Source organism: the organism of the source record quoted next, unplaced genomic scaffold (assembly GCF_019419815.1).
Source record: "Pyrus x bretschneideri cultivar Hongxiangsu unplaced genomic scaffold, Pyrus_bretschneideri_v1 Contig41, whole genome shotgun sequence".
Classification (NCBI taxonomy): domain Eukaryota; kingdom Viridiplantae; phylum Streptophyta; class Magnoliopsida; order Rosales; family Rosaceae; genus Pyrus; species Pyrus x bretschneideri.
The window spans coordinates 2,117,151-2,259,857 of record NW_025999735.1 but is presented as its reverse complement, the minus strand read 5'-3'; the positions used below and the strand labels follow the sequence as shown (position 1 = coordinate 2,259,857).

Sequence of the window (142,707 nt, the reverse complement as noted above, 5' to 3'; positions counted from 1 at the left end):
CTCCACTTCAGTGTGACAATACTGCTACAATTGCCATCACAAAGAATCTTGTGTTCCATCAGAAAACTAAGCATATTGATCGAAGATATCATTTCATCAAGGATGCACTACAAGAAGGAATTATTGATCTTGTTTACTGTCCCACAAATGAACAGCTAGCAGATATATTCACAAAGTCATTGGCTAAGGATCGGTTCTGCTATCTCAGAGATAAACTTGGAGTGAAATCAACTCAAAACTTAAAGGGGAGTGTACAATTGTAAGTAATGAGCTGATGAGTAAATAAGAAGTCCTTTAATGTTAATTGTGTATGCACTTAGTCTTAAAAATGACAAGTGTAAGGCTCAAATGTGTAAGGCTAAATTAGTCATGTGTAGTGATCCTAAAAGTTAGCTAGATATGTGGCTGAGATCAAATGGTTTGTGTTTTGGATCCAGGTAAGGCAAAACGGTTGTAAAAAGTGCATGTGTGCGTGCTCATTTCAATTAGAAGAAATATATATATATTTCTCTCTGCAACTTCTGCAGAGAAGAAGAACATTCGCATTCCTCAATCATCTTCTTATTGTTATCTTACATAACTTAGCTAAATACTACACACTAACACAGTGTGTCTGCCTGAAGCTCTGATCTGGGGTACGAAGAGTCCCTCAATAAGTGCAAAAGCGTCCCTTAATAAGTGCAAAAACGTATGTGCTTTTGTCTGAGACTTGGGCGTTCCTTGAACTGTCAGCTCAAGAAGTCCAGGGATTACCTCATCCTTAAGGATCGCTTCTCTATATCTGCACCTGTCACTTTGACACATTGTTAGTAGAGCACTTACAGCGTGCTCCTGACTTTGGAGTAATCCATTTTCAAGCACCTCAATCATTGCTAGCACTCTGCCTTCTTCATATGTGAAGGCAGTTCTGCCCTCATCGAATCCCACTAGAGATTTTATTAGAGCACAACATTTCTTAGCCATTTTTAAAGATTTCTTGCAGGGTTTCAATAAGGAAAATATGGACGGAATTGGTTTTGTTTCAAGAATGATGCTTAGGTTTGCAGGGTGTGTGGAAAGATTGGAAAACACCATTACTGAATCGACTTTGGCTTGTGGGGCTCCATGTCTAAGGATTTCGACGAGAAGAGGAATGGCACCAGAAGCACCTATAACTAGCTTGTTGATGGCAGAAGCCGATAGGGTGAGTAGAGCTGCAGTTGCATACTCCTAAAGTTTGCAACTTTGTGATTGAAGGAAAATAATTATTGGTTCTAAAGCACCAGCTTCCACCATCTTAATTTGTTCCTGATAAACCAAATTTTGAGAAGAGAAATCAGCAGCAGAAATACAAAGATTACAACAACAAAGCATTTTCCCACTAAGTGGGGTCGGGTACATGAATCTTAGAACACCATTGCGCTCGGTAAAAATATTACAACATCTAGAAAGTGAAACAAAAGCTGGGTAAATGTTAAGACAACACAAGGGACAGGGATACCTAAAAGTGACATAATCATATACAATGACAAATGGACATAGTAATAGGAGTGGGGGCCACAACAGCATTGGTGGTAATGGTTGTGGTGGTTGCGGTAGAGGTGTGATGGTGGTGCTAATAGTGGGATATGTTGGTTGGGGTGGAAAGGTAACAATGGTGGTAGGGCGATGGTAGCACTAGTAGTGGCAATTGTGGTTGTGGTGGCGGCAATGATGGTGGTAGTGGCACTTGTGGTTGTGGTGCCATTGGTGGCAGTTGCAGTAATGGTAGTGGTGGCGGCGGCGGCGATGAAGGCATCGATGGTGGTAATAATGGTGGTAGTGGTGGTGGTGGCATTGGTAGCGGTGGGGGTGGCGGTAGTGATGGTGGTGACAATGATCGTAGTGATGACAATGGTGGAGGTTGTGGTTATGGCGATGGTGATGGCAAAAATGAGTGGTGATGGTGTAGGGTTAGTATTTGTAGTGGTAGGTGGTAGCGTTTACTTTATTCTCTAAGGGATAGAATGTGTGTGGCAGGCTAAATAATATTATTTAAAGAAAAATTAATGAAAGTATTACAATAATTGAAAATAATTATTAAAGGAAATTGTTATTAGCACTCTAAAAATCTCATTCTACACTCCAAACTTTCTTTATTTGGAAAGAAAAATACACTTGTGAAGAGTGTAGAATGAGATTTTTGGAGTACCAATAACACTTCCCTTATTAAATACCCAACTTTGCTTTTTATTAATGCAGCTTTTAAAAGTAACCTACATGCTACTTTTAAAAACTGTTGTCTGAAGCTTATTGTTTTTAAAATAAGCAAGATATTTTACTTTTACCAAATATTTTTTTATTGCTTAACTTTAATGTGAAGCATTTTTTAGTGAAAAAAACAATATCAAACAAACCCTTAATTTTGTGTCTAAAAGAGTGTTGAATTGCATATTTTTGTTAGTATGAGTAGGCCTGGCAAACGGGTCGTGTCTGTCGTGTTTGTGTCGTTTTCATGTAACACCTGTTATCTTAACGGGTCGTGTCGTGTCACACCCTTTATCTTAACGGATCCTTAACAGGTCGGGTCACTTTACCCAACGGGTAAAGTGACCCAACCCGTTATGACTTGGGTAAAGTGACCCAACCCGTTATGACCCGTTAAGAAAAAAATATATATTTTTTTTTTAAATTTGCACATACCACACATTGCCACATAAATATTACTTTAAAACATTAAAACATTTGTCGTTTAAGTACTATATTTACACTTGAAAATAAGAGCCTAATAAAAAAAAAATACATACACTACTATTCTGTTACAAATATTAAATGTGCAAGGATATGCAAAATGAAAGAGCTTTTGTTTTCAAGATTGTAAGTCTTTCTCAAAAGTTTACACCTCTATCTACAAAATCTTCAATTTACATCGATCATCATGAAATTGTATTGAAACTTTGGCTTGATCTATTGCCTTGAAGAGTTATGTTGAAGATGTTTTCAGTAAGATTTTCCACGTCAGAACTCTCTTCCGCATAAACTAAGTATAGAAAAACCGAACATTAAAAATCATTCAAATTATGAGAAGTTAACCAAAATAATTATGAAAAGAAATAAAATAATAATACTATACCATATAAAAATATATTAAAATAACCATTAAATCGTGATTTTTCGTATATAACCGTCGAGAAGTTTTGTCCCTTTACTTGATCTCTGAATGTTTGTTTTTTGTGATTTTTTGTTGATGTGATCTCCAAGCATATACAAACAAGTTTGACGGTTTGGATCGTTGAAATTAGTTTTGGAGAATTCGTATCCCAACAAAACGATAGATTGACTAACACTTAGAGTTTATTTATACTTTTATTAAGTATAACATAAGATTTTGTGGTATCCACTTGTGTAAATATTTTAAATTGAAGATCGAATTCATTCATTGTATGCATATAGGGTCAAGGAGTGTACCTGTAAAAAATCATCAAAATCGGAGTTAAAATAACCGTTAAATCGTGATTTTTTGTTTATAACCGTCGAAAAGTTTTGTCTCGTTACTTGATCTCTGAATGTTTGTTTTTTGTGATTTTTGTTGATGTAATCTCCAAGCATATACAAACAAGTTTGACGGTTTGATCGTTAAAATTAGTTTTGGAGAATTCGTATCCCAATAAAACGATACATTGACTAACATTTAGAGTTTATTTATACTTTCATTAAGTATAACATAAGATTTTGTGGTATCCACTTGTGTAAATATTTTAAATTGAAGATCAAATTCATTCATTGTATTCATATAGGGTCAAGGAGTGTACCTGTAAAAAATCATCAAAATCGGAGTTAAAATAACTGTTAAATCGTGTTTTTTCGTTTATAACCATCGAAAAGCTTTGTCCCATTACTTGATCTCTGAATGTTCGTTTTTTGTGATTTTTTGTTAATGTGATCTCCAAGCATATACAAATAAGTTTGACGGTTTGGATCGTTGAAATTAGTTTTGGAGAATTCGTATCCCATCAAAACGATAGATTGACTAACACTTAAGAGTTTATTTATACTTTCATTAAGTATAACATAAGATTTTGTGGTATCCACTTGTGTAAATATTTTAAATTGAAGATCGAATTCATTCATTGTATTCATATAAGGTTAAGGAGTGTACCTGTAAAAAAATCATCAAAATTGGAGTTAAAATAACCGTTAAATTGTGATTTTTCGTTTATAATCGTCGAAAAGCTTTGTCCCGTTACTTGATCTTTGAATGTTTGTTTTTTGTGATCTCCAAGCATATACAAACAAGTTTGACGGTTTGGATCGTTGAAATTAGTTTTGGAGAATTCGTATCCTATTAAAACTATTGATTGACTAACACTTAAGAGTTTATTTATACTTTCATTAAGTATAACATAAGATTTTGTGGTATCCACTTGTGTAAATATTTTAAATTGAAGATCGAATTCATTCATTGTATTCATATAGGGTCAATGAGTGTAGATGTAAAAAATCATCAAAATCGGAGTTAAAATAATCGTTAAATCATGATTTTTTGTTTATAACCGTCGAAAAGCTTTGTCTGGTTACTTGATCTCTGAGTGTTTGTTTTTTATGATTTTTTGCTGATGTGATCTCCAAGGTTTAGATCGTTGAAATTAGTTTTGGAGAATTCGTATCCCATCAAAACGATAGATTGACTAACACTTAGAGTTTATTTATACTTTCATTAACTATAACATAAGATTTTGTGGTATCCACTTGTGTAAATATTTTAAATTGAAGATCGAATTCATTCATTGTATGCACATAGGGTCAAGGAGTGGAGCTGTAAAAAATCATCAAAATCAGAGTTAAAATAACCGTTAAATCGTGATTTTTTGTTTATAACCGTCGAAAAGCTTTGTACCGTTACTTGATCTCTGAATGTTTGTTTTTTGTGATTTTTTGCTGATGTGATTTCCAAGCATATACAAACAAGTTTGACGATTTGGATCGTTGAAATTAGTTTTGAAGAATTCGTATCCCATCAAAATGATAGATTGACTGAGTTTCTTTATACTTTCATTAAGTATAACATAAGATTTTGGGGTATCCAGTTGTGTAAATATTTTAAATTGAAGATCGAATTCATTCATTGTATTCATATAGGGTCAAGGAGTGTAATTGTAAAAAATCATCAAATCGGAGTTAAAATAACCGTTAGATCGTGATTTTTCGTTTATAACCGTTGAAATGTTTTGTCCCGTTACTTGATCTCTGAATGTTTGTTTTTTGTGATTTTTTGCTGATTTGATCTCAAAGCATATACAAACAAGTTTGACGGTTGGGATCGTTGAAATTAATTTAAGAGAATTCGTATCCCATAAAAACAATAGATTAATTAACACTTAAGAGTTTATTTATACTTTCATCAAGTATAACATAAGATTTTGTAGTATCCACTTGTGTAAATATTTTAAATTGAAGATCGAATTCATTCATTGTATTCATATAGGGTCAAGGAGTGTAGCTATAAAAAATTATCAAAATCGAAGTTAAAATAACCGTTAAATCGTGATTTTTCGTTTATAACCGTCGAAAAGCTTTGTCACATTACTTGATCTCTGAATGTTTATTTTTTGCGATTTTTTGGTGATGTGATCTCAAAGCATATACAAACAAGTTTGACGGTTGAGATCTTTCAAATTAGTTTCGGAGAATTCGTATCCCATCAAGCTCCAATGGTGTATATGGATATATATATACACACACACACACACACATATATACATATATACATATATATTTATTTATTAAGTAGATTTAAATCTATTTATTTTGTACGTATAATTGACTGGTACACGGAGTAATACATCACGTGTGTCATTATAAAAATAGTGAAATATGTAATATGCGTGATAAAAAGTTAATAACTTTAAAAAAAAAAAAAAAAAAAAAAATTTCTCACCACTTCTATTAATTTTCATTTTTCCCTCTCTTTTTTGTTTCCTTTTCAACTTTTCTTATAATTTTTACTTTTCCCTCCAGCATCTTTCCCTAATTCCCTCACTTTTTTGTTTCATTTTCAATTTTTCTTATCATTTTCATTTTCCCTCCATTTTTCTTCAAAAAGGGTGGCAGGAATGGAATGGAATCAAATCAATGGATGCATCATGCATCATGCATATTAATTAATAATTATTATAGTTTTTATAAAATTTAATTCAAAATTTAATATATATATATATATAATTATATAATTATTATAGATAGTTAATATTTTGGGGTTATAATTATTATAGTATATATAATTATTATAATTATTATAGACTTTATAGTTAATTTAATATATATATATATTTTTTATTTATTTATTATAGTTTGTAGGGGTATAAAATTGTTAAATTAATGTATATAATTATTACAGTATTTTTTTAGGGTTATAAAATTATAAAAATAATATTCTGCTTATCGTGTATAGTGTTACCCACGTGTATACCCGAATCAACCTGTTATCTTAACAAGTGCTTATCGGGTTACCCTATAACGACCCGATTCGTTATCATGTCGACCCAAACACCTGTTAATTTCGTGTCGTATCGTGTCGGGTTATCGGGTCGTATCAGGAATTGCCAGGACGAGCGAGTATATAACAGTCATGATTGTATCTCCATAAATGTGGCATCCCAAAACGTTGTTGATTGGGCTTTTAAGTAAAGGACGCCTTTTTTGTGTTTGTATAAGGGCCTTATCAACGACACCTCTTTTTTTTGGGCGGAACATCAATAAACAGATTGTTGGTTCTGGGACTTCTATGTCGTCTAATTGTGTCCCTCAGCTCTTTAAAATTTGGTCTAATTATACGCTAATCCTTTTTAACTTTTGCACTGTGTGGCCCCAAATGGCCCTTTGTTATTGGGTTGTTCATGTGCTAGTATCTATAGAGTGGTTTTCCGTACACTAAAGTTTCGTCCTTGTGAATTTGACTGGGCTGGGTTCCTCCAAGTTTTTGGAAGATTTGGAACATGCTCTCTTGGACTGGAAATTATCAAGTAAATATCTCTGCACGCCTAACGCCTAACAAGGATGAGTTCAATCTGACCTCGCTTGAAGTAGATATATAGTTTTTCAATGGTGCGGTTAATCACATTTCTTTTAATAAGCGGACTTGCTGTTGATATATGGTCCGTATGCCTTTAATCAAAGTTGTTATCAAATTTGACGTCGATAATTGATATAGAAATCCCAAAAAAAAAAAAAAAAAAAAAAAAATTATACAAGAGTGGTGTTTATACAGGTGATTTACAAGTAATTTCTAAAAAGATTTAAGAATATTGAAAGTACATAAAAAATCAATATATATTGTCCCCATCACCTGAGCTCTCTACTCTTCGTAGTTATTTTGGTTAAGAAGTCGATAAAATTTCGTACGAGGGAAAAGAACTAAAATGCTCCTACTATCTCCTCTTCCGCCTTAGAAAATTTCTTTATGTTGTCTCTATGATCGCTTTTTCATTTGGAGAGGTCACAATTGGAATATAGGAGAAGAAACTGAAGCAATTGTTTCTTCTTTTTATGCGTTCAATGTGATGGGTTTTGGTGTGACTAAATTGTATACAGGGAAATTGCAATACACGCATTAGAAGACTCCAAGAGCCTTTAATTTGATATTTTTATTATTAATTTTTTGTTCACAGGGCACATTTGAGATAATTTTGTGTTCAATGAAATTTAAAAAGCATAAATATGTATGTGTTCAATGAAATGAAAAGAGCACAAATTAATTGTGTTCTTAGCCCAATTTTTTTGTAGTGATTGAATAGTAAAGTTAGATTTATTATGATCGTAACGGAAGTATCGACCCAATTAATGAATTAACAAATGACCTTGTAAATATACAAAATTAGTTGCTACTTCTTCAGCTAACAAATTGCATTAGGTAACATATTTTATTCAAAAGTATCAAATTATTAAAAAATAATAATTTAACCCACAGTATAAGATAGAGTTAACATGTCAATATTTCCGCGCTTTTGGAAAAAGAACAACACTCAGTTTCTAGACAAATTTACGATTATTATGAATTAGGTAGAGCTGAAAGTGTTATATAAATCAGACAAAGAAGGCTGCACAATGAATGAATCAATTGTAGCAGTAAGTAGAAACGATTGACTAGTTGAAGAAGGGGACTTGGGAGTTAGGTTGTACATATTATCAAATTTATGATTGTTATGAATCAAGCAGAGTTGAAAGTGTTACATAGATCGGACAAAGAAGGCTCCACAATCAATGAATCAATTATAGTAGTGAGTAGAAATGATGGACTAGTAGAAGAAAGGGACATGGGAGTTAGCGGTTGTACTTATTATCAATGAATCAATTGTAGAAGTGAAGGGGACATGGGAGTTAGCGGTTGTACATATTATCTATGAACCAATTGTAGAAGTGAAGAGGACATGGGAGTTAGCGGTTGTACATATTATCAATGAATCAATTGTAGAAGTGAGTAGAAACGATTGACTAGTAGAAGAAGGGGAAATGGGAGTTATCGGTTGTACATATTATCTATGAATCAATTGTAGAAGTGAAGAGGACATGGGAGTTAGCAGTTGTACATATTATCAATGAATCAATTGTAGAAGTGAAGGGGACATGGGAGTTAGCGGAATCAATTGTGGAAGTGAAGGGGACATGGGAGTTAGCGGTTGTACATATTATCAATTAATCAATTGTAGAAGTGAAGGGGACATGGGAGTTAGCGGTTGTACATATTATCAATGAATCAATTGTAGATGCGAGTAGAAACGATTGACTAGTAGAAGAAGGGGACATGGGAGTTAGCGGTTGTACATATTATCTATAAATCAATTGTAGAAGTGAAGAGGACATGAGAGTTAGCGGTTGTACATATTATCAATGAATCAATTGTAAAAGTGAGTAGAAACGATTGACTAGAAGAAGAAGGGGACATGGGAGTTAGCGGTTGTACATATTATCAGAGAGTGTTGACTTCGTCACTTTTTCCACCAATTTCACGTGCTATTGCACTACTATTGGTATTGCTATTAGTATTGGTATTGTCACTAGCATTGAAATCTTATTGGCACAGATATTGGAATCTTTCCCTTGCACCAATAAACTTTCGTAGGGAAATTGACATCGGAAGTTAGCATAACAAAGCTTGCTTCGATATTTATCCATTAGTATTAAGTTTTCATTTTCTTGCCTATTAAGGTTAGATTAATTTTTAACTCTACATAATAAAAAGTCGCTACATCTCGCCATTTGACAATACAGTCTACAGAATAAAAAGTCACTCACAATGTAGTCTCTACATCTCGCCATTTGACAATACAATTTCTTTGTTTTTCCATTAATGAAATAACATAATTGGTAATCCGTTTGTTTGTATGTTTGTTATGTGTACTTTGATATTCTACTAATGTTTGTGCCCTTCATTGGTGTTTGGGTTAATATTTGAATATTGGGTTTGAATAAAGGAAAGCCCAAGGATGCCAAATTAAAGGAAGACTTGTCCAAAGCACCAACATCAAGCCCAGAAGCAAACTGAAACCTTCTTAACCAAGACACAAGCCACGTGTGTATAACTGAAGTGACAAGTGATGGGGACTAACCTGCTATCAGCCAAAAATCACTTTCCAGTGGCATTACAAGTAAAAAGCTAATGACTCATTACCCTCTAAGAGCTTTCAGGCAAGAACAATGCCCTGACTCTCGGGCCAAATCGCCTATAAAAGGAAGAGGAGACAACAGAGATGAAGACACTCAACCAATCAAACAAACAAGCCTACAAACTCTGCTCTTAAGCCAGTTCGTACCCTTCAAACTGAAATCAACCCAGACTCAGTCTTTTTAGCAATAGTTGCCTTACAAAAACTATCTTTTGTCTAGTATAAAAGCTCTGCTACTTCCTTTAGCATTGTAGTATCGATTCCCTCGTATAAACCTATTTACCATCCATCCATTTTAGCATATAACCCATGTAAACTAAAAAAGAAGTGGATACAAGAGGTTCAACCTTGCCAGACAAGGTGAAATCTTGTCTGAATCTCTTTGTTTGTTCTCTGAATTACTAGATCTATTGCTTAATGCATTCTTCAATATGTATTCAAGTTGTTTCCACATGTTTTTCTATTATAAAAGTCTTATTTGCATCTGGATCTAGTTAACTTAATGGATATGTTTTCATTAAGAGCAATTTGGAACTAAACAAATGACTTAAGAGGCTCTAGACTCCCTTAATTCGAACATATAAGATCATGAACTAAAAGTCCTTGTCTATATGGTGAAAAAAAGAACTTAATACAGACTTAACCCATTTATGACAATCATTTGATAACATAAAGTTTGAGTAACTTGGTGCGCAAGTAATCAACTGAAAACACACTTGTTCTACATCTGCTATACTGAGATAGCAGTGGAACGCTTAAGCATTTAGTTAGTTTTGATTGCGAGCCTCAAGGCTTACACCTAAGGCCCTGCAAAGGCACCTTTCAAAACTAACTGCAAGCTTTTGTTACAGCACACAAGGCAAGCAAGAGCTTGACTACCAAACATATACATCCAAAGTGCCAATCCCTTGGGGAGCTGTGCTGAGGTCCAATGAGCATTCTCCGGTGGGATCCATTTAGTCTTGTATTCTAAGAAGAAAGAGGAAGGAGCGAACCTTCAGGTGGAATACAGAATATAGGCCGCCTCAGTGTCTACCAAGATCAGAAATGATAGATCATCCAGAAGATTTTCCATCCTTACAAGGATAAGCCGTTTTGGGAAACCCAACTTTGTTTGAGAAGTCAGGAGGAAAAGTGACCAATGAAGACTAATAAGCCACCATGGTACAAGTGCTAAAAAGTATGGAAAAATCTATCTGGAGACTAGATGTCACGCCCTAATCTCGACATACATCTAAGATCGACACGTGACATCATCCAAATACTCGTATAACTCACATACCCCGTCTCATGAATATAACAATCACAATTCGAGAATCAAATTGCAAAGAAATCTTTCATTTACCTTATGGCTGCATCTAACTTCCTCGTTAGACTGCCTATGTACCCTTAAATAGGGATCAAGCCATTCGTAGTTCATTTCCACAAAACTAGACGTTTATTCTAGTAAGTTCAAGCAGAGAAGCATAGCATTCCTCAATCATTTATTATAACCTGACAACATGTAATTCCTGGACTCAGGCTACATAACCAACCCCCATGAAAACATGATTTCTCTCCCATCCAACATGTCTCATCATGATATCACAATTCACAACATACATCATATTTAAGAACCGACGAAACACAAAACCATTCTCTAGCTGCATTAATTAATTAATTTGATCAAAGTAATAACAATCATTCCCTTATCTTTTAAATTCATACCTTATGAAATCATAATCGAATCATGAAAAATCCCGAAGGAGTCACTCAGACGTCCAACATCTTTTCTAACTCAATTCACAAGACTCTCGAAACCATTGACACAAATATATATATATATATATATATATATATATATATATATAACTAAGGCTAGAGTTACATAGTTAGGCCAAGCCTACTTCTCCAAACAATGGGATTTTAGGCCACTCCACGAAATTCAACAATCTCGGGTTCCGGACCACTCAACGGAACCAAACCAAATATGATCGCCTAAAAATGTACCATGTACAACCAATCATCAGCACCTCTAGAATGCTTACGGTCCCCCATCGCGGATATACCAAGCAAGACCATCCATGTACCACAACTACGTGGTGCAATCTCATCATCACATATTAAACATAATTATACGCATACCTGCTATTGATACCACATATCAACCAGTATCCAACTATATGGAACACAACACAAGGAATTCCCTTAATTACTAATTTTACTAAAAATCTAATCAAGTACCCAACTCATCTCCTGACTTCCATCTTCATCTCATGCTAGGTAGTAATGCCAAGTTCACATAGGTATTCAGTTGGCAAGCATATCCAAATAACTATCAAACAATATTTAGATCCCATAATTGTCATAACACTCATCATAATTATCATTCACATTATTAAAAAGTTAATCAAACACACACACACACACACACACACACACACACACACACACACACATATATATATATATATATATATATATATATCACAACATCAATACACAAGCCAAATCATAGTTAATTAGCATAGGTCTATGGCTAAACATATAAAATTCACATTTCAATAGAAATCATAATTATAATACCAATTCATATACGCAAATGATACTAATATAAGAAATTAAGATAATAACCATATCACATATGTTAAAGTTTGGTGACGTTCTAACGGTCGGATCGTCGATTCACACTTTTACCAATTAACGTATCGTAGAGAATTTAGGTTCCAACCATCAACTTATGTCATACAATTACCAAAACTGAGCTCAAGGCATCTAATTTATCGTAAGAGTTACATCGACGGCCCCCTGGCCACGCGCCGCCACGTGTGGCGGTCGGCTGCCCCGACTTGCTGGAAAAATCCAACTATTTCCAAAAATTACCAAAATTTACAAGAATGAAGATCTCAATGAGCAGAGTAAACTTTATACCTGCGGCCAAGGCCAATTTGGCCGGAAAACACCCCAAACTAGCCACGAACCGCCAGAACGCTAAGGTGGGTGTGCTTCGAATTCGGCTTCCAATCGACTCCGACGCCTCCAACATCGCTTGGGCTTTGTTCCTGGGGTTGAGGGGAGTCTTTTGGTGGTGGTCATGGACGGTGAAACTTGCTGGAGCCACAGGAAAAAGGGATAAAGCCGCTGGAACACCTATGGGTTTGTGGCTTCGAACTAGAAAAATAGGAAAGAAATTGGGAAATCTAACACTACAAAGATGTAGGGATCATCAAAGGCTTTCCATGGACACCAAGATCACCCAGAACGAAGTTCGGATGAAGGAGATATGGCCGGGTCAAAATTGGAGTTTCGCGGGTCAAAAATGACCCAACTCGAGTCTTTCTCCTTCCCCCTCCTTGCCTTCCTCTGAGTGGGTTGTTTCCCTTTCCATAAAAATCTGATTGGTTCCCTTTTTCCCTTCCCTTTAACCCACATGTGGGAATTAAATAATTCCCACAATCTATAGTTCACAATTTCAAACGTCCATAACTATACCGTTATAATTCGGACTTGCAAACGGTTTCGCCTATGCGTTCGTGGGTTCGAGATCTATTCGGAAACGTTACTTGTGACTTCAAAAGGTTCACGAGTAAATAATAATTTTCCAAACTTCACTCTTCGTAACTAGTTTAATTGAAATCTAGTTTCAAATAAATTAGTATACTTTCTCGAAAAATAATACAAAATCTCAATAATACAAATACGTAGATTATGACAGTGTAATTTGGGAACATGATTTCACACTAGAGGAGAGGTGAGCAGACTCTGTTCCTTAACAGGAAGTTTGCAGATAAGACTAGATCTGGAGTACTCTACTCCAAAAAACAATTATGCTTGAGAAATGATGAGAGAGGCAAGCCCTGAGAAAGAACCAGTCATTCCCCTGTTTCCTTTACTCAAGGAAGAGAAGGAAAAAGGAAAGGAGAAAGTAGCGTCTCAGGTCAGCCAGCCAATTCTAAAAGAAATCTTGGAGACAATTTTGGCCAACCCACTACTGTCCTCACTAGATAGTAGGGGTAGGTCAGGCAAGACAAGAAGAAGTATGGAATGAACCAACAAGTTGAAGAATCCAGTGGAAAAGTTGTGTCCACAACTGCGGGAAAGTCCCTTCCTTATAGGCCACCACCATTGGCTAATAAGGGATGATGGGTCAAATGGAGGCAGCCCGAACCAACGAATGAGACTTTTTTGGGCAACGAGCGTAGCCTGAAGTGGGAACTTCGTTACACTCCACATAATAATATAGCCAACCATCAACTTAGAGATGAGTCAGCCGAGTTGAGAATAATGGTGGTCCAGAATGCTCAACCCCAAGCCTAACCGCTGTTCAGGATGACCTACCAGAAGCCATACTCTGATTATATTGATGAGCATAATTTTTTTCCCCTCAACTTCAAGATGCCATCATTCCCAACTTTTAATAGGGATGATGGTAGTGTGTCCTCTGTAGATCACATCTTCAAATTCTCCAACCTTTGTGTGGCATTTGAAGACAATCCTAATTATAAGTTAAGATTGTTTGGGAAGTCGCTGGTTGGCCTAACATCTCAATGGTATTCTCTGTTGCCCCCCAATTCTATTGCTAACTGGGGCAAATGGAGATGGCTTTTCATGAGCAGTTCTATAGGGTAAAGCCCGAGATGACTATCAATGATCTATTTAAGGTGAAGCAATATAAGCATGAGTGCACAGAGGACTTCATGATGAGATTTAGGGAAAGGTACACCATCTTTGTTGGTGACTGGTAGTTATATTCTGATGTCTACGGAACCTCCTCTAACATGCTAAAACTCAAGCTAAATACGAAGAATCAATTCGATCAAGGTATAAAATTGCTGCTAAAGAGACCCGAGCATTTGCACTTGGATGGGAAGGGGGGGTCCAATTATCGCATTTGTCATGAATATTCATCTTTTCTGCATTTGATATTCGTGGGAGAAAACAACATTCATGACAGAAACCTAGTTGTGTCTTCCTTTGCTTCTTCTTTGATGTAGGGTGTATGTAAGGTATGTGTAGAAAGTGTGGGGTGTGAGGAAACATGGGATGGTATGTGGGGTGTACTATGATAAATTGTAATTAAAAAAATGTATGTGAGGGGTGTATTTAATATATGAGGTATGTGGGGTGTAAATAAAACAACCGTATATTTAATTTTTATTTAATTTTTATTGAGGTCTGGTACTATACTACTAAAATGCTCAATATATCAAATCGATTCCCATACCGAATTTATTGGTATCGGTTCGGTTTTTGGTACCATTTTTTTCAATATATTCTGTTCGATCTATGTTTAGTATTTTTTTTTTTTTTTTTGTTCAATTTCGATCGGTTTCGTTTTTTTTTTTTTTTACCCCTACTCCCTATCCACCTCCTAAAATAGGAGTTTACCTAAGAGCTACTAAATATAGGGAGGGAGAAAGGAGCTCTCTCCATCATTAATGCTAATAATTATTTTAAATAAACCATTAATTCCTATTGGTTATTATTGATTCTTTGATGTAGTAGAGATTAACACACAAATTAAACCCTATAATTGTAGTATGTGTAAGTAGGAACTGTTCTAGGCCAGGGATTAGGAGAGATGCTAATCTACTCAAATTAGACTCAATTACACTTAACTAGACTTTAAAACAGAAAACTAGACTCTAATGACTCAAACCAAACTAAAATGACTCAAAACAGTACAAAACAAGCAAATTGACTCAAAACAGAAACGAAAGATTACTTTGGACGAATTCTAACTTAACTTTGACTCAATACACTAAAAGAAACAAATTAAAATAGGTTCTAACTAAGTAAACATGAAATATTAAAGGGGGAATTGGTTTTGACGAAATTAAAGTAAAAACAAACAGATTTAAAGACTCTAAACAATTTGGACGAAATTGGGTGTTTAAATGGGTGAATGGCTAGCTAGAGGGTTCATCTCCACACATGACACATATGCATACAAATCGATTTCCAATTATTATTCCAATAAACCATGAATGACAATGCCCCAAGTTAACCGTGAACTGCACAAATTAACTTTCAGATTTTCCTAATTTCATTGAATTGGATGGATAACGCATCGGCAACCAAATTATTCTTCAATAGTTCCCTACATAAACAGCATAATAGAGATATATATCAAAGATCATTAAGCTTTGTGAAAATCATAAGTATTGACAAGGCATTCGTAACTATGAACTGCATAATACTCCTGCCATGGATTTACTTAACACGATTGTGACTAGCAACCTCCACTACTTATAAATATAAGTTTATAACGATTAAGTGAAATTCCCTTATATTTTAGCATCAAATTCATGCATGCAAACTAAGTATGCATCCTTAATCAACACACAAGAATAAGTTATCAATCAAACAGATAAGTAAATCGCATTCATGTTTTACGAAACAATAACTGGAGGAAATCAATTCATATCACATATATGTTCATGGCTTTGAATCCACCTCTAGCTAAAACGAGTTTAGTTCCTCATGTTCGCACTTAAACAAAGATAACTTATATTAAACATTGAAAGCAAAAGATAGAATACACCTAAGAACGTTCCAACACTCCAAGCTTGAATGTGAAGGCACGGCTCCAAGGGTCTCCTCTCCTTTCTCCTTGCAATGTTACGGAACAATGAGAGACTTTTGTGTATGATGGATGCGTGTTGTGATTTATGGTGAGAGATGGGTGGTGAATGATAGGTGTGGCACTATGTAATTATAGGGAGAAGGGAAGGCACAAGTTCTGAAGGGAAAAGGATTGCATGACATAATTTGTAGAGGAGAAGGATAACACAATCCTAGGAGGAAAGGGAATAGGTTGTTTAGTGTGAAAAGGAGTGACATGCCCCAATCCCGATATTCCCCGAATACCAGGATAGGCACGTGCTGGCTGACACCCGAAGGTGACGAAAGCCATTTATTGAGTGCAAATGCTGAAAACAAGGGATAGATAAGGCTTATAAATATAAAAGAATAATGAATATGCAATTAAGGAACGTGTTCAGAGCATACAACTAACTAAAACACTAAAAAAAATAATATAAAATTGAATGAAACAAAGGATGGATCCTACACCGAGAGGACTCGAAGATGCCGATGCGGATGTGCCTTGATGTCAGGATTGTATGCCTCGATTCTAAGTCCTGAAGGAGACGCAAAACAAACATGAGTGGACCAAGTTGATATATATATATATATAATAAAACAGTTATCAATGTACTAACCCCCAGGTTTTATGAAAACACATACATATCATGATAAACATAGGTTTTCCGAAACCTAGCATGTCGTGCAATGTCTCAATTCATAACTTGTATATATAATAATCACTAGTGAATGTCCGATAACCCCCAGGCCCCATGCCGGCTCCCCGTTTCTGAGCAGACAGTTAGAGGAAAATACATTTCAGGCCTCATGCTGGCTTCCCATCCCTATGCTAAATAGCCAGAGGAAACACACTCCAGGCCCTATGCCAACACCAAACCGTCACTCGGGACGGACCAGAATCTATCCCTACGTCCCGTAGCGGAAAGGACCACTAGGTAAGTACAAAACCAATGTACATACATATATTGAAAAGCAACTTCATAGTATAAAGTCATCCATCGTCTATAGTATAAAGAGGTGTTCGAAACATGTTCTAAATATCATATCTTCATCCATCGGATATTCTATAAGAACACGGGTTATAGGAAAAATAGTAATAATTCAAACTAGCCTCAATAAGCATGTTATCTCAAAGCGTTTCATAAAACATAATTATAAAATCATGCTTTTCCATATATGCATTTCTACCATTAAAACATGCATTTTTAGAAGGGGTTCACTCATAGTACTTAGCTGTCGAAGAGCCACGCAACTAGCGAAGACGGAAACGCCATAATTAATTGCCCCTAAGCACATAAAGGGTACATTTAGTCAAACTTTACTCAAACGATTGAATTTGGGAAAACGGACATCAAAAATGGGTTCGGAACATCAAAATTAGCTTAAGAGAGGTTACGCACGAAAACCCAAAAAATCAACGTTGACCTTTGACAATTCAAAGTCAAAGTCAACCGGTCCGGGTCGGTCAACGGGTCAGGTCAACTCGGGTCAAAGGTCAACTGGGTTTGGACTTAGGGTTGGACCGGGTTGGGTTAAAGGGTTTGGGTCCAATAGGGTTTAGGGTTTAAAAGGTATTGAGCTTGAAAGCCCGGTCCAATTAAAAGGGTTTTAGGTTTGAATAAAAACGGTTTTGGGTTGGGCTTCACGAGACTTGGGCCTCTGGACATTTGAGCTCCGGGTTTGGGTCAAGTGGGCTGGGTAACCCGGCCCAAAGGCCTGGGTTGAGGGTGGTTTTTAGGCCACCCTTTGGCCGGTTTCTGGGTTGCCTTCAAACGCCCATAACTTCTTTGTTACACGACCAAATCAAGTGATTCAAAAAGGAAAGTTGTAGTACTCAGCAAGACAAAGAGATTGATATCTTGCACGCTAGCCAAATCATAGTGGTTTGGCTGGAAATTGCCTCAAAAGGGGCAGTGCTCGCCAGAAAATTTGGAAAAGCTACTTCGAGCTATTTTCTGCGATTCAAACGTATACACAACTTAAAACAATCTTCAATCTAACGCTAAAACACATCCCAAGGGTTTCTAGAAGCTTACCAATGTCAGAAAAACACGAAACACGTTGGAGAAGATGATGAACAGTACCGACCTAAAGGAAGAGAAGGGTTTGTGGTGTTCTTTCTTCGTTTTTTAGAACACAAGGGTGATGGTGATGATGTTTTGTTGTTGTTGTGGTGATTGATGATGAGGGAGTTGAGGGTGTGCTGGGAAGGGAGAACACGGGTGAGAGGGAGTCATAAGGGAGAGTGAGGGAGAAGAGAGAACTGAGAGAAAAGGGAGAGAGAGAGACTTTTCAAAAAAAAAAAAAAAAAAAAAAAAAAAAAAAAAAAAAAAAAGGGAAGGGAACCGGGGGACAAATCAGGGGTGGGCCCCCCTTGGGCACACCATTTAAGACCCAACAACCATTTTTAAAAGGAAAATATGCCCAAACTTAGTGAAAATACAAAAATACCCTTTTTGTTCCATAAATCCCGGGACGGGTTGTTACAATGAGTCCCCTTACAGCTGGAGTTAAGGTAGCAAAAGATTAGGATAAGATAAGATAAGGTTGGATAAGGTTGGATAAGGTTTGGATAAGATAAGGTTGTTTGGATAATGTTTCCTTCTTTATAACTGATTCCTTATCTTCCAAGTCTTGAATTAATTCTTCCAGATGTTAATCACATTCCTAGCCTCTTTTGATCTTCAATTTCATCCATCCACCTTGCTCCATGCATGTGATATCCATTCCAAGCCCAAAGCTGCTCTAAAATGCTCCAAATTGCACTTTCTTGCCAACTTTGTCATTTGAACTTGAAAACACACGAAATTAGTCTAAAACACTCTAATAAGTAGAAATTAGCTATGTAAATGCAAGAAAACAAGTTAACTAAATCGTATAAATATGCTCCTATCACTCATAGTCATTACGACTTTCTAAAGTAGAGAGTGGGGAGTATCGTTGGAGTACAGCTTTTTTTAGAGAGTTTTTTAAGGTGACTATTTGGTAGTTGTAGCTAATACGTAACAACCCCAACAACTAAGCCCAAATCTGTTACTAGCAATAGACATATGTACAATCAAGATGATGTCATCTGCCATCATAACAATACCCCCTCCGTGAAATGAGCCTTGTGTTCAAGGCTTGAAATTTGGGAATCACTGCTTCAAATCTTGAGAACTTTCCTAAGTTGCAACATCTGCAGATTGATCAACAGCAGTGGAATAGACGCACAACAGTATCTGCCAAATCTTATCGGAAAGTAATGCTGCCACTTGATTAGCACAATAGCAGCTACATTAGTTCTCTTTACCAATCCTCTGCAAGTTGAGCTTGAGACGAACCCAAAAGATCTCTGACTGATTAGTTCCTCGAAATGCATATTAGGAACAGGCCATGTGTTCAACATGATGGAAAGAAATGTAAAACAGCAGCACTGCAATTCATCATTTTACTTTTCATGCTGAGTTCTTCCATAAAATTGATCCCAAAATACTTGACCATTGAGAACCCAATGGGCCAATGCCATAATACACCCTCCCATTATTAGAGACCTTGTCCTCAAGGTTTTAAGTCCAGTAGCATCTTCCTTACATAAATGTTGACAACAAACCCGAACTATCATGGTGGTGCAATAATAGCTTCTACAACATGCATCAAAGTAATACTAGCTCCCCAGATCAAATTACTACTCTAGAGCTTTAACAATAATGAATCTAAAACACTAGACCATCCTCCAGTTTTGGTATGTGCTTTGCAACCATGAAGGCAGCATCCAACTTCCTTTGCTCAACATATTCGCTACTAAGATGGTAAAGAATACCAGGGTCTATCATTGTCATTTGTCACCATTCTTCTACCAATGGGCACCGATTAAGTACCCATCGTGTGTCAGGGATGTCGTTGTGGTGGTGGTAGTGGTGATGATGATGGTTATGGTGATAGTGGTGTGTGCCCGCGTGTCTGAAAAATGCTTGTGTTCACTTGTGCATAACTGTTTTGTATTACAAGAATGCTTTTTATTCGAGCTCTCTATGACAATTTATTGTACTGCTACCTTGATTCAGGAACTAATTAAGATTGCTTTCAGCTGGTTTGGAACTTTCATCTGCCAAGTCTGCAAGGCTTTTGGTCAGTGGTTTATACGTTCCTATGAGATTGACTCGATGGAGAAATTTGAGACTCTTGTACCATACTATATTTTTGATGAAAAGCTGATTTATACCTTCCTTTATCTTTCTGTATGCTTTCATTTGCAACTAATGCGTCCCACTTCTGTATGCTTTCCTTTGCAGTATACTCAAAATCATCACTAAAGATATTTTCAAACAAATCACAATCCATTACACAAAGTGGATCCAATTCCAAGGCAAGACTAAGCAAACACAAACTGTATAAAAACCCAATAAAAGTAGAAGTGTAACAATATTGCTATGCATCTAGATTTATTCTCACCGATAACGAATATAAGAATTTCATGATCTTGTTACTCAAGCTCCAAGGAAAAATGAAATAAAATTCAATGGTTAAAATTAATCCTTATGTAAATGTATTCCCCACATCTATATCATTCAAGTACAACGAAATTCAGTGTTTCAACAAAAAAAAAAAAAAACCCCGATTGAGTTGAGTTCAGGACATTCAAGTACAACGTAATTGAAATCTATGCAAAACATACCATGAAAACGTAACATACAAACAAAACTTAATTGAAAGTAGAAAGAAAAACTTGGAAATGAGAACCAATTTGTGAGGGGTATAGTTTACTCCCATTATCATACTTTCCTTCTCTCAATGTCACAATCCCACCCACCGAACCGAAAATCCGCACGAATGGGTGACATCCTCACTCACAATTTTTCTCTTCTCTCCCTATTGTATAAACACATTGTACCATAAAATGGCTCTACATAAGAAAGAGAGAGCGCACAGAGTCATAAATCTTGAAACATCCCAACATTACAAAAGCAGTAGTACAAAGTGAGCACCAATGACACCGCACCAGTACAAAGAGTACATCACTCACTAGCTATTCTAGCTTGAAATGGTAGGGAAGGAACCTTTACTGAGATCTTCAATCCACTTAGACAGCCCAAATGAATAGAGAAAAACACAATTAATAAACACGGGGACAAAGAACCTGAGAAGCAGAAACAAACTTCTATGCACAAAAATTTTGTGCAAGTAAACAAACATCCAATTGTACTGAGACGTGAATGATCCATGTTTTCTAATATAACTTAAACCTAACCATGAACTTACAAAAAATTTAGATAGAATTATTAACATAACTCAGAAAAAAAGACTCAACTTCGCAATTAAATTTTCTTGCATAACTTAAACCCAACAAATTTAACTAATAACTTTCATCCACAAAATAGATTTTAACATGACCTCAAAGAGTTTCTTCTAACCAAGTAAACCATTACTCAACAAAAAACATGTAGACAAAGCTCTTATCAAAATCACAATATTGTAATGAACGGGAACTTCAAAATATTCTTAGCTACGCACTTTTCCAAAACGAAGGAAAAATCTACTTTGTAACTTAACTTAATATAAGAAACCACCAATTAGTCACCTAAAATTCATAACCAACACAGAAGACAACTCCAAATCCTCAGGTTTACACATGTATGAGCCAAAGGTCAAGTTTTTACAAAACACTCATCCCATAATATGAAAAAGCAGATCGAAAAATTTAATTTTTGTATAGAAATAAGCCAAGGGTTAAATTTTTACAGACACGGTAATTTTATACACAATAAGCATACATAAAAACATAAAACTTGACAAATTTTCATTAACTTCTCAACCGATACAAAGAACTCAGTGGGTGCTGATGAATGAAAAATAATTCAGAATTGCAGCATATCGACAAGATTGATTTTTTGTATTTCGTAATTATGAAAATTTATTTTCGTTAATTTAGAGCTTTAATTAAGTAGTTACAAAGTTTGAATTTTCGTAAATAGTCATTAAAAATCCATACATCTTTCGCGGTTACTCTTAGTATTTTCTGATAGAGCTTAATCCCACGAACGCGGAAAACCGTTCATGAAACAGAGTTGTAACGAAGAAATTATAAACGAGTAAAGTTGGAGGGTAATATAGTAATTTCAAATGGAGGAATTTCTAGAAGGGAACTGCTGCTACTGCTTCTTCCCAGCGTGAACAGCAGTGCTGTTGTCTTCACTCTCTTCATCGTGTATCACAAAGTATGTAGGCAATCTAGCAGGGCTAGAGGCAACTGAATACTTTCTTTGGCGATGCTCTTATTCGTGGTTCATGCAACAGTTTGTCAGAACAAGATGATGATTCAAAATTCTTTAATTTCGCTAAGTATGATCCTAATCGAATTCCTTTATATTATTTGCATACATTGCCAACAGTTTTGTTTTTCCTTTCAATGGAAGAAATATCATCCTGGAGAGCAGACTGGAAGTCTCACTGGTCTGTTGGACCACATAATACATTCCCTAGAAATCACATTGGTGTGTCCAAATTTTCGAATGGAGACAACTACGCTACTTGGAGTCGTGCTGTGACTACTAGTCGTAATTCCAAGAACAAAATAGGCACCATTATAATCGTCAGCAACCGCCTTATTGGATGAAAGCTTGCAAGCTTCCGCCTCAAGGGAGAAGCCTTGATTGTGTGATTTCTGTTGGCAAGGTGTCGAGACACTAGAAGTTGTACCAGTGGATGTTGTACAATTTTTGGAAAGTCACTAGTTACTTGGAAAACTAAGAAAATACAATAGTATAGCGATCTTCAGCAAAAGCAAAATATCGATCTCTAAAACAATTCCTTTTAGCTAGACAAAGAGGAGTCCATTTGGGGATTCATCATCACTCCTATAAATGACGTGTTAGTAAAAATTAGCTTCAGTAGTAAAAATTAATTTCAGTATTCATTCCCACCATCACTTAATATTAATGACACTATCTATTAAAGGTTGTGACGTCATTACTGAATGTTGGTGTTCTAATGAATGACCACTTTAAAACGTTATATAGCTATTTAGAATATTTTAAAAGATTTTGATCAATTTGGAATTACTCTAAAAGTTGAATAGTTATTTTTACTCAATCTTTTTGTTTTTTTGGTCAATTTTTGTACTTAATCCTTTAGTGTGTGTTTGTTTACCTTCAATAGACTTCACTGGACAGGACTAACAGTTAGTCCATTCCCATGTTTGTTGCACTGGACTACATGCACTCGTCATTTTTTTTCATGGGAATTCTCATCTGTACATTTGGACTCTTGGTGGTGCCTACTATGTGAGCATCTTGCCGCAACCACAATTTAGCATAGTTGATTTAAAATGGAATTCAGATGGAATCTGTCTCCTCCTAAAGGATGAAGAGTTGTGTTGCTGCGCTGCTGTTGCAGTTTTTCCTGAATCGAGTGAATATACCTCGGATGATTGAGGCGGTTAGTAATTTTCCAGAGTTTATTGTAAAAAAATTGTAGAATGTACAATTAAGCAATTTACCTTGTTCTGGTGTGTACTGTGTTAATTTAGTATTGGGATGCTCCATTTGTTCTAGTTGGATCATCCAATTGTTTGATTAAATTGGTGGCCTTTTCCTCTCTCATTTGTTTTTCCTTTCCCTGGAATAGCACTAGTGCTCATGGAATCGAATGACTGACTTGCTTCGTTGTGAGGGAAGACATATTTTAATTGCTTAGTTGTATATAGAAATGGTTTTGCTGGATGGTGAGACAACCGGGTGTTACATTTGTTTCTTAATTTTCTGTTTTCCTCTGAACAAAAATATTGGGTCTAAAATATTTTAGTTTGCGACTTAGTCGGGCACTATGCTAAATACTTCATTATTTTTATTCTGCTTAGTTAAAGTTAAGCCTAGTTCAATTTTGTCTCAGAAATTAGTCTAATCCGAAATAGTCCGATGCAGCAAACACATCCTTATTTTATAATGTTAGGTTTGAAATTCTTTTTTGTAAGGTTGAATGTTAGGAAGGACTTACATGTGAACATCGGGGTGTTATGAATGAGGATCCTCTCTAGATCATTTTTGTAAAAATTTCGGATATCTTCCGATCACATCCATTTATCGTTTGTTGTATGATCATAAATCATTATAAATTTTTTTATTTAAAATTAAATATAAACAGTACTTGAAAAAAACTGACCACATAATATACAATGAACGAATATGATTGAAAGATTTTCAAAATCCTTACAAATAAAATCTAAAGAGAATTCTCATTCGGATTTTATAGTGATTCAATTTCAAATGTTTCAATGACGGTTGCGTGTGTGATCATGGAAGAGGCAATGGGGTCAATGGCCCCATATCAAGTAAATTACTAACAACCGACATTAAATTACTAGGCTGGAGATATGTGGTTCTCCTTAATTCGTGCATGCAGATTTTTCGATTGAGTTTGACAGCACAAATGGACTTAACAGTCAACTTTTATTCTGCCCCATATCAATTAAATTACTACTAACAACCAACATTAAATTACTAACAACCAACATTAAATTGCTAGGCTGGAGATATGTGGTTCTCCTTAATTCGTGCATGCAGATTTTTCGATTGAGTTTGACAGCACAAATGGACTTAACAGTCAACTTTTATTCTGCCCCATATCAATTAAATTACTAACAACCAACATTAAATTGCTAGGCTGGAGATATGTGGTTCTCCTTAATTCGTGCATGCAGATTTTTCGATTGAGTTTGACAGCACAAATGGACTTAACAGTCAACTTTTATTCTTCCACGCCATATTAGAGAAAAGCTTTCAATTATGGATCAAGTACTCAAATTAGTAAGAGAAACCTCCAAACCAGCTTTAATTTGTATAAAGGAACCGGTGCATGTATTTCCAGTCTGAATTTAGAACAAATATTGGTAAAAATTACAAAGGCTTAACTATAGTAATAGTCTTTCAATTATACTTCGAGTTTTATTTTTGTTTGGATAAATTGTTGACTTAATTTCTGAGTTAACATCTGAGTAAAAATTAGGTTTTGAAATTATTTTTCTGATAAAACAAGATGAATTAATAAAACATTGATCAAGTGTATCGCATACAAATTATAAATTATGTAACTTAAATTGAAGAAAATTTGAATAGAATAGCTTCGCATCCAATATTGGGGATGTAATTGGAAGATTTTAATTAGTTTGAGGACTAATTTGGGACATCCATTTTGTCAGTATTATAGTTTGGTGACACTTGGCATAAACGTTTGGATTTAATGGAGTTTGCTTATAACAATAGCTACCATTCTAGCATCAAAATGTCACCTTTCGAGGCACTCTATGGTAAATCTTGTCATACACCTCTTTGTTGGTCAGAAATTGGTGAGAGGGTATTAGTGGGCCCAGAGATTGTGGACGAAACTACTCATAATATTCAGGTAATTAAATCTAACCTGAAGGCGGTCCAGGATCGACAAAAGAGCCATGCTGACAGACACGCTACAGATGGAGTGTATAATGTGGGAGATTGGGTATTTTTGAAGTTATCCTTGTGGAAAGGTGTTGTACAATTTGGTAAGCAAGGTAAGTTAAGTCCTCGATATATCAGACCGTACCAGATCACCAAGCAAGTCAGTGAAGTTTCTTACAGACTTGAGTTACCTCCAGAGTTGTCAAAGGTGCACGATGTCTTTCATGTTTCTATGCTTCATCATTATGTTTCTGATCCGTCACACGTATTACCTCCTCAAATCCAGATTTGACATATAACGAGGAGCCAGTAACGATTTTAGATTGGAAGGATAAGGTTCTGAGGAACAAAACAGTGCGCTTGGTGAAAGTTTTGTGGATGAACCACTCGATGGAAGAAGCCACCTGGGAGACAGAGGATCGTATGCGAGATATGTATCCACGTTTGTTTTATGAATATCAGTGGTTGTTATGTTAGTGTATGAAATTTCGGGGACGAAATTTTCTTAAAGGGGGTAGGTTGTGATGACCCATCCCGAATTATAATATATTTTATCTTCGAAAGTGTGGGAATGACGATTTTTCCCTTCAAACAATGTGTGGTGGTTGTATAAGCGGGCTAAGGAAATGGACCAATTACTGTACCTCCTACTTTCTTGGGTCCAATTAGAATTGTGGGTTTGTTTTGATTTAAATTGTTAGCCTTAAACCTTATGGCCCAATCAGGACCTTGCTCTTTTATTTCTGCCCAATCCCGTAGCTCAGTCACACATACACACACATGTACAAACTTTCTTTCCTTCTTCTCTCTTCTCGACTCTTCTCCCTTGTCCATACAATCCGAGCCTTCAACTCTCAAACACCATCCAAACTTCATCGATCGAGCTTGAGCTTTGCATCAACGTGTTTTTGGTGACTTCACAAACCTATCCGCACCATTGGATCAAAGAACAGATCACGGGAACCCGAGAACCTAAGAGCTCCGAACGGACATATATATATATATATATATATATATATATACCTTATGTTTCCCAGAAACAATTTAAATGGTTTTTATGTTTTAAATACTATGTTGTATGCATTACATATTAGTATATGCTATAATATAGCTGTGCATATTACTGCTCAACGCCGTGGACGCTTAGGTAAGCTTCAGGTGAGTATATAGTGATGAGTTGCTTTTAGTGAATTATATCCTGCACATCGGTGTTAGTGCTCCGCCCGAGGATAGGGCCTAGCCTTCACGTGATCGTTCACCTCCCGCACCGCATGCTCACCTTGGATCCAAGGCAGGTGCCAGCTTGTCGTACAGACCACATTAGGTGGTTCCGACTCGTAGGTGACTTGCGATACTTCGCACAGCCTTCACGTGATCGTAGCACTTGTGCGTACTTATTTACACCTAGCCTGTCGTACAGACCACATAGATTGTTCTGACTCATGTGCAAGATTTAATTTGATTGTTGAGTTATTGATTCAGCTGTACAGTTCACGTTAGGTGACTCCGGCTGAGATGTCACTTTATATTAATGCAATTCACCTGGCTTACTTATTCATGGTTGAGATAATTATCATAACATACACATGGTTTGGTTATTCTTGAGTATAGTTCATATATGTTTACAGTATTATCCCACTCACACTTTCTGTTTTGCGCCCCTCCAGGTTCTAGATAGAAGTTCGTGTCGGTGGCTTACAAGGACTTCACGACAGTTCTGACAGACATCCACCAATGTAGGGTTTCTTTTATGATCTGTATAATTATTACTTAGTCTTCTGGACTGCACATCGATACCTATGCTCTGGTTGTGTGTGTCTTTACTTTAATCACTTTCACTCATACTTATAGGCTAGTCTAAGGTAAGATAACTAGTGTTTTTTTATTTATTTATTCGCATTTTCATATCATTACCACTTCCGCACAGCGCACATGGTTACGTCACCCTCACGTGACGGCCAGCATGCCTCAATTGAGGTCAGGGTGTGTCAAAAAATGTAATTTTAAAATACATTGAATCCAACGGCTGAGATTGAATATAATCATATCTAACAGGTAAAAAAAAAATCTAACGGTTGAAATTTAAATCCAACGACTAAAATAATTAAAAAAATATTATTTAACTCAAAATTCACCAAAAAATTTTATAAATACCTATGTATTTTATTTTTATACATCTCTATCATGATTTTCATATTCTTCCATAGTGTTTTCATGAGTTTCATGTATCGATTTAGTGATTTTTCAATATTTCTCAAAATTTAAATATTTTTAGATTAAAATGTTCATAAAATTAATTTGCAATAGCCTACATAATTTTTTTTTTGTTAAAAAAAAGTTAATTTAAGAAAAAAAATAGTCTAAGACCAACTCCAATGGTTGGGCTAAAAGCCAAAATTTTTAGCCCGGAAAATTTAGCTTTTAGCCCCAAAACAACTTTTCTGCTCCAACTGTAACATCCCACATCGCACAAGGGAATAGATCTTGTAAGCCTTATATGTATATTCTTATCTCTACCTAGCACGAGGCCTTTTGGGAGCTCACTAGCTTCAGGTTCTATCGGAACTCTGAAGTTAAGCAAGTTCATGCGAGAACACTCCCATGATGGGTGACCCACTGGGAAGTTCTTGTGTGAGTTCCCAAAAACAAAACCGTGAGGGTGTAGTCGGGGCCCAAAGCGGACAATATCGTGCTACAGTGGTGGAGTGGGCCCAGGATGTGGTGGACCCTGGGCTGGGATGTGACAATTTGGTATCAGAGCCTAACCCTGGCCGTAGTGTGCCAACAAGGACGTCGAGCCCCTAAGGGGGGTGGATTGTAACATCCCACATTGCCCAGGGGAATGGATCTTGTAAGCCTTATATATATATTCTCATCTTTACCTAGCACGAGGCCTTTTGGGAGCTCACTGGTTTCGCGTTCTATCGGAACTCTGAAGTTAAGAGAGTTCGTGCAAGAGCACTCCCATGATGAGTGACCCACTGGAAAGTTCTCGTGTGAGTTCTCAAGAATTGCAAAGGTGTGGTGACTACGAGGAAATTCAACGGTGTTCTGACAGAATGGACCAAATGAGGACTCACCTTCGGGTGTTTCATTTTAGAAGTTGTATATTTTAAAGCTTCCGAACTGTGCAAATGGTTACGTCACCCTCACGTGACGGCCAGCATGCCCTCCTTCGGGACGGGGTGTGTCAAATAAAGCACATAATTCATACACTACATAAACTTAATAATCATATCCACCATTTTCACTTGGTGATGGACTTCATGATTGAAGTGGGATATAAGGTTCAGAGGATTCATCATCTTGAAACGTACTCCTTGAGGCAGACTTTTGCAAAATTTTCTTTTGCTTACCACGTAAGAACTTCTTCCTCTATGGAGTGTATTTGCTGAGATCCTCCATCATCAAATTAACTTCAAACCTCTCTTGCTCCTTATCTGAGATTTCCTTCATTTGCAAACGCATTCGGGTCATTTTTTCTTGGCGAGCGCTATGGCTTTCGTTCAATTTTGCAATTCCAGTAGCAAAGTGTCCACTCATCGAATCTTAGGACTTCCCTTTTCTCTTTGCTTCCTTTTGCTTATCTCTTCCCGGGGCCTTGCAAAAGAAGGAGATGGGGTCATTTCATCGACACCTTCATCTCCGGCATTTGTCTGTGTGGCTTCACATTGAAATAATCTTTCCCATTGTTGGTCAGCATCGGTTCCCCACCTCGGACAATCCTTGAGGATGTCCCAAGCATGTTGCAACTTAAAAACTTGATTTTTTGGTGTTACTCTTATCTTGCAAATTTCCATTGTTTGTCACCCTATGCAAAAAATACATAAAAATAATTAGTTGCAAACTAATATTATATACATGACAAATAAAATATCAAGAACAAAACTCGCAATTTCTATGGCGCTCATTCCACTAGGCATGCCAACCACAGCTCTCTCCAAGTTTCCCTTCCATAAAGTGCATGCTTTGTTGATAGTCTTCCACCGATCATAAACACCACCACCGTCCTGCCCGCCGCCGTTGCAGTTTTCTTGAAACTGTGCAATGATTTTATCCCACAAAACTTTTTTATTTTGATTTGTGCCAATTGCACCATCTTCGCTAACAGAAACTCATGCCAAACATAAAGTAACATCTTCCTCACAGGTCCAATTACGACCTCTAATATGCTCTCTTGCCATGTTGAACAATTTGAAAATTGAAAGAAATGGTAGAAAGATAAATTGGAAGTATTGTAGGAGAAAATTGAGTTTTGTGTGGATGTTTGAACAAATAATTAGGTATTTATGGAGTTTTTGGGTGAATTTTGAGTTAAATAATTTTTTTTTAATTATTCTAGCCGTTGGATTTAAATTTGGGCCGTTAGATCTTTTTTTTACCGTTAGATTTGATTATATTCGATCTCAGCCGTTGGATTCAACGTATTTTAAAATAACATATTATAAAAAAATGAAATTTGAATCTGAACAGTTGGATCAACCAACAGTCCTTAAATCACAGCCCTTGGATGTAATTATAGCCGTTGGGAGCCCAAGTGGGTGGCCGACACACGGCCTGACAGAGGGGCCCACCCTGTCGGGAAACCCTTGCAGGTGCACACGTGGAGCGCGTTGGAGCATGGACGGGCCGAGACTAGCACAATTGCCAACGAGTCCACTCGCACAGGGGGGAATTTAGGGGGATATTTGGCCCAGCTTTAGCATTTGGCTTTTAGCCCAATGTTTTAGCTTCGGTTGGAGAGTGCATAGGGGGAATTTGACATTTAGCCCACCATTGGAGTTGGTCTAAGTTCATTCCTTAATAATCTGGGGCTAAAATTTTAGACCAAAATGATTGGAGCAGAAAAGCTACTTCTGGGCTAAAACCTAAATTTTCTGGGTTAAAAATTTTAGGTTTTAGCCCAAAGGTAGGAGCAAATCCCACCATATTGTAACTAAATCTTTCCAACAGTATTTGCTAACATGGCAGCCACCACTATCCTACTGCTATGTGTCTTTTTATTCCATCAGATTTTTGGACTTAAAGTTCAAATTATCCAGGAAAGAAAAAGACATTTTGAAAAAAAAGAAAGACAACACATCAAAGGTGAGACTACACCTGTCTTTTCCATTTTTCTTTGGAATCTTAATGAAACATTTCGGTACTGATTACTTTTAACGAAAATGACATTTTTACCTTAAAAAGTCATTTTCAATACTATTCATTTACACATTTATTTTGTCATTTTCGTTAACACTAAAGATTTTTAGGACTTTTCGTTAGTGGTTTTTATTTTTTTTTTTTTTTTTTGCAATGAGATTATTAGTTTTTGGGAAATTTAGAATCCCCTGCACTTTTCTAATACTCTTTAGATTAAACATTGGTTCTATTTTGAAATTTGATTAGGACGCCTAAATAATAGCCATGTCAGCATTATCTCAAAATTTTAAAACCTAGGCATCTGTATCAAAAACCCCTTTTTTTTTTCTTTTTTTTTTAATAGTTGCTGGAATGAGATTATAAATAGCGCCAAAGCTCGGGGGTAACGGATATGGTTTCTTTGATCCCTTTTTCTTACATGCTTTGGTGGTTGTTCAAGTTTGTCATCTCACATTTGGGTCGTGTCGTCACTGATTTCTTGATCTGCTCATCGTTTTAAGTATGCTTAAGTATACTTAAGACTTCCTTTGTTTCAAACGTTTTAGCTTAGTATATTTTTTTTTCACATATGCTCAAAGCTCGAATGACATAATCTCATTCAATAAATAGGCAGATTGAACATGGCAACAGATACAGTTGTTGCTACAGTTCTTAACTCTAAGAACTACGAAGAATGGAGTTCTCGGGTTAGGACTTACTTAATGGCAAAAGATCTTTGGGATATTGTCGAAGGCACAATTGATCCTTCTTCAACTGATGTATGTTCTATGATATTCAATTTGTTTGGAAATTAGATTATATATATGTATATATATTCTTACTTATTTCATATATTTTCATTCTCCTGTTTTCTCTAGGGATCAGAAGCTAAAGAGGCTTGGAAGAGGAAGGATGTCAATGCCTTATATGCAATTCAGAATTCTTGCGGGGATGATACTTACAAACTTATCAAGAACAAAACCACAGCCAAAGAAGCATGGGATACTTTGCTTAAAGAATTCAATCCAGATAATAAAGGTGCGTACATGAATGAAAAATTGGAGGAAAAAAAATATTCGTACCTTGTAGGTAATCTATTATCTGATTTGATGAGTATTTGTATTTATTATGGATTAAAATATTCTGATTTGATGTGTTATATAATTAAGATGTATGTGAAAATGCGGTGTATGCACAATTAGACCGCATCGGATATAATCAGGAAGCTCAAACGTTATTCTTTTACTAGAAAATTGCTAGCAAACCTTAGAATTCTCTAGGAGGAAAGAGAGAGTAAAATTCATATTTGATTGATAATATGAATAAGATTACAAACCTACCTTTGATTGAAAATATGAAAGATTAAAAACCCACCTGCACCCAGAAAGTGTACTTGTAGATTCAAAACAACATATTAAGCCCTATTTTGACACCGATGACCAGATCTGTAACCTGCAAGTCTTGCTGCCAATTTTGCGTCTTTCAAGCTGCTCCTTCGATCAGCTTTGTCATCTGTTCTACACTCTATCACTTATAAGTGAGATGTGTTAGTTTTGAATCTCGTAGACGACGAGTTCGAAACCAATTTATTTTTATACTCCTTAGTAGAAATGTCATGTATAAAAAAGAGTATGCACAATTATTTCTCCAGTACTAGCTGAACTTCTCACCCACATAGGCATTTGTAAGAAGGCAAAAGTAAAGGCAAATTGAGAATTGAATGGTAACATCTGAAGACCAAGATTTCCTTTTTCAGGCTTGAGGAAAGCAACATTTCCTTCAGACGATAGGATGCTTGTTCAAACGTATTCAACAGGAACAATTCAAAAGGATGCTAAACCAGAGTTGGCAATGGAAGAAGGGAGCACCGGAGGTATAGATATTAAGACTTCTATATAATTCTAGTGAATAGTAATTAAATCTTCATCGACTGCTAAGAGAATTTTATTAACAATCTAAAATAGTTTTCTTACATTTTTTGTATTTTGTTTTTTGTTCATCCGGTAGAAATGCAGAATAAATTAATACTTTCGACCGCCAATAACAGTTTTATTAACAATGTTAGAATTTGTATATAAAACGGCACGCAGGAGATGATGAGAGCAGTGGCAATAATATCCGGGGAACTTTCGTCAAATATGTGAAGTCGGGAGATTGGGATAATGCGATCAAGTTACTTCGCAAACATCCCAAGCTCGGAGGTGCAAGAATTTCATATGACGGAATTGAAGGTGGCGGTACAGTTCTTCACTACGCCGTCTTGAAATTCAGAAGTGAGGTGCGCGTCATAAAACAACTGGTGGATATAATGACAAGGGAAGATTTGGAAATACAAGACCCTGATGGTAGGACAGCTCTTTTTATGGTAATATCATTGTATCGAGAAAGGGTGGACGTAGCTAAAAGAATGGTTAAAAAGAACAACAAATTGCTTAGCATTTTACCTGACCACGAACGGCTTAGCGTTTACTCTACCGTCGATTGGAATCCTGAAGGAGACAGGCCGATTCCTCTATGTCTCGAGGCTCTATGTTATCCAAATGGGGAAAGAATGGCTCATTATCTCTATCATGCCACTCCTACCAATACTTTATACGTTCGCGATGCCTCTCACCTAGTTTCTTTGGATTTTGAACTCCATAAATTTGGTAAGAGAGATAATCCATCGTGTTCAAATATTACCATTTATTAATGTCAACGTCCTATATTATCTACATTGACAATAAGGTGATAGATTAAGGGAAAATGACAGTTTGCCCTGATTTTTTGTTTTTTTGTTGCAAATTTTCTGCTTACTCTTTTTTTTCTTTTCACATTTCTATTATATAGTTATTGCATGGGATTTGATTCGGCATTATCCACAATTGGGAATGGAGAAAGACTACAACGGGAATTTCCCCTTAGTAAAATTGGCCAGCAACCATTCTGCATTTGCAAGTGTATGCCGGCTCAATTTTTGGGAAAAATGGATTTACAAAGGTTAGTACAATACCCTTTTTTTTATTTACTCCTCATATTTTGTGCGGCTGCAATCTTCATAATTACCTTCCACAATAAAAATCATGTAGCTCTACTCTTTTCACAAGATTAAAATCAACAGATGTTGTAATTAGTCTTTTGTTTCCACATGTATTCTCTAAGAATCAGTTTTTGCAGCAACAAATAACTGGTTAACAAACTCAAATCTTCCAAAAGAGAAAAAAACAATATATGTCCGTGTTAAGTTTTAACGCGAGGTCCTGTTATAAGTTAATTGCATTTTTATAAGATTTTAGTAAATTGGGGATTTTTTTTTTTTTTTTTTTAACTATAACAAGTGTTGTCAAGGGATTTTTTGTGAATGTGGCAAAAAAAAAAAAAAAAAAACAAGTGAACGAGCGTAACAACACTTATAGTCACGTTGGTTTGAGGTCGACTTCTTTCGGAATGTTTAAAAATGCTCAAAAATTATAGCCATGTAATATATATCATTTATTTCCACTCTTATATATTTTTGGTTCGTGTCATTTACAGCAATTAACATTCTTATGATAGGATACTTATTCAATTAGAAGTACTGAATGAGTAAATAACATAAAATAAAAAAACCTTAGCTTCAAAATAGTATTTGATTAGATTATTTTCTTTTCTTGATAGGTATATGCATTTCTCCCATCAACGATGGTCAGAATGATCAAACGAATATCTCGGACCAAGGCAAGTTATTATATAATGCTACTACAAATATAGATGTACGAACATCTTCATCCGTATTATACCCTAATACCTACTTATGGCTATAACTGAGTCGACCCAAACAAAATATCACACTGCTCAAGCTGGGTCCTTTTCTCTCTAAAGCTAAGTGTTGACTTGTTTCTGCTACAAGCCAAAGTGCCAAACCCAATACAAGATGTTTTGAGCTGATTTACAGTCCTATTCCTATATTGCATTCCTTTTTTTATCCCTTGTTTTATTACATAGCTTGTGTGTGTATTAACCAACGTTTTCGGCCATCATATTGGACTTGCAATGCAGAATCGGGTTCAGTTATCCGAGCACTAGTGACGAATCTCCTAGAACTTTTGGGTAAGCCACACATTCATATCTTTACACTGATGAATTATTATTATTGTTGTACTCAACATTTATATTTAACAATGTTCGTAATTTATATCTGTTTCATTGAACCTAGGAATCAATCGTATATATCGGATGAAATTAATACATGATCGAGTCAACCAGTTTCTACCTCTCATGTTTAAAGAGGCACAAACTATGCAGTATGGACACGAATGCTTCCAGGATGCACTGCTCGTAGCAGCAGAACGAGGGCATGTGGAATATATTACTCAATTTTGTAAAACTTACTTACAGCAGCCCTTAGACGGAATTTATGACGAAAACGAACAGAACCTGTTCAAAATTGCCGCTGAATGCCGTCAGCACAAAGTTTATAATCTTATGAACGAAACAAGTCAGGCAGTAGAAGAAATTGATGACTTTCGCAATAATATGCTACATACAGTAGGAAATATTTCCTCAAAGACATTGTCAACGATTAATCACATTCAAGGTGCAGCTTTGCAAATGCAAAGTGAACTACAATGGTTCAAGGTGATTACTTATCTATTTATGCATGTTTATGTTTATATTTCCAGTTTGACTAATTCTTTTGCAAGGGTATTCTTCGAATAATGAATTTTAAATAGAACTTTTTGAATCATGAGATTTTGTTGTGGAGTGAGTCCAAACGAGCGGTTAATGTCATATTTTTTAACTTACTAACCAGTTAGCACTTGCGCTCCTGTATATCTCATATTAAAGTATATGCTGATTCATACAAACTCATTGTCATGTAACAATATAGATAAGTACTTCGTACTGGTGTCTCAAGGGGAAAATTGTTTAAGGATAAGAAGAGATGTACTTCATAGTCACATCACCATAAAGTTCTTTGGTTGGATGAAATGCAGGAGGTGGAGAGCGTTGCAGATTCTATGGATCGTGCATATGTAAACATAGATGGTATGACACCCCGTGAAGTATTTACTAAGAGCCACAAGGAATTGAGGAAAGCGGCGGAAAAATCAATGAAAACCACATCAACATCTTGCACAGTTGTAGGTGCTCTCATTGTTACCATGATGTTTTCGGCATCATTCACAATTCCTGGTCAAAATAATGGAGATACAGGTCTTCATACTAGAAGGGTATTCACAACTTTTCTAGTTTCAGATGCAATCTCACTATTTTCTTCCACAACTTCAGTTATCATGTTTCTGGGAATTCTCACATCACGTTATTCTGAAGAGGATTTCCTCAAATCCTTGCCCACAAAAATGATAGTTGGCCTTTTCACCCTCTTTTTATCTATTGCCACCATGATGATTGTCTTTTCTTGTGGACTTTATATTATGCTTGACGGAAAAGCAACAATTGTTATTCCAAGCATTTTGCTTGCCGGTGTTCCTGTTATCTCGTTCATATGGATGCAATTTCCGCTTCTTGTTGAATTATCAATTTCTACTTTTGGGCGGGGAAAATTTGATAGGAACAAAAGAAAGTTGTCTTAAGTTCCTATGTTATCTTTAGTTGGGCCGGGAATTATTAGATTTGCTACTTGTTAGCCAATAATGTATGCGCTCCTTAGCCAATAATGTATGTGCTTTTGCTTTCGTCAATAATGTATGTCCTTCGATGCTATAAATAAAAACCAACTTGAACTTACATTGACTGCTGCTATATGTATGTGCTTTTTCTTTGGTCAATAATGTATGTCATATTTTTGGTGAATTTCTATTTTTTAATTAGTTACACTTAGGCAAGCTCTGTATAGGCTCTACTTCGGACCTAAACATCGTATTATCTGAATTACTTATTAATACTTATTAAAAAAATCTTCTTTATTAATTAAAATATGATGAAAAGACTATTTAGTCTTGTATCGCAACAAAAAAAAAAAAAAAAAATTAATAATGAGCAGTAATGTAATTTTTCACACAAACAAATTTTGCTATTTTTTATTTAAGCCTTATGTGATTTTATCATATATCTAATATTAAAATACAAAATAAAAACAAAAATAGGAAAACTAACAAAAAGTCCTCAAAAATTTTTGTTTTAACGAAAATAACAAAATAAAGGTGTAAGTGAATAGTATCAGGAACAACTTTTTAAGGTAAAAATATCATTTTCGTTAAAAGTAAACAGTACCATGAATGTTTCACTAAGATTCCCTTCAAACATCTCTCTCCCCACTCACACTCCCCTGTTCTCTCTCTCTCTCTCGTTCTCTCATTTCAATTTTAAAAAACAAAAATAAAACATGTTCACAGTGTAGGCATATGCTAGTTTTGAGTAATTCTCACTTATTACCCTAAAGTATTGTGATTTTCAAACTTTCATACATAAGTTTTTTTCATACCAACTTCATACCTAAAGAAAGGATTGTGTGAAACTTCATACTTCTGTTAATTTTTCCGTCAGAACCTCTATTAAAACGTGATGTAGCGTCTATGTCAATAATGATTGCATGCCATGTGTCACTATGACCTCACGAAATAAAACAACAAAACTCAAAAATTAGAAAATCAGAAAATTTATTTACAATATATTAATTAATTAAATAAAAATATCAAAATCATATTGGCGCTTGGAGGAGATATTGAAATGTATAGCAGCAATGAAGGCTGCAAGTTGAGGAGATTGAAGCAGCCCTCTTCTCTCTAATCGCTTCTCTTCTTCCACATGCTTCCAAAACTCTCATCTGAATCTGCCTCTCTGTCTTCGCCGTCGCCACTCCTTCAAAAACCCCAACTTTCCACCTTAAAAATTTACTTTGGTTCCTGCTTTTACAACTCTGATCCAATCAATCATGGCGAAGCGAACTCATACGACGGAGTGGGCAGCATCCACTCGCACATGCTCGACACCCACTTGCCAACCGCCCCGATATTGTAGTTCTCGGGTGGGCCAACTCTGAGGGGACCCGCTGCCTCTCTGCCTTCGCCGTCGCCAACATTCGTGACCCTAATTTTCCACCTGCCTCTCTACTTCGCCGTTGCCAAGTCTCTGACAGGACCCGCCTCAAATATCTGGGTTTTGTGCAAAAAAAAAAAAAAAAAAAAAGAAAGAAAGAGAGAGAGAATAAATTTGTGGTTTTGAATTTTCTTCAATCTTCTTGGTGAGTGAGTGCAACGTCACACTTTAAGAATGGTTTTGACGGAAAAACAAAAAAAGTACGAAGGTGTCACACAATTTTTACTTTTAGGTATGAAATTGGGATGAAAAAAAGTATGAAAGTTAGAAAATCAGAATATTTGAAGGTAGTAAAATGAGAATTATGTTGTAGCCTATTTTATTTGACAAGAAGGAGAGGGCCGGCAACAAGGGTAGAGAGAGAGGAGAGATGTGTTTGTAGAATCGTGGAATTGTGTATTGAGAATGTTATGATTCCCCATACGTAGTGCCTTTATTTATAGTAGTAAAAAGATAGAAGAAATCCTTCATCCCAAGGAATACAAGTCCATATAGAGAAGAATAACTACAATCAAATCTAATCTAAGATTGACACAATCACACTTAAACTAGAGAAGTTCACAACACTCCCCCTTGAGTGTGTAAATACTCAAGGTAGATTTCATCATCATACAAACGTTGAGGAAGTTGACTCGTCGGCACTGATTCTAAGGAACAACGCTTATTCTCAATAAGGTAGGAACTTGCATAAAGTAGTAAGTCTCACTGAAAAAAAAAACCCTAAGGCTATGGCAAAAACCTGAGTAGGGACAAAATTTATAATCTAAGGAAAAATGCGTGAAAAATGCAAAAGTCAAAATAAACATCTACAGGACGCATCAGGAATATGATCAGCCCAAGGTGAGTGCCTCATTAAAACCTAGTTAGGTAGCAAAAACCCAGTGGGAAAAATGCCTCTAATCATAAGGAAAAAGAGTACATTAAGATAAAGTAAGTATTCTTCAAGATACTCCTCCTGAGTTTGACACAATTCCAAAGAAAAATAGTAATATTATAACTCAGAAAGTTTACACATACCAATTCCTTGAATAGTCAAGAGTATGCATTGCATTTGTCAAGGGAAGAGAGCACCTTATACATTGGTCTTCACCTAAATAGTCAAGAGTATGCATTAATATTGTAAATGTAAGGGTAAGGTAGCATTTATGTAAGTATAGGAAGCGATTACTGTGAACACCATTTTACACCATTTTGCACCATATGCACACCGCCTTCTAATTCTGTCCCTTAATTGTTCTTTGAGTTGTTCAATATCATGTGGCTAGAAAAAATAAGTGTACGCAGAAAGTGAAAACAGGGTTGCATAAATTATTTCCCAATGTATATGAGGGGTGCAATTTTTTCTTAGAGAAAGGAAGAGTTCAACAACATTTACGTAGAATAAATTGGTCTCAAATTTTGTATAGGAAACTAAATTTGATATAAAGGACATCTCTAGCTACATATAGCGTAACCTTCAATATTTTTAATGCCCCCATTCTGATTAAATTCTGACTCAGACACTGGCCATGCCCTTAAATGCTGGTGTGTGCAGAGTAAATGTAAATGATAAGACAGATGAACGTCAACCTCACGAAGAGCACTCTTGCGATCCTCAACTGGATATATATCCACTAAGACATACGACGTGTCACATAGTGACTGAAACGGTATTGGGATGTTGTACCATTTGGAAGTGGGGGTTTCACACTTGACTTTTCATTTTGTTGCTTTGGTGAACCAGGGCGTTTCTGTCAAAACAAAATAACAGTGAATAAATATGATCCATCAAATAAGTTGTGCATCTCTTTGAAATGAACTTTAACCCCAACAAATACAATAGAATGGAACTGTATTGCCTATAATTCCCTCATCTTGCATATGAGTGTAGTTTAAGAGGCTAAGAGCTCAAAACATGCCATGATATGTTGGTAGGATTAGAGGTAGTATTATGTCAATGCATCACTAAATATCAGAATACAAAATATAAAACTAACGGAAGGTAGAATTAACTGCTCTTCTGCTACTGAAGTTGGGGAAATCAACTTCTCGTTCAACCAGTCAAATTAGAGAAAAAAACTGCAAATGACCCTACCCAGTCAAAGTTCAAATTTTAACAACTCTAGAGTTTGTACATTATATTCAATATACATGTTTTGAACTTTTAATTTTTTATGGAGATCACATGACCGGTTTAAGTTAATTTCACAAAATATGTGGACATCACCATACAGCTTTAAGTTACTCTAAGCTTCCTCTCCCACAATTCTGAATCATCCAAAAGTTCCATGTCATTTGAATATTATCATTCAACAAGAAAGTTTCTTTAAAAGGTATTTTCATTCCTATACTCCATCAGTCTTTCTGCTCCTCATCCAATAGAATCAACCCCCTTATCAACATAATATCATATTCCTTTACTTCTCATCTCATTTTTTAAGAAAATATATTCAGCTTCTCATCAAACCGTCTACTTCTAGTCCCTTCCTATGCTATATTTTTACTCTCATAAATCCCCTTCTCACCTCTGTGTTCTTACCATTCAACTTCACAGTAAGAAAAATATCTATTGTCCATATGATCCACGTTTTAAATAACCAAATACTTATCACCCTTTCTTTATATGTTATTACAAGGTTTATATGAAAACATTAAGCTTTTGAAAAACTAAAACAAATATAAAAAATAAATAAATAAATAAACGTGGATATCTTTATGCATTTGCACATATGTATATATCAAAACTACACTGCACATGAACGCGTAAATATCAAAGCCACAGTAGTATTACCACTAATCAGTGTTTACTAACTTCAACACTTGAACATGTTTTGTATTCCATGCCATCTCAGCCTACTTATTACTGATTAACTTCTACATACCTACATTCAGTGGCCTTCTAGAACTACATTTCTGTGGCAGTGCCTAACCAAAACTGACATTCTAATGTTTAACTTTCAAGAAAAAATAATTACTAAAACATAAAAATCACAAACTAGATTAAAGAGATCATACTGGATTACATACACCATTGAAAGAAAAAAAAAAATTTAATTCAAGAATTTGACAGTTGAGGAATTTCACACATAGCAGCTAAGCATTTTCAAGAGCTAATTATAACATATCTCAGCTCATAACACCGAATCTAATAAAACTGAAGGAAAAAGTTATTTAATTAAACAAATTTAATCTATGGCAGGCAATGATCCTTTAGAATTTGTTGGAGTAGTGGCTATTAGGCTCCAGTTCTTGCTGTTCTGTTATTTCTATTAGTGGTCTTCTTGACCACTTTTGTTTGGCCCTTATTGCTTTATTGTCTTTTTTTTCAATAAAATAGTCTGTTTCCCAATAAACAAAAATAAAATAAAACAAAATAAGCACGGACTGCAAGGCCATACTTCCACTAAAAGCGAAGCAACATATAGATAAGTAGTTACAAGCTTACCTCTTTGTGTTTTCTTGAACCAAATAGCTCCGAATCTTCAACTGAACGGTCACGATCTCTAAACAATTTGCGAAAAAAATTCTCAGTCCCTGGACTACTTTCTGGCAAGCCACTAGTACTGCTGTTTTCATTTGCAGCAATACTTTTTGCATCTTCAGGATGCACACGGAACAACCTTCGAAACAATGAAAAGTCAGACGGCTCTTCTTCATCTCCATTGGCACTCCCTTCCTCAGTTTTATCATTCCCATCTTTCTTGTCGTCAAACTTATCCCCGAAGAATTTTCGGAAGAACCCCTCTTTTTCATCATCTTCAGCAGATTTTGAACCTTTTTCTTCAGACTGTGGTGCATCTTCATCCTCATTCCTATCAATCCGGTCCTTCTTGTCCTCAGACTTATCTTTGAAAAACTTCCGAAAGAAACCTTCTTTTTCTTCATCTTCCACTGATTTAGAGATTGATTTATCATCAGAATCACTCTTACTATCACGAAACAATCTCTTAAAAAACCCCTCTGAGCTTGATGTCAATTCCTCATCGTCGCCTTTACTATCCCTTAATAGCCTCTTAAAGAAGCCATCCTTCCCTGCATCATCATCCTTCTCTGAGGACTTCCTAAAGAGCAAAGAATCTCTAAGCTTAGAACCTGTCTCATCATCACCTCTACTGTCTCTTCAAAGCCTCTTAAAGAACCCATCTTTTTCAGAGTCATCGTCATCTTTCTCCACTGACTTTCTAAAGAGCAATGCATCCCGAACCTTCGGCCCTGGAATGAATTTTTTAAAAATTTTGTTCTCATCGGGAGAGAAGGGAGCACCATCCTCTTCCAGATTGTTTCCCGATGAAGGCGAGAAAGAAAAAGACCTCTGGGCAGGTGGTGAAGACGTTAGTGACAACAATTTCTGTTTTGATGACAATATTCTATTCAATACCTGGTTCTTGCTCCCAGGGCTAGCTGACTCGTTTTGAGGACGTACCAAAGGTGGCCACTCACCCATCAAAGTGGCTGCAATCTGACACTTCTCCTGAATCCTATTAATTCCTTCATTATCATCTGAGTCTTCAAGCTCCGCCAATAAAAACCAATGCACCTTCAGTGCTATCTTAAGCGACTTAGAGCACATATCAATAACAAACTTATCCAAAGATGGGCTAGGCTTGTGCACTGACATGTAACATATCTGGAACAAGTAGCTCTCGATACCTGATAAGGGAAGAGTGTACATTCGATTACAGAGGTAGTCACGCACCCCCGCGTGATCATGCTTGTACAGGTAGCTAACAGCGATCCATTCGCAGAAAAATGCTGAGTCAAAGAACCGTATGAGCCACCCATTCTCACCGGTGTCACTCGACAGGTTCGTCCGAGAGGTGATCTCTCGGGGCGACTCTCCCTGGACTTTTGAGGACCCGAGGCGGAGTTTTAAAATGGTGCCATCCATTCACATTCAACTTTTTTTAAGAACGAAAAAAGTATGGTAATTACCTACAAAAACTCAAACAAAAACAGCCTCAAAATATATACTTGAAAAGAGTCTATAGGAAAGAATATTAACTTCAAATTATTTCAACTAATAAACCTTACACCGTCCACATGCTACATCACAAGTATGAATTACAATGCAATTCCATTCGAATTAAACCGTCAAATTTGTACTGTATCGGACTCATAAACAAGATATGAAACTGGTACTGCATATCCAATAATTCGATTAGCTACTACATACAACACTAAATTTCTTAGCATTGAATTGAACAGCAATGCGAAACTATTCGCTAATTTGCAGTACAGGGTTTAAGTGAAAGTCCTACACAATAAACCAATGTGTTTGATATCAAGATCAATTCTTTTGCATTAAAGTTCTTTTCCCCTACAGGAAACCCTAGAATACTACAATAGTCAAATTCTCCAACCCAATCAGTGCATCCTCCGATCTAACCCTCAACATAATTCGAGAGGGGTTTTGATTATCAAATAGCTGAAACAACGCATACCCAAAAAAGAACAGAAGAAGAAGAAGAAGAATCTGAGCAAAATTTACCTTTGAATCAGAAGCCCAAAAATTGCTATATTTCCTTGGAAATTTCGGCGGCGGAAAGTCGAAGAGGTGAGAATGAGGGAGTGCAAATTGAATCAGAAGGAGAAATGGGGAGTCTTGATTGCTTTAATTGATCTGGAACATCAAAATTGATGAATGATGAACCCCCAATGGACTCGAGACATAACCCACGAGACGAGAGAACGTCAGAAATGTTGGGGGGGTTTCTTAATCTATTTTTCCCATTATTTTTTACTAACTACATTTCACACACTAATTTTTAAATAAGCCACTAAATTATCCTAAAAGTGTAAAATTATATCAATTTACACTTTTAATCTAATAAATTATTTGCATTTTCAAGAAATTGCTAATATGGTGAGTGTAAAAACACGTAGGTGCAGTAATATGCCAGTCGTATTTATACCATATTGACTAAAAACTCATTAACTTGGTTAAAATGTTGATGCTCAGATATTCAAAAAATGTAAATCAAAATAATTTCAAAATTTTAAGAGACAATGGGAAAAAATACTAGCCTATTTTAAAAATCCTCTCAAATTTTAAGGGTGTGAAATATAATTCCATATATATCTTAATAATTATTTTCAGGTAAATAGGGTTTGACATACAAAATTGGGCCGTTCTATTGGGTTGGCCTAACGAAGCTTTTCCTGTTTTTAAGATGTTTACATCATAATATGATCATCGATATTTTTACACTAAACTACTTGAATAAATATATTGTTTTTTCTTTTTTTTTTAGTCGATATTTTTATACTAAAATGAGGAAAAGTTCGGGTAATGGGTAGCCTAATTTAATATCGAATTTGTCATTAACGAGAAAACAAAAAAAAATGTGCATGATATGTTGAATAATTATGGATGACTGAATTTGATTTGGAACTCATGTGTCATGGGACCTCGATTTTCAAACCACCATATTAAGATGGATGAAGCAGTAAATATCGAATCTCTAAATCCGAAAAAATGGATTACCTTAGATCAAACCTCAGACCTTTGTGTAAATGTGGTCAAATCTGCATGGTAATAGTCATCTATATGATCCAGATCAGATTTTAAAGTATTATTAAAGTAATTAATTTTAAAAATGATACTCTTACCATTTATTTGTATCATCTCTCTAATAGAAATAGAACATACATGCGTTGACGGACCCTACCTCTATTAAAAAGATGTATAAATAATGGTGTAAGTAGATGATAAATGTAACACTACTCAATTAATTCATTAGGGCATGTACCGGGATGGTAGACAAGGCTTGCCCTTATCAATAATGATCTACTTGACCCTTAAGAAACGCATCATCTAAACTCATTTTTATTAGGAAAAACTTTTTAAAAGTCCTAATATTATGGGTTTTTTTTTTTAAACAAACGATATTATTCATACTAAAAGGGAAATGGTAGGTTTAGCCTCACAATGGGCTAGCAATAATGTGGTTCAAATTCGCATTTAGCGAAAATCGAACATGAAACCTGTTACTTACTAGTGAAAAAAAATACCACTAGACCGTAGTACTAAGTGGCTACCCTTTTTTTCTTTTCTATTTGGCATTTTGGCATCATTGGGCTTTATAATTGAATTGGAATAGGAAATTGTTATTAGCACTTCAAAAATCTCATTCTACACTCCAAACTTTCTATATTTGGAAAGGAAAATACACTTGTGAGAATTGTAGAATGAGATTTTTACAGTGCTAATAACACTTTCCTTGGAATAAATGTCTTCCAACTTTGAGGTACATTAAAGGCGAAGGAAGTTGATTTTTTTTTATGTTGAGAAGGTAAGAAGGTATCAGACAAGAAATAAACTTCTCCATTCTAATATCTCCTTTTTGGAGGGATTGCAAATGAAAAAGTTTCCTTCACAAGTAAATTCACCTTTGAACAAATAATATTGTCTACAGTAAGAGAAAGGGGGTGCACTTAGTCTCGCAATGAGTTAACAATAATGTGGTTCAAATTTTCCTTTGACGAGAATCAAACCTAAGATCTCTCAATTAGGTCATCTCTAACCGAAGGGTCCAGATGGCCGAAAATAACCCAAAAACCGTCTCTAACCGAGGGCCAGGGCAAAGGGCTCGTGAGCCCCACTAGACAAAAAATAGTCAAAGGGTCAACCGGCTAGCCATCTTCAACCAGCCAGCCAGCTCGCTGGCTAGCCCAATTTCTTTTTTTCATTTTTTTTGTTATTTTCCATCTCCCCTGCCCACTTTAGGGTTTAGGGCTTAAGTTTTTTTTTGTTTTTTTGTCCCAACCCATTTTTTGTTTTTTTATGCCCATCCCACTTTTCATTTCTTTATTTTTTTTCGATTTTTTTTTAATTTCTAATTTTTTTACCTACACCATTTCTCACATATTTTTCATCATTTCATACTATATTTCCTCATTTTATTTCAATTCTCCATATTCCATACTATATCCCTTTGACCCTCAGTTGGAGACAATTTTTTGTGACAGGACTAAAACGAGCCCTATAGCTTTTTAGCCCTCGATTGGAGAAGGTAAGAAATATGGCCATGCATTATTCATTAAAATATTAATTTCTTGGAGGGCCAGATGGCTAAAACGAGTCTTCTGACCAGCCTTCGGTTGGAGATGACCTTACAAATAAAGAGGAATATCACTAGACCATAGTACTAAGTGGCACTAGTAAATTCATCTTATATCTCTATGTTGAACACATTTTCATTTATGCCTTTAACTCTCGTTGGATATAATGAACGTTAGGAAAACTAATGAAAAGGATTTGAAAACTTTGAGTTTTAACGATAAGGACAAAATAAAGGGTAAAGTGAATAGTACCAGGATTGACTTTTTAGTGTAAAAATATAATTTTTCGTTAAAGTAAACAATACCGGGAGCTTTTCATTAAAGTTCTCAATAATGTTTTATCCATTCTATTCATAAGGCCTTCCTTCTATGTTCATTGTTTCCGCAAACCATCAACTCAAGCCCAAACAATGCAGAATCGGGCTATGCCCATTGACCATTGCGGTGTTTTCGTAGTTGTATTCGTACTTGAAATTGTATTCTTTTAATGTCGTTGCGGCAGCACTATCAAACAAAGAACCAATAATATTCAAGATCAATAGATATTTTTAGGTATGGTGAGGAACACGGTCTGGTACACCAAGTGTAATAATACAATTTGTTGGAAACTTAAAAAAAAAAATATTCAATCAATTGCATTATCAAAGTTGGTATACTAGACTGTTTTTTAGCACACTTAAAATTTTTGCAAGATCAATCATGTGGATGCAAATTTCCGCCGTCTTCAATCTTGACAAAAATGCACCTGCAAAACAATCAACACCTTTGATCAAAGACCTAAATCTCACATACCCAGGAGGTGAGGGAGGGGGGTTAGGTCAACGGATCTTTGATGCCTAAGTTAGTTTCTCTGAGAGAGTAAAGTGTTTAAGACTGTTTAGGGTTGCAAAAGCTTTTTCAATTTGGTAGAATGTGAGGTATTTATAGGGCTAGGGCCGGCCATATAGGGTTTAATGGAGAAATATTCTCTAAATATTCCCAAGATATTTAATAGGAGATAATATCTTGAGATAATAGGGTAATAATCCTTGATTGAATTAAATTAGGATTACTTATTTGATTGGAGTCAATCTTCAATTAGGAATGTATTAAAGATAGGATTTGGATAATTAATCCTTATCTTTAATTCCTTGTCAAGGGTAGGTGAGCTGTGGGCAGTTGTATTCAGCTGCTGAATCTTTCAAGGATGTGAGTTAGGCGTGGGTGCATCTGAGAAGCCTGCCCATTTATTGAGGGCAATCTTGTCTTTTTTGAATAAAAGTTCACGCGTCGCCTCTAGAATTTTTGGGATTATTTTAAGCTCTACAAATCACTTATGAATGGTGGAATGTGAGCAGTGTGTGCCACTCGGGCCCCATTGTTGCAATGTCTTGGAAGCTAAATTAAGCTCATGTTTATGGACTTAATTAAATAAATAATAAGCAAATGTTACTAACTACATCAGGATTAATGGTTATAATTGCTCATGTGCGTCCAAATTTCCAGAAAGAGAGAATGAAGTTCACAAGCCAAGCCATTGACCGGCCGGACACGACTCTGAAAATGCTAGGCCATGCAGAATACCTGATTTTTTAAGTTATTGACTGAATTTTTTTTTCTTTTGCGTGAGTTTTGGAGAGCTTTGAAAGTATGAAAGGGTGAACGAGTGAATTTAGTGTGTGTTTTTCTACGATATATACCACTCTACACTTTATGATGGAGAACAAATACTTTCATAAACAGAAATGGCATACCAAATGGTAACCGTAACTTCAATCGGCATGGTGCACGATGCCAATATATATAGCCAAAGTGTTGGAGACCGGGAACGAAACACAACCTAGTTTTATCATATTAGACTCGTGTAGAATCAATAGGTTTGCCAATGTACGAAAGATACATTTTGGCAAACCTATCGACTCTATAGAGTTCGTATGATAAAGCTATAATTTGTGTTTGGTTTCTGATCTCCAACACTTAGGCTATGGTGTCCTGCACCATGTCGACGGAAGTTATCTCTACTATTTGGTGTGTCTTTATTGTCTAGCTATTTCACATCGATGAGGAGGAGGGAGAGGGAAAGTAGGAAGATGAAGGGGAGGAATAAGAAGACGGTGGCAATGGTGGCAACAACGGCAGCAATGGTAAATGATTTGTTTAGTATTTTTTTTTGTTTTGCAACAAATATATGTATGCATTTACATATTTATTTTATATGCATGCATTATGCATATGTCTTTGTATATAGATGATATGTATTCAATTTTAGTAACGTGGTAGTGTTCTTTTGAATTTGATTCTCGAATTTGGTGAGCTTGTTTTGTCGAAAAGCTATAGAGCAGCAAAGCCAAGCACACCAAATTAGGAAATCAAATTCAAAAAACATTACCACCTTGCAAAAACAGAATACAACACATCATCAATATACAAAGACATATCTATAATGCATCCCCAGAAAATGAATATGTAAATACAATATATAAATATATATTTGTTACAAAACCAAAATGTAAGAAACAAAATATTCGCCATTGCCACCGCCGGCATCGCCATTGCCACAATTTTCCTCTTTCTCCTTCTTTTCCTCTCCTGCTCAAGTTCAATAGTAAGCTTCTCTTCTCTTACAAAATAATAAACAAACACATGTATAAAATTAATCACGTGAATAATTAAAACAAATTTTATCCAAAGAGAGACTTGGGACTTGGGAGGGTGGATTAGGGATGAACAACGGTTATAGCAAGCGAATTATCGTGATTATTTGCCAATAACCGTTTATATTAATACACGCATAACCATTTACCCGTTAGATAATTTCATAAATGAGTATACTCATAATCATAACTGTTTATAAACGGATAACCATAACTATAACCGCATACTTATTTAACAATATCCGTTCACCCGTTTATATTTACAAGTTGAAAATAAAGTAATATTTTATATTTGTTGTTAAGCTTCTCAGGGCAGAGACTCTCTCTCTCCTCCATCCACCGCCTCTCCTAATCTCTCCCTCCAATTTTGTAGATTATTTATCTCCTTTTGAATTTTGACTTCATTTTTATCTAGAGTTAGCTAGAATTATGGATTTCTATATGGATCAGCGAGAATAGGTATCAATGCAGTCTTCCGTGATGTAGCTGAGAGAATTGGATCGGGTAAAAGGTCCGTGAAGCCCCGACGACGACGAGAAGTTACGGCAACTCGTTAACCGCCACGGCGCTCGCAACCTTTCAGTGATAAACAAGTTGGTTTCAGGACGATCGGGTAAGTCCTGCCGGGTGCATCAGTGGTGCAACCAGATCTCGCCGGAGGTGGAGCAACGGGCCTTCACTCCTGAGGAGGATGAGATCATGGACGAGGCTCGCCAAGTACGGAAATAAGTGGGCCACCATCAACGACTGTATGAGCAATGCGATGTACTCGGCCTGGTACCCGTTTCTACCCACGGGGGTAATAGTAATAACCATACTCACTCCTTTCGTTTAAGTTGATGAATAAATAGTTATACCCGTAACACATAAACATAACCGTTAAATATAAATGGACGAATAACCGCAGTTATTCATGCCCGCGGTTATTTTGCCCTTCCCTAGGTGGATCCATGAATGTGGAGGTGAAGGGCTACTGACGGCTCAATGCTGGAGAAAGTACTTGTGAATCCAACACAAAAAATAAATATTAAAAAAAAAAAAAATGGTATTGGACAACAGATCGAGGTGGTCTGGTTGGATTCTAATATTTCAACTCCTTAATTAAGCACTATCTTATTCTTATACAACAAAATTAAAACACAAACGATGAATGATCCGACGCAATGACATATACCTACTCGAATGGGTTCCGTCGAACAATTAACAGAGAAGCCTCATATGTCAAGTAAACAAAGGAGATATATGCAAAGCTTTCGCTAACATTATTATACTTAGGGATACAACAGTTTCTTTGCAAACCAACTAATAAAAACATATATTTTCTATCAATCTCTCATACATTTTCCAGTTTATTCACACTTACCAGTCACCCGACTTCACAAACAAAGGCCTGGACTGGCATCATTTTACTCTGTCATTCTTTGTTCTTTGTTCTAGTACAGTATGGAAATTTTATCTCACAGGACCCGTGCAAGAAAGATGAAGCTAATTAAACGAAAACATTCATTTCAAAGAAACTTCAGAGGTGCAAGTACTGACAGGCAGATCAGTTGATGTGCATACCAGAGCCCTTTGCTGTAAATGTCTCAAGCTTTGTTCCATGCTGACTTGAACCATGTCGGCCAGCATTTTCTTCGCTTTACTGGACTGTTCATCACTGTCAATCTGAGAGATGATGTTGCATACAATGTTCTCCAGTGTGTCTGCCTGAAGCTCTGACCTGGGGTACGGAGAGTCCCTCAATAAGCGCAAAAGCGCATGCGCTTTTGTCTGAGACTTGGGCGTGCCTTGAACTGTCAGCTCAAGAAGTCCAGGGATTACCCCGTCCTTAAGGATCGCTTCTCTATATCTGCACCTGTCACTTTTACACATTGTTAGTAGAGCACTTACAGCGTGCTCCCGACTTTGGAGCGATCCATTTTCAAGCACCTCAATCACTGCTAGCACTCCGCCTTCTTCAGATGTGAGGGCAGTTCTGCCCTCATCGAATCCCACCAGAGATTCTATCAGAGCACAGCATTTCTCAGCCGTTTTTGAAGATTTCTTGCAGGGTTTCAATAAGGAAACTATGGACGGAATTGGTTTTGCTTCAAGAATGATGCTAAGGTTTGCAGGGTGTGTGGAGAGATTGGAAAGCGCCATTACTGAATCGACTTTAGCTTGTGGGGCTCCATGTCTAAGGATTTCGACGAGAAGAGGAATGGCACCAGAAGCACCTATAACTGGCTTGTTGATGGCAGAAGCCGATAGGGTGAGTAGAGCTACAGTAGCATACTCCTGAAGGTTGCAACTTTGTGATGGAAGGAAAGTAATTATTGGTTCTAAAGCACCAGCTTCCACTATCTTAATTTTGTTCCTGAGAGACCAAATATTGAGAAGAAAAATCAGCAGCAGAAACACAAAGATTGTGGCAAAAATATTACAGCATCTAGAAAGTGAAACAAAAGCTGGGTAAATGTTAAGACAACACAAGGGACAGGGATATCTAGAAAGCTGAAACCAAAAAGGTTTAAACTAATCGAAAGGCACAAATCCAATGAGAAAGAACACAATAAATGATGAATTAACATGATTTACCAAAAACAACAAAAAGACTTGGCCTTCCTGGCCAGAAATAAAATTCAAATTATCCAACCATCTCTCAATCTGAAAGGAAATATGCTCAACCAGTAATTTCATTAAACATAATGTGATTTCATTTATATCACTTGCATAAATGCCTGTTTCTCAAATTGCTTAGACTATGCCATATTCTATTCTAAACTAACCCTAATTTATGAAAGTGATTCAAACTCAGGATTAAAAGGGCACGCTGGTTTAAACCACGTTTGCGCTTAGTTACATCCCATTTAGGTGCAACTACCACAAAAGAATAAAAAAAAGAAATGTTTTTTTTTTTATTTAATTACAAAAGTGTGATTTATATTTGGACTAAAGAAAAGGAAAGCATTATTAAAAACAAAAGAAAAAGAAAAAGAAAGCAACCAATACACGTGCAAAAAGATTAAGAAGGAGGTATACGTAGTTGTCTTATTCCCCACTACACAAATTTTTTTTAATTAAAATATGATAACTTGGGCCGTAAAATTCATAAGAAAAAGGAGGAGATAGAGTAAGAAGCAAAGAAAAAGGGAGCAACAACTCCTTGGATCCTACGGGCTTCTCGAACCCTGAAGCATCCAATTCCTTTCAATACAAGTCTATCATAATTCACAAAGCAATCACATTTGTTTTCTTAATATTTTGAGTGGTTCTTATTTGCCTTCAACTTTCTAATGTTCCTTTTGGTTGCTACAAATATAAAACAATTCCCCTTAATCATGTGGTGGAGATTTTTCATCGTGGCTGAAATATAATCCGGTATACCAAGTGTTACAACACAATTGGTTGAATTTTTTTAAGTACTCAACTACTTATATTATAACACTTAATGTACCAGACCGTGTTTATGTTTCCATCACACTAAAAAATCTCTCCACTTCCATACAAATATAATATATGTGTGTATTATATGTGTTCCTTTAATTTCAATACTGTTCAAGCAATTATACCAGAATACTATTTTATAAGCAACCAAACGGGCATAGCTTCCAATTCCATAAGAAAATGGAGCATGGATGAGGATCATCTCCGACTCCTTTTTGTGGAGATATTAGAGATCATCATATTCTACCGTTCGTGCGATCAGTTTTTGTCAGGTACTATTTGTAATTAATTTTAAATAAAAAATTTCAAATAATTTATGACCGTACTATGTACAATGAATGGTTAAGATGTAAGGATCTCTAAGATTCCCATCATTTGGATCCGGATGGGATCCAAACCCATGAAGCATAACTTGATTGCATTATTTCTATCTTATTGGTAACTTTGTGGACCTAATTATAACCAACCATTAAGTATCAACCCATTTAAATAAAACCCAAATGAAATTTATTTTGACAAATCCAGAACCAGTCATCTTGAATGAAAATCTGACCGACAATTTAGTATATTGCTCCCTACTGTTTTCTCAGCAACCAATCAGATAAAAAGAAAAGATAGTAACGCAAAAGAGAAAAAGAAAAAAAATTTATAAAAGAGAATCCCGAAGAGTAGTGCTACCATCAATTGTAACATATCTTTAATTGAGGTGCGATCGATTAACACATATGAATCTCATCTCTATTAAAAGTTGAAAAAAAAAACATTTTTGAACTCGGAATAGGATACTAAATGATGAGATAATTTTTTAGTGTATCGGACATCAAACCAATTGTATTTTTACATCTGATATACGGAACCTGTTTCTGTTATAAATTAATTATAATATTGATATTTTTCGCCAAATTAGGAATCCTAAGAAGAAAATTCCACCCAGAAAATCCATACACAATTTCCAAGAAACTATAGTCACTAAATTCCATGATAAAAAAAAGAAGATTATTATTTTAAAAAGAAAATAGAAAGAGTTCGGGGTACGTACGTCTCATCCTTGACGGCGAGGTTGAGGAGGGCGAGTAGGGCCGATTCATGGGACTCGGGCGAGTCGCAAACTCGGAGCATGGAGACGAGTGGGCCCACCGAGTCGGAGAGCTGGCGCCGACAGCGCTGCGAGGTCTTGGTGAGGCGCCGGATTTCCTGGGCGCCCTGGAGCTTGGAGTCCTGGTCGTCGGATTGGATGAGTTGCAGAGCGCGATGGACGGCTGAGGAGGAGGAGAAGGTGGAAGAGGGTGAGTCCGGAGTCGAATTGTGACCGTCGGATGATGAACGGGAATCCATTAAGAAGAGAGGTGATCGAAGTGAAGAGGTGGTGGTGGGTAAATTTAGTTGCGTGGGAGGTGGAGTTAGAAAAAACAGAGCGGAGGAAATATCTGAGTGGGGAAATTAGAGGCTGAGAAGCTCTGATAAAAGAGAGAGAAAGAGAGGAGGATTGGTGTTTAAGCAAACAGTTCGAAACTTTTATTGGAAAGCAACTTGTCTTCCCTCCCTTGAATTGTCTTTTGGAAATTTGCCGACTAGACTACAATGCACTATAGGTTTAAAATAACACCTGGTTGATGATAGTTTAGTGCTAATTTATTACTTGAATTATTATCTCAGTAAAAATTAGGTCTTTGAATTAATTTTTTTAGTAAAATAAGTTCCTAAATTCATTAAAAATTGCTAATTTCATCCATATTATTATATTCAAAGTTATTTTATCCAGTTTTTCTTAAATTTAAGTTACTTGACATATTTTAGAGTGTAATACCGTCATTTTCTAGCCTATAAGCCTTTAACATTTCATATAGGTTGCAAATCTAACCTCTAATGTACCCTCCAAAGTTAACTCTATACACTTGTTTTATAATAAAATTATCAATCTGCCCTCTAATGTGCATCACATGCAAGTAATGTAACTTAAATTGAAGGAAAATTAAATATAGTAGCTTCGAATCTAATATTAGGGATGTAATTAGCAGATTTTTATAATTCAATAACTAATTTTTTTTTGAAAAAATAGTTTTGGAACCTAATTTTTACTTAAGTGATAATTCAGGAAATAAATTGGCAATTTACCCTTTAAAATAACTTAGCGTTTTAAGTTTTTTGTTTTTTTTTTTTTTTTTACAAGACCATCTCTAACTCTTAGGTTAAAATTTTAAAATTTAGGTTTTGAACAAACTTAATCATTTTTCAATGGTTGGCCTAAAATAAGTTTTGGATTAAAACCTAAAATTTGGACAAACTTAACTCAAAATTTAGACCAGGATTAAAAGGTTGGGCCACCAAAATTTAGGTTTTAAACTAACTCAATCATTCTCCAATGGTTGGGTCTAAAATAAGTTTTGAGTTAAAACCTAAAATTTGGGCAAGTTTAAACTTTTAAATACATTAAATCTAACGGTTGAGATAACTGTAAGAAAATATCTACCGACCCACAATTAAATCCAACTGATGAAACAATTAAAACAATATTTAAATCAAAATTCACCAAAAAACTGTATAAATACATGTTTCATGAGGTCGGTTTAATGAATTTTCAACCTTTCTTGGAATCTAAATATTTTAAAGGTAAAATGTTCATAAAAATAAATTATGATAACTACATAATTAAAAAAAAAAAAAAACCAAAAAATCATTTTAGCCTAAATTCATTCTTTAATAATCTTGAGCTAAAATTTTAACCCATAACCTTTGAGACAAAAAAACTGTTTTTGAGTTAAAACCTAAATTTTTTAGATTAAAAATTTTAGTTTTTAACCTACGGATTAGAGATGATTTGAAGTACTTATATATTTTGATTAAAAAGGTTAAATGCTTTTAATTGAAAGTGTGTTTTCAGCTTAAAGTGCTTTTTAAAATAGTTCTAAACGAGCAGTGACAATCGCATGGGGAGGTTAAATTATTTAGATTTATACCAAACGAGTTTGAACTTGAAACACAATAGAATAAGATCCTAATCAGTGTAGCAATTGGTCAGTACCAACTTTATAAAATAATAAAATATCTGGAAGCTACAGGCGTAAGCGTTGTGTCGTCTTTGCAGTGGTTTGACGATAATCATGTGATTAGGAACATTTTTTTTTTTTCTTTTTTGTGAAACTATGCGATTGGGAACTTTACCGTGCGGATAATTTTGGCTGATTATGGGAACACGTGGCTATGCATGATTTGAGACTGGAATAGTCTAACTCTAGCTAAAGCCAATTATTTAATCATCAAAAAGTCATGGAGAAAATTGTGTATTGGAACACAGTTCGATACAACAAGTGTCATAATACAATTAGTTTAATTATTTTTTTCAAGTTTCCAACCAATTATATTATTACACTTCTGACGCGTTTATATAAGGGTAATCGAAATCAAAAAGCAAAAATGAATTTTGATTACAGAATACTCCAGAGTTTATCAAATATTGAGAAATAAAAAATTCACTCACGCAAATTTTGAAATCTAACTCCAAAATTTGGAATAATTGTCTTCCCTACAATTCGTTGGTATTTGAATTCTAGGTTATTAGGGAAATGCCAAATCGGGATGAAGTTTTCCTCCCCATTATACATTCACATGTCTTTAAAATTTCAAGATTGCGTTTGGTACTAACCCAACACCACCAGCCACTGCCCAGCAGAACCTTCCCTCTCACTTCCCTCTACCCTAAACACCTCCCTCTCCTATCCCACTCCTTATCCTCAAACCATCCTCCCCCAGACCCCTTCCCAAACACACTTTCATCTCCTCTTCCTCCGCGGCTTCCACTTCCACACCCATTCCCAATCTGACCCGCCATCCCAATCCCCAATTTCCCCGACCCAACTCCAATGGTCACCAGAACTGCCTCCTGCGACAACCTATCCACCCTTACACCTTACACCTTGACCATTACCACGACACCACCCTTACACCTTGACGATGACACCCGCAAGACCACCAATTCACTTCAACTCATCCGCCGACTCAATTTTAGTAATCATATTGATTTTTATTCTGATTTATGTGAATTAGTAAACAACTTATATAATTCAATATTATTTCTAATCTGATTTCAGAAAATCTTCAACAGGAATTTAATTGTGATTCCACCCTATTTCCTCTTCATCAATTCAATCCTCTCATTATGATTATGACTTAGTAAATGAGCCATTCTGATTACGGCTTAGTAAATGAGTAATTGGTGTACTGCGCCGTATATCCGGCACACTAAATATATATCCTAATCATGGTCCAAATAGTTAAAACTAAGACTAACTTTATCAAAAGATGGCGGTCCATGTTTTCTAGTTAGTTGAATGACAAAAGTAAAAATCTAAATTGGACTCATCCAATGACACGACATCTTTAGGATTTAATTCAGAGTTCATCACGATGTCTGGTGACTTTTCCATTTTGGCATCTTTTCCTTATGGTTAGGCAAATTTAGGTATGCGATGGTTTACTTTGAGAAACATAATAATATTTTGATCCTAACCATTTGAATCTTTTGATCAACAAATCTAGATTTTAGTGTCCAGAAAACCCACATCTGGATAAAAATAAATAAATAAATAAAAGAAAAAAAGAGAGACATTAGCTTTTGGGAAATCTTATTTGAACCCATATAACCTCATTTTACATCTAACTTAAATTTTAATTGTGAATTGTCTTTTTAGCCCTAGTGTGTAATTACCATCAAGTACAAGATGAAATAAACATAAAAATCAAAATTTACCAATAAACCCACATTCAATAATCACACCCTTACAATCACGCTATAATTCTGTTACGTTTTGTTTTGGTTAAAACCCTAAGATGTTATTATAGAGAAAAATAAGCTCTTTTGACATATGGATGATAATTTTGAAGTTTTAGATCCTCCAAATAAAGTATGAATCAATTTATGTTAATTTTTTTTATTTGATTTCAATTCTTTATTTTTAGGCTTTAGTAGCAGTTTTATACTGCCTACAAATAGGCTTGAAATCAATGATAATAAAGGTGGATGATGTGTTTTCTGGTATTTTGTTTCTCTGCCACCACATGTTCTAGGTTTTTCAAAGATCCACATATATGGCTAATCATCTTTGCCAAGGATCACCTTGGAGACAAGTTTTATTGGTAGTGTCCCAAAAAATATATGTCAAAACTGAATCTTTCTTGTTAAGAGGGAATAGCCATCACTTGAAGAGAAAATTGAAATCAAATAATTGAATTGGGTAATTATACTTGGTAAAATCTCGTTGAAACAATAATTTGCTTAGAGCATCAGGTGCGAAAGAAACCCACACGATAACCAATCCAAATTTCTCACAATTCTCCACTAATTCAACCTCTAAATCACTACACTTTGTATGATTAGAAAATGCTAAATTTCTGCAAACTAAAATATATTTTGAATACCTCAACGCTTGGGTTGGTTAGGTGAAGAAAACGAGTTGCGAAATATGCAACAAAAGAATGATTAAACACGAGACAAATATGTAAGATATATTGTTTTCTTTACGTTTGAATGAGTTGTAGAAAATCGATTTTGTGTTTTTATTTTATCAATGGGTGTAAAGATAAACTTACATACTGAATTGGGTTTGTGAGAGTAGTTTAGGTAGAAAATTTGGGTTTAGAGCGATATTGATGATTTAATTAAAATTGATATGGGTGTAATGTAACATCCCGTCCCGAAACTAATGAAACGTACATTTGAAATTACAATTTTACCCCCTAGTTCGTTACTTTACGTGTAGTTTTGTGTTGTGTGGTGTTGTAAGACCACACACACACTCATACACTCTCTTTCTCTCCCGGGATTCCCTCACCCTTTGTCTATTTTCTGTCTCTTCTCTCTCTCTCTCTCCCGAGCTCCCATTTCTTCTTCTTCCTTCTGAAAACGTACGGACGACACACAAATCACCCAAAACTTGATGGATCGAAGAAACTAAGGACACCATCGAACTCGTGAAGCTCGTACGAGTACAACCATACCATTTTCAGGTGAGAAATCCTTCGTTTTCGCGTCGATTCGAGGTAATCCGTTTTGAACACTGTTCATGCGAATTTAATCTAGCTTGTTTTTGGGATTTTGAAGCTCATAGATGTCTTAGTGAGGTCCCAAGGAGCCTCGGAGTACTTCGTTGGAGAAGTTTGGACGTCGGGATCATCGTGGTCAAAGTTGGCCGGAGCTTTCGAGGGGTTTTCCGGCGAAACCACGGCGAGTTAGGGGTCGAGACAGGTATGGATGTGTTCGTCTCGTCAATACCTTCATTTTGATATATAGTACGTCGAAAATGGTTAAGAAATGAAGAAGTTATGACACTTTGAAATTTACCCAGAAATTCCGGCAAAACACTATTTCCGGCGAAACCAGTCCGGCGACGCGAGGAAGAAGATGCGCGCGTGGGCAGCGCGTGAACAGGGCGCGTGGGGGCGCGTGAGAGCTCCAAATTGAGTTCTGAAAATTGTCACGCGTTCGTGACGTCGTGTAGATCACCGTGGTATATTTATACACCCAAATTGAGCAACGTATGAGAAAGTTATGGACGAATGTTTGGTGTATGTGCGTTAAATAACGTCAATTTGGTTACTTTTTGTATAGGTGAAAATTATACAAAAGAAGAATGTAACCAATCTAGGGGAGGCTCAGGGACCTACGAGACGTCGATATGATATGTGAGTGGGCAGTTATTTTTCAGTATATATATATATATATACGTATGCTTGACGTATTTCCCAGAAACGTATTTTAAAAGAAATACGAATTAAATATCCTGTCATATATGCATTATATTTATATATGTGCATTACCATAATTATGCATACTGTTGCATGGTGCTGAGGAGGCCCAGGTAAGCTACCTTTGAAATACATTTTATATACGTACGAAATACGTTTGGAATACGATTGAAATACTATCATCACATGCATTAGTAGTGGCATACATTTATATATGTGTATTTGGTGCTGTGGACGCACAGGTAAGTGCCAGGTAAGTGGTATTCCTGTTTGTATTTCAGTAGTAGTTTGAGATGTTAGAGAGCTCATAATCTGCACCCCCGGTGTTAGTGCTCCCGCCCAGGGCCAGGGCACAGTCCTTCACGTGATGTTCACCAGCACCACACGCTCGCCTTGGATCCAAGTTAGGTGCAAGCCTTGTCGGACAGACTACATTAGGTGGTTCCGACTCGTAGGTGACCCGCGATTATTCGCACAGTCTTCACGTGATCGTAGCACTAGAGCGTATATATTACACCCAGTCCTGTCGGACAGACTACATTAGGTGGTTCCGACTCGTGTGCAGATTCAGATGTTGAGTTGAGATTGGAGCTCTATATGCAGCGGTACATGTCACATTAGGTGACTCCCGGCTGCCAGATTATATGTTATTGATGTGAATTACGCTTGAGCATTTATATTTGATTATGAGATTCTGTTGTGGCATATTCTCAAGCATGAATGGCATATTTATGAGCATGAATGATATATCTTTGAGCATGACTGGCATATCTATACATACGTATATATGTTCATTTTCTGGGAAACTATATTTGTTTTACGGCGAGGGGTTAGTATATTCAAAAGAGAAAAGAAGGTTTTGAATAAGTTCGTTTTGCTGACCCACTCAACTTTGTTTTGCGCCCCTCCAGGTTCAAGAATTGAAAAGGTGTGGTGACTACGAGGAAATTCAACGGTGTTCTGACAGAATGGCCAAAAATTAGGACTCACCTTTGGGTGTTTCATCTTAGAATTTGTATCTTTAAAGCTTCCGTACTGTGTAAATGGTTACGTCATTCTCACGTGACGGCCAGCATGCCCTCCTTCGGGACGGGGTGTGTCAAGTTGGTATCAGAGCCTAGGTTTCAATCTTGGACATCTTGAGAAGTTCTAGTGAATTCTGTCAGAACTACACCGCCTCGTAGCAAACCACGTAGTTAGAGGAACTTAGTCTCCCTGATTTAGTTGTTGGGGGGAAACTATTATTTAGGTGATTCAGTATATTATCAAAAAGGGACATTTTAAGATGGGTTATGAGTTGAATTTGAATCACCTTATGAAATGATGAACCTGAGGGAGCAAAGTGATGGATTAACCAATTGGAAAAGATGTTTTGGATTATGCAAGTCAAAGGAATCTTCCTTTTGACAGAAGGGTTGAGACGACTAACTGGTTTGAGTTATGAACTTGTATCCTGGTGGAAACAGGAGTATAATTCATTGTCACCGAAGGAAACAACCGATTGAGAATTGTTTAAGGATTTGTTTAAAGAAAAGAATTATTTCCTTTGGCATCTTATGATGGTAGAAAGCAAGAGTTTGCAAATGTGAGACAAGGAAAGCTGACGATCAATGAGTATTATAGAAAGTTCTCAGACTTGCCTCGTCCCATTCAAATATTGCTGCTATTTTGATTGAAGTGTTATATTGTTTTAGGCTGGGTGGCATAAGGCAATGGTATTTTGGGTGACCACTATCCATTGTAATTCTTACCAGGAGTATGCAAGATGTTGTTGAGCCTTAAGGACTCGGAGTTTATGTCCAGCGATAATGATGAAGAAGAATAAAGGAATGGGAATCAGAGGAATGATGACAAGGATAAAGGCCAGTCATCTTGAGAACCTCGAAAGATTTGGAACTTCAAAAGAAGTGAAGCTAATTCTAGTTCTTTTGGCAAAGGTTTTAATGCCATTGGCCAGAGGCGAAGTGATAGATGTATTGGTAATCCCAGATCTCAGAGACAAGGTGATTTTGGTAAAAGAAATGTACCTTTGTGCTGTAGGTACAATAATGGACACCTTTAAGAATGTAGGCAAGAAAGCATTGGACGCTTTACAAGTGGATAGATGGGACATAGAACTGCAAATTATGTCCAAAGCCAACAGAAGCCTTAGCAGTCTTCTTTGCCATAACTAGCGTCGATCCAGCAAGTACCTGGATCTATTAATTATGGTCAGTTAGGTCGTGGTGTACATGAGCGAAGTATTTACACTAATAGAGGTTGTGGGAGACAACAACAAGCCCAGGGATGTGTTAACCACACATCACTGCAAGATACTCAGAATTATTCGGATTTGATTAGGGGTACGATAATTATTCTTAATGACTTAGCTAAAGTCTATTTGTTATTAATGTAGAAATTTTACGTTATTATTGTTATTGCCTAGAAAGTAGTAATTAAACGCGGTTGAGACGTGTGTATGTATTTCCTAATGAGTGGCAAAATAGTAATATTACACCCTCGAGAGTTGTTGCTTACTTATCGAGACAACGATGATTTATCAGTATTGCGGGCTGCAGACCGTAATATTAATAACTTATTCGTGGATTCGTTAAGCAAGTAAACCGATAGGTTATCCTATGTTAGTATCGTACTTATTCAGAGTGCTCAGTATTAGTAGAGTATGTATTGTTGCCAGCTATTTTTGTTTCATTAGATTGTGGATTTCGATGTTATTCTATAGCATATTATGTTATATACATGATATGATGAGTTAATTATGAGCTATATATACAGCCGAGGGCTGAGTTGATTAGAATGAAAGAGTATGAGCTATGTTTATAGCCGAATGTTGAATGGATTATATGTTATTTTCCATCGGTCTGGATGACTAGAGATTACTTTTGTAAGTATGTAAAGTGAAGTGAGGCAGACCGTTAATTATGCTGTGAGAGCAAAGAGATTATTATCAAAAGGCTGCCAAAGATACTTATCTCATGTAGTGCTAAAAGATGTCACTTCTAGTAGTGTGGAAGAAGTGGGAGTAGTCAAACATTTACCGGACGTTTTCCCTGAGAATTTACCTGGATTGCCGCCAGTTAAAGATGTAGAGTTCACTATGGATTTGTCTCCAGGTACAAACCATATATTATAGAATGTTGCCTTTTGAACTAAGAGAATTGGAAATTGGTTGATAAAGGTTTTTATTCAACCTAGTACATTATGTTGGGGGAACCCCAGTTTATTGGTGAGAAAGAAAATGGACTTTAAAGACTATCCATTGATTATAGACCATGGAATCGAGTAACAATTGAAAACCGTTATTCGTAACCTCACATTGATGGTTGTTTGATCAGCTTCTAGGTGGTTGTATATTTTCTAAGTTTGACTTGAGGTCTGGATATTATTAGTTGAAGATTATCGGTGAGGATGCCCTTATGATAACTTTCAGGACTCGTTAAGGTCATTTCAAGTTTTGGTGATGCCATTCGGAGTGACGAATGCATCTACTACTTTATGAATTTGATGAATGAAGTATTCCAATGATATCTAGACCGATTTGTTGTTGCTATTGAAAAGATTGATAAGACTAGAGCAAAGTATGCTAAACATCTTAAATTGGTATTGCAAAGATCGAGGGAACGTCAATTATATGCTAAGTTTAGCAAATGCCAATGTTGGATGAATCAAGTAGCATTTTTGAGATCTATTATATCTGCTTCAGGTATTCAAATGAATTCTTAAAAGGTAGCAGAAATTGAGAATTTAGAACAATCACGAATCGTGATTGGGATTCGGAGTTATCCTAGCTTAACAAGCTATCATGGACGGTTCGTGAAAGATTTTTCAGTCATTGCCTTGCCATTGACGAGAAAAGAGGTTAAGTTTTGAGTGGGATGATAATTATGAGTAAAGGTTTCAACAACTGAAGTATTTCCTCACTCATGCACGTATTTTAGTATTCCCAGAGAATAGTGGTAATCATAAATTTTTAGTGATGTTTCTTGAATGGTATGGGATGCATGTTGATGCAAATGTTAGGGTGATTACATACGTTTCACGACAAAAGGAACCTCATGAAATGAATTACCCTACTGGTGATTTGGAAGTCATGATTACCATTCTTACTGTGAAGTTATGAAGACATTATATTTGGTAAGAATGCAAGATTTTTACGAATCCAAAAAGTCTCCAATATCCATTACTTGGAAGGATTTTGATATGAGGCAGCGAAGGTGGATTGAATTGTTTAATGAACATGATTGTACGACCAGGGTGATCGTAAAATTGTTCTAGCTAATGCACTTGGTGAAAAGACGGTGGTAAGAATTAATGTCTGGCACGCTTGCCAAGATTGTCTTCTTGTGGATTGGAAATCAACTGAAGTAAAGTTGAGAAGGGAAGATTGAGAAGAAGTTGTAATTGCTAATTTTCAAGTTAAGTCTTTTTAGTAAGGTCGTACTCAAGACTCAAATGGTTAACAAAGAAAGTTAAGAATTAACCAAGGTAAAGAAAGGAGGGAAAAAGAAAGATTGCTGAGTTTGAGGATGGTTATGATTGAACTTGAAGTGATAGTTGATCAATGTACTAAGTTAGTACATTTACTCCAGTGTTGAGTAACAACCACAGTGCAACAGTACTTATATGTTTTATGGAGAAGAGATTTGGGTTACGGAACTGCTGAGTTTTTTTTTTTAGTATGTTGGTTGCGCAGTTTCCGATGTAACGCATAAGGACCATGAAATGTGTCGAGTTTTGCTGATTTGTGGAAGAAATGCTTCTGGATAGAGAAGATTCGATCATGAAAGAGTTTTGGTAGGCCCTGAAACTATGGATGAGTTTTCTCAAAGTATTCAGGTGATTAAGTTTAACCTGAGAGTAACCAGGAATGGCAAAAGAGATTAAGAGTTGAACATGTCACTAATCGAATGTTTAACGTAGATGATCTTATAATTTTGAAGTTTTCACTTTAGAAAAGTATGATACGGTTTGGAAAGGAGACAAAATAAGTCTTAAACACATCAGACCGTTTTTGACCACTAAAGGAATCGATGAAGCTGCATACAAGTGGTGATGTCTTCAGAATTGGCTAAAGTGCATAATGTATTATATTTCGATGTGTTGTCACTAGGTGGCAGATTCGTCACATGGAGTTCTGGTGCAACTATTGAGAATTAATCCGGATTAGACTGGTTGAGGAACCAAGGACGACTTTGGATTGGAAAAAGAATGTATTGAGAATTAAGACAGTGTAATTGGTAAAGAATTTGTGGAGAAATCAGTCAGTCGAGGAAGTTACATGGGAGACAGAAGATTGGATAAGGGATTTGTATCCTAGATTGTTCTTCAATCACTAGGGGTTATATTTGGTTGTTTTGAATTTCGGGACGAAATTCTATTAAGGTGGGTAGGTTGTAACATCCCGTCCCGAAACTAATGAAACGTACATTTGAAATTACAATTTTACCCCCTAGTTCGTTACTTTACGTGTAGTTTTGTGTTGTGTGGTGTTGTAAGACCACACACACACTCATACACTCTCTTTCTCTCCCGGGATTCCCTCACCCTTTGTCTATTTTCTGTCTCTTTCTCCCTCTCTCTCCCGTACTCCTATTTCTTCTTCTTCTTCCTTCAAAAACGTACGGACAACACACAAATCACCCAAAACTTGATGGATCGAAGAAACTAAGGACACCATCGAACTCGTGAAGCTCGTACGAGTACAACCATACCATTTTCAGGTGAGAAATCCTTCGTTTTCGCGTCGATTCGAGGTAATCCGTTTTGAACACTGTTCATGCGAATTTAATCTAGCTTGTTTTTGGGATTTTGAAGCTCATAGATGTCTTAGTGAGGTCCCAAGGAGCCTCGGAGTACTTCGTTGGAGAAGTTTGGACGTCGGGATCATCGTGGTCAAAGTTGGCCGGAGCTTTCGAGGGGTTTTCCGGCGAAACCACGGCGAGTTAGGGGTCGAGACAGGTATGGATGTGTTCGTCTCGTCAATACCTTCATTTTGATATATAGTACGTCGAAAATGGTTAAGAAATGAAGAAGTTATGACACTTTGAAATTTACCCAGAAATTCCGGCAAAACACTATTTCCGGCGAAACCAGTCCGGCGACGCGAGGAAGAAGATGCGCGCGTGGGCAGCGCGTGAACAGGGCGCGTGGGGGCGCGTGAGAGCTCCAAATTGAGTTCTGAAAATTGTCACGCGTTCGTGACGTCGTGTAGATCACCGTGGTATATTTATACACCCAAATTGAGCAACGTATGAGAAAGTTATGGACGAATGTTTGGTGTATGTGCGTTAAATAACGTCAATTTGGTTACTTTTTGTATAGGTGAAAATTATACAAAAGAAGAATGTAACCAATCTAGGGGAGGCTCAGGGACCTACGAGACGTCGATATGATATGTGAGTGGGCAGTTATTTTTCAGTATATATATATATATATACGTATGCTTGACGTATTTCCCAGAAACGTATTTTAAAAGAAATACGAATTAAATATCCTGTCATATATGCATTATATTTATATATGTGCATTACCATAATTATGCATACTGTTGCATGGTGCTGAGGAGGCCCAGGTAAGCTACCTTTGAAATACATTTTATATACGTACGAAATACGTTTGGAATACGATTGAAATACTATCATCACATGCATTAGTAGTGGCATACATTTATATATGTGTATTTGGTGCTGTGGACGCACAGGTAAGTGCCAGGTAAGTGGTATTCCTGTTTGTATTTCAGTAGTAGTTTGAGATGTTAGAGAGCTCATAATCTGCACCCCCGGTGTTAGTGCTCCCGCCCAGGGCCAGGGCACAGTCCTTCACGTGATGTTCACCAGCACCACACGCTCGCCTTGGATCCAAGTTAGGTGCAAGCCTTGTCGGACAGACTACATTAGGTGGTTCCGACTCGTAGGTGACCCGCGATTATTCGCACAGTCTTCACGTGATCGTAGCACTAGAGCGTATATATTACACCCAGTCCTGTCGGACAGACTACATTAGGTGGTTCCGACTCGTGTGCAGATTCAGATGTTGAGTTGAGATTGGAGCTCTATATGCAGCGGTACATGTCACATTAGGTGACTCCCGGCTGCCAGATTATATGTTATTGATGTGAATTACGCTTGAGCATTTATATTTGATTATGAGATTCTGTTGTGGCATATTCTCAAGCATGAATGGCATATTTATGAGCATGAATGATATATCTTTGAGCATGACTGGCATATCTATACATACGTATATATGTTCATTTTCTGGGAAACTATATTTGTTTTACGGCGAGGGGTTAGTATATTCAAAAGAGAAAAGAAGGTTTTGAATAAGTTCGTTTTGCTGACCCACTCAACTTTGTTTTGCGCCCCTCCAGGTTCAAGAATTGAAAAGGTGTGGTGACTACGAGGAAATTCAACGGTGTTCTGACAGAATGGCCAAAAATTAGGACTCACCTTTGGGTGTTTCATCTTAGAATTTGTATCTTTAAAGCTTCCGTACTGTGTAAATGGTTACGTCATTCTCACGTGACGGCCAGCATGCCCTCCTTCGGGACGGGGTGTGTCATGTAAAGAGTAAGTTCGGTGTAGAAATAAATTATATAGATTCAAATAAATTTTTTCTTAACTTTTTTTTTATTTTATTTTTTTATTAACGAAAAGAACGTTACTAACTTATTCATTAAGATGGAAAAAAACAGTACGATATTCAGTAACTTGGTTAATAGAAATTCTTACATCGAAATACGTTATCCAATTAGTTCGGTTGTAAATCTATGAAGTTTAAATACATATATGTGAAATCCAAATCAATATGAGTTCAAATATAATATTAGATTTTTTTTTTTTTTGGGTCAAATGGAATGTTAGATTTGGTAAGTGTATAAATTCAAGTTTTGGAATATGACCAATAAAAAAGGCAAAAATTGTAGATCATTTGGGGCCTCTTATTATTAGATTTATTTTTGGGGCCTCATAAACTTGGGCTCAATCTAACAGTATGACTTTTAACTAATTCCTCCATTCTTTAGAAATGATCAGTCCATGGACCATATTTCAAGTAAACTGAAATTCTTGGACTAGTTGGCTAATCTAGCATGCACTTCCTAACATTAAGTAGCCCAATATTTTTTTCGTTAGATTATATAGATCTAACGTATATCGGCGTTTGTTCCGAGTTAGTGAATCTACTTGATTGTAGCCACATGCATGTTGAAATTTTCCGTAGCCTCTCCGGATCCAAAAGGAGTGGATAACCGTGACTTGTCAACAGTTGTCCTCCTTTTTTTTTTTTTTGAAAAAAAAATGTATATTGGTAGTTGACCATGTCTCTTTTCTAAAATATGGATCAAGAACAAAACAAATGGATTCTCTATGAATGGCACTAGTGCAGTGACTTATAGATCAAGAAGCATAATTAATTAGGTCACAACATTTTCATAATTAAAGGAAAAATACAAATTGTAATTGTTAATTCATTGCCAACTTCCCTGTAAGACAAAGCTTTTTCTTTGCCTACATATATAGTTGTTCTTGTTTTTATTGTCACATATTTTTCTAGCTATTTGAAGTACTACTCAATAATTACTTTGAGCTTGAACTTGTGTCTCTCTGAGATGATGAGAGGATGGCATCAATGGCTTCTTTCACTTGAGAAATATCAGGAGCTTTCCTGCCTTGAACGGGCCAAAATTCATCGGTTGCCAACACCTAAATCATCAAATCTCACATATATAAGCGCTCTAGTATATAGTTGAAGGCATGCAATAGAAACATTAATTTACAAGGAAATTATATATTTGATGTCACACCTTGACTTGTAGTTGAAGAAATTTAACATAACTGATCGCTTTCTCTAACATGGTGACCAAATCAACCTGCAAATATACAAAAATATAATATAAACTTGAAAACCCCAACTTTACAAGACATTATTTCATATGTTGAAGAAAAATACATAAGCTAGTTAAGAAATTAATCCACCTTGCAGCCATTGGGCACCAGTTCTTGCAATATCTTAAGCCGCTCGCTAATCCGCTCTCTTCGATTCTGAAAGACAGATCTTCTTTCATCATTATAAATTCCATTTCATATAGTTTGCTTAAGTTGCACTCAACGAATCAAAACTACAACAGATCAAGCAAACCTTGGCTGCAATACTTTGGGGGTCCTTTGATGGACTTGTTGATGACTTGGGTTTGGGCTTCTTAGTTGCACCAGTGCATTGCTTCTTTGAAGGTTGCATGCTCTCTCCCTGTCAACAAATTTCTTCTATATCAAGGCCATTATTTGTGGTGCACAATTGAAACTATACAAGTTACATGACAATGTTAACTTCCATTTAGCAAAAATCTACTGTTAATCTAGACGGCACATTTTAGCAACAATCAACTTGATATATTATATAGTCGAGATTGACATTTGTCCAACATAACATATGCTAAATTGTTCAATAAGAATTCGTATCGCACGACTAACCAAGTTAATTTTCGGAACAAAATAAGAGAAGAAAAAGGGGAGCTAACCGTAATGGGACGCTTGTGAAACCCCGCTTTTTGCTCGTCCGGTTCCTGGAAGCTATCGGATGCTTCAGAGTGTAACCATCCATAAGCCTCATGATCGCCATGATCTTCTTTTGAGGTGTTGGGGATGGAGCTGCTGTAATTGCTAGCCGTCTGTAAACAACTAAAATCGCCCGAAAGACTTGGGTCACCGATGCCAGCCATCTGATTCCACTGGCTATAACCACCATGATACAAATCACTATCGCAGTCATCTTTGTTGGTACTACTATTCAAGTAAATGCTTTCAGAACTCCGCTTGTTTTTATCAAAACTAAGCAAACATTCACCACTGTTGTAGTACCCACTTTTGAAGTTAATGTGATGATCAGGTTGGTAATTAGATGTGGCTCTAAACACAAATCCATCAGAAAGATCTGAAACTTGAAGGGACTCATGAGTGCATGAGTCATGAGGAGTAGACATTCTAATGTCCTTGGCTAGTGCCATTTCTATAGAGAGAGAGAGAGAGAGAGAGAGAGAGAGAGAGAGAGTAGAATGAGGCTACAGTAAACTACTAAACTAGGTGATCAAGTAGTTAGTTAGCTAGGCACGCACATGCGGAATGACACGAAGAGTGGAAACCCTATTTGTAGGGATTCAAACGAAAAGGTAATATATACATATATATATGTCATTGGTTATGGGTCTGATTGAATTATCATTAATTAAATAAATAATTAAAATGTGTGACACTGGAAGTAGCTATCTAGCAAAGTCTAATTAATTACATTCCTAATGGGAACAAGAAAAGTGTATAAATTAACTAATATTGTGGAGATTGAGATGTTTGTATGGTGTTCATCTTTGATTATAGGTGAAAGGTCACAAGTTCTAGTCTTACAGATAACAATAACGTATTATATTTGTATTGTGTTCGATACTTAGTTATGTGCTTGATTCATTGTACTGCCTAACTTAAATCACTCCCTTGGGAGTAAAAATATCCTTCTCTCGTTAGAGTAGAATATCTTTCTATAAAAATAAAAGAACAAAAACTAATATTGCTGTAAATAATAATTAATTAATATTTTTGTATTGGGATTGTTAGCTGGCAGAAGTGAGGAATTAGATAGGGAGAAGATTAGAAGAAGATAATTTTTCTCAGAGGAAAAGCATGCAGCAGAAGGGTCGCCGGATCTTTCGCCATCCCACGTCGCTGAGATTCCTCCCAGAATTCATATATCACCGTTCCTCCGGAACCTGGACCACTTTAACGTAGCTTCCTACCAGCCTTCCCCTTCTCTCCCATCGGCACGTGGATTCCGGCTGTATTTTATTTGTTTTAATACTATTTTTCACATTCTATTTCTATTTCTATATATAATAATGCATTCGTTATATAAATATATGCTGGTCACTGAATTGGATACAGTTATTGCATGGCCATTTACATTAGGGTATTATCTGGTTTTTAGCTTTTCTTCTCGATTACGAAGCTTAAGCTAAACTTTAAACCCTTCGGTACGCCTAAAGCCAAATTGTCAGTCAATATTTCAAAGTAGGGTTAGCGCCCCACCACTAGTGACACTAATAATTTTCCAATTTAGTAAGTTGGGTAAAAATTTGATTTCTATCTTAAAATGTATCAGTGTAATTATAAATAAAAATGATTTTTTTTTGGTCAAAAGAGCATCATTCATTAAACTATATAATATTGGGTAAAGCCAACCAACCAAATAAATAGATAAGCAAAAACCTACAACAAATTGGGAAAGCTAAACAGACCCAGTGGATAAAAAAAAGACAATCAGCATAACCCTATTTCCTATCTTACAATGGCAGAATGTTGTTGCCGCTGCCACGAACGCCTTGCCAGCAGCCACCAAGGCAGCTGCAGTGGAGAAATTAACGAAGTGTTGACCAAGGCTTCGCAACGCAAAAGTTTCAAACTCGCAGCAGCAAAACAAATCCCAACCTAAGCTCGACATTAGAACCGCCACACTAAGGGAGAGCCACCAGATCCAAAACACCTTCACATAAATGAGATTGTTTAATATAATTAGTTGTAATTTATTTTATCAAGTTTTTATTAAAAAATTGCATTCTTCAACAATTTCGATGTTTGGATATGTTGAGATGTGGTAACCAGAAGATACACTATATTTTCATTCTTTTATGATCTGAGATAGCAAAATCACTCATGCATATTGGTTTCCAACAATTTGAAACGTTTTGTATAAGAGAGTGAATTCGTCATGTCTTTGAGTCTTTTTCATCAATGACATGTTTTAGTTGTAAATGAATTGCCCAACTGAAAGCCTGTATCCCACATCTTGATACAAGTTGAGACTAAATTAAACTAAGCATTCCCTCAAGTCAAATAACATGTAAAGAATATTTACATGCACTGAATATTTGGCTGCCTGTCAAACAAAGTTGGCATCCTTTTGCATATATATGTTTTATAAACCCATTGAAGATCATGGTCCACATGCATATGTTGCGTCTTTGACAAAGACATATGGGGGAAGGAAAAGGGAAACCCCAAGCTGGCATCGGAAGAAGAGAAATTCCTTGTATTGTGTTGTTCCTTACCTTGAATCTCTCTCACTTTCTTTTTGGTCCGAATCAACATCTATTTATTACACAACAAATCATATCTCTCTCTATATATCCAATAATTAAGATCTATATTGAGGCTTATTTTCAGATACGACACATGTACTCTTCACAAAATCTCATTATACTCCCTACATGTTATGTGTCTTTCTTTACCATTTGCATTTTTTTTAGTGTCCCACTTTGCCCTCTACACTATATTATCTCACTTTAAATTACTATTCCTCAGTGTTTTACTTTACCCTATTTCGTCAAATAAGTTAAGAGAGTCATTAATTACATTGAGGTGACATGGACAATTTAGTCTTTTCAACTACGTTGGTTGTGCGGTATGTGAGATGTTAGTGGAACCCATGGTTAATGGAGGTGCATTAAGCTCATGCTAGGGTTTCATTTCTGTAGATTAAGAGAAAAATATAAGAAGAGAAAGTTAAATTTCAAGATTCACGAATCAATTTCGATGTTTTTGGATGTTTTTGCAATGATTATTAGGGAAAATCTTTACATCTATTGCTATCCTCTTCTTTAATTTTCTTAACATTGAGAAACCAAACCTTGGTTTGAGTTTTCTTCCACATCTTTGCACTCATGGGTCTTACTAATATAGTTGAAAAGACTACATTGTCCATGCTATGTTGGCGCAATTAACGGTTCTTTTTAACTTATTTGACAAAAGAGGGTAAAGTGAGACATTGAAAAAGAGTGTAGGTGTTAAAGTGAGACAACATAGAATCTAGGTAGTAAAGTGGAATATAGAGTGTGTGTAATGATAAGTGATAAAGTGAGTCAATATAGAGTACGTAGAGACTAAAATGAAATTTAGTGAAGAGTACTAGAAAAATAAGCCTTATTTTAATGCCCTTTCCCTTAAGTCCTTGCTGGTTCATAATCCTAATTCCATAACCTCTAAGAAGACTATTTATTGATTCCATCTGGCAGTTTAAGTTTCTAATCATTCTTTAATTATATGTTTAGCACAGGTCAGAACTGGTCCCAGTTCTTGGTTAAATATTGAATTTTTCCTTTCTATCTTATATTATCTCTATTATATTGGTTGATAGGAAATAGGGTAAAGTACAAAAAACTACCTCAATTATTGGTGTTACGACACTTTCATACCTCATCTTTTAAAATTGACAATGTCATACCTCATCTTACGAATTTGTGCCAATGTTATACCTTCCGTTAGCTTATCATGAATTTCTCAGTTAAATGCTGACGTGGCTTGATTCAGGGCTCACTTTCTATTAAAAAATTAATAAAATATTATTAAAAACTAAAAAAAAAATCATTTAATATTTTTTAAATATTAAAATAATAAAGAAAAGTTAAAAAAAAAAAACAAAACATTTTGTCCCTTTCCCCCCTCCCTCCCCCATCTACCTGCTGCAAGCCTGCAACCCATAAAACAAAAGAAGAAAAAAAATAAAAAAAAATAAAACTTCATCCCTTCCCACCCTCCCACCTCGTGTCCTCCCTCCCCTATCTACCTACTGCAAGCCTACAACCCAGAAAACAAAAGAAGAAGGAAAAAAAAAAAAAAAAAAAAAAAACAAACTTCATCCCTTCCCCCCTCCCCTATCTACCTGTTGCAAGCCTGCAACCTAGAAAACAAAAGAAGAAACAAAAAAGAAGGGGAAAAAAAAAAAAACCTTCATCCCTTCCCACCCTCCCCCCTGCGACCTTCTTCCTTCTCCCCCATCCCCCCCCCCACCCCACTATTCTCCCCCAACCAAGCCCCTACCTGCAACCCAGAATAATAATAATAATAATAATAATCCTAGTTCGTCTTCCCCTTGCATCCATCATCCGCACCCAGCCTTGCACCCACCCATTGCGGAATCGGCCTGACGAATGGGATCTGGGGTTGTAGAGGGGGTTGATTTGTTTTTAGGGGGGGGGATGAACTGGGTTGGGTTTTTTTTTTTTTTTTTTTTTTTATCTTCTTCTTCTTCTTCCAGGGGGGTTGATGGGTTTTCAATTTTTTTTTTTTGTTTTGTTTTTTTTTTTTGTTGAAGATTACGCAGGGAAGAAAGAAGATAGGGAGAGAGAGAAGGGGGGAGGGGGGTGGATGGGACGAAAGGTTTTGATTTTTGTATGTTTTTTTTTTTGTTTTGTTTTTTGTTTTTTAACTTTTCTTTATTATTTTAATATTTAAAAATATTAAATGATTTTTTTTTAGTTTCTTTAAATATTTTTTAAATTTTTTAATAGAAAGTGGGGTATGGATCAAGCCACGTCAGCATTTAATTGACAAATTAACGGCAGGCTAACGGAAGGTATAACATTGGCACAAATTCGTAAGATGAGGTATGACATTGTCAATTTTAAAAGATGAGGTATGAAAGTGTCGTGACACCAATAGTTGAAGTAGTTTTTTGTACTTTACCCTAGGAAATAATATTCATTAGATAAATTTTAACAGTACATTAAAGATGTTGACAAGTAAAAAATACCAAATATAAAACTAATAATCTCAAAAGTAAAACTTAAGGAGGAACAAAACCACATAAGTGTAAGAGCAGCTCCAGTGGACAGGGGACCTCTTCAACCCCATCCCCTCCCTTCTTTGCTCCAGCCTATGCGGGCGATTGGGCTGGGTTGGGGGGGGGGCTCGTGTGAGAGGGGAGGCACAAGTCCAAGGCCCAAGCGCCTAAGGGATCTTTGATGCAAGGCTAACGTTAGGATGACGTCAGCCACGTTATAAATATTTTTGCGTCAGGCGCATGCATCACACCAGCTCGTGGTGGTGCGTCACCGACTAGATTTCAGTCGGTGGGGCCCGCAGTTTGGATTCGGATATGTTACCGTTCTGGGTGCCACATGGCACCCTCAAGGCCGTTGGATTTCAATGAAATTTTTTTTTTTAAACCCGTTGGATTTCCAACGGTAAAAAAAAAAAATTCAAACCTCCCCCAACAACTGGATGATGTGGTACAATCTCAGCTATTGGATTTCATATCAACGGTTCACGTTATTCGCCTTTAAAAATAAAAAAATAAAAAAGGGAAAAAAAAATCTGATATGTTACCGTTGTACCACGTGGCACAATATGGAGGGTTGGATTTCAAATTTTCTTTAATCCAACTGCAGATATTAATTAAGTTAATAAAAATTTAATAAAAAAAATGTAAAAAATGAATAAAAATCTGAAATTTTTTTTTAAAAAAATGATTTTATTTTTCTATAAATACCTTATCATTATCTTCCACCTTACACCACAATTTCATATTTTCTCAAATACTTTCAACCACATTCCAATCTTTCTCTCAAAGTTTCAATATACTTTTGTTTCCAACCTAATCCCTTATTTTTCCTCCATATAACCCACCATCCATTCTAAGAAATCACACACCAAAGTCAAAATATCTATCCTTATTCATAGTTTCTGCTTCCTTCTTACAGTGTCTTCTTCAAGGATGTTGTGGGAAATCGATGGGCAAGAGAAATAATTGTTTAAGTAAGGGGAAGAAATGTTCAATCTCCAAGGGGTGAAAATGAAATAGAAGAGGATGAGGATGAGGAGCGTAGAAGGAGAGATGACGAAGCAAGAAGTCAAAGAGCCTCACATTCCCGTCGAGTCATCCAAGTTGTGGCTAAGATCTCCAGGCCCATCCGTTCCGCAAACATTGATAGAAGCAGGCAACGACAAGGTAAGGATCTTTTGGACGGTTATTTTGTTTGTAACAGTGAATTCCTTGATATGTACTTTAGACATCTTTTTAGATTGGAAAGACATTTGTTCAACAAAATCATGATTGCTGTTTACAACCATGATTCTTACTTTGTGCAAAAGAAGGATGTTTTTGGTGTCATGGGTCTCCTTCCTGAGCAAAAAATTATTCTTGCCTTGCAGATGCTTGCATATGGAGCATTTGCAGACCAAGTGGATGGGGAAAATAACCATTCTTGAGTCCTTGATGAGGTTTTTCTCCGTAATTGAATCTGTTTACACCAAAGAGTACCTTAGGAGACCTACGACAATGGACTTGCAAAGACTTCTAAACAAGGGTGAGATGCTCCTGACATGATTGGAAGCATCGACTGTATGCATTGGACCTGGAAAAACTGTCCAAGTGCATGGCAATGAGCTTATGGGGACAAAAAATGAGCAAAAACTATCATTTTGGAGGTGGTGACATCATTTGATACATGGATTTGGCATGCTTTTTTCGGTGTTCTGGGAGCTGAAAATGACCTCAATGTCATTGCCCAATCCCCAGTGTTCAACAATGTCTTGCAAGGAAAAGCACCAAAGTCACGTATATTGGGTCAATGGACATAAGTACCACGAAGCATACTACCTAGTAGACGACATTTACCCAAGGTAGACATTGTTTGTCAAAATAGTGTCACGTCCTGTAAGTGAAAAGGAAAAACACTTTGCAAGCTGTCAAGAGGGGTATAGGAAGGATGTGGAGCATTGTTTTGGTATCCACCAAGCTCGTTGGGCGATTGTCAGGGGTACTGCCAAATTGTTTGATTTAGAGTCACTTCAATCCATCATGATGACGTGTATCATTCTTCACAACATGATTGTGGAGGATGAGTATGATTATGATTTCGTTGATGAATATGAGCCAGACACGATGAATAATTCCAGAACACAAATATATTGTGCTCATGACGCCACCGAAGAACTCGTGCAACATGAGCCATTAGAAAGGGATGGATGTTACAATGAAAAGCTCATTCAACGATATACTTCACTTCAATCCTCATACTATCACAAAGCTCAACAAATTGATTTGATAGAGCACCAGTGGGAATTGAAACAAGCTCAAGAAACTTAAGTTCATTTAGTGTGTTTTTTTTTTATTTGGTGTGTTTATGTAAATTTAGCGAAATCTATCATAAAAAATTGTCCTTTCGGATAATGACACGTGGTGCAACGAGATGGATTAAAAATCTTATCCGAAATTACAAATAAAATTATTTTTTATTATTTTATAAAATAAAAAATACTAATATTTTATTACCTATTGTTATGGCTATTCAATTTAAGGATGGAAATGCAAAAAGCAATTATTATTTATTAAATACAGTTACTATTCATTGGAGGGGATTCAATAGGCAATTGCCCTGGGGGCGTTCCTATACTGGAAGTGCTCTAAGTATAGCTCACTTCACCAAATTAAAGCATAATCCTAAACCAAACTCATGCAACCCAAAATACTTGAAGCCGTAAATTAGTGTCTAAAAATCCACAGATTGGTTCTTCCTTACTTGTTTCATCAGTGACTCCTCCTAAACCAGTTCCAAATAACAATAATGTTTTGGTTCTTCTGATCAATCAAGTCTTTCATCTAGTACTAAGTCATTCAATCAAGAGGGAAAAGAAATCCATACCGAGTTGATTTTTAAGTTGTATAATTAGTGTTAACTAGCTTTCGTTCGTTCGGCAGCAAATTTATTTGGGTATAAACGATTTCCAGTTCGAATGATTTTTTTTCTAAAGAGAATCTTCAAATAAAGATTAAGAAATTGAATCGTTTTTATTATGAATTTTCTACGGAGTAGATACCTTATTCGTAAAATGTGAGATATGCAAATTCTCCACATAGATGGAAGTTTATCCTTCCATCAAGTTCTAAGAGTATTTGGTATTGCTAGTTTTTCCTCTTGGAATTATCTTTTAAAAGGTACGAAAATGTATGCAAAGTAATCATTCTTATACATTCTATCGGTAGACTTGTGTAAAGATTATATATGATATTTCAGTTTTCATCATGTGATAAATTCTTGGTCGTATACCCACTACCAGAATTTGCGTAGAACACTTGACAAAAAATAGTTTTGTTTAACAAAACCTTTCTTTGTACGTCGATCCTTGACCATTTAAACAGTTATTTCTGATTTCACAAAACAAAGAAACTAGCTAGCCAGCAGCTAGGGAGTTTCGTGACCTCACCAGAAGTAAAGAATAATATAAAACTTCCACGCAATAGTCTGATTTTATCCTTATTCTGTTTTATTAAGCTAGTTGCTTGAATCCACGCCCATCCCTCTCACCCCCAAAGAATAGAAAAGAGATGGATTAGGTTAGTTCGGATAAAAGGAGTTGCAGCCTTGCAACGACAAGAACTTCTTACGACAAACAATCTTCTGAGAAATGAGGAAAACTTCCGTTAACATTGTATCATTTATGATAGAGGTCATGCTATACAAGAAATTGGAAAGAACAAAAACATTTGAAAAACCCAAGAAATTTGATGTCATCACCCTAGGTATAACGTCATTCTATAGTACAAAACCTAAGACATTATATATATGAGGATCAAGAACACACATTTTGACATACTTTCTTGTGGTTCCCATTTCGTAATATTTTTTAAAAATCCGAACCATCAATATTTCAATCCAGAACTATCAAGACATTTATTTATAATGAAAAAAAATGAAAGAATAAGAAACAATAAAATCCCAACCATTTAATCCAGCAATCATGATTTTGGATCATGATGATTTTTTGTCGAGATGATATTTGAGAAGAAACCTAAAAGATAGATAGTTGGGTCGTAGAATACATTCTTAGTATATGTTCTAAAATCTTACGAAGTGATTCCGATACAACATGTACTAAAATACCAGATTTTAGTATACGTTCTATCCAAATCACTTTTTTTTCTGGTTAAAAGTATGGGCATGCAAAGTAATGAAACGCTTTTTTTCTGGTTCGCTTTATTCACTAGAAGTTAACAAAAAAAAGCTGACCGTTTGAAATGAATATTTGCATGAAGGCTACACTTATAAATCTCCACTATATATATAAGGACAGAGCTAGGGTACACCACCTCATTACCTCCAATCCAAAACCCACTCTCTCTGCCATCTATCCATCACACTATAAATTTACAAATGGCACCAATGTTGAAGTTCAATGTGCAAGTCAGCAAACCAGAGCTAATTCAACCTCAAAAACCAACCCCTAGAGAATTCAAATATTTATCCAACATTGATGACCAAAAAGGCCTAAGAAACCACATACCATTCGTCCATTTCTATCCCCCAAGCTTAGCCTCGTCATCCAAAGATCCAGTTGTGATGATCAAACAGGCATTGGCCAAGGCCCTCGTTTACTACTATCCAGTGGCCGGGAGGCTCCGGTGTGCTGCTAAGGGTAAGCTTGTTGTGGACTGTTGTGGTGAGGGAGTGGTGTTTCGTGAAGGCGATGCCAATATCAAACTAGCACAACTGCATCAAGTTGAAGGTGGACCGAAGCCACCATTTCCTCAATGGGAATGTTTTCTTGTGGATGATTTATGGGGTAGCGTCCTCATCACTGATTCACCTTTGCTTCGCATGCAGGTTTGTGACGATGACTAAAGTTACTGAAAATATGACCTTAACCCCTCAAACTCAATTTCTTTCATATAAAACCCGACATAATTTTTTTTACTCGAATAAAACCCAATGACTAGACTCCACATAAGCAAATTCATTATTTATGTTTGACTTTACACATTTTAAAATTTTCAAATGCCTAAAATACCCCTTTTGCATGTTTAATGTGCACAATTAAACATATGTAGATTTTAAGGATGATTAATGTTATATGAGAATTCAAGATTTCCACATTTTGTAATTAATTTGGTTGATTCATGTTTCTCTCACTCCATAAAACTTGCTTCTAATTTGATATAGGAATTAATTTGGCAAGTTTTCTTAATCTAACAACATTTTTCAATTTAAATAAATATATATATATATTAGTGAAATAGTCTATCTTTTAAAATATTTATCAATAAAATAATGTACCTATTGTTCAAATTTTAGGATAAAAATTTACCAGTTCTTATTTAACAATAATGTATCCACAATGTTATTTTTGTATGAATATAATTTACCTACTTTTTGATTTTATATGAAACTAATTTACCTACTGTGACAATAATGTATCTACAATACTACATAAAAGATTTACCTTTTTTAACAACAATACTGTATCAACAATTTTGTTTTTGTATGAATATAATTTACCTACAATTTAACTTTTCAAAAAATGTATCTTCTATTTTATGTTTTACTATCGTATGTATGTTTATGTGTTCGCAAAATAATTTATCTAAAGTTATATAGTTAAGAGATATTGTAATGCATTATATTAATCCATTATTAGATTGGTAAAAGAAATTGTTAAAAACATTAGCCATAATGGTTGGCTAATAATGGTTGTATGAGAACAATTATAGAAAGTTGTGGCATAAATTGTAAATAACTTATATTAATAGGTTACTTGTTTTCTTATGTGGCAATTTATTTAAATTTTGAGTTTTTATTGGATGTTGATTCATAAGTAGGTTTTTATCCGAGATATATGAGTTGTATGAGCCTATATCTAAACAACCCCTTAAGTTATTACATAATCCTCGTCATGAAATAGCTCCATGTTTGGAATGTCTTTCCCTTTCGATTTTCGTCAATCGACGATGGAAAGGTCCCGTTTATGGAGAAAATGAAAACACACACTGTTCATACACGTTGTATTTTAACTGGAATGTTCTACTACATAGTACTATGATGCGGTCATGCATATAAATATAATAGTTCATCTGTTTCAAACTTTGAAGAAACACGTATGTAAACGGGTTTCATATCTATTAGAGATGTGATTCACATATTGACTGATTATATATATGTATGCTTACCTATACACTATGAGGGAAGGGTTAGATGTATACATTGGACTCTTTCCTGCCTAGCCACCCCCAACCCCCTTGCCTAGGGGGAACGGGTGGAGTTGCCTCCACAACTTTTGGATTGTATATCTATGCAAACTAGAAAAATTAATTAGTTTGTCTTGTTTGTTTTTGCTCTATTGAAAATCCTTTTTTGTTAAAAGAAAAAGGATGTGCACATAATTTTTCTTCCCTCCATTGATGTGTAAATTTCATGTCACTTGGCAGGTCACAAGGCTTGCATGCGGAGGGTTTGTGTTAGCATACACATTCAACCACTGCATCTGTGATGCCTATGGCGCTTACCTCTTCATGAAAGCCGTTTCAGAATTCTGCTTGAATCCAACTCGAACTGCTCCATCGTCGTTACCATCTTGGGGAAGAGAAACTCTCAACCCCAGGTCACCTCCCACCATCTCCTACCCCCACCATGAGTATGACATAACTAGTAGTACTAATCATGAACCTACCATTTCTTACGCCGAAAGCGACTTCAATTCTCTTGCTCAAACATCACTGTTCCTCTCACAGGCTGACATATCATCTCTCAAAAACCAAATTAGTCCCAGATGCCCCTCCTTTGATGCAATCGCGGGGTGTTTATGGAGGGCGAGGACTCGAACCCTAATGAGCCCTCAATCCACTACAAGGCTTCTCTTCCCTATTGATACCCGTTTTCGATCCAAGCCATCCCTTCCCAATGGCTACTACGGATGCGCTGTCGTGTTCCCATGCGCAATTGCAAAGGCAGCCGAACTAGTCAACAGTCCGTTATATTATGCTTCAAACTTGATCTCACAGGCCAAGAAGAGCGTCGTGGGGGAGGAGTATAGGGCTTCGGTTTTGGATTTCATTGAGATGAATGGGCGTAGAGGGTTTTGTTCGGAAGGGACGTTTGTGGTTTCGGACATGACCCGATTGCGGTTTGTTGATGTGGATTTTGGTTGGGGGAAAGGTGTGTATGGTGGACCAGCAAGAGCTGGAACTGGGGTTGTACCTGGAATGGTGACTTCAGTTATTGGGCACAAAAATGAAGAGGGCGTTGAAGGAGTGTTGGTTCTGGTTTCACTACCTGTGGAGTCATTGGACAAGTTCCTTGAAGAGGTAAGGAAAGAGATTGACAGGGGTATTTCTTCTGCCATACACATTTCTGCTTTGTAGATTCCCATATTATTATCCTCATCTCTGAATTACAAGATCAATTTCCAAAAACTACACTTGATTTTCCGAAATATCGATGTTCATGTTTAGGACTGCACATTTTCTGAATCCGAATATATTGAGATGAAAATTGTAATAAAATTAAAGATGTAAGGCAAATTTTCTATCATACAAAGCCAAAGAGAAACATAAATCTGACTCAAAACATTTCCGATTTCCAAGCAAGCAACCGCAATGTCTTATCTTACAGATGCAGTCTAAACGTACAACATAATCTAAATACATAAGAGCTTGACCTACACCTTGCAATAGATACCGTGCGGTTATGGTTTTCACTGCGAAGCTGCACATGATGCTGGATGATTCAAGTTCAAGGTACCAGCTGGCAACCTGCAATTTTCAGGATACACTTATTAAGCTAGCGAATACAGATTACCATGGAACAATTAAACACAGAGCTTCAGCAAGAGTTTATGCAATGACGACGATTTGAAGTTGGATTGAAGTATTTTAAAATGAAATTCAAACAAGAGTAATTATACCTTATATAACTTCAAGGGAATTCATAATACACATATATTTACCCTCCCCTCACCTGGAAACTGAGAAGATATACTACACCGTCATAAACAAGTTTTTATTTTCTATTTGAAATCAAGTTGAAGATTGAGAACCTTTTTATAGATGATTGTTATACTAAAGGAAACCCATTGCTGCTGCCTGCCCTCTATAAGAATCCAAGAGCGGAACAAGATTTGAAAGCAAAATGTAGAATGGAGAAAAACGAATCGCACCACGTGGCAACTAAGTTGAAAGAATTTATCCCTGCTCAATCAAGTACATCTTTTGGTTGATTAATTTTCCGTAGGTACACACCAATTGTAAGAAAATGTGAAGGCATAATACCTTCTCCAAACAACAAAACAATCTAGCAGGCATATTAGCTTATGAATACTCAGCAAGGAAAATAAAGTAAAATACAAGCTCTGTTTTTCAAGTTACTCTCCTGATAAGTTATGACACCAGATTTTCGTTTCTAGAAAAATTTACCAACTCATTCTGCATTTGTAGAAAAGGGAAATTGCTGAGCAATTATGGGTTCGGGAGGGAAGGAAGGTGGGGAGGGGTAAACATGGTACTGTGGGAAACCAAAGCAAAGGAAAACATTACATGATACACAAAATTCTTCAAACTGGAAAGCAACATATGCATCCATGTATTCAACCAATAGGAAGTTTCTTCGGTATTCATGAGAAATAAAAATGTAATTAAATCTTTATAGTGAATGAAAGCACAAGTTAAAATACATAAAAGAAATGGGAAATAAAATATAATAACAATAAGCTATAACTTACTGGTTATCATTCTGCAAGTTTGTTTCAGACTTCTTGTTCTTCCGCCGCTTTTTGGAAGCTGGAAGAACAGCCCAAAAAGTTGGCGCAGGGCCCAAAGAAGCGGAAGCAGGAGCCAAGGAAGTTGAGGCAGGGGCCAAGGAAGCTGAGGCAGGGGCCAAGGAAGCTGAGGCAGGGGCCAAGGAAGTTGAGGCAGGGGCCAAGGAAGTTGGGGTTGTGGCCAAGGAAGTTGAAACAACAACTAGGGGCTGCTTACAAGCTGGAGGAACAAAAGCTATGGGAAGCTGAGGGGGTGCTTGAGAAGCTGGTTCCTCTTGCTTCCGTTTGATAAATTCATGGCGTGGCGGATGCATTCCCAAAGATGCCTCAGGTGCAACGACTACTGGAGTGTCAGTTGAGATCACATAACCTTGTCCTGTGTTTACTGCTGAAGTTGCAAGACTGGCATGTGAAGAGTCTGGCTCCTTGCTCTTATGTGCAAGTTTGTATTTAGACCTAAGGATCTCCGACATAATGGGTGCTGATTCGGAATCACCTGAATTTATCTTCAATTAGTCAGCCACAAGAAAATAAGTGCATGCACCACATTAACTCACAACATGTAATTTTAATTTCTCTGGAAACACATGTAAAATTAAATAACAAAAACAGTACCTAGAAGTGATTGAATAACAACACGAGCTGCCAACTGTTCAGCCTCTTTCTTGCTTTTTCCAACATCCCCAGTATAGGACACACCGTTGACAACCAAAGAAGATACAAAGAAAGGAACCTTCGCATTTCCCTGAAAAGTCTGGTAAGTAGGTGGTTCTATTTTCCTTTTCATATTATATTCATTCAGGATACTCTTGCAAAACACCAGATCCTGGAAAATAACCAGAGGAATGTAGTAAAATTTAATATCTTCCATTGCATTAGTAAACGCAAAGTGTAAACAAGTATGCATAAATTTCATTTAGATAGTGATGATGCCCTAAAAAAGAGTTGCAAGCTAATTTGACAAAACAAGTTTTTGAACAATTCATAGAGAACGTTAAAACAAAAATTTTGTACCCTAACTGAAACTTTGAGCATAGAAAACCAAACCTCATGAATAGGAGGAATAGTAGGAACTTCTTCCTTTATCTTCTCTGTTATACTGATCATGGCCAGTCTAGCAGCATCTTGCTCAGCAGCTTTTCGACTAGCAAATGTGTTGGATGAAGCATAGCAAACTCCATCCACCAACACGGACGACCTAAAAGTTGATGGTGCATGTCGATTTCCTTCATTGACAGTCTGATAAACCGGAAGTGGGAGGCCTGCTCCCTGGGCATATTCTTGCAGTCGATTTTTGTGCGTCAAGTGATCTGGTAGGCCTACACGAACTCAAATATATAAGAACTACCAAAGATCCAATCTTTTGCAGGTAAGTTATCAGAAAACAATTTCAGCGTGTGAAATTTAAAGAATTTTCTTTATACACGTTCAAAGGCAATATAAAAGAAGTGATACTTTAGCCTAGGTAACTTTTTCATTTATTTACTCCATTAAACATTACTATTATTTCCTAGATAACCAAATCTATTTTATACAAAACAAAAATGTATCTATAGTATCCATCGATGGTTAATCGTAACAATAATTACTTGAAACAAGACTTCATATTTTTTTTTTTCATTCTTTGAGAGATTTCAACAATGTCATTGTGCATGTTAAAACCCTAAATTTCCTAGTAACTTTTTATTGAAAGATCTTCAAAATTGCAATTCTACGAGTCACTAAACCCTAATTACAGATTATGCATTCAATCAAACCACCCTTGATTTCGCTTATCTCCTCCAAATTTCATCAAAGCATACTTCCAATTCAATCGATCAGGAAACTCACATGTATTATAAAGATAAATTAAGTTCTTAGTTATCATCAAAGCATAATTCAGTTGCAAGCCGTACTCCTCTCCTTCGAAGACTAGTTTTAACAGCTAGAAAATTGTTACAGCATCTCCATACAAAATGTCCAAGCTTATTAGGCCTCTCTAATTTCAAGATCATCAGCCACAACTTATTCTTTTCACCCTTTCTACTCGATTCCTTCCAAGCTCACCATAACGCTCCAACTCTTGCGCCACTTTACACCCAGACCTGACAGTTAAGAGCTCGTGCTTAGTATAATGCCAGAACACTTTACCCACACACCCCAAGCAATGTAACGGCACGATCAAGATAGTTTTTGCCTCATCTCTAGTAAAACACATCTCAATCAAATCCCGATGCCAACATCTCGTCTCATGATTAATTAATAACTCCCTCCACACAGTGCTGCCATATCGCCGCGAACAGATACAGAACGAAAGGCTCGAGGTATTTGAAATTGAAAACAGAATTTTTCCTCAGTGAATAACAAAAGTAGTTTGTTCTCCAAAACCAGACATAAAAACAGTAGCACAAAATTACTAAAAATCAACAAACAGCACGAAATCATGTGAATGCTTTTCCATTTCTTGGCATTTCGTTCTTTCAACTGAAAAACAATAATGATAATAATAATAATAATCTCTTTTATTTTCAGGTGGAAAGGACAGACATGAAAATGCAACAGGTAGGAGTTACTCTTAGAAGAAGAAGCTGATGCAGAAGCAGAAGAAGCTGATGGAGAAGCAGAGGAAGCCGGATGCTGAGCCGGAACTTGGTCCTGGACCGGAGCTGGGCTGAGAAATTGGTGATGAACCGGTGTCGGATTTTGTGGTGGAGGTTGGTTCGAGAGCTGCAATTGGAGCTGAGAGAGATTGGAATCGGAAGCCTCCATTTCCACAGATCTAAGAGAAACCCAGGTAGCTTCTAGGGTTTCTGAAGCGTTTTTCCAGGTTTGTTGGTTGTGCGGCTCTTGATTTATTTCTGTGGAGGTTGGTTGGGAAAGTTGTTATATCCAGGTCTGGTTTAATGGACGTGACGAGTCATGAGTGAAGAGTGATAGCGAAAAATAAAAAACTTGATATAGTACAATTTTGTGGATTGAGAATCTCTCCTTATCTCACGTTTTTAATTTTAAGGACTCATCAATTTGGATCATTCAATTTAGATTTTGGAATCTTTATTAGCTCATCTATTGGCCCACTTTACATATAATTTTTTTTTCTAAATGTTCATCATAGGCAATCCAATCTCCGAAAGTAAATAGTAACTGCTTTCAGTGAACTGTTCAAGCGTCTTTTCATCCTTAAACTGAATAGCCCATACTACTGGCATTAGAATATTATTATTTTTTTCTACAAAATAATATAAAAGGTAATTTTATTTTAATAATGTCGAATAATAAAATATTGATTGAAAGTATTTAAAAATATTGAAATGTGATGTAAGGTGGAAGAATATGGTTAGATATTAAAAAAAAAAAAAAAAATATATATATATATATGATTTTTTATATTCTTATATTTTTAATTATTTTTTTATAAATGTTTTGCATTTTTAATTTTTTTTTATATTTTTTTAATTGTGGGAGACGTCATTATGATGTCACACCACCCAGCCACTAGGCCAGGCGATTCGGCCTTGGTGGGGATGTCAGGCTTCCCTGGAGCCAAGTGGATTGATGTGAGCTGGAGGTTTTTGAAAAATCAAAATCCAGTTCCAGAAATCAAAATCTAGTTCAAATTTAAAACCTAGCTCAAAATCAAAACTCAAATCAACATCACCAACCGAAGTCATTGCCCCTAATGGAGAACAAGCGTCGACGACCCCAAACTACTATCATCCCAATCCGGCCAACGTCTTCGTCATTGTCGTGGGCACCGGCGCTCTTGGCCTCCCATATTCCTTCAAGGTCAATGGGTGACTCACCCACCGCTGGGTTCAAGGTTTGGGTTTCAACTAAGATCATCGGCGGTGCAGGTCCATCGTCAATCGTGCGTAGCAGAGGTCAAGGTCGAAGTAAAGTAGACGAGTTCATCGAAATGAAGCACGGTCTTAACCAGTCCCATGCTTTTTTGTCGGTCTTGCTAAGGCCTTCTAGTGAAGGTTTTAGTCGAGACGAGTCCTCTTTAGTCCCATTAAACTTAGTCATGCGCACAACAAATACCAAATTACTTCGACAACTAGTCAAATCTAGCTTAGTGAATGTTAGTGAGGGCAAACAAACACTCCCTTAAGGGGTAATCAATGTTGGCCACAAATGAAATCCAATGGTCACCAAAACTTTTGTATGAATACATTGGCTCATCGATAAAGATGGTTACTGGGTTTTATTATTAATTTAAGTTTTAAGTTTCTAATTTTTTTTTAACGACGAAAAAAAAGACAGGGAAAAGACATTAAATTCATATGTAAACAAAATTTCACGTGGTAAAATTTGAGTGGAAGTATCATCGGCTAAAGTGGTGATACCATACTACTCCATAATTTCTCGCTCTCTTGCTAGTTGCTATCCATTTTCATTTTGTTGAGTATTTTTAACCCGAATCTTGAGTTGTCGAGTCTCTTCAACCAGAATCTTGAGGCAGGAGGGCTCATGGCATGATAGGTCCAACCACTCAATATCGATATATTGATTATTAAGTCATTCATATTCTTAATGTTGGTAATATTTTAATTACATAATTATCAGTATTGTATCGTATCAATATGATTATTAATTGAATTTAAGCAAAAAAATAAATAGCAACGTGATATTATTTGATTAGAAAGTTGGAGAAGCTGGTTGTGAGGCGGCCTGACTCAAGATTTTCACTTTTATCTACTCTTTGGTTATATGGTTTAATTACCTGTCAACTATGTAAATAACCATAGATTCAACAAAAAATAATTATTATCTTTCTTAATTCATAATAGTTGTTTGGCTTGTTTGGGTTTGTCATGCAATTTTGGTCTTTTTTTTTAGCAAGCTACTTCTTCTTGTCGTCTGTTGTTAAGTGCAGATATAATTCAGATTTCGTAGCCTCGTGATATTGTATGTAATATATATTTTCTTTTCTTTCGGGCTTATACCCTGATCCAAAACAAGCCTCTACAAGGTAGAAAACAAATGGCTTCCCTCTCAGTATTATTGTTTAATGGACTTTAACTGGCCGCTAATCGCTCTATTTTAAACACCAACAGTTTTGAGGTTCATCCCATTTATACACAAAGAGTCAAGAACAATGCTTGCAGCTTACTAGGTGGCGCGGTGAACGAAATTATGGCCTCGGCCGCGGCCTCGTCCAACATTGCCGTAACCACTTCCGTAGTAACCACCACTCCGCCGGCCACCTCGACCTGGCTACGACCTCCACCACCGCGATGCCTTGGCGAACTGCTAAATGTCTGCATAACCATCACAAGGAGGTGTTCAAAACATACATACTTGCAAACAAACAACGACTACTAAGTGATAGAAACTGAAGGCATTGGTGTCAGATTTTCGATACTTTTCGTTCAAGTTTCAAGCCGATAAGAATACCTCTTAGGAGAACCTGGTCCTCCCACTGCACATTCCATGATAAAGTGCATTGCACGACAGAGAATCAAAGAAGTCATCCCAACATAAACCGTCTGAAGAACAAGAAATCTAAATTAACAAAAGTCAATTCGTTAATATCATCTGACATGCTCTAACGTCATTTTCATCCAGAGTATCACATACGTTAAGCAAAACAAATGAAATAGTAACGAAAGGATTTAACTTCGTTAAGATTACAGCTAACTTAAGCTCGAACTTGAGTACTCCGTAATGCAGCGAAAATTCGTCAAGATTATACTAGCCATCAAACTTCTTTCTAATTTTTCTTTTTGCCAGCATCCGTGTCGTTGGAAATTCATACAACCTAAATTCTGCAGTGAACCATGAATATACTGTTGATCTTACATACCAACTTATTAAACAATCCACATTTTACATAAACTCACAGATTATAATGCTAAGTAAAGCACCCTGCTTTTTCCAAAAGCAAAAACATCACAACTTCTATTGGAAAACAAACAAAATCCCACTACAAAAATTCAAAAATGAATAAAAATAACAACCCAATTGGCCAGGAAACTAAAAGGGGGAGTTTTGATGACACCATTTCTCAGACCAATGCTGGATTCTTTTTGGTTTTTCGTTCTTTCCCGGGGCCGGTTTGCTGTTCATGTGTAAGTGTTGGATGTAAAAAGGTGAATATTTTGTGTTTACCGGTAAGACCTTGATGTTACTAAATTCGCTTAGAATGTATGTGTTTTTCTTAAAAAGTACTTAAAATTGCTTCCTCGGCCAATTTATAAATCATAAACACTTTTAACTTTTTCGTAAACAAACGTTTGGAAACACCTTAATTTTTAAAGGGATTTTGGACCTTACAAAACATTCTCAAATAAGTCTGTAGATGTTATATTGTAACTCATATATCATGTCAATCCATAATCTGATATACAACTGATTTTTCTGAAACGGTTATTTTCACTCATCACATTTTGCTTCACACACTCGTTCAATTTATTAATAGTTTTTTATGTAATTATACAGGATGACAATTCAACACCGCATTTTATTCCTCAAATACTCTAAAAACTATTAACTAATCAAAAGAGGTTGTAAAAAAAATAAAATAGAGTGAAAATCACAACATCCCTCGTTCTTCATGCTCTCGTAATTGCATTTTTAGGGGGTTTTTATTTGAGTTCATTGATGAATTAATATATGAGTTGAGTATTAGGCTTGAGTTTCTCATGTCACAAATTCAACAAACAAAATTGAAATGAGTTCAAATCCAAATTGAATAGAACCGATTGATCAAATTAAAACCAAACCATACAGATTAATTATTCGATTTGGGTTTGGGTTTGGGATTGTGGATTAAAATGAAACGAACTAGACCATGCCAATTGTTTTATTATCTTGAAATCAAATATAAAAAACTGATCAGCTCAAGTAATTAATAACGTCTTATATCTCATTTGACATCTTTAAATTCAAATTTCACCATCTTAATATCGTCTATAAAATAAAAAAGCTCAAATAATATATTTTGAAAAACTTTTAACAGAAAAAGAAAGTGGGCAATGATGCTCACCGAAGAAAAATCAAAATAACAGCACCCGAACAAAAATCAAAACAAAATACCAAAATGAAATACACAGGTAAAATTGATTCTTGCGCACATGAGAATCCGATTTAAGGAGCTTTTCCCCTTCTCTTCTTCCCGTCGATTTTCTGATCCGAAGGGACACCGTCCTCCGCTCCACCACCGCCCACCGGTGTCTGTTTTCAGATGCCAATCTAGGGTTCTCGAAGCTCCGTAAAATCCTCTCCTTTGAGTTCATCTTACAAATATTCATATGACCAGAACCAGCAAAAAACGACGCCATGGCTACCCACATCCCAACAATCCCTCTTCTGCCAACCCAATTCGCCATAAACCCCAACCCGCCAAGAAGCTGCATTCTTCCTCCAACCCAACTCACAGAATCCCCAATTCCCCAACCCCAATTCACAAAACGCTCAATTCTTCAGCCGTAGCTCTGTTGCCGGCGAACCCACGTACCCAAACCCCAGTAGCAAAGCACCCAACCTTCGCCTCGTACCTCGACACTCCGAATCTGCCTCCGAAAATCGGACTTCTCTGCGAAATATTGGCCAAAACCCACACCCCTTCTGTTGAGGAACGGTTGGAGGAGACCGGTGTTAGAGTGACCCAAGAAGATGTTGAAGAGGTGCTCAAACTGTCCTACGGGTTCCCGGGCCCGTCAGTGAAGTTTTTCCGGTGGGCCGGTCGCCAGCTCAATGACTTTCACAGCCCCTATGCTTGGAACTTGGTTGTTGATCTTTTGGGCAAGAATTGCTTCTTTGATGCAATGTGGGATGCCATCAGTGCCATGGCGAAAGAAAGGTTACTCTCTTTGGCCACTTTTGCTTCTGTTTTTAGTAGCTATGTAGTTGCCAATCGTGTCAAAGAGGCTATTTCGACTTTTGAGTGTATGAGCCAATATGGTTGTCCTAGGGACATTGTGGCCTTGAATTCTCTTCTGAGTGCAATTTGCAGAGATGGCAAGACCGCTGATGCCGTTGAGTTTTTGCGTGTTGCCAAGGTTGAGATTAGGCCGGACCCTGACACCTATGCCATTTTGTTGGAGGGTTTCGAAAATGAAGGCAATGTGGATTGTGCTAGGCAGGTCTTTTCTGAGATGGTGATTGAAATTGGTTGGGACCCCAACAATGTTCCAGCTTATGATTCATTCTTGAATACTTTGCTTAAGGGACCTGACGGGATCCGTGAGGCAGTGAAGGTCTTTGAGACCTTAAAAAATAGGAGGTGTTATCCGGGGATCAGTTTTTTCAGGCTTGCACTGGATGAGTGTGTCAAGAAGTGCGATTCTAGGGGAGCAGACACTCTCTGGCAGGCAATGGTAGGGAGAATTGGATGCCAACCTGATACGAGTATGTATAATTTGGTGATTTCTTTACATTGTCGTGATGGCAATGTTGATTTAGCACGAAGGATGTTCGATGAGATGGTGTACAAGGGGGCATTCCCGAATGCACAAACATATAACATGGTTTTTAGGCTTTTAATCAAGGATAGGAAGTTAAAGGAGGCTTCGGCATTGTTTACAGAGATGGTTAAAAATGAGTGTGTTCCAGAGCTTGCTAATTGTGACATAGCAGTAAGGATTTTCCTGGATTTTGGGGACCCTTACTTTGCTATAAAAGTTTGGAAGTGCATGATAGAGAATTACGATTCTGGCTTGGAGGATACAGGGAATTTGTTGGTTGTAGGGCTCCGCGATTTGAATAGGATCCCAGAAGCCGTTAAGTACGCGGAGGATATGATTGCAAGAGGAATGAAGTTGGACTTTTCGACATTGTCAAAACTGAAACAGGACCTCTTACGAGCAAGGAAGGAATACGTGTACGATGAGCTTTTGAGAAAGTGGAAAGCTCGATAGGTAGGTTCGAAATACTTGGAATCATAAATGTTTGCTACATAGTTGCACTATTTTTCCTATGCCATCTATATGCTGTATCAACTGATAGATGTAATTTCGGATAGCCATTTTTTATAACGAAGATGTTTGTTCTTTTCTTGTAAGTCTAATTATCAGTTTAGCCAGCTATTTAGACTTCTACTTCAGATGTAATGGCATTGTTGGTTATATAATTTGATGAAAATTTATCCACCTATACTTTCCAAACAGAACCCTCAAATTTTGTTAATCTTTGCTCAAAATATGTGGACTGTTAACGGCGTCTCTTCAAATGGAGAAAATAAACTTGGAATGTGGACAAAACTCAGAGATGATTATATGAAAGATATTAATATCCTTGGTTAGAGTCATAAATAGAAAAATTTATAAATTTTATGTGGAAAAAGGGTGGAATTTGTGGGGCATATATCCCAACATTAAATTCTGTTTATATAGGTGTTGTTTCCAAATTCTATGTAATAAGAGTTTTGAGGAAGAGAATGCTAAGGAAACTCTTCATAGACTTTGTTACTTCATGTTTTTGGTACAATATTTTATAATGTTGACACGAAAATTGATGTTAAACTGTAAAGATGTTTTTGACACAATGTTGTATAATATTGGCACGGGAATTGACATTAAACTGTGAGTTAGCAGAAAAACCACGGAGAGTCCCACTTTTGAAACAATCCCCTTAGCACTTCTCTTTGAGGAAACATTACATAAACGATCAGCGTAAAGATCTACGTAAATGACCAACTTCAAATTCTTTATTTAAAACCGTGCTAATAGGTAACCACATAAGAAACTCCACTAATTCGTTGTAGTTAGTATTCTTAAACTCACTCATCCAAGTGCACTGTAAATGTTCTGATTTGTCTTTCATATTTGCTTGGCGCTCTTCAAGTTATTTCCATTAAGCTTTGCATTAAAGTTGGGTGCCAATAAAGGCACACTTAGAAATTAATACCACAAAACTCACATCCTCTGGGTTCACAAAACCCCACACATTCAAGTGAATCATACTTCACTCACTCCTCGGGTAATTAGAAAATAATGTTAAGCATAACTGAAACAAGGGAGGCAGCCTAATACAAATATCTTAGCTGCTGTTGCTGCATTTAGCCAAATATGCATTCCAGCCTTGACGACGGTATTCTTGAGCCACCTCCGCAGGGTTTGCGGCTTTTATAATTCCACGACCCACAATTATAATGTCACTACCTCTATCGTAGATCACCTGAAACACAATACGTTTCGGTCACAACACTAGCTCATAAAATAGTATAGTCATAACAAATGCAGGTCGAAATATAGACAAGTGATGTCAATGCCCCTTTGAGCAGGGTGATTTCTTTCATATACACTATGAACTCCAAACTCAATCCCTCGAACAACGGTATGAACATCAAATCTCTCAAGTTATGGTTGCCAAACTGATACGAAAGTAGTGTAGTATATGGTAAACTTACGGAGTTTGGAGTGTTATATTGCTGGCCAAGAGCATCACCACCAGTTACCATTTTCACTCCAGGAGTTGCCTGGATGAAAGCTGGATTTACTGGTGCCCCTGGCCATGATGCTGGGTTAACTGAAATGAAGCCAATCACAAAGTCAGAATGCTCCTCCGCTATCTTCACTGCGGCAGCTGTGTAATCTCCCTTTGCAAAGTTACCAGCTGAGCTCATTTCGGCAAGAAGCAACAGCCCCCTACCATGTGGCAAACCCTACAAGAGAAAGAGAGTACACAAGTAGTAAACAGTTAGGAAAAATTAATTCATCTGAGCAAAAATTTATGCAGTGCGAGCCATCAATCCAAAGTTGCAAACCTTCAACTTTAGTCCATCAACTATCCCGGGACCAGAGATTATATGACAGTTGACAATATCAGCCCAGTCCAGTATACGGAATATACCTCTGCAAACAGAAAAAACTGATAAGCTAAGGGAAATGATACTAACATACAGAAAAATAAGAAAAAAAAACCTAAGCCTGAGCCTCACCCTTCATACTGCATTGTTACTGTGTTACCAATGTCTGCGAACTTGCGATCTTCAAAAATTAGGAAATTATGTTTATCTGCAATCTTCAATTGGATAAGGCACATATCAGCTATAACTCGACAATTGCCTTCAATCAACCAAAACACATTTGTAACTGTATAAATTGAATACAGTCCTGCTCAGAAGAAAGCTATAATTTGACAATTACTAAGTTCCACCACTGATAATAATATGAATAATCAGTGCAATTATTTATCAGTGCATGACATTATACTTCTTTTGAATTAAAGTCACGGCTTTGAAAATGCAGGCTTAAAATGGTTTTAGCAATCCATTCAGGCAAGTAATACCAAGGGGGAACACTATTGACTCAGATGTTCGTAATGAAAGATCAAGCGATTTTCCGGAAGCTTGCTTGATTTAACTAAAACTCAAGCAGCAATTAAGAACAGATAACAGATGAAGTAACAATTTACTATCTCAATCTGCAGCAACATTCACACCAATTCCATCAAGAAATTATAAAATCTACATGAACCAGCAGCCATAAATCATGACTAATATCCAGTTGCATTACAAAACATGAAGAAAAAATGTTTAGAAACATACTGAGCGAAGTTTAGAGCCAAAATCCGGGGTGAAGTCAGGCAATATATCAACATGGGTTTTCAGTAAACAAATCTCCGGCCCAACCTGCATTAAAACGTTTACATCATAGAATCAGTGACCATCACAACAATAGATATTCAACTATCCCCATTCTTTTCTTATTCAATTCACTTCCCTCTCTCATCACAGATTGTTCAAATTTACAAGGCACCTGCCTTTGTCTACATACTACTGTCAAAGTGCATTTACAAATCTAGCAACAAATACATATTTAAATAAAATAGTACAACAACAAAAAACCCAGTTAGAAATCTAGAATATCATATTACCAGAATATCACAACCAACAGTGGCACAATAAGTTAATTTCGAATTTTTATCCCAAAATTCTATGCTGCTCCGGAATATATCCTATAGTGCAGGTGTTAAACCGTTCAATCTTAGTCATTGTATCTTCGACCGAAGATCTAATAGTCGAATTTGACCAAGATCTAACGGTAAAAAAAAGTTTGGCTCCGGAGTATATTAGAAAATCTATATCCGAATCGTGAAAAATTAGCCTCATCCGTATCATGAAACCATTTGTCTAACTCCAACCCTGCAAAGGTTTAAGCTTGCACATGGACATAGTGTAGCTTCCCACATGGCAGTTCCTAGTCCAACTTCTTGTTAACACCCACGTGTATATTTATAACACTTGGCTCCAACAATACAGTTAAATTACAGTGCTTTCATATATTTTCCGGGAAAATTAAAAGATTCCGAGAAAATCCAAGAAAATCTCACCTTCTCAGCTATGTCGAGCAACTCCTTGGCAGTCCCAACATCGGCAGCCACACATAGATTGCTCTGCTTCTGCACCATCACCTCAAAAAGCCTCTTCCCCGTCGGATTCTTTGACACCTTCGCTCTCTCCTCCAGCGCCAATCCCCTAACCTTAACTTTCTCCACACTGTTTGGCACAACCGGCGGCGCCGCCACCTTCCGATTCTCCTCCAAAAACTTCAAAACAATCAACTCCGTCTCCTCCCCGACCTTCCCCTTCTCCTTCAACACCCTCACCATCTCGCTCAACCGAAACAACGAGTGCAATCGAATCCCATTCTCCTCCAAATTCTCCCTCCCGCCCTGTTCCCGGTCGATCAGTACAACGGCGTCTTCGACCTTCAGACCGGCGGCGCGTAGGGGCGCAGCCGTCTCCAAAACCGATCCGCCGCTTGTAACCAAGTCCTCGATTATAAGGCAGACTTGGTCTGGCTTGAAGACGCCTTCGATGGCCTTGGCGGTGCCGTAGTCCTTGACCTCCTTGCGGCGCATGAGCATAGGGAGGTCATTGGAGGTGCTGATGCAGGTGGCGATTGGGAGGGCGGTGTAGGGGACGCCGCAGATGAGGTCGTAACGCGTGGAGGAGGGGACGGTGGCGATTAGGGTTTGGGAAATTTGGCTGAGGAGGGCGGGGTAAGATACGATGAGGCGGAGGTCTATGTAGATTGGGGAGGAGATGCCGGATTTGAGTTTGAAGTTGCCGAACTTGACAGCGGAGATATCGTGGAGTTGGAGGATGAGGGACTCGGTGGACGGCAAAGATGCCATTTTTTATAAGACGGTGGCGGCGGATTGGGAAGAGAAGAAGGAGAGTTAGTGGAGAGAATGAGCAGCGAGCACACACAGTGGCTTTTACGTACGGAATAATAGAGAAAATGCTGAAATGCGATTAAAGCAAAACGAAAAATGAAAAAGGTTTTCCAAACTTTTTTTTTTTAATTCAAAAACACTTAATTATTTTCTTTTTTTCTTCTTTTTTTTTCAAAAAAGAATCAGCTGTTGATTTCATCTCTTCTAGAGGCTGAGAAGATTTGTAGAAGCATTTCAGCCACTCCTGAAATGTAATTAATTTTTTTTAATTATAAATACAAGATGTTGTGGTAATAGGTAATGAGGAGTGTTGCGTTGCTTTTGCACTACATTCAAAACCTCGTCAGCTCCTTAATATAACATCTAATCAAGAAAATTTATAATTTTACAAAAAAAAAAATTGTTTAAATATTCAGTTGACTTATATTGAATTTTTGCGTTTGATGACAGAATCATAATTAAGTTAAAGTTTGGAAACATCTGTTTCTTCACAAATTATCGCAATATTTATTCATAAATTATCGAAAATCATTTTTTCATAAATTATAGGAAAACTATTTCTTCATAAGAACACAGTTCTTGCTTGGCTGCAGTGCAAAGTAGAATATAATTATTTACTGGTAAATTACATTTTCATACCTCAGGTTTGGGGCTTATTTTAATTCCGTACAACATCTTCAAAACATTTCACTTCATACCTTAAGTAATATTTTATTTCAAAATAATACATCTGTTACATTTTCCATCCATGGATCCGTTAAATGTTGACGTAGCTGCCACATATATGCCACATGGCACAAAAAAAAAAAATTTAAATATTTTTTTTAAACCTGAAAAAATTAAAAAAAAATTAAGAAAAACCATTATCCCTTCCCCCCAGCGACCCACATCCCCGAAGAACCCAAAAACTTGAAGAAGAAGAAGAAGAGGGAGGGAAAAAAAAAACCCAAATCCATTTCCCCACGTGTAAGAAGAAGAAGAGGAAAAAAAAAACTGCAACCCCCCCCCCCCAACCCTGCAGCAGCAACAACAACAACAACAAGAGGAAGAGGAGGAAGGGAAAAAGAAAAAAAAAACAAACTGCAACCCATTTCGTCCCCACCCCCTCTCCCCCAGTTCCCCACCTGCAACAACAACAACAACAACAAGAGGAAGAGGAGGAAGGAAAAAAAAAAAAAAAAACAAACTGCAACCCATTTCGTCCCCACCCCCTCTCCCCCAGTTCCCCACCTGCAACAACAACAACAACAATAAGAGGAAGAGGAAGTAAAAAAAAAACTGCAACCTAGTTCATCACCCAACCCCCCCTCCCCGCGCGCCCACGACCAAGAACCTACCCTCCCTCCCCACCCCTTCCGGGACTCTGCGACCTACCTCCCTTGCACAGAGACCCCCAATTAATTACACCTAATCTCGAGTAGTTTTGTGGTAGATTCATCTTGGGGAGTTTGAGATGATTTTTGGACTGATTTTGTGGTAGATCCACATAATCTTAGGTGAGATTTTTGAGGGTGGGTGATGGGGATGGGAGAGAGGGGTGGCTCGGGTGGGATTTTGGGGTGGGTGATGATGGATGGGAGAAGGGAGTGGGTCGGGGATGGGGTTTTTTTTTTTTTTTTTTTTTTTTTTTTTGGCCACGTGGCACACATTTGGCAACCACATCAGCACTTAATGGATCCATGGATGGAAAATGTAACGGATGTATTATTTTGAAATAAAATAGTACTTAAGGTATGAAAATGAAATGTTTTGCAGATGTTGTAAGGAATTGAAATAGACCCCAAACCTGAGGTATGAAAATATAATTTACCAATTATTTAAAGGTCCAATTATTTTTAAAAAGTGTATAATAGAGATTGTACGATAATTGTTTTTAGGTATGAGAAAATGTTGATAATTTATGAAGTAGTAGCTGAAAATTTATGAAGAAACAATTGATGGTGACATCAAATTTTAACTTAATTACAATATTGTCACAATAAATAAAATTTAATATAATACGATGTTGTCACTGCTTTCTTGTTTTCTGTCCTTGTCACTAATAAAAGTTCATTAAGTATTTTTTATTAAAAATTTGTTATCTAAGGTTCTTTTCATTTAAGATAATCGAACATAAAATGACACACCTGGATCTGTCACGTCCTGATTTAGGTCGAGGTATATCATAAAACATCTCACTTGTAAATGTAAATGAATACTACAAGATTGTAATGCTAATGACTCAACAGCCAATTTATATATATCCCGCCAACTAATAATCTGGCTTGGATAGTTATTTTTTGGGTCATACAATGTTAGCATATAACAAACATGCTCATGATTTGTGATGTTTATTTTCAATAAATATTTTATCACTAAAACTGGTCTCAGTTTTCACATTGTAACATTGCAATGTGAAAGGGAGGCGCAAAAAAATAAAAATAAAAATTAATTAAAACAGAAGAAAGTGAGAGTGATAACAGAGTGCGCAAAAGGGTAGAGAGAGTAGAGGGTGAAAAGAGGGGAAGATTTGAGAGCGTTTGCAGACAGAAGATTGTGGGTGGATCCCGCTGGACCAAAAACCCAAACATAATGAAACAAAGGTCAAGAAAATATCTAAAAGTCAATTTACTAAAACACCCTTGAACTTCATGGTTTCATAAAATCTTCGTCGTTATCCAAATTTCGTTCCGCTTAGAGTTCGCATCGTAGAGTGCTACAAGAAAATCCTAATTTGATAGGTCATTAGTGTCATGACCCAAAATGTCAACCGAAATCAGCATATTCTCCTTTTAGAACATGACAGTGTGGCCTATCAATGCTTTAAACCTTCGGAATTTGAAGTTAGAGGTATCAGAAAAGTTATTACAGGAATAACTAGCTTGTGGCAGTCAAGCGGTCATAACGACGTTGCTTTTTGATCCTTCGATGTCGGCTCTTCCTATCATTATTGTAGACATCGAAATTTCAGTAAAACAAATGTTCACCCAACGCATCAAAGTTTTGACGTGTCAAGGCATACATGGCATACGCCACGTGTCGTACAAATTGTACACATGGCATGTGACTCAACAAAATAGGAAGAAATACCCTTGGATGATTAAACAAGGTTTTTTCTTCTCAATTTGGGCAATGACAAGGTAAGCACACTTCAATCCATTACGGATCAAAGCAAGTTTTTCTCATTTGGGCAATGACAAAGCATACACATTTCAAGTTTAAAATGGTGTTAAGTGGGAAATTAGGCCATAAGTTAGACCACTTCAAGTTTAAAATGGTATTAAGTGGGAAATTAGGCCATAAGTTACACCACTTCAATTTCAATATTGCATTAAGTGGGAAAATTAGGCAATGGTGCTTGGAAAGGAAAAAAATATTTTGTGGTAGTGATTCATTCTCAAAGCCTATAAATAGGCTTCTCCATCAAGGTATCAAGCATCAAGGAATTCACAAATACATTTCTCTACTCCCAAATTGGAAGAGAATTCCCCAAATCCTTGAAGCTTTGAAACTCCAAAGCTCTCAAGCATCCAAATTCCCAAGAATCCCGAAGGATCAAGAAAGCACTCTTCGTTTCTTCGTCAAATCCTCCTTCAAGATCAAGCCCCAACGGCCCTTGAAGAACTTCCACCAACTCAAGATCAAGCCCCGACGGCCCTTGAAGAAAGTGTTCATTGTTCATCAACTGTTCATCCTAAGATCAAGCCCCAACGGCCCTTTGGATCAACAACCTCAACAAATCCACACATCCAATCGTTCTTCAAGATTAAGCCCAAAAGCCCTTGAAGATCCGCTCATCCATCAACCTTCAAGATCAAGCCCAAAAGCCCTTGAAGAAATCCACACAATCATTATTCAAGATCAAGCCCAAAAGCCCTTGAAGAAATCCACACAACCATTATTCAAGATCAAGCCCAAACGGCCCTTGAAGAAAGTGTTCATCCGTTCATCAACTGTTCATCTTTAGATCAAGCCCCGACGGCCCTTTGGATCAACAACTCATCCACAAACCTACACTCTACGAAGATAGAATCAGAGGACCAAATTTGAGAGAGATCGTAACCCCAAAATCATAAACACAAAAATATTATTTTGTACACGTTATTCTGGTTTCTTGTTTCAAAGGAATCTTTCGTGTTCACAAATTTGGCACGCCCAGTGGGACCATCTCTACCTCTCATCTCTGTCTCCGTTCAAGATATTTAAGCACAGTCCATGGCTTCAAACAAAGAACAAGTCATGACTATCGGCACTACCTCCATTGAAAAACAGTTGGTTCAGATGAAGGAAACAATTGCAAGGCTGCTAAAGACTGCAGAGGAGAAAAACTTGCAAACCGCCGGACTCATCAACCGTCTGGAGGCGCAACATGGCGTCAAAGTGAAACCAAGCTCTCTTCCAACTAAGAAGACCGAAGAAGGCTTTAACCCAAATGCCTACGAACTCATGTCAAAGGCTAGGCATGACTTTGCTTCCTCTTCAAATCTTGGAAAGAAGGTTTCAAACACCGTCAACGACAAAGATCGTGACCTCACCAAAACTCAAAAGAAGTTGAAGGAGCATGGTTACGGAGTTGACAACAACCAAAGCACACCTCCAAAATCAATGGCATCAAGCAAGGGACAAGCCGTTCTTGCAACCACCAAGGGAAGAAGCATAAGCACTTCCGCCGCAAATGGAGCATCCATTTGTGCCACAACCACTTCTCAACATGCCGCTGCAAAGTTGGTATTGCTAAGCAAGCAAGAGCAGCATCAAAGGCGCGAGTCGGTCATCCACCTGACCTTGATGGGGGCACCAAAGCATGCTATTGAGGCACACAAGATGACACCCCAAAATGGCCAATGGGGTTCTTCATCAGCACTATGGATGTCTGAAGGAAAGTCATGTCTATTGGTTGCACAAGTCATGACCATCGGCGTCACCTCTGTTGAAGAACAACTAGCTCAAATGAGCGAAGCAATTGCAAAGCTTACACAGACTGTGGAAGAGAAGGACTTGCAGATTGCCGCACTTGTCAACCAACTAGATGCGCTGCCCGACGTGAAAGTCGACCCAAATGTTGGCCTATTAAAGAAAGAAGTCGACGAAGAAGAGGAGCCTCCAGTGGAGAAAGTCGAAGAGAAGCTGAAGCTAGACCAAGCAACGGCGTTCATGGAATCTCTCTCTATCCAGCAGCTACAGGAGATGATCGCAAGCACTGTCAAGACACAGTACGAAGGAAGCTCGCATGACTCCGTACTGTACTCAAAGCCTTACTCCAAGAAGATTGATGCTTTGAAGATGCCAAGGGGTTATCAGCCCCCAAAATTCATGCAGTTCGATGGAAAAGGCAACCCGAAGCAACATGTCGCCCATTTCATTGAAACTTGCAACAATGCTGGGACAGAGGGAGACTACCTTGTCAAACAGTTCGTACGTTCGCTGAAAAGTAACGCTTTTGACTGGTACACCGACCTCGAACCCGAGTCTATCAACAGTTGGGACCAGCTAGAAAGGGAATTCCTCAACCGTTTCTACAGCACTCGTCGTACTGTAAGCATGCTAGAGCTGACCAGTACGAAACAGTGGAGAGATGAACCTGTCATCAACTACATAAATAGATGGCGCTCCTTAAGTCTGGATTGTAAAGATCGGCTTTCTGAAATCTCTGCCATTGAGATGTGCGTTCAAGGCATGCAGTGGGGACTACACTACATCCTTCAAGGCATTAAACCACGAACATTTGAGGAGTTAGCCACCCGCGCCCATGATATGGAGTTAAGCATCACCCGTCATGAGAAGAAAGAACAGATCGCCGACTACAAGAATGACAAAGTTTTGGGGCCCAAGGTGGATAAGGCTGCGTGGAAACCCACCAAGGAAGCAATGACGGTCAACACAACTCCAGTCAAAACCCATACACGAGGCAAGGCGATTCAAACCGAAGCTTTTCGTGATCAAGAGATACGTAGACGCACTTTGACGGAGCTTGAGGAGAAGACATATCCATTCCCCGACTCTGACGTGGTTGCCATGTTGAAAGACTTGCTTGACAAAAAGGTGATCGACCTACCTGAGTGCAAACGGCCGGAAGAGATGAACCGTACTGACAGTCCAAGGTACTGTAAATTCCACCGCTTCATTGGTCATCCGACGGAAAAGTGCTTTGTGCTAAAAGATCTCATCATGAAGTTAGCTCAGAAAGGGATCATCGAGCTAGATCTTAATGATGTGGTGAAGTCAAACTATACCACCGTCACTTCTGGCTCTTTGAACTCAAAATCTTCACCTCAACCGCTGGGGGCATGCTCCAAAACCATGTCAGTCACGTCAAGTGAAGTTGAAGGATGGACTTATGTCACTCCAAAGAAAATGCACAAGAAACATAGGTCTCCTCCACAAGTTCACCAATCGGAAAGGGGGCAAAGCAGCTACCGTCAACCTTCAAAGCTACATGAAAGTGTTGAGGATGATGAAGTTATGACACAAAGATCGTCCGTTGCCATCACAATGCGCGATTTCTTCCCCAAAGACTTCTTCAATCACTCGGTCAAGACTCCTTGCTATGAAGATTGCAAGGAATGCCTCTCTAAGATCGTTTGACAAATTCAACCAACGCTCCTCGTTCGCACGAGCCTAAAAGGTGACAACCAACGCTCCTCGTTCGCACGAGCCTAAAAGGCGACAACCAACGCTCCTGGTCCGCATGAGCATAAAAGGCAACAACCAAAGCTCCTCGTTCGCACGAGCCTAAAAGGCGACAACCAAAAGCTCCTTGTCTGCACGAGTTGAAACTGCAAACGACACCACAAGCTCCTCGTTCGCACGAGCCTAAAATGTGACAACAAACGCTCCTTGCCTGCACGAGCTGAAACTGCAAACGGCACCAAACGCTCCTTGCCTGCACGAGCTGAAACTGCAAACGGCACCAAACGCTCCTTGCCTGCACGAGCTGAAACTGCAAACGGCACCAAAACGCTCCTTGCCTGCACGAGCTGAAACTGCAAACGGCACCAAGCTCCTTGCCTGCACGAGCTGAAACTGCAAACGGCACCAAAACGCTCCTTGCCTGCACGAGCTGAAACTGCAAACGGCACCAAACGCTCCTTGCCTGCATGAGCTGAAACTGCAAACGGCACCAAACGCTCCTGGCCCGCAAGAGCATAAACTGTGTACGGCAAAATCATCAAAAAAAAAAAAAAAAAAAAAAATCATCACTCATTTGAACTACGTCATGACTTGATCCCTCCTCAACCAAGGGTACGTAGGCAACTTGAAACTTCAAAACTTCAAGTACAGTCACATCATCAAAAAAAAAAAAAAAAAGAGGAAATAACACATCTTGGTGATGTATATGTTTTATCTGTATTTAGCACAATACACTAAATAAGTAAAGCATGTTCATTGATCTCCGAGAAATTACAAGTGCGTACAAAAAAAAAAAAAAAAAAAAAAAGAGATGGAGCTTTCATAAAGATTGTTCACGTGAAGCCCCACTACTTGGGAAAACTACAGAAGCGGGAGGCATCAAAGAAGAGGCCTCAATACTTGGTGGAACGCTAGATGAGCCAGGAAAAAGGTGCCTCTGGAAGAAAGCAGCAAGCCTTTGACGGTCACTTTGACGGTCACTTTGAATTCGACCACTGGATTCTTGCAGCTCATCAAGCTTCCTCTTCATGCCCGTCGAATAGTTATTTGCAAACACATGCAAACTTCTATTCTCGTGCTTAAGCTGTTTGATCTCTTGCTTAAGAGTTTCCACCTCCGCCATCAATGATTCCACTTGGCGGGATCGAGCAAGTAGGCGTTGGCCCATGTTGGACACAGAGCCTGCGCACTGAACACTGAGAGTTAGGGACTCTTGAACGGCCAACTCATCGGACCGTTCTGAAAGCAGCCTACTATCTTTTGGAGTGAGGAAGTTCCTAGCTACTATCGTAGCTGTTGTTGCGTCCTTCATCACAGAATCTTCACCTGTCAAAGGGCCATTAGAAGATAAGAAAGAAGGGCACCATACATTTACCTGACGCGGCGCACTCGGATCACTGCTGAGACTCAAATCTAAGCAAATGTTAGACGGGTTAGCCATTGTTAAAAGGTTAAAAGAGAAAGGTGGATGGAGTAAAATCAGAAAGGGCCGAAGACGATTTTCACAAACGGGCGATCTTCAAAGTGTGCATGTTGGAGGTAATCGATACCTCTATAAAAAGCCAAGGCGACACGACCACCGATTCAAAAAATCGGATTTTCCTGCGTGAAGTTCGGCGACGCTTTCGCGGCTTTTCAGATAACGCGTTCAACTTTGTCAAAAGATCTCTGACAAAGTTGAAAACACGTGAAGGTTATCATCCCAACTACGCGCCTTTGCCAACAAGCGTGGTGACAGAGCCGCACCCGTGACTACTTTTTCGAAGAGGCGCTCGCTCAGAAATCGAAGAGACGCTTGTTAAAAAATCGAAGAGACGTTTGTCGACAAGGGTAAAAGAACATAACCACCACTTGCTATTGGGAAATCCCTATATATGTCGACCTTCATCTTTTATGGCAAGGCAGACCTGAAAAAAAAAAAATGTCCAACTCTTCCTCACCTCTGAGGGCGCACTCCCAGCAAAGCCTTTCGAAATACTCAATTTTTTCTTCTTCCCCAAAGAAGATACCAGATGCCTGGAGTACAGATGACCCAGGAGGAAACGGTAGATTGAAGTATGTGGAGACAAGCACAACAAATACATGTGCTGATCCATTCGCCGCTTCTTCAAAAGCAAAGGTATCTCATATCATCAAGGTCGAAAGCAAAGGTATCTCATATCATGCTTTTTCCTTGTCTTTTCCTTTGTCCTTGTTCTTACTCGCATGGCAAAGTGAAAGAAGCAATCAGCCGGCACTTGGAGTCAGTCTTCCGATCTGGAACCGACTGCCTGGAATCTATTCCCTGGTTGCTTACCTAGCGTTGCTCTCGAGTAGTCATCTTCAACGGTTGATACACTTCCAGAGAAGGGACCACTTCTGCAAAGGGGAGCAAGTAAGGCAAGTGAAAATGATACATTAAAGCATGTGGAGACAAGCAACAACTGCATATGCTGAGCTATCCTCTAACCCTCTTCAATACAAATTGGAGAGATTGAACAAAGAAACAGAAAAAAAGAGTAAAGCTCAGACCTTCGGGGGAGACCAAAATTTCCTGCTGCCCAGTTCAAGAGTAGCACAAAGGAAAATCAACGATTGGAGGAAACCAGAAAATCTTCCAGTCGAACTCAAGATCAAGCCTCGATGGCCCTTGAAGAAATTTCCTGCTGCCCAGTTCAAGAGTAGCACAAAGGAAAATCAACGATTGGAGGTTCAAGAGTAGCACAAAGGAAAATCAACGATTGGAGGAAACCAGAAAATCTTCCAGTCGAACTCAAGATCAAGCCTCGATGGCCCTTGAAGAAATTTCCTGCTGCCCAGTTCAAGAGTAGCACAAAGGAAAATCAACGATTGGAGGAAACCAGAAAATCTTCCAGTCGAACTCAAGATCAAGCCTCAATGGCCCTTGAAGAAATTTCCAGCCCAGTTCAAGACTAAGCCTGTGGAAAATCAACGATTGGAGGAAACCAAAAAATCTTCCAGTCAAACTCAAGATCAAGCCTCAATGGCCCTTGAAGAAATTTCCAGCCCAATTCAAGATCAAGCCTCGACGGCCCTTGGGTTGACATCTACATTAAGGGACTTCAAAACGCATCTTCTACACGTGACAAGCACATGTCTACGACGCGCCTTGAAGTGGGGGCATTTGTAGACATCGAAATTTCAGTAAAACAAATGTTCACCCAACGCATCAAAGTTTTGACGTGTCAAGGCATACATGGCATACGCCACGTGTCGTACAAATTGTACACATGGCATGTGACTCAACAAAATAGGAAGAAATACCCTTGGATGATTAAACAAGGTTTTTTCTTCTCAATTTGGGCAATGACAAGGTAAGCACACTTCAATCCATTACGGATCAAAGCAAGTTTTTCTCATTTGGGCAATGACAAAGCATACACATTTCAAGTTTAAAATGGTGTTAAGTGGGAAATTAGGCCATAAGTTAGACCACTTCAAGTTTAAAATGGTATTAAGTGGGAAATTAGGCCATAAGTTACACCACTTCAATTTCAATATTGCATTAAGTGGGAAAATTAGGCAATGGTGCTTGGAAAGGAAAAAAATATTTTGTGGTAGTGATTCATTCTCAAAGCCTATAAATAGGCTTCTCCATCAAGGTATCAAGCATCAAGGAATTCACAAATACATTTCTCTACTCCCAAATTGGAAGAGAATTCCCCAAATCCTTGAAGCTTTGAAACTCCAAAGCTCTCAAGCATCCAAATTCCCAAGAATCCCGAAGGATCAAGAAAGCACTCTTCGTTTCTTCGTCAAATCCTCCTTCAAGATCAAGCCCCAACGGCCCTTGAAGAACTTCCACCAACTCAAGATCAAGCCCCGACGGCCCTTGAAGAAAGTGTTCATTGTTCATCAACTGTTCATCCTAAGATCAAGCCCCAACGGCCCTTTGGATCAACAACCTCAACAAATCCACACATCCAATCGTTCTTCAAGATTAAGCCCAAAAGCCCTTGAAGATCCGCTCATCCATCAACCTTCAAGATCAAGCCCAAAAGCCCTTGAAGAAATCCACACAATCATTATTCAAGATCAAGCCCAAAAGCCCTTGAAGAAATCCACACAACCATTATTCAAGATCAAGCCCAAACGGCCCTTGAAGAAAGTGTTCATCCGTTCATCAACTGTTCATCTTTAGATCAAGCCCCGACGGCCCTTTGGATCAACAACTCATCCACAAACCTACACCCTACGAAGATAGAATCAGAGGACCAAATTTGAGAGAGATCGTAACCCCAAAATCATAAACACAAAAATATTATTTTGTACACGTTATTCTGGTTTCTTGTTTCAAAGGAATCTTTCGTGTTCACAATTATAAAGCAGAATTCACCAAGTGTTGAATTGTTTATCCACAAATCGAGAATGTGAGCTGAATTTAAACCGGCACTTTGATCATTTTCGATCTTCGTGAATTAAAATACTCTTATTTTTAGGATGGACTGTAACATTATATTTATATTATATACCAACCTCCCCCTCTCCCCACACCCCCCCAAAAAAAAAAAAAAACATAAGCCCAAGTCTTTGACGAAGTTTGGGCTAATAATAGCTAGAGTTGGATAGTCGGCTGTTGGATTGTAATTTTGGGATGTTTCCAACCTTGGTGCAATCATTTATATATTCTTCATTTGTTTAATTTTTTTTCTTTTGTAAATTCTAAATTCCCAAATCATATCATCATTTCCTACTCATTGACCCTCTCAAGTTCCTTGTCTCTTATTTCTTCACTTGATTTTGGTGTTCTACAAAATTCAATAATTACTCTAATTACTTTTCCATGATTAGGCAGTGATTTTGTCATGCTCCAAATCTTAATTATAAAGTAAGTGTACTAATTATTGTCTTGATGGCTACCTATTATCATTGTTAGAGGTGAGCATCAAACCGGCCAAACTGCGTAAAATGATCAACTCGAAGGGTAATTCATGGTTTGGTTCAATTTCGAGTCTTGACAATTTACAAAATCAAAAGGTTCGCAAAATTGAACCAAACCATATAGGCTTGTTAATTGTTCAAAACTGAATGGAATCCCAAACTGGCCAAACCAAATCGAACCACATCACCCAATAGTAGTTTGGTTTGGTTCAATTTCACTTTGTAGGTTTTATTAGTTAAAATCTAATCAATCTAAACTACGTTTTATAGCATAAGTCTTAATTTCGACTTAACATGTTATAGAGTTCAATACCAATTATTATGATTAGTTCATTATTAAACATATATTGTTAATTAAAAAAAAGTTCAATAGTTATTTATTTAGTCCCGAGTTGTGTATGAAAGCGATCCAAACCAAACTACGCCATCCTAACCAGGGAAAGATTTTTTCAAGTATCGGGTATTCAACGGTATTTCACATGTTATAATACAATTAAAAGAAGCGATATATTATTACATGTCTCTTTACTTGTTTTATAATACGTAAAGTACTAGCATGAATACCAGGTTAGAAAAATTTCTACTAAAGAGGAGCGGATGCTTAAACTGTGATGAAAAATACGAGTTTATCCCTTAATGTCTAACCTCCCAAGTCCAAATCCAAATTATTCTGGAGTGGTTCTGGCTGTCCACATCAGGGCAAACAGGAAGAATCTCTCTCATTTCTGGGATCAACTCAGGCTTTCTCTTCCCCCCTCCCACCACTTAAAATAATTGCCTTTTGTTTTCTTGGTAAATGAAAAAATTAATCCCAAATTCAACCAAAAGTAAGCAACCGACCCCGTAACCATACAAACACCCACTCTCCTTCCTCCTCCTCTCAGTCAGTAGTCACTTTCTTTCTTTCTCACACATACATATATATACACACACACACATTGCTGTCTCAGATAGCCCATCTCTCTCTCCCTCCTACCCCACATTCATTGGGAAATTCTCTCCCACCCTGCAAGCAAAGCAGCTTTCACTTTTTTATTGTTCTCTTTTCTTTGAGCCTCTCTCTCTCTCTCTCTATCTTGTTTCTGGGGTTTTGTGCTTTTTAGTCATTGAGATCTGCATCAAGATGGGTAACTCCCAAGGCAGCTTCACCAACTCCAGAGAGCCACCCAATGCCCTTCCTCATCCTCTTCCTCTCTACACTTCCTCCTCTTTAGCCACAGATCACCACTACTGTGACTACAATGACCACAGAATCAAAACCCTTTTGAAGAAAATGTTCAGGGAGTTTGGCTTGGCCTGTTTTCTCCCACCTCGCCAGAAAAAGAGCAACCAGAAGACCCCAGTTGATGACGACAGCAACAACAACAACAAGATAAATTTAGAGCACAACAAAGCGTGGCTGCTGGCGGAGTCCGGCGGGTGTGGGGCGGAGTTGGAAAATGCCGATCCCCATTCGGTTAACTCGTCTTTCAGATTCACCTTCTGCTCTCAGGTGGAGCTGGATTCCATGAACATGAGCTCCTCCGCCGCTGCAACGGTTCTAATGGTGAATTTGGGAAATGGGATGTCTGAATCCAAAGCTAAAGAGGTCAAGTGGAGGCGATTTGAGTCGTTGGAGAGGAGCATTTCCCCAATGGCTCACACTTTGATCAGATATAGCTACGGTGAAATTCTTGCTGCCACTCGCAATTTTTCGAAAGGTAATGAAATGGGATTGTTTTGTTTGAATCAAAATTTGATCTTTTTTTCTGTGTGAAATTTTAATGGAATTTGTTGTTTTGGGTAGGTAGAGTTTTGGGGAGAGGAGCTTTGAGCTGTGTATTTAGGGGCAGAGTTGGGATTTTGAGAACTGTTGTGGCGATCAAGCGACTGGACAAGGAAGATAAAGAGTCTGCTAAGGCATTTTGTAGAGAGCTGATGATTTCTAGCTCTCTTCACAACCGAAATGTGACACCTCTTGTGGGGTTTTGCATTGATCCAGAGGAGGGCTTGTTTTTGGTTTATAAGTATGTCTCCGGGGGAAGCTTGGAGCGTCATTTGCACGGTGAGTTCTCTTGTTTCGGTCTTTTGAATCGAACTTTCTTTCAAGTTTGGTGAGTTTTAACTGATTTACGGCACGCTCATTTGCAGAGAAAACGAGGGGAGGTAAGGGCTCTGCAACACTTCCTTGGTTTGTAAGGCACAAAGTTGCCATTGGAATTGCTGAGGCAATTGCGTATCTGCATAATGGAACCGAACGATGTATTGTTCACAGAGATATCAAACCCTCAAACATTCTCCTTTCGTCCAAGAAAACCGCCAAGGTAAATGGAGAGCAATTTTATGGATCTCATTCTGGTTTGAAATTGAACTGTTTTCAATGGAATTAGATTTTACTTTATACACTATACAAGTAATTTGATTGATTGACTGCGTTGTATCGATATTGCTTGCAGTTATGTGATTTTGGATTAGCCACTTGGACTTCCGCACCTTCCGTTCCCTTCCTTTGCAAAACTGTCAAAGGAACATTTGGGTACGATCTTGAGAAAACTTAAACTAGTAAACATATTTTTTGTCCCGTTGCTTGTGTTCGATTTTTATTCATTGCGTGAATTAAAATGGCATGTGCAGTTACTTGGCTCCTGAGTACTTCCAGCATGGGAAAATATCGGATAAAACTGATGTGTATGCTTTTGGAGTGGTCTTGCTGGAATTGATAACCGGAAGGAAGCCAATTGAAGCAAGAAGGCCACAAGGAGAAGAAAACTTGGTTCTCTGGGTAGGTCATCTTACTACCTTCCTTTTTGGCCTTTAGCTCCTTTTTTAATATGTGATGTTGAATTGATGGGCCCTTGATTGCTTCTCATGCTGGACATAGTTTATTTTCTTTTAATAGCTTATTCTTCTTTGACACGGCAATATTCTAAACTACTCTGATTTACGGGGAGAGGGATTCAAACTCGGGTGCGGGGGAGAAGGAGAAAGGGGTTGGGGGGGGGGGGGGGGGGGGAACACACTATTCAGGCCAATTGGCCTAACCCACATCTCTTTAAAAGTTTATTATGAACTATTTTCAAAACGCTCGTTTTTTCAATTCGGCTACTTACTCCATTGGATAGAAACTTTTCTTAGCAAAGGTTTGTCTACCAACCAAATAACTTTCTGAAAGTCAAATTTCTTGAATCATTCAGTAAACTTTCCGTATGGTGTTTCAATGGAAGTCATCAAAACTTCTCGTTTAAAATATGAAAAATGTTTGTGGTGTACATTAGATTTTGGAATTGGTTGCTATAACTCACAAATGTGCCACTTCCATTTTTCATCAGGCAAAACCCCTCTTGTGTAAAGGGAAAGGAGCTATCGAGGAGCTGCTTGATCCACGAATAAAATGCACTTCGAGAAATTCAAATCAAATAGCACGGATGATTGAAGCTGCAGCTGCCTGCATAACGAGTGAAGAATCCCGGAGGCCAAGCATTTGTGAGATAATGGCAATACTGAAAGGCAAAGAAGAACCTACAATCTCCAAGAGGAAGAAGCCTAGTTTTCTAGGGAATGGATTGTCGATTGATTGTTATTCTCAATTACGACAAACGAATAGCGAGATGAAGAGTCACCTGGCTTTGGCTATGCTAGGAGTTTCCGAGTTTGAAGATGATGATCATCTTTACGGCCGTTGATTCGTTGCAGATAAATTATCCTGATTTTTCGGTTCTTAGATTTGTTGTTGCTTGTTTGAAGTTTGAACAGAGTGGTTTGCTAGAAGTGAGTACCGAGTGTCGATATTGTAGATAGGAATAGGAGTCTGATGTGTATATATCTTCCATGTACCTGTCCCTATTTAGCTATTCTAACAGGGAAAGTTGTAACACATTTTGTTTTAGTTTAAGGTTCTCGTTTGATTACCATTTAATACCATGATCTAGATCTAAGGATGTTTATCTCCGTTTTGAAGTGAGCGGTTTCAGATTTGAAATTCGTGAATGACAAGTTCAATATTAATTTATTTCCTCACCTCTTAATGTATTTCTGTAAAAAAAAATAAATAAGAAGTTCGTGCTCCATTAAGCGTATGAATTTGTAATGCTTTCTCACATTGGGCTAAGGACAACGCTTGCTGGCAGCTCATGTTTGCTAGAGAGATTTCGTAAGAAAATTTTCCCACATTAAACAAGATTTTTTAAAAAGAAAATTGAAATATTATTTAGTAACTACTTTCATTTACAGTTTTCAATACCAAAAAGGTAAAAACTGAAATCTTATTTAGTAACTACTTTTAGTTTTCAGTAAAAAGACAAAAATTGAATTTTTGTTTTATAATTACTTTTAGTTTTTAGTTTTCAATACCAAGAACGGAAAACTTTGGTAACTACTTTCAGTTTTCAAATTCAATACCAAATAATGAAAACTACTTTATTGAGTTTTCAGAATTTGGCCTTAAGTTTTTACATTTTTACTTTTAGTTTTCATTTTTTTAAACAAACAAGATTTCAATTTTTAATTTAAAAAAAAAAAATGAAAACCAAAACAACAAACTGAAAATGAATAGTTATCAAACGGCCCCTAAGATTTTCGTTAGACAATGGCTAGTTCCCAAAAACTTGAGCTGTTATGCAATTAGGCAACAATGTATATCAAGCTTACATCATTTCTCACTTACAGCCCCATCGTGCACCATTTAAATTGACAAATAAGTAGAATATAGACGGATGACGGAACTCAAAATCTCACTTACAAAATTCGAACAATGCTTGCCTACTCAAAGATGAGTAGGAATTCCTACTCAAAACTCTTCATGTTCAAATCACAGAGTTTTATGCTTATGATCAGAACCGTTCATATTATAAATCATATTGTAAATATCATTTATGTAAAAAATGAATTAAAACTAAGGTCGTTTAGTTAACCTATTCTAGCAAATACATAGATGGTTCGTAATACTTTTTCGTCTATTTATTTTTATACAGTTCGATGACAAAACGACTTTAGTTTTAGTTGATTTTTTTTACAAAGGGGATCTTTATAAAATGATTTATAATATGAACAATTCTGATTATAAAAATAGAGTTCTATAAATTGACAACGAATAATTTTGAACATTACCAATCCAGGTAACATTATCCAAATATATAAAAAAAAAAAAAAAAAGGTCCATGCAGATGTGTAGATACATTCACCACCTACACATTTTTCTGCACAATTAATTGAATTTGGGGTCACGTACCAACTACTCCATACATATATTTTATCTAATTTTATTCTAATTAGCAAGAATGATCAATTTTTTGACATTTAGTTGCAGAAATGATCAAGTGTCGTTATGCATCGTTGTGTGATCATTATATGATAAAATATGCCATCATTATTATTATAAAATATTATCTTTGCAAATATTCGTTCTTGCTAGTTGTCCCTTATTTTTTCATTAAAACTCTGTTACCAAATCTGTGTCTATTTGAAATGTATCAAATTATATAATACATATATTGTGTGTGTAAGGTTGATTTGTAGTTTAAATAATTAAGAACATTCACTTCTGATCGTTGAAGTGACGTGTTCTCGAATAGATACAGAAGCAAGATATCATTTGGCATTGTATGGAATATTAAGAAGTCTACAGTTTAACTACCATATTAATTCAAATGAACCTTAACAATCAATGCACGTCTTGTCTCATAAGGGCATGGAATGAGTCACATACATAAGACATTAAGGAGAATGGGATAAACAAATTAATAAATTGAAGAGAAACGTCACTAAAATATTTTGGCAATATCTTTAATTAAACCACGGTTAGTTAGAGCAAAATCTAAATATTCTTGGTATGAAATGAAGCCATCACCGTCGGTATCAATCTCCGCCATCATAGATTTCACTTCATTTGGTTGAACGCAGCCTAGGGTTTCCAATGCATCTCCTAGCTCAGTTGCAGAGATTTTTCCATCGCCATTTGTATCAAACCGCTTGAAAATGCGCTCCCGGTCAACCTTTTCTTTAGGATCTTCTTCTGCCATTATTTGTACAGTTGATTATAACGTGCTTTCTCTAAGTTGAGTTTTGGTTTGTAAATGGATTAATGAATGCGAGAATAAGGGGTAAAAAAATGGTGGTTTGTGATGAATGAATGTGTGATTGATGACAGGTAAAAAGAATTAGGTTCTTAAAAGATGGTTTTGCGAAAGAGTAAGATAGTCCGTCAAATTATGAGTTTAAAAATGAGTCGAATATTGCCTGAAGAATGAAATTTTCAACGATTTAACCGCAAAGAAGGAAAATTGAAGTTTTCTAAGATAACTTGTTGTAGAGCTTGTTGTTCGGACAATACTTTAATCCTTACCATTCGTTTTAATTCTTACAATTTAACGTCGCCTAAGAAAGTTATTACACGTTTCGATAAAAAAACAAAAAAAGAGAAAATTATTACACGTGTATTTTCTAACTAAAAAAGGAAAATGTGGACATATGTACGGTTTGGTTTAGTGGATAATTTTTGGTCAATTTGTAAGAGGATAATTTGAACACGTGTTTTAGTGGTTTGTCCCATTTTTCCTAAAAAAAATTAAAGAAAAAGACAGTTGCAAAAGTTAGGTGGACAATGTAAGGGATGAAGTAGCACCGGTGGATGTGTTAACTAGAAGGATAGAGATCCTATCCTAATCCCTTTTACCAAAATCACCTAATTAAATGATTTAGATCTTTAAAATTTGATTTAACGGCTAAAAGCAGATGTTCCTTTTAAAAGTTATAACAACTTTAGCTGTTTAATTAAATTTCAAGAATCTGGATCACTTGATTAAATAGTTTTGGTGTGAAAGATTAGGGAATGATCTATTTCCTAACCAAAAATGAAAACTTCTAGAAGGAACCACTAAGTGCATTCCACGTGTCAAATTTATGAGAAGAGATGAGATGAGATGTTGGGAGAAATTATTAGGTGATAAAATTGATTCAGGTCCAACTGCATAAACAAGGGACATATGGCCAATTTTCAATGGAAGTACCGTAAGTGACGTGGTAATACCGTAATATCCAATAATTTCTCTGATGTTAGAGAGATTATATAACGTGCTAAGAACATGATCCATCAAGTTTTATAATACAATTTGTTGGAAACTTGAAGAAAAATTTTTTAACTAATTGTATTACGACACTTAGTGTACCAGGTATTGTTCCCAGTACACTGAAAAATTTCTCCCGATATTTGATGGATAGTGTGATATTCAGGAGAATTTTTCAATTGACTAACATATTAACACATGATGCTGTAATTTCTATGATATAATTGGACGAATAAAACAAATCACATTGTTGACACTTCAATATACTTGAGCTTTATTATGTTAGACTGGCCTGTGTTAGAATGTGTTATTAATGTCGTAATTTTTATGCATTATCATTCATGTTATAACATATGAACTAATAACATCACCACTTAACTATGCGACACTCGCACTCAAAATTTTCACGCTACTTGAAAAATTGAGTGGCCTAAAATTTCGAAAGTAGGTGCTCCAACAAAGTAGAATATGCTGTCAAGTACTATAGCTTGGTTGGCTGAAAGGACTTGTTTCTGATAAAATTCGGCTCCAAGTCCCACCAGAAATTGAGAATGGAAGTTCCGCAATAATAGGGAATCAAGCTGCCTAACAAAATGATTCCACAATCAAGGAAATAAATATGATGGAAAGCAAACATACAAGTAATTTGCAAGAAAGAGAATAGCCTCCTACATTTTGGATATGGTAACATCACGTGACAATGCAACCGGGGTGCTATGAGTCCACAAAATCCACACGCGTGCTCGATCAAAACCTATCATTAGTCCCCGACTGTTGTACATGGTCACTTTAAAACTAGAACTAATAATTTAACCGATACAAAGCTATATGGTAAGTTAAAAGGAAGAAAGCCGAAAATGAGTGGAAAAATAAACGACGAAAATATTTGGATCAGAGATACGAAAAACGCAAAAGAAAACACTATCAATGTCGTACCTCAGAACGAATGTTGATTGAATTATAGTGATGTGGTGTTATACAATCAACTTCTTATTTTGTTGAACCAATTAACTTTGCTACAAATGGCTGAGGTCTATCTCACAACAACACGAACTGGCTACGACAGTAGATCTGAAGTTCACTATCAGCTGGTTTCAGTGTTGCCACCATTATGACATACAGGGAGGGTACCCTAGGAGGTAGTTACATATTTACGTCGAAAACCCTGGCTACACACTTGAGAATGACATTCAACACAGATTCTCGAGTTGGCAAAGCCGGAATAGCACCTCTCTCCGTCACAGTCAATGCACCGCAAGCGTTAGCAAACAGGAGCGCATCTCTCAGTTTGTCCTCCTCCTACATTTCAAATCCAGATGGATATGACTTCAAACACTGTATTTTCAATCAGCAATTGGGAACTCACACGGAAAATTACCGCACATCAATCAACAAAATGGCGCACAAAATAGGGTTTAAATGCAGATCAGTACACGCTAAAATCTAGTCATTAGTAAAGAAGCTCTACCACTATCCAACATTATGTATATAATTTGAGAATTTCGATAGAGTTGTTCCCAAGTCATATGATAAATAACAAATACGTCTGGAACATATAACGTTGAAACTATATTCTACAAATCAGAAAGGCAACATCGTCTGTACCCTGTTGTTTTAGTAAAATAAATTTCTCAAGTTCAGAGTTTGTACCTGTTTAAGATTTAAATAGATAGGGTGATCCAGCTGCCTAGTTAATTAGGAAGGGATTTCCAAGGAAGATAACTAGTACATAGAGGCTCTAATCCCTTTTCCTTCCAAACATCCACCCCAACCCCCACCCTCCCCTCTCCCTATGATTTCTGCAATGCTAGAGGCCGTCATCTGTATGAGGAACCTTCGTCTATCCATATTCATGAGTTTTTAGTTCATATTATTTGCTGATTTCCTCATCATGCGCAGGGTAGTGAAGCTACTAGAAATATATAATTATGCAATTAAAGTTTTGACTGGAAGAAGGCCTCGTTTGGTAAATTGGATGGGAATGGAATGGATAACTCTTCAATTTCAGGGCAAAAGATAATGATTTTTCATTTAGAGGTGATTAGACATGAAGAAAACTCATTCCTTATTATCCTACCATTTTGGATAGGATTGGAATGGATACGATTTCTTCATGAGTAATCCATCTTCTATCCTGTAGTTGGTCATATTTTTTCATTTCTCCCTTCAACATGCCTTGATTTAGGAAGTTCTCCAATCCAATCCTACATACCACACAAGCCCGAAAATTCTCTCAAGTTTTGTGTCCAAGATGCAGTACCTGAAGCAACGAAAGATCAACAGCTAGTTGTGATAGTATTCCGGCCACAAATGCGTCCCCAGCACCAGTCATGTCCACTGCATCTACCTTCATACCCTTGACTCTTCCACTGAACTCCTGCAAATACACACATAATGTGCGGTTTCAGATACACAAACACTGGGAAGAGAAGTATATTGCTGTCATCCTAGCTGCTCAACAAAATCCCATCAATTTAGAGAATCTTAAATAATAACATATAATATCTACTAATCCAAAAGAACCCCTTTAAAGCCTCAATCAATAACTTTGCCAGTAGCTTTTGAAGATTACTGGTAAATATCATGAAGACAGGGAGCCACAAAAGTTCAGTCTGATGCCAGTTCACCTTTCCCTTGATACTCCATATTTCGGTGCATGATACATGCACATGCGCACGAGCGCGCACACACACACAGAGTCTCTCCAAAGCATATCTTGTGTTATTCGTTTCTGTTATTAATTATAAGTTTTCTATCTCCATACTTAAAGCTTACTTCTAATTCAAATTAATCAAAGAATATTTGTTTTATTTATCATTCAAAAAGGTTCAGTGAAGCATCCCATTTAAATAACTCTACATACTTCAAAAATTGAAGAAACGAAAATTCATTCTATTTTCTTAATCAATATATCTTTCTTTTTTATGAGAAACACAAATTTTATTAAGAAATAACTGAACCAAGTACAAGAAATATGGATGAGAAGCAACCGATTACAATCAAATTTGACATTTTATTTTGAAATCTACATTGGAGATGCTCTTAGATACCTAAAGCAACAGCATCACATCAAAACCCAATAAGCAACTGATTACAAACTACCCCCAAATCCAGAAATGTTTGGAAAAAATGCTCAAGGAGAAGCAAGCAGTCTAAATCTATCCTAAACTGCTCCTACATGGTATTCACTCGAGAATCAAATTAATTTCTTTTACTCAGATTGCTAATAAAATCAACTAATTCACCAAAATTGATATATAATCACTTTACAGTATCATCAATTTTAAACCGTGCAATTAATACATTCATCATTTCTTGCATATACTTCCAACAAATACCAGACTCTTATAATATTATGTTGGAACTATTTTGTTATTAAATTAATTATACTCTAAGATTCACATGTTATAATGCATGAGGCAATGTGTATTTGAGATTTCCAGAGAAGATCACATGAGAAGAGCATATTTGAAAACTTACCTTGGTGTAGTACCTACAACCATCAGGGCCCTCAGTGACCAGAAGTAATTTAAGATTTGGATGGTACAATTTGCGAACAACATTTTCATCATATGGATCTTCTCCTCCCGTTAGAAAAGAAATCTCTTCTTCACTTATCTGAAAAATAAATAATCAAATTTTCTGACCCAATATTTCCAATTTCTTTTAGCACTTCCCTTTTACCATTTCACAAAAGGGACAATGAAAATCAAATATGAACCTACAGGTGCATAATCTGCATATTTAAAGGTTTAATTACCTTGATAACATCAGCAGTGTCCCATATACTCAAAATTCCTTCTCTAGCACTCTTTGCAGAAGGCCACAGTGGAAGCCTGAGGTTGGGATCGTAGGACAGAACTACACCAGCGTCCTTTGCAGCTTTTGCCGCTGCAATATGAGCCGACTTGCATGGTTCCGTGATAAGACTTATAGAACCATAATGCAATATTTTTGCCTGCCACAGGATGGTCAAGAGAGACTTTGAACATTACTATAAAGAAAACGACTACCAAGTCAAATAAAAAAATAAACGGAGAAACTCGGCAAAATAAGATCACGTCAGACAGGCATGCAATTTGATATCCAACAATAAGAAGAGCCCAACATGGGGTGACCTAAATGCAACACACTGATACTGGAGTCTGCAGCCGTCATGATGTCTAAGGTGCATCAATGTAAGTGGGTCTGGATTATGGAATAAAGAGTTCAAATTTAAGTATCCTTCTCATGTGAGGTGTACTATGCTCAATTGAAAAGTCAGTTTAGGCTTACCAGTCTTTAATCAGATGATATACCATGCAAGATAGTTAGTTCCCTAGACATTTCCTTTATAAGATATATTTATCTTTGCCTTCTTTTGACTCTTTACAATTATAATCGTCAGTGTTATTTAACTAATAATAGCAACTGTTTTGTACCTTCCTAATTAAATCAAAATCAAGTTCAGCTTCTTGAAGCAACATATCAGCACTAGGATTACGATAAAACATGAACTCACGTTCCCCATCACTCCTCAATGTAACAAATGCTAAAGCAGTTCGTGCACCGGGATCAAAACGCATCCCTTCATTGTTCACATTATTCTCCTTTAGTATATCAGCAAGCATGTATCCAAATTCATCTTCCCCAACCTGCAGGTAAATTATAAATATAAAATACCTGAAAGGATAAGATTGTTCTGATTACAAGATTTTATAAAACAGTAAAGAATTGGAACAACACAAGAAAACTAGTTTTGTTTTTGTTTCACCACTTTAATGCATAAGAACAACTAAGAAGTAATATAACAGCTAAGAAATACAATAGAAAATTGGGTTGAAAGTGTACAATTATTGTACACTTCCAACCTAATTTGTACAAGCTTCCACAAATGCGAGGTAGACTATGATATTTATAATTTTATTGTACGTATGCATAAAGGCGACAAGAAAAAGGACCGAGACAAAGGAAAATGATCCGTTAAACCTTCAGAAAGATAAAACTAAAATTAAAATATGAGGTGGGAGAAAGAAGGGAAGACTGATGTCAAGTGGCCAAATTATTATTTAATGACTCAAAACATTAAGTAACTGTGGACTTCATCTAAAAGCCAGAACAACAAGAATATGGATACATGTGTTTGAATTGATACCTTTCCAATAAAAGCTGATGAGCCACCAAGTCGAGCTATGCCAACTGCAACATTAGCAGGGGCTCCTCCAGCAGCTTTTTTAAATGCAGGTGCTTCAGCCAATGAAAGTCCATTACTCGTTGGGACAAAATCAATCAGCATTTCCCCAAAACAAACTACAAGGGAGGATTCTTTTGTGTCCGGTAGTACATCTCCTGCAAATGCTTTTCCTAAAATATTTTACAAAAGAAAACTGTGATGTAAAGTAAGCAGAAAACCAAAAGCTGTATGGTAATGTCACTCGTGATTGAAGTCATATGCAAAGTCGAAGACAATTAGTGAAAACTAAGAAAGCACAAACTGAGTGTCCTAATTACAGCAACCAAGAACAATGTGTAGAATCCAGGACTTGAGTTCGGCAAATTCATGGCGTGCTAATGTACTAAACAGTGACATCAAAATGGAGCATGAAATGCATCAGCAAAGACTTCTAAAAAAGGGGACAATTTGGATACCTAAAGAACATCAAGAGTAAAGGCGGAATTAAGAAAAAGTCAAGACAGTTGAGATGGAGTCAAGACAATTATGAGCAGATCAAAACATCACCCGACCTCTAGCGTACTTCCAGGTTTTGGTTAGGGTTAAGGAGACTAAACTAGGATCAGTTCTTGACCCCCAAACATAGTGGTAGCATGTGCCTACAAGTCCAAGAAAGTCAAAATAGTACAGGATATGTCTAGGATCCTTAGGAGTAACTAATACCCGGATGGACATTAAGCAGAACAATAAACAATCAAAACAGAAAAACCCAGGGTGACTAAAACTAAAAATTGTCCTGGTATACAAGGACATTGCCTGGTGAACTAGCCACACTCTAGGCGGACTGAAGGTTTTTTTTGGGAACCTGATACCCCTGGCCATCCAAAGATTTCAGCAGTCGACCAAGATAAGTCAGCTACCACGGCATTTAGGTGCACGAAGAGTTTTTTTACTGGCTTTGTTTGAATTTAAATACCCAAATGAAAATAATGATCAGAAATACGAATAATGACCCCCAATAAATTCCAAAGTTAAACCACATGATAGCTATAAACAACGAACAATTCACACAATATTTCAGTCCAATCCAATCCAAGAATATCACACAAACGCCCTTAAAGTGCAGGATAATTCAGCAAAATAACTAGATAACAAGCAAAACCAAACAAAACCCATTTCCCAAAGATACTGACAGAACTCAGAAACCAAAGCATTACCTTGGACATTCAATCTAGCAATGGAGGAAGAACTGAGAGGCGGTGGGGAAGAAAATGCAGAAGCTCTGACTGTCCCTTGACTAAAAGAAACCGAATTGCGAGGCAAAGAAACCACCCCGCCGAAGCAGAAAGCAGTAGCATGAAGAGCCATCAAAACAATCGCAGACCCAGAAGAGAATTCGAACCAGTTGATATCTTCCAAAGTCGATTTTGCTCTGAAGCTCTGTGTGGAATGGAAAATGGCAGCAGCGGAGAGGGCAAAGCAGGAGCGTAGTAGCGTAATGGTTGTCGCCTAGTCATGCTTCTCTTTGGACCGCCGATGACGATGATGAACTTTGTTGTTCTACTTGGTCCCACCCTAAACCCTATTCCATCATCTGTACTATTCTCACCAGACAAATTTTGATTTATAATTGGTTATTCCATCAACACTAGCATATTCATATCGATAGAGAAATCAAACTTTTAAATCGAATTTATAAACCAATGATGTGTCATTAATAGAAAATAAACATGTTAATCAACGCTTAAGTCATAATTCAATCCTCATCAACCACATCATTTGATTTGAAAATTCGGTCTCCTAGCATTATCCATTCAGAAAACATTTGTTTTTATAGAAAATTTTCCGTGTTCCGATGTATGTGATGTAAGAGTCAAAATTAAAAATGAGTTTTTAGAGAGTAATTTTTTGATATGTCGAGAACACAATTCAGTACACCAAGCGTCATAATACAAGTGATTGGATAATTAGAAGAAAAAAAATTCTAACAACTTGTATTATGGTAATTGGTGTATCAGTACATGTTCTTGGCACACTGAAAAATCTCGAGACTTATTTATGAATTAGATTCCCTTGTTCGGATTTATAATATCGAAATTTAGAATTTTCACGTGAAAAAAAAAGAACCTTGAAATTTGGAACCTCCAATTCCTAAGTTTAAATTCTATGTAAATAGATGTCATTTCTAAATTTTTATGATTGAGACTTCAAATTAAAAAATTTCTTGTTAAAATTTCATTGTACTTTTAGTTTAATCAAACAAGAAAATATACTTCTAGAAAATGAATTTCTGTCAATTTTTTTTAAAAGAAATACAATATTCATTAAAAATGAGAATACGTACAAACGAAGATGATAATGTGCATAAAAGGGTTCTATCATCAATGATAGTTGTGTTCTCCTGCAAAGTTTTGTTCATGCAACGATTTCATTTTTATTTCTGTCATTTTGATCCTAAATTTTCTTATACAAACACAATATCAATATTATAGATTTTGTGAGATTTCATTAAGTTGTGGATTTATTTGAGAATAGAAAAGTAAACATACCAAAGGCAACAAACAATCGCATCCTTCCCCCAAAGATTTCATTGGATTCTCCTACAATGAATTCATAAACTCTGTTATTCCCCGTGTCCTCCATAACTTGGGCATTACTTGCAAATTGGCCTGAATCGGTTTAGTTTTATGTCAATTCGGGTATTGATATTTTCAGTCAACTCGATTTTTTTTTTTCTCATTTGATCTGGTTTTTCAGTTTATTGATTTTATGTCCACCCCTAGTTGAGAAAATCTAGATAAAAAAGAATCGAGAATCTTCGTTAACAAACGAGGAGCTTACACAAAGTTGTTAATACATTCTCGGTAAAACATGTATTTAACTCATAAATACTACTTTGATTATTAACGTATTCAAGCTTATTTTCAACCAATTCACTAATTCCATACATCCAATCCAAATCATTTTCTTCCTACTTTTAACATGAACAAATTCGTCGAATTTGTCAAAACTCCTAGTCCATCAATGAAAATCCACTCTTTCTCCTCCTGATTTTCCACGCAGAGTAATTAAATTTCCTTAGCATAAATATTACTTAATTTCCTTCCTTAAAACACACGATATGTGCTTACGTCAAAATTATGTAAATATTTGACCTCTGCACTTATTTCCACATTTATTTTCAGTCAACTCGTTTTTTTTTTTTTTTTTCTTTTCTCGTTTGATCCAGTTTTTCAGTTTTTGATTTTATGTCCGCCCCTAGTTGAGAAAATCTAGATAAAAAAGAATCGAGAATCTTCGTTAACAAACGAGGAGCTTACACAAAGTTGCTAATACATTCTTGGTAAGACATATATTTAACTCATAAATATTAATTTGATTATTAACGTATTCAAGCTCATTTTCAACCGATTCACTAATTCCATACATCCAATCCAAATCATTTTCTTCCTACTTTTAACATGAACAAATTCGTCGAATTTGTCAAACTCCTAGTCCGTCAATGAAAATCCACACTTCTTCTCCTCTTGATTTTCTGCACAGAGTAATTAAATTTCTGTAGCATAAATATTACTTAATTTCCTTCCTTAAAACACACGATATGTGCTTACGTCAAAATTATGTAAATATTTGACCTCTGCACTTATTTCCACGTTTATTTTCAGTCAACTCGTTTTTTTTTTTTTTGCTTTTCTTGTTTGATCCGGTTTTTCAATTTATTGATTTTATGTCCGCCCCTAGTTGAGAAAATCTAGATAAAAAAGAATCGAGAATCTTCGTTAACAAACGAGGAGCTTACACAAAGTTGTTAATACATTCTCGGTAAAACATGTATTTAACTCATAAATATTAATTTGATTATTAACGTATTCAATCTCATTTTCAACCGATTCACTATTCCATACATCCAATCCAAATCATTTTCTTCCTACTTTTAACATGAACAAATTCGTCGAATTGTCAAACTCCTAGTCCATCAATGAAAATCCACACTCTTTCTCCTCCTGATTTTCCGCATAGAATAATTAAATTTCTGTAGCATAAATATTACTTAATTTCCTTCCTTAAAACACACGATATGGGCTTACGTCAAAATTATGTAAATATTTGACCTCTAGACTTATTTCCACATTTATTTCCGTTCACACTACGCGCTTTCTTCTCTCGTAAAAAATCCCCCGCTTTACTTCTTTCCATCCCCCCAACTGTATATGTATCTCTACGGATTCGCCGCACAGAATCCCCTACGCCTCAACTCACAGTCACTTCCACGTGTCTACCTGTCAATCGCTATGTACCCCACAAAAGTCAAATCTTTGTGAGAATTCTTGAAATTCCCAAACCTTACCCTTTTATTGTAGATGGTGCGGTTACAAATTATTTTAAATGCTTTTATTTTAAATTAAAAATAAATAATACCTGACAAAAATTAACTGCACAGTAAACAACGAACACAATTTGAGAATCCAATTCTCATAAAGAGATCCTCCTGGCAAAGAAAGAGCCAGTAAATTCCAGGTGTACTAGGTCGGCCCGCACCCGATCACCGCCTCATAATTCACGCGTCAATAGTTCAAAACGAGTGAGATCGCCTGTATATATATATCTCTTGTTAGTCAAGCAATCAAACAGAAAGAGAAGAAAATCTGAGAATTCTAAACCCTTATTCTCTCTCTTACTCTCTCACTGTGTTTGCTGCGATGTCGAAGAACGATTCGACTTCGAAAGGCTTGGGAATCGGCGCCGCCGGCTCCATGGAGGAGCTGAAGAAGATCTTCAACAAGTTCGACAAGAACGGAGACGGCAGGATCTCCTGCGACGAGCTCAGGGGCATTTTCGGCGAGCTCGGCTCCGAGACGGCCTCCCTGGAGGAGGTGCAGCGCATTATGGCGGAGTTCGACAAGGACGACGACGGCCACATTGACATCGCGGAGTTCGCCGAGATCATCAATGGCGGATCCACCAAGGAGCTTCGCGACGCGTTCGACCTATACGATCTTGACAAGAACGGGCTGATCTCCAAAAGTGAGCTGCACGAGGTGCTGAAGCGGCTGGGGCAGAAGTGCTCGCTCAAGGAGTGCGCGAAGATGATCGGCTCCGTCGACGCCGACGGCGATGGCCACGTCAACTTCGCCGAGTTCAAGAAGATGATGACTCGAAACTAAAAGCGATCGAAGCGATCGGATTGGTAAGGCATACAAAACAGTAGAAAAAACAAGATCAGTATTAATTAGCTTTAAAATTAGATTTTAATTAGGGATTTGGATTTAAGTGTACAAAAATATTGGAGTATTATTGGTGCTAACTGATCGTCTTTTCGAATATTTTTCTGGTTCGTTCTTAATTTGCTTAATTTTTTGAAAAAGTTTAATTTGATTTTGTGTTTTATGGTTTGGCTCTTTTTGTTGAATTTGTTATATTTGGTTTTTAATTATTTTATTTATTTATTGTATTGGTAGATATATTGTGCAAGTGGGTGGCCGTAACAAAAGGTTGGGTGGCGTTAATGATAATTGGAAGGCGTTGTCGTGTTTGGGAGGCGAGTGGTCGTTGTACCGAATATAATACGCATATGGTCATGTGGTCATAGCTGACCTCAACGCGGAATTGGGCTTCTGATGCTGGTCCCATGGATGGTGGATACTGGATGTCGTGACCGTTCGATTGAAGACACAAATCGTGCTTTATGTGTGCTTTTTGGTTGCTCTGTACTTCTTCTCGTCCTATTTATCTTGTTGTTCGGACTCAAGAATTTTTTCTAAACGAATAATTAATTACATTTTTTATAACTTTTTGTTAAAAATGTGGTAGCATGCTTTTTAGTCAAACTATCGACCCCAAGATCTTGGAGGGGAAGCCGAGTTTTGGGATAATGCTTTCAAGGAAATTGATGTTGATTGGGGTCTACGGCTCCTTTGATGCAATTTTCAATGTGAGAATTGGGCAATATAGTAAATTACACACAACATAATTTTACTATTGTTTTGCTTCGTAACCAGGTAATCATATAAGTTGCTTTCACTTTTTATTCCACCTTTTTTTTTTTCCTAAATAAAGTAATTAGCGGCAAAATAATTATCTACGAATTGACTCTTCACTAATGAAAAATCGTTTGAAAGTCACTAGCCATTTTATATTTCCAATTGCTAGTTTGATTTGTTACATCTTGTTTAACTAATTGTATGCCCCATCATACATATGTGAATGCGATTACGCTATAGTCGGGAAAGATTTTTTTTCCACAAACTTTAATAAAGATAAAGTTAAAAAGTAACGTTGTCCTTAAGACTTTGGACTTGGATGAACTTGCGAAAATCGTGCGACGTAGTAGAGCAAATCACGGAAGGACTAGAATGAACATGAAATTTCCACAAACTTTAAAAAAAAAAAAAAAAAAAAAAAACATTTTCTTGTACCTGTGTATAACTTGAATTTATAGGGTTATCCATTCCAGTCCAATCCTAGACACCAACGATACCGTTGTTTAAATAAAACGTTTCAAGCATATTGATAACTGCTTTCATCTCCAAGTAGTGTAGTACAACATTGAAAGCAGGATGTTGGTGCCTGCTAATCAACCAGCTCATATAATCTTAATCCTAAAGTTTGGCTGAGCTCTATTCCACTCCATTCCATTGAGTTTTTGCCTCAGCTTCTAATCAAAACATGGTGACTTTTAAATAAAACAGAAATGTAACAACTCCGGCACGGATCTCTGATAAGGCCGTTTCTGGCAATTCAAAATTCCAGACAACAACTCAAACAAGATACCATTGTCGCGAGCAGTCAATTCCATCAGCACCTCCGCCCGAAACCTTACTCTAATTTGCCTTCCATCTCATTCAGAACCCAAATTCGATCTATTCCTCTACCTGCCTAACACCCTAAAATAACCAAAGCTTGAATTGGTGAGGAAATAGGATCCGCAAAAGGTAGAAACAAGAGGTTTCTCGAAGTTTACTGATCGGAATAAGTTTCGTCTCTTACTCCTACAACAAAGCCTCTAGTTCAGCTCCTCGCCCTCGCCGCAGCTCTAAATTCCATAAACACCAAAGAAAAAAGCCGTCTAGTTTTTGCTATAAGCGGTTTCTAGTCTGTCTATCAAATTTAAAACAACAACGAGGCCTCATACCACTAAGTGGCGTCAGCTATATGAATCTTAGAACGCTATTGGTTCGTTTTTGTTCATATCACACAAATATAACAGCACAACAGACGGTGTAAGCATTCGCAAATTATGTTCTACCTAACATTTACTACACTGGAATTGGATTGGGCAAAAACCCCCAAAAATCAGGTAGTAATTGTCATAAACACACTACAATTACAAACCGAGAAATACAAAAAAATTATAAAAAAAGAAAAAGGAAAAAAAATAAAGAGAGAGCAGAGCTTACAAAATTACAAAGCGAAGCCCTTCAAGTACTCAGGATCGCGCTTAGCCCTCTCCTGAAACTTCTTGAACCACCGGTCCAAGATATCCATCGGCACCACTAGCTTGTTCCCATCCACGCCGCAAAACGACTGCATGAAATTGAACAGATTCTCCCCAACCTTCATCGCCAACCTCTCGATTCGCTTCTCGGCGGTGACGTCCAGCGACGGCAGCGTCGCCAGGTCCTCCACCGACACGCCGATTTTGGCCGACAGCGGCGCCGCGTCGGCTGTGAGCTGCAGCTGCCCCCCCGGCTGTGGCCACGGAAGAGCAAGCACCGCCGACGGCCTAGCCACGGTGACGGCGCCGCAGAAGAAGAAGGCAGAGCCCGGCGACTGGATGTAGACGGCTAGGGCTTTGTCCGGCGGGAGTGTGAAGTTGTTTAAGAGAAATATGCAGACCTCCCGGACTTGATCGTACGCCTCCCCTGCGCACATTAGAAAAACCGTGCGTTAGAATGATAAACTGCGCCGACGAAGAAAAAATTGGAGAAAAAAAAAAAAAGAGAGGGAAAAATAGGGAAATTTACCGACGAAGGTGTTCATGTCGAGAATCCAGTGGAAGGTGTCGATCTGGGAGAAGGAGGAGATGTCCATTGGGAAGCTGCGATTCGGGAAGACGACTCCGAACATTTTCTCGACTCTGTTATGATGAAAGAGGAGGCTGTAGATGCGGATAGTTGCGAGAGATTGTGAGAATGTTTGAATAATTGAGTGCGTGCTGTGGTTTAACGGTGGGGATTAGAAGGGAGGAGAAGCATCCAGAACAATCTAGAAGAGTTGAGTGGAAATCTACATGAATGGTCTTTATACAGTATTTGACAATTGATCTGTCGATAATCAACGTTAATCTCATCTAAATTACGAAAAGTTGTGTTTTCTCCTCTCGATATTTAAGTTTGATAGAGTTCGACGGCTCTAAACTCATCTAAGTTATGAAAAGCTATATTTTTTTCTCTTAACACTTAAGTTTTGTATAGCTTTGCAACTAAATGCAGACGACTAGAACTTTTAAATGTTACTGTGTATTTTCACTAAAATTATGTGTGGACACAATTGTGTTCGCTTTATTAGTCTAGTTCAATTTCTTTCGTAATTCAAATTCAGTTTAAATTAAATCAAACTCGAGCAAGTGGAGAAGTTAGATATTGTTAAATGCAGCCATAAACCCACAATGGATGTTTTCGAGTTCGTGATGAAGATTGAAGGCTCGTGATTAGGGTGAACAACTTTGTAACAACAAAGTATTGCATTAAGAGGTAATTGATCTAAATTCTTCTCTCTTTTGTTTTGATTACATCAAAAGAATTAGGCTTTAAAGATCCATTGGTTGGATTTTTTATTTGCAAGTTCCTTTTTCGCTTTAATATTTGATTTATTAACATGGATGTTGTTGGATTCTAAAAGCATTTTCAACAGCGATTCAAATCAAGGACGGAGCTAATGAAGACTTAGGGTGGTCAGCTAATCATTCTTATATGTTCAAAATTGATTTTATATATATGTATATTCTCTCAAAGCATGACCCTTCCATACTAGTTACCAAATATGCAAATTTTGAGTCTTTGACTGTATGTTTCTAGGGATCATAAGATATTAGTCATATAACCATGGTAATATAGATGCTACATATGGTAGTAGTTGTGGTTATTTCTAAATTAAAATATCTTGAGTGAAATTAAAATATCTTGAGTGAAATTTACATATGGTAGTAATATAGATGCTACATATGGTAGTAGTAGTTGTGCTATTGGATAAATTAATTTTGTTATGTCTTAATTTTGTTACTTTAGGTTGATCCTTCTTTTTCTTGAAAATATATAGGAAAATATTTTAAAGATTATAATTAATTAGGGTCCAAATTTGATGATTCTTGTCATGTGTACAAAGGTTTGATTTTATTTATTTCCAATTACTGCTATTTTGTAGTCTTATAAAATTTTCTTATGAAAAGGAATAAAGTATACCGAAGTTTGTGAGATTATTAGAGAATCCTGAATTGTTCCTAAACCTTATATTTTCAACTTGGTGTCAGTGCAGAGTTCGATTCTTGGTTGAAACCTATTGTGAATGCTTCCTTTTTGGTACACTGAGCTATTTTTTTTCATGCGTCCGCATGCTATGAACTTGAGGGTGAAGATTATCTACAATTTTCAGAAGAAGAAATAAGAAAAAGAAAGAAAGGAGATTATCTACAATATTTTGTTTCAACATGCCACGAGATTTATTGAAGTTTTTGAAAAGGTTCGTGTTAGTTCTACCATGTCAAGAGATTTATTTGTGGGGCTTTTGAAAAGGTTAGTGTTAGTTTCAACATGTCAAGAGAATTATTTGTGGGGCTTTCGAAAAGGTTCACATTAGTTCAAACAGACTAAAAGGTTTTGTTGAGCTTTTAAAAAGAGGCGTTTGTTCCAATTAAACTTTCGAAAAGGTTGGCGTTAGTTCAAGTTAGTCGTTCGATAAGAGGCGTTATTAGTTCGAGTTAGTCGTTCGAAGAACCCAAAGCTGAGAGGTTCCTTCTTCAACCATGATCCGTTTGAATGAAAAGTTCAAGTCACACTCCTAGAATGAAGTATACACTTGGCTGTTTGGCCGCGTATTTGCACCCTCACATTCACACCAGATTCTCCAAAAACATAGTTATGTCCTAAACTAACGGCATGCCCGCCTCGTAGGCTTTGTATTACTAAACTCAAAACAGCAGCACATGCCAAATAACACAAGACACAGAAATATATCGATGCATTCAGAGACTTTGGCATTCACAACCATTATCATCTTCCATTGATGGATGAAATCAAAAGGCATACAAAGCAAAATAAGTTATATGGAATGAGAGAATTTAGCACTGAACAAAAATGTTAAATATTGGTTTAGAATGGTTCCTTTTCCTTAAAAATTTGTCATAACCAAACCGAACCGAATCAAACCGTTACTGTAACTAATTTGGTCACAGTAAAAGCAACATACCAACTCATAATGTAACTCATGAAATTGGATCTAAGCTGCAACCCAAGTGGTGTGACTGGTGTCCTTGAGCAAAAACAATATACACAACTCATTTATCTCATTTAGCATATCACCCCAACATTAAAGCGTCGTTTTACAGCAAATAAATGCTACCAACCAACAAACAACTTTCAAATCAACCCAACATCTTCGTTTCCTCTAAGTCGGCTGGCCTAGGACGAAAAGCATTGAGACATCATCCAAGCATAAATTAATCTATATCGCGAAAATCACAACCGTCATTTTTGTACAGCTACCATAGCTAAACACTGATTGATACCAAGAAGCAAAGTTCCACACCTCCAGTTTTGAACTAACTCTGCATGATATCTGTGTGATAGCTATCTAGTTCCTTGTCGAGTTCATCAACCGACTTCTCCACATGCTTCTTCCTCCACTCTCCACCACGACCACGCCCACGCCCACGCCCACGACCACTGCCGCTGCCACTCCCACGTGGTTTCCCTCGACCATTTCTATTCCCTCCACGGCTGCTCCCACTACAAAATACAGAAACAATGTACTTGTGATCACAGCTTGAAATGATACTAACTATTACTAAAATCCAACAGCAGCATTTATACCATACAGCCGCAAATACCAAACTGAAGACACAAATGTACAGATACATTCAGGGACTGGATCACAAATATTTTTAACTTGTAGCATGGTTTCCCGTTACACTCGTTTTGGAAAAAATAAAACTCTTGGTACCCACAAGCATCTAATTTCTTTCAACATAACTGGGAAGATAGGTAGCTATTAGATGTTCTCAATTTTCAATGCTGGGATAGCTCTTAGTCAACACGTAGATGATGTAGACATTTCATAACTGTACATAAGCATAAGTATTAGATGCCGCAGCTTGGGGGTATGTAGACAATCAAACAGAGTTCAAGCAGCACAATGCACACAACAAGTAGCCCTTAAAAAACACCCTTACTGAATGTGTGATTTCATTTTATAAACTTCTGTCTTGATTGCAAAACTTACAAAGATAACAGATACTGAACAAATTGATTCTAGAACCATATCATCCCCACAAGAAGTCAAGAACCATATCACCAAAACCAAGCCAGATAAACACCAGTCAAAAGGAACATTGGAAACGGTCTGGTTAATTACAGGATTTAAACGTCAGGTTCAAACTACTTAATAGTACCCTCATACCAAAAGAGAAGTTAAATTAGAGTGCCAAGTATAAATGAAAATTGACAAATAAGTAAAGATCTAAAACTACATTAATCAAACCCTCTTTGTCATCCAAAAGAGGGTGAAAAGACTATTTAGTCTTCTATCACACAAAAAAATGATGGCTAATAATGTAATTTCACATGTTCAAATTTTACTATTTTTTATTGAAGCCTCACCTAAAGGCAATGTTAAAATATCACCAATATTTAAATTTAAAAAAAAAAAAAAAAAACCAAAAACAAAAACCTCCCACGTTCTCTCTCTCTCTCCCTCTCCTTCCCATTTTTCTAAAAAAAAATGTGTTCATACACAAAGTGTGTAGGCAAATGCTAGTGTTAGTTAACAAAACTATAATTAGGTCCCTCATAAATAACTAGCTCAGCTATATCACCTAAAAATAAGTTAAAAGTTGATAAAAACAGAGAAACAAGAATATGACAGCCTAAACTCAAATCAGCATACTAATTTGTTCTTACATGGTAAGTGAAATCACTGAGCTTGCACGAGAACACTCCTATCTGGATGCATAATTGGCATTTGCCTCCAGTCTAGTAGTTTAGGCTGTTAAATTTGAATCTCTAGCCTAACAATTTCACCTTTTTCCATCAATAAAATCTCTACACAAATATCACTTTGATAATAAAAGTACACATATAATAAATGGTTTGGGAGGGAGAGACAAATCAAGGAAGCATGGGGATCAAGGAAAAAACAAGCTTGAAGATCAACCAACGAATTGTGTTACATTTCTAGCTAGGGCAGGCTACATTGAGTTGCAAATTTTAGGTGTCCCTAAGTACATAAGACGCTGCATTAATTAACAAAATAGCAACTGAATACATCATCATAAGCCTAAAGAGAAATGCAACATTCAAAGCCTTATCCATCTTTAACGATCCACAAACGAACCCAACTTGCCATCTCATGAAGTTTCAAAAATACCAAACTAGCAATAAACATTTTGGCAACCAGACAGACTTAGAACATCATAGAGAGATAGCAATAGAGAAAATACAACAGCAGTCCATCCCCTTTTATTTGTGTGCATGCTACAAAACTTGAATGATTTTATTACTTTAAAAAAAGTACTTACCATGCTCTAACTTTTAAGCCATTGGATAAAACTTTACAGTTAATAAAACACTTATCATTTACTTGTATGCCGTAAATTGTTATCCCATAAACCATTTTTTTATTAGAAGAACTGTTTTCCTAAAACCATTTTGATTTAAATCAAACAATTATGTGTGCGATCCTTGCACATGGACGAGCAAGCTAATTGTCTGTCTACTCCTAATAAAACAATTATCATTTACTTCTGTGCCGTAAACTGTAATCATATAAACCATTTTGATTTAAATCAAACGATTATGTGTGCAATCCTTGCACACAGATGAGCAAGCTAATTGTCTGTCTACTCTTCCATTATTATCTGGATCCTTGCACAATGGCCAATTTAAATTTTTATCCAACCATATAATACATCATCTAACAAAGATGTCTGGACATATATATTTAATATTTTTAATTATAATTATTTTTAAGAAATAACACCAAAAACTACTGGGCCAACCTAAGGCTCATGACCCACCATTCTTGGTCCATGGGTCAGCCTGCTAAAGACCCATAGCTCGGTACCAGTATTATATGGCCTAATTTTGTTAATGGTGCATAGCCCCGTGTAGCATTGACCCGTCAATGGTCTTCTAAGCCGAACATGGGGTGTATAGACATTGTTTTGATAGACTGTTGATAAATCTTTCTAACATGCGTATGATAGGTCCACAAGCACGTAAGACAAATTAGACAAAATTGGAACTCTAGCACATATGTTTTACATCAGTAGAACAACAAAACATCGACAGATCAAAAAGACACAATTTCATAGTCACAAGGTAAAAAGATAAGAACTTACCCAGAACCGCGGTTAACCATAGGCATAGCATAGCCACCAGCATTACCAGGTCCAGGCCTGCATTACAAAAGGACAATGAAAGATAAATATCCTTACTTTATGCAGTGCAACAATAACAGCACCTCGCATACAAAAGGCCTAACTAATCATGGAGTATCAAAAACTTCTATGACCTGATATGACTTAAAAAGGCTCTAGGAAAGAAACAACATATTATCAGGAGCCATTAAAGATATTTGTTATAATAAATATGAATTATATTAAGATACAGAAGGAAGCATAAGAAACATGTATGAGCAGTCCATCTCCTAATGCCAAAACCCAGAAAACACCTAAACCACCAGTCAGACCACTATAACCCAATAAAACCTCAGTGCCAGTTTTTCTGCACACCCACAGGTCCACACCCATCCAAAGCCCTGCAACAATCAATTCTAAGTCGGTCTAGTGAATCTGCAATGAAAACACATATGACCCATATACTTCCCCTCCTTGATCAAGACACTCAAAGGTAGAAATTAACATGCAAGGTCGTTTATCCATGAACAACCAACCAATAGAATTTTCACCTTGGTTGGGAGTCCAGGATACCCACCTGCCAAATCAACCTTCAGTGGTTCAAAGGGAGGATCCAGTTGACAGGTGACCACTCTAGGAAAAAAAAAATTGCACAATTTGAATGCAAAGATCTATCACCTAGATGGGAGAAAAGTCTGCATATTCCCCACCTGATGCGGAAGGAAAGGCCTGCATATCACCTAGAAAGAAATCTAAGTTTCTAAGAGCATCATCAATCGAAGTCCCTATTTAGGGACTCCCACCACCACTTTTGAGTACTCATTTAAGGAATCTTGTGTCCCTAAAGGAATATTGCCTCCAATGGGAGAGTCCTTACAGGAGAATCCCTAAATTTGAAGTTTTTATGATTTCATGTGATAATTTGATTAGGAGCACATTTTTTGTTTATGTTAACCTTTTTTAATTAATTAAAAGCATTAAAAGCTTAAAATCCTTAATCAAGATTATGGGCCCCGCTTTCCACTCAAGTGCACATTTTTGTTGTTTATGTTAACCTTTTTTTAATTAATTAAAAGCTTCAATCAAGATTGTGGGCCCCGTTTTCCACTCAAGGTTGTCCCTATACAATCCCTATATGTGAGAGGACATACACTATGTATCCAGTGACTTTCCGATCCATTGGAGATTAATTTTGTCCCTATATTTGTTTTGTACCCATTTTATACGGTGGTGGTCCTTATTTAGGGACTCCATTGGAGATGCTCTAAGTCATTGAATTAATAAAAGGCTGCATTTCAAAACTAAATGAGGAAGGAAATAGAGATTAAAAGGTGACATCCCCACCCAAACATTTACCCACTCTCTTCCAATTACCCACCCCCAACTTTCAAAAAAGGGAGAAAAGACGGTAACATTGACAATGTGCTTCCAAAGACTTCGGAAACAACCTCTCCCCACAACCTGAGGATCCCACCCAATGGAGACCAGAACATAGAGACTTACAATGGAAAGAATCAAGTAAGTTGAACATAGAAATAATTTGCTGGTAATTTTAATATATTCACATTCAACTAAAATATCCAACAGAAATTAACAAATAACAATGGTTGTTCTTGGTGTCGCCATCTCCATATATATGACCAGCAGCTAATAATATGTAAAAGGAAGATGGACATTGTCCACAATTCCAGACAAAGATATGGTAGAATTTATGTGAATATTGAAACAATTAGCAAAGGCCATCTCCAACAATTCCTTGTATCCTTTAGCAAATAGATGCAAGCCTGTTGATCACTCGATGCATATGTGATTTTATATACATGCCCATGAATGCAGCGACAGTTGCTTAGAAATATGATAGAAGCAGTGTGAAGGGGGAAAAAGAAAGCGTACGTCATTACAACAGTCCTTTTCTTCCTTCCGTGCACGCCTGTCACATTCACACGAGCTGAAATAGGCATCCCTGCACTGGCACCAACAAGCTCAATTTTCATAGGCTTCCCGTCCAATAAAACATTATTATAGCGCTTCAATGCTGCGAATGCATCACTTCTTCTAGTATAAACCACTTCGGCTGAACCCTGATAACACAACAGGAAATTTCCTTAATAAAACTTGAGCACCAAAGTGTCTATCAAATAGTAGAAAGCAGTACAGATATACATAAAATTATACTCGGCTGAGAATAATGCTTAACATATAACAACTGTCCTTTAACATACCAATGTTAATTAGATATCATGAAACGAAGAAACAACACCTTGGCTGGCTTTTGCAGAACCCACCAGCCAGAAGGGTAGACTAATATTCAACATCAAATGTCTACTGGACAAGCATGGAACAATGTCTCTTAAAACAATGTACAATGTAAAAACAAATGAAGTTAGGGGCTTTGATATATACAGAGTTTGCTTGGATTAGAACCATTACGAGAAAACTAACAAGTACAAATGCTTTACAAAAATGTCTACTTGTACTTCTGAACATGGAAATTCTAATAGGGATTAAACAGAGTTGAACCACACTAGTTTACACTCTGTTCATATATCAGGATTTTAAAATCAATACAATGACTTCAAATACAAGTTTATTTTCTTTGAGTTATTTGTAGACACTACAACCAATATCAGGATCCTAACTAAAAATCAGTGCCAAATATAAGTAAACCAACAAATCAGGATAGAATGTAAGAGGGAAGAACTCTAAATACTGGGCAAAAAACTCACACTTTGGCGACCATTGTTGTCAAAATGTATTGCATATCGCTTCATCTCTCCGATCTCAGAGAAAAGTTCCTGAGTTGCAGTTGCACGTGACGTTTCAGGAGAATGTTACAAGAAACTCGATATAGAAAGCGCTTAAGATGAAAGTATATGGCTCAAGTTGTACCCTTATATCCTCATTTGTCACTCCATAGTCCAAGTTAGATACATATAACTTTGTGCCAATTTCAATCCCTGATATCCCCGCAGCTCTAAGGCTGTCTTCAAACAAATCAGGCTGCCATGGGAAACGCTTGGTTCTGCGGGTAGACTGATGAAAGCATGCAGAAAAAGATCCAGATGGGGGAAATTAAATGTCAGCTCATGAATAGATAACAAGATAATTTGCCATTCCTCAAAGTCCCCAGAAATATAACCCAACAACCCACAAGTACAGATAAATCTCAAAGATAACGGTACATATGGAGTGGGCGACGATAGGCTATAGTGCTTAAGAAGATGAGCCAAAATGAGCTTCTCCATGAACAACATACGTCACATATCCTCTAGTATTTGACTTTCTAAGCATTTTAGAGATCCCCTCGTATTTGACTTTCTAAGCGTTTTAGAGATCCTCGTGTATTTGGGTTTTAAAATCATATTCTCAAGCATATCATTAAACATCTACAGTTTTTTAGCTTGCCTTGGCAATGGTATACGAGGACGGCCGAGCACCACCCGGGAGAGGACCTCTACGAACAAGTCCTGTAATTCTTCCAGCTGGAATTCTTCCAGCGGCCATCCTTCCAGCATTAAAGGAGCCACGTGCTCCACCACGGCCACGAGAACCCCTACCGCGTTGTTCTCTATTTCTGTCACGATTACCCCTGCTGTTCTTAATCATGTCATCAAGCGACATATCCAAAGCAGTCGACATCTAAACAAGAGATTATAATTGAAATCCTTTTGCTATGAATGAGATCTAAACCTGCAATAACAAAAAATATATCAATAACGATAACCTCTAAATCATGAATCATATTACACAAGCAACAGTCAAAGATTACTCATCTCGATTTCTGAATTCAATTTCGTCGAATGTATAAGAAAATTTTTCAATATTCAGACAATGATGATGTAAATCGTAAGGAAAATCAATTCACAAAGTCCAATTACAGGTAAAATTTACAATTAGGTCAAAAAAGCGCAAATCGGATCATTAGAAACCTAAAATCAAAGCGATATTTTCCCATCGACGAGAAAGAAAACAACGAAATAAATCTACAAATCTACAAAGGATTCAAATCAGAAATCCTAGAACAAAGAATTAGGGCACGGAGAGAGAGAGAGAGAGAGAAGGGAACATACCAGGAGAACGATTAGAGAAGAGAAGCGTCCGCTGAGCCGAAGACAGACACAATCGCGGAGGAAGGTGCGAGAGGAAGAGAGATTGGGCGCAGTGAGAAAGTAAAAGTGTGAGATGGGGACGGAGACGAGTGTGTTAGGGTTTCTAAAGGCCTTTTTTCTTCGTCGTTAAGGCGGTGTTTGGGATTTTAACTTGCTTTCGAACGCTGTTTCGCACGCGGTTGGGACACACAGATCGAATGTGATGTGTACTTGTCTTTTCTTTCGTGCCAATATTCTTTTGGAGCAACGGTTTTTAGACTAAATCGGTAAATTCGGGAAGATGAACCAGCAATAGACATAAAACCATTCATCTTAATTATATATATGTTCAAATAAAATGACTTGTGGTTAAAAAGAGGTTGAAATATCTATATGAGTTTTCCCGATCTTTGGAATGGATGGATAATCGTGACTTGTCACCAGTTGTCTGATTTTAAAAAAATAAAAATAAATAAAATGCATTACGTGATGTGTTATTAATAAAAAATAAATACGTTAATCAACATTCGAGTAATAATTAATTATCAATAAATACTTTATATAATTTATAAAATTTAATCTAAATAATTGGTATCCGTAACATTTATATTTCTATGTTTTTTTATTTGGGCTCTTTCCATAGAAGCAAAAAACCCCCAAATCATAAAATCTCAATGTTATGTAAGGAAACAAATGCGACGGTTGACAGATTTGTTACTCTTGTTCATTATTATCCTTAATCTTGTATTTAGTTTAATAAATTTAAGTTCTATCATTTCTAGGTTAAATTTCGACATGCATACTTTCGTCATCCGTTGAGGATCTTTTGTTAGAATTTATTTCAATTGTTAAAAAAAAATCCTAATATTACCTTCGAATAAGGATGGCAAAGAGACAGGGTGAGTCGGGGCGCCACCTCCATCCCCACGTATGTTGGTGATTTTTCCCCCAAAACTGCATTCATAACCATTTTTTTAAACAGGAATTCCTCATCCCCTCTCAGCGGGGATGGTACCTCCAAACCCACACCCATCAATAAGAGCCCACCCCTGAGGGTAGTGAGGTGAGGGCTAGGGCCTCCAATCTCGAGGGCCCCAAATTTTTTTTAAATCTTGTATGTACATATAAATATAGCAGAATTAACGGACATCATAATTAGTTTTGAGCGCAATGGAAATGGTCCGCATCTTTGTTTTGCGGTGTGCAGTTAGATACTCGGAGCTGCATTTTAGTCATTAGATTTAAGGTTTAATAAAACTGTTCATTTTAACGAAAAACTACATTTTTACACTAAAAAGTCAATCTTGATATTATTCACTGTATCTTTTATTTTGTCCTTATCGTTAAAACTCAAAGTTTTCAAACCCTTTTCATTAGTTTTCCTTGGATTTAAAGAGCCAAATTTAAAAGAACTCATCTCGAAGATACTCTATAAAAGGACTATCCTTTTCTCTCTTGCTGCTCTCCATATAGCCTTTAGAGGAAAAAAAAAAAACCAGAATTGAAACCCTCCTAGCAGCCGCTCATTGCTCCCGCTTGGGGTCCGCGGCAGTCCGACTCCCACCTTTTTCTAGTCATCCTTCCCTCTTTTCCTTCCTTCTCCACCATTTGCATCTTCCCTCTTCCTCCATCTTTCCCCATCCTTCCCTTATCATTCCCACCTTTTTCTAGCCCTCATTCCTTCTTTTCCTTCCATCTCCACCCTTTGCATCTTCCCTCTTCTTTCCCCCATCCTTCCCTTATCCTTCCCACCTTTTTCTAGCCATCCTTCCTTCTTTTCCTTCCATCTTCACCCTTTGCATCTTCCCTCTTCCCCCTTCTTTCCCCCATCCTTCCACTCAAAAGGTATTTTTTTAAACTTGGGTGTTTGTAGAAGTGTTTTTTTGCACTATTTGGTAAGATTATGGGAGCACTCACTGCTCACCTCCATTTTTCGTCTATCGAGTTGTTCCATTAGTTTGTTCTCTTGGTGGTGGTGGTGGCGGCTTTGCGGTGGAGGCGCATTTGGTGGCTACTAGTTTCCATTCTAGTCTTAGGTTTTTTTTTTTGTTCATCTGGCCACTTTTTGGCATTTCTACTATATTTTCTTTTTTGTTGTTGGGCTTGTATTTAGGTTGTGGACTGCCTTTTTAGTTCTATTTTACTTGTACTTGTCTTCTTATTTAATGGAAGTAATTTAGTTTGACCAAAAAAAAAAAATAGTAAAGTGAACAATTGCCCTTTATATTTATGGAGTCACTATTTATATTCTAAATGTTAAATATTAATAAAATTCAATGGTGGACCTATAAATTAAGAAGAAAAGGAAGAGATGGAATTAAGGGAACCGGATCCCCTCCGAGCCCTAAGAAATTGAGCCCAAGGATCAAATGATCCGAGCTATTGAAATTTGATCCAATGACTACAATTATTATAACTTATAGAGGGCCCCCTATTTGTAGCCTTTTGATCAAATTTCATTAGCCCGGATCATTTGATGAGTGGGTTTAGTTTCTTTTGGTCCAGAGGGGATTCAGTTTCGGAGTTAAGTTTTAGAAAATGAGTGGGTTAAGTTTTTTCTTTCTGAAATGATTGATAATAAAATATTTAAAGTTTATTATAATAGAGAGTGCTTTTAGAGATGAAAAGTTAAAGAGACTAGCTAAAGTAGTTTGCGACACTGTTCACCTGCTACATTAGCAAAAATTTAGCACAAACTGTTGTAGATGCTCTTACTTTAGTAAAGTGGAATATCATCACTTGAGCGGAAGTGAACTATATTGAACCCAAAAAATTTTGTACTTCAAGTGGTTAAAAACATTCACTTATGAAGTTCAATGCTTGATTCCCCTCCTTGATATAAACATCAAACTGCAAACCCACTTTCAAATAAAGCTTGAATAACCCAAATTAGCCTTTAGAAAGCACATTTAAGCAAACATTCCGCATAATCCACACCCAAAAAAACAAAAAGAATTTCGACACAACATTTATAACTTATAAGATCGCAACAATGAAATGAGATTCCAATCATGATTAGCAGCAGTCTCATCTCCTCTCAAACCTAAGAAACTAAACAACTGCAATTCATTTTACAAGCTAAACAGTTGAGACAAAAGACAGCCGCAGCTAAACTAACAACACAAAACATCGGATACGATCGTTTTTGCCAACGAAATAAACGCGGAGCCTGTTCCGATTGCTTCTCCGATCCCGAAGTTCATAACATTCGATAAATGAGAAGGGGAGCTAGACACACTAATCTTACTAATACTACACTAATAAAAACCCTATTGCCCAACACTATCTCCAGCACTCAATGTATCCTTCACCTTCGGAGGCCTACCCCTTGGCCTCCCCGGCATTGTCTCTTCCACTGTTGACGAGCCACTCAAACCTCCGGTAGGCTTCGCCATCTTCCTTGGCCGCCCTCTCGGCTTCCCATTCCCTGAAGACACCTTAACCTTGGGAGGCTTTGGAGGTGCTTCCAGGTCCTTAGGCGGACGGCCCCTACCCTTTGCTGAGGTCAAGGTGGTGTCTGGGGACAGTGAATCCTTGGGTTTTGGCGGCCTGCCACGCCCCCTTCTCGGAGGTGCATTGGGATCCGGCTTTGTGTAGTTGTTCTTCCAGAACACCAGCTCCCCATTATCTTTCATCTTGTTGAGGTGGTGAGAGAGAAGCTTATTGTGCCCGGCCGGCACGTCCCCGTATGTTGATTCAATGTATTTCGAGATTGTGGATTTGTTCGAGCCATTCTTGTCATTCAAGGCTTCAATGGCGTTCAGAATCATCTGAAAATACCACAACTCAAACATTTACCAAAAAGAAAATAAAAATAATCCTTTCTTTCTAGTGAGAAAGTTCTCGTTGGATGAACTTAAGGTCCTAAATATAGAAAGCTTTTTGGCAGCATAATGCAGTTCAAAGGCAAACAAAAGGTCTAGTTATATGAACACACACACATAAATATTTTACTAATTTGGGTTCTGTAAAATTTCTCTCTCTTTCCTTTTTTTTTTTTTTTTTCTTCTTCTGATTTGGGTTCTGGTATTTCAAATTACTAAACCGAATAGCAGAACTCAAATCAGTAAAAAAGTCTCAAATTTGGAGAATCAAACAACTGTAGTCTCATTTTTTTTCTCAAAAATATAAATAAACCATAAATGTAAGCTGTAACAGGTAGAGATATTCAGATTAGTGAAAGCTCATTTCTGATGATTAAGATTTCATTTGAATATATTTTTAAAATGACTGACAACATTCTCGGCGAATATATTTTTGAGAAAAACACTTTTATCAAAAACGTTTTTAGTTATTTTAAAACATCGTTGCAAACAAGCCTTAATTTGAAAAATAAATGGAACCAAGCGCTCTAATTATTTTTTTTAAAAAAATATTTTTATTTTTGCCATTATTCAGGAACCCATCTAAATTTTCCCTTTTCACAACATGTAAAATATCAAAAAATGAAAAAAATAGCAATATCCAAGACCATAAAAATTTACAAAAACATTAAGAGAATTATTTTAGTTGGAGATTTGGTGGAAGGAAGTACCTGAGGGTAAGGAGGGAGTGATGGAGGCTTATTAACCTCTTCAGTGGCCATTCAGAATCAGCAGAGAAAATAAAAGCAAGATGTTTGAATTGAAGCGCTCTCAGTGAACCCCACAAAAACCTCAGCTGCTGCTACAGCTTCTACTGCTACAGCAACAACGAGAAAGCCCGTGAAATTTCTGATGGTAAAAGCTGTTGGATTTGAAGACTTGAAGTTGCAAGGATTTAAGAGCTAGATAGATTTAAAGCCAAAAGGATAAAGTAAACAATAAAATAAAATTATTTTTGTTTTGGTTCTTAAATCGACGGCTGGGAGTAATGGAGTGGAGGATGGAACGGATGAGAGGCGGGGGATCACGCGGCTCGCTGAGGTGATAGGTTATGGAACTTCTGATTGGAAGGTTCCACATACAATGCGTGATGGGAGAGTGTCACTATTACAAGAGAGTGATTTTCGTGCACATTTTCCTCCTCCTGCAGACTTGCACACTTCTATATATTTCCAATATTTGAATTAAATAAAAAATATAACTAATCAACGAAGATAGATATAAGTGTGTGCAAAACGTGATTAGCGGATGCAAAAATTTATTATCTTGCTAAAATTGATACCAAAAATGTGCAACGGTTATATTATTACGAAACGCACTACATAAACGGTAAAAAGAATGCATAAAAACGTGAACACCTCATCGAACACATGAACTCCTTGCCAGGGTGGAGTCCCCCATTGCGAACGCTAGTCCAACTGCAAATAGCGATAATGTTTGAGCATAGATATTCGATAATTAGTGTCATTAGCTAATAAGCATTGCTAAGTGTATTGTATCTAGAGTTTGATTGATTCTCATAGAGTTATGAATGCATAGAATTTAAAAGAATTTATTTCAATTTCATAGAATTTTAGCGAGTTTTGATTGAATTCTACATGGATTTTAATGGGGTTTGTGGGAATTTATCATGGATTGTAAATAGAATTTGTGACTTGTCAAGGACTTACTAATAAGCATTGGTATTTTTAAATTTTATTATTTGAAGTGATGATTTCAAATAATAAAATTTAAAAAATGGTGATTATGAAATGGTAAATTAATGACATTTTTTATATTTTTAATAATCATTTCTCTTGACATATCGGCTTAATTAAGCTGTCACATCCTGACCCAAGCTCCACCACATCTCGAGCTCGACTCCGTCGTAGCACGATATTGTCCGCTTTGAGCCTTGACCACGCCCTCACGGTTTTGTTTTTAGGAACTCACACGAGAACGTCCCAGTGAGTCACCCATCCTAGGATCGCTCTCGCGCGATCTCACTTACCTTTGGAGTTCTTATGGAATCCGAAGTTAGTGAGCTCCCAAAAAGCCTCATGTTATATGGAGGTGGGCAAGTATATATAAGGCATAGAGGATCCTCTCCACTAGACGATGTGGGATCTAACAATCCACCCCCTTAAGGATCCGACATCCTCGCCGACACACTTCCGGCCAGGGATTGGCTCTGATACCAAATTGTCACATCCCGACCCGGGCTTCACCACATCCCGGACTCCATCGTAGCATGATATTATCCACTTTGGGCCCCGACTATGCCCTCACAATTTTGTTTCTGGGAACTTACACGAGAACTTCACAGTGGGTCACCCATCCTGGGATTGCTCTCGCACGATCTTGCTTAACTTCAGAGTTCCTATGGAATTCGAAGCCAGTGAGCTCCCAAAAAACCTTGTGCTATATGGAGGTGGGCATGTACATATAAGGCATAGAGGATTATCTCTCATGGACGATGT

The 142,707-nt window shown here is 37.0% G+C and overlaps 15 protein-coding genes and 2 pseudogenes across 17 annotated transcripts; 6 read left to right on the top strand and 11 right to left on the bottom strand.

The window, feature by feature from the left end:
* Positions 1-585: 585 nt before the first annotated feature.
* On the bottom strand, positions 586-1,380 carry LOC125469244 (annotated as a pseudogene).
* A 124-nt stretch (positions 1,381-1,504) lies between these two features.
* Positions 1,505-1,922, top strand: LOC125469243 (loricrin-like). The gene is made up of 2 exons (XM_048566337.1): positions 1,505-1,650; positions 1,736-1,922. Exons 1-2 carry the CDS (start codon positions 1,505-1,507, stop codon positions 1,920-1,922), a joined length of 333 nt encoding a protein of 110 aa, XP_048422294.1.
* A 29,983-nt stretch (positions 1,923-31,905) lies between these two features.
* Positions 31,906-36,445, top strand: LOC125469242. The gene is made up of 5 exons (XM_048566336.1): positions 31,906-32,609; positions 34,373-34,432; positions 34,754-34,804; positions 34,911-35,332; positions 35,692-36,445. Exons 1-5 carry the CDS (start codon positions 32,528-32,530, stop codon positions 36,289-36,291), a joined length of 1,215 nt encoding a protein of 404 aa, XP_048422293.1. The 5' UTR covers positions 31,906-32,527; the 3' UTR covers positions 36,292-36,445.
* An 836-nt stretch (positions 36,446-37,281) lies between these two features.
* Positions 37,282-43,482, bottom strand: LOC125468228 (annotated as a pseudogene).
* A 6,188-nt stretch (positions 43,483-49,670) lies between these two features.
* LOC103961020 (U-box domain-containing protein 4) lies at positions 49,671-53,292 on the bottom strand. Its single transcript, XM_009373522.3, has 2 exons — positions 52,895-53,292; positions 49,671-50,785 (listed from the first exon to the last, which is right to left on the bottom strand). The coding sequence occupies exons 1-2, from the start codon at positions 53,188-53,190 to the stop codon at positions 49,933-49,935; spliced, it is 1,149 nt and encodes a 382-aa protein (XP_009371797.2). The 5' UTR covers positions 53,191-53,292; the 3' UTR covers positions 49,671-49,932.
* Positions 53,293-66,984: 13,692 nt separating this feature from the next.
* On the bottom strand, positions 66,985-68,599 carry LOC103961019 (putative transcription factor bHLH086). The gene is made up of 5 exons (XM_009373521.3): positions 68,114-68,599; positions 67,735-67,842; positions 67,572-67,637; positions 67,400-67,465; positions 66,985-67,298 (listed from the first exon to the last, which is right to left on the bottom strand). The coding sequence occupies exons 1-5, from the start codon at positions 68,597-68,599 to the stop codon at positions 67,173-67,175; spliced, it is 852 nt and encodes a 283-aa protein (XP_009371796.3). The 3' UTR covers positions 66,985-67,172.
* An 8,965-nt stretch (positions 68,600-77,564) lies between these two features.
* On the top strand, positions 77,565-80,561 carry LOC103961052 (benzyl alcohol O-benzoyltransferase). The gene is made up of 2 exons (XM_048566455.1): positions 77,565-78,019; positions 79,618-80,561. Exons 1-2 carry the CDS (start codon positions 77,570-77,572, stop codon positions 80,548-80,550), a joined length of 1,383 nt encoding a protein of 460 aa, XP_048422412.1. The 5' UTR covers positions 77,565-77,569; the 3' UTR covers positions 80,551-80,561.
* Positions 80,562-80,700: 139 nt separating this feature from the next.
* On the bottom strand, positions 80,701-84,821 carry LOC103961051 (double-stranded RNA-binding protein 1). Of its 2 annotated transcripts, XM_048566457.1 has the most exons (6): positions 84,494-84,630; positions 83,772-84,025; positions 82,989-83,260; positions 82,557-82,767; positions 81,906-82,437; positions 80,701-80,940 (listed from the first exon to the last, which is right to left on the bottom strand). In XM_048566457.1, exons 2-6 carry the CDS (start codon positions 83,806-83,808, stop codon positions 80,883-80,885), a joined length of 1,110 nt encoding a protein of 369 aa, XP_048422414.1. In that variant the 5' UTR covers positions 83,809-84,025; positions 84,494-84,630; the 3' UTR covers positions 80,701-80,882. The 2 variants fall into 2 exon arrangements, with proteins under 2 accessions (XP_048422414.1, XP_048422413.1); XM_048566456.1 differs by lacking the exon at positions 83,772-84,025 and having other exon boundaries at positions 84,494-84,821.
* A 4,118-nt stretch (positions 84,822-88,939) lies between these two features.
* LOC103961018 (pentatricopeptide repeat-containing protein At1g77360, mitochondrial-like) lies at positions 88,940-91,012 on the top strand. Its single transcript, XM_009373520.3, has one exon. It carries the CDS (start codon positions 89,174-89,176, stop codon positions 90,779-90,781), a length of 1,608 nt encoding a protein of 535 aa, XP_009371795.2. The 5' UTR covers positions 88,940-89,173; the 3' UTR covers positions 90,782-91,012.
* Positions 91,013-91,654: 642 nt separating this feature from the next.
* LOC103961017 (uridine 5'-monophosphate synthase) lies at positions 91,655-95,025 on the bottom strand. The gene is made up of 6 exons (XM_009373519.3): positions 94,197-95,025; positions 93,412-93,495; positions 92,803-92,885; positions 92,629-92,716; positions 92,272-92,526; positions 91,655-92,039 (listed from the first exon to the last, which is right to left on the bottom strand). Exons 1-6 carry the CDS (start codon positions 95,001-95,003, stop codon positions 91,902-91,904), a joined length of 1,455 nt encoding a protein of 484 aa, XP_009371794.2. The 5' UTR covers positions 95,004-95,025; the 3' UTR covers positions 91,655-91,901.
* Positions 95,026-107,429: 12,404 nt separating this feature from the next.
* LOC103961014 (probable serine/threonine-protein kinase PBL10) lies at positions 107,430-110,430 on the top strand. Its single transcript, XM_009373515.3, has 6 exons — positions 107,430-108,235; positions 108,322-108,579; positions 108,666-108,838; positions 108,971-109,050; positions 109,149-109,296; positions 109,844-110,430. Exons 1-6 carry the CDS (start codon positions 107,659-107,661, stop codon positions 110,195-110,197), a joined length of 1,590 nt encoding a protein of 529 aa, XP_009371790.2. The 5' UTR covers positions 107,430-107,658; the 3' UTR covers positions 110,198-110,430.
* A 1,810-nt stretch (positions 110,431-112,240) lies between these two features.
* LOC108868216 (polcalcin Bet v 4) lies at positions 112,241-113,092 on the bottom strand. The gene has a single exon (XM_018650842.2). It carries the CDS (start codon positions 112,529-112,531, stop codon positions 112,274-112,276), a length of 258 nt encoding a protein of 85 aa, XP_018506358.2. The 5' UTR covers positions 112,532-113,092; the 3' UTR covers positions 112,241-112,273.
* Positions 113,093-114,503: 1,411 nt separating this feature from the next.
* On the bottom strand, positions 114,504-120,266 carry LOC103961015 (probable fructokinase-6, chloroplastic). The gene is made up of 7 exons (XM_009373516.3): positions 119,945-120,266; positions 118,710-118,918; positions 117,997-118,209; positions 117,336-117,533; positions 117,056-117,193; positions 115,836-115,952; positions 114,504-114,874 (listed from the first exon to the last, which is right to left on the bottom strand). Exons 1-7 carry the CDS (start codon positions 120,093-120,095, stop codon positions 114,719-114,721), a joined length of 1,182 nt encoding a protein of 393 aa, XP_009371791.2. The 5' UTR covers positions 120,096-120,266; the 3' UTR covers positions 114,504-114,718.
* A 3,146-nt stretch (positions 120,267-123,412) lies between these two features.
* On the top strand, positions 123,413-124,530 carry LOC103961016 (probable calcium-binding protein CML23). Its single transcript, XM_048566301.1, has 2 exons — positions 123,413-123,915; positions 124,187-124,530. Exon 1 carries the CDS (start codon positions 123,428-123,430, stop codon positions 123,890-123,892), a length of 465 nt encoding a protein of 154 aa, XP_048422258.1. The 5' UTR covers positions 123,413-123,427; the 3' UTR covers positions 123,893-123,915; positions 124,187-124,530.
* A 1,398-nt stretch (positions 124,531-125,928) lies between these two features.
* On the bottom strand, positions 125,929-126,852 carry LOC103961050 (protein OPI10 homolog). Its single transcript, XM_048566465.1, has 2 exons — positions 126,692-126,852; positions 125,929-126,589 (listed from the first exon to the last, which is right to left on the bottom strand). The coding sequence occupies exons 1-2, from the start codon at positions 126,792-126,794 to the stop codon at positions 126,129-126,131; spliced, it is 564 nt and encodes a 187-aa protein (XP_048422422.1). The 5' UTR covers positions 126,795-126,852; the 3' UTR covers positions 125,929-126,128.
* Positions 126,853-129,211: 2,359 nt separating this feature from the next.
* Positions 129,212-136,530, bottom strand: LOC103961012 (THO complex subunit 4D). Of its 2 annotated transcripts, none has more exons than XM_009373514.3 (7): positions 136,368-136,530; positions 135,703-135,987; positions 135,187-135,330; positions 135,024-135,092; positions 134,191-134,378; positions 132,280-132,336; positions 129,212-129,670 (listed from the first exon to the last, which is right to left on the bottom strand). In XM_009373514.3, the coding sequence occupies exons 2-7, from the start codon at positions 135,934-135,936 to the stop codon at positions 129,484-129,486; spliced, it is 879 nt and encodes a 292-aa protein (XP_009371789.2). In that variant the 5' UTR covers positions 135,937-135,987; positions 136,368-136,530; the 3' UTR covers positions 129,212-129,483. The 2 variants fall into 2 exon arrangements, with proteins under 2 accessions (XP_009371789.2, XP_048422354.1); XM_048566397.1 differs by lacking the exon at positions 129,212-129,670 and adding an exon at positions 129,710-130,002.
* Positions 136,531-139,328: 2,798 nt separating this feature from the next.
* Positions 139,329-141,178, bottom strand: LOC103961011 (HMG-Y-related protein A-like). The gene is made up of 2 exons (XM_009373513.3): positions 140,920-141,178; positions 139,329-140,155 (listed from the first exon to the last, which is right to left on the bottom strand). Exons 1-2 carry the CDS (start codon positions 140,968-140,970, stop codon positions 139,655-139,657), a joined length of 552 nt encoding a protein of 183 aa, XP_009371788.2. The 5' UTR covers positions 140,971-141,178; the 3' UTR covers positions 139,329-139,654.
* Positions 141,179-142,707: the final 1,529 nt, after the last annotated feature.

Bases quoted from the DNA above. Each gene is read 5' to 3' on its own strand.
- LOC103961015 (XM_009373516.3), bottom strand. From the start codon at position 120,095: ATGGCTCTTCATGCTACTGCTTTCTGCTTCGGCGGGGTGGTTTCTTTG. The intron at 115,953-117,055 runs GTAAGTTTTCAA...GTGTATTTGCAG, and splicing joins GTTGTAGGTACTACACCAAG to GAGTTCAGTGGAAGAGTCAA. The intron at 114,875-115,835 runs GTACTGCATCTT...TTTGAAATGTAG, and splicing joins TTGATCTTTCGTTGCTTCAG to GAGGAGGACAAACTGAGAGA.
- LOC103961020 (XM_009373522.3), bottom strand. From the start codon at position 53,190: ATGGATTCCCGTTCATCATCCGACGGTCACAATTCGACTCCGGACTCA. The intron at 50,786-52,894 runs GTACGTACCCCG...TTGGTCTCTCAG, and splicing joins CTCGCCGTCAAGGATGAGAC to GAACAAAATTAAGATAGTGG.
- LOC108868216 (XM_018650842.2), bottom strand. From the start codon at position 112,531: ATGGCAGAAGAAGATCCTAAAGAAAAGGTTGACCGGGAGCGCATTTTC.
- LOC103961017 (XM_009373519.3), bottom strand. From the start codon at position 95,003: ATGGCATCTTTGCCGTCCACCGAGTCCCTCATCCTCCAACTCCACGAT. The intron at 92,886-93,411 runs GTATGTTTCTAA...ATCCAATTGAAG, and splicing joins TTGGCTCTAAACTTCGCTCA to ATTGCAGATAAACATAATTT. The intron at 92,717-92,802 runs GTGAGGCTCAGG...TTCTGTTTGCAG, and splicing joins GTAACAATGCAGTATGAAGG to AGGTATATTCCGTATACTGG.
- LOC103961050 (XM_048566465.1), bottom strand. From the start codon at position 126,794: ATGTTCGGAGTCGTCTTCCCGAATCGCAGCTTCCCAATGGACATCTCC. The intron at 126,590-126,691 runs GTAAATTTCCCT...TAATGTGCGCAG, and splicing joins CGACATGAACACCTTCGTCG to GGGAGGCGTACGATCAAGTC.
- LOC103961011 (XM_009373513.3), bottom strand. From the start codon at position 140,970: ATGGCCACTGAAGAGGTTAATAAGCCTCCATCACTCCCTCCTTACCCT. The intron at 140,156-140,919 runs GTACTTCCTTCC...TGGTATTTTCAG, and splicing joins CACTCCCTCCTTACCCTCAG to ATGATTCTGAACGCCATTGA.
- LOC103961016 (XM_048566301.1), top strand. From the start codon at position 123,428: ATGTCGAAGAACGATTCGACTTCGAAAGGCTTGGGAATCGGCGCCGCC.
- LOC103961019 (XM_009373521.3), bottom strand. From the start codon at position 68,599: ATGGCACTAGCCAAGGACATTAGAATGTCTACTCCTCATGACTCATGC. The intron at 67,638-67,734 runs GTTTGCTTGATC...TCTGTCTTTCAG, and splicing joins CCCAAAGTATTGCAGCCAAG to AATCGAAGAGAGCGGATTAG. The intron at 67,466-67,571 runs GTGGATTAATTT...GTATATTTGCAG, and splicing joins TGGTGCCCAATGGCTGCAAG to GTTGATTTGGTCACCATGTT.
- LOC103961014 (XM_009373515.3), top strand. From the start codon at position 107,659: ATGGGTAACTCCCAAGGCAGCTTCACCAACTCCAGAGAGCCACCCAAT. The intron at 109,051-109,148 runs GTACGATCTTGA...TGGCATGTGCAG, and splicing joins ACTGTCAAAGGAACATTTGG to TTACTTGGCTCCTGAGTACT. The intron at 109,297-109,843 runs GTAGGTCATCTT...ATTTTTCATCAG, and splicing joins AAGAAAACTTGGTTCTCTGG to GCAAAACCCCTCTTGTGTAA.
- LOC103961051 (XM_048566456.1), bottom strand. From the start codon at position 84,689: ATGGAGGCTTCCGATTCCAATCTCTCTCAGCTCCAATTGCAGCTCTCG. The intron at 82,768-82,988 runs GTTTGGTTTTCT...GTTATTTTCCAG, and splicing joins CTATTCCTCCTATTCATGAG to GATCTGGTGTTTTGCAAGAG. The intron at 82,438-82,556 runs GTACTGTTTTTG...AGATAAATTCAG, and splicing joins TGTTATTCAATCACTTCTAG to GTGATTCCGAATCAGCACCC.
- LOC103961052 (XM_048566455.1), top strand. From the start codon at position 77,570: ATGGCACCAATGTTGAAGTTCAATGTGCAAGTCAGCAAACCAGAGCTA. The intron at 78,020-79,617 runs GTTTGTGACGAT...GTCACTTGGCAG, and splicing joins CACCTTTGCTTCGCATGCAG to GTCACAAGGCTTGCATGCGG.
- LOC103961012 (XM_009373514.3), bottom strand. From the start codon at position 135,936: ATGTCGACTGCTTTGGATATGTCGCTTGATGACATGATTAAGAACAGC. The intron at 135,331-135,702 runs GCAAGCTAAAAA...TGCTTTCATCAG, and splicing joins CCTCGTATACCATTGCCAAG to TCTACCCGCAGAACCAAGCG. The intron at 134,379-135,023 runs GTGAGTTTTTTG...TTGTGTTATCAG, and splicing joins ACAACAATGGTCGCCAAAGT to GGTTCAGCCGAAGTGGTTTA.
- LOC125469243 (XM_048566337.1), top strand. From the start codon at position 1,505: ATGACAAATGGACATAGTAATAGGAGTGGGGGCCACAACAGCATTGGT. The intron at 1,651-1,735 runs GTAGCACTAGTA...CATTGGTGGCAG, and splicing joins ACAATGGTGGTAGGGCGATG to TTGCAGTAATGGTAGTGGTG.
- LOC125469242 (XM_048566336.1), top strand. From the start codon at position 32,528: ATGCTTGTTCAAACGTATTCAACAGGAACAATTCAAAAGGATGCTAAA. The intron at 34,433-34,753 runs GCAAGTTATTAT...CTTGCAATGCAG, and splicing joins AACGAATATCTCGGACCAAG to AATCGGGTTCAGTTATCCGA. The intron at 35,333-35,691 runs GTGATTACTTAT...GATGAAATGCAG, and splicing joins GTGAACTACAATGGTTCAAG to GAGGTGGAGAGCGTTGCAGA.
- LOC103961018 (XM_009373520.3), top strand. From the start codon at position 89,174: ATGACCAGAACCAGCAAAAAACGACGCCATGGCTACCCACATCCCAAC.